General features: G+C 61.7%; 4 protein-coding genes across 9 annotated transcripts; all 4 read right to left on the minus strand.

Moving 5' to 3' along the window:
* Positions 1–1747: 1747 nt before the first annotated feature.
* Positions 1748–40128, minus strand: LOC101550623 (sodium/hydrogen exchanger 9B1). Of its 5 annotated transcripts, none has more exons than XM_055141346.1 (12): positions 39942–40119; positions 33243–33309; positions 30227–30359; positions 26682–26852; positions 24696–24838; positions 22391–22518; positions 18847–19022; positions 14724–14830; positions 14040–14189; positions 8015–8123; positions 6374–6510; positions 1748–1981 (listed from the first exon to the last, which is right to left on the minus strand). In XM_055141346.1, the coding sequence occupies exons 2-12, from the start codon at positions 33306–33308 to the stop codon at positions 1766–1768; spliced, it is 1536 nt and encodes a 511-aa protein (XP_054997321.1). In that variant the 5' UTR covers position 33309; positions 39942–40119; the 3' UTR covers positions 1748–1765. The 5 variants fall into 5 exon arrangements, 4 of the variants coding, with proteins under 4 accessions (XP_054997321.1, XP_054997322.1, XP_054997323.1 ...); XM_055141347.1 differs by lacking the exon at positions 39942–40119 and adding an exon at positions 38955–39183; XR_008630639.1 differs by lacking the exons at positions 1748–1981; positions 6374–6510 and adding exons at positions 10633–12923; positions 13279–13406 and having other exon boundaries at positions 8023–8123; positions 39942–40128.
* Positions 40129–40623: 495 nt separating this feature from the next.
* Positions 40624–59337, minus strand: SLC9B2 (solute carrier family 9 member B2). Its single transcript, XM_004612731.2, has 11 exons — positions 59178–59337; positions 58159–58339; positions 56866–57036; positions 54615–54757; positions 53202–53329; positions 52239–52414; positions 51675–51781; positions 47980–48129; positions 45383–45491; positions 43607–43743; positions 40624–41776 (listed from the first exon to the last, which is right to left on the minus strand). Exons 1-11 carry the CDS (start codon positions 59277–59279, stop codon positions 41558–41560), a joined length of 1623 nt encoding a protein of 540 aa, XP_004612788.2. The 5' UTR covers positions 59280–59337; the 3' UTR covers positions 40624–41557.
* A 6732-nt stretch (positions 59338–66069) lies between these two features.
* BDH2 (3-hydroxybutyrate dehydrogenase 2) lies at positions 66070–75065 on the minus strand. 2 transcript variants are annotated; one of them, XM_004612693.2, is made up of 11 exons: positions 74999–75065; positions 73783–74014; positions 72980–73058; positions 72554–72650; positions 70374–70482; positions 70096–70156; positions 69731–69844; positions 68112–68170; positions 67525–67617; positions 66331–66380; positions 66070–66245 (listed from the first exon to the last, which is right to left on the minus strand). In XM_004612693.2, the coding sequence occupies exons 2-11, from the start codon at positions 73852–73854 to the stop codon at positions 66122–66124; spliced, it is 858 nt and encodes a 285-aa protein (XP_004612750.2). In that variant the 5' UTR covers positions 73855–74014; positions 74999–75065; the 3' UTR covers positions 66070–66121. The 2 variants fall into 2 exon arrangements, with proteins under 2 accessions (XP_004612750.2, XP_054998739.1); XM_055142764.1 differs by having other exon boundaries at positions 66110–66380.
* Positions 75066–75808: 743 nt separating this feature from the next.
* On the minus strand, positions 75809–105884 carry CENPE (centromere protein E). Its single transcript, XM_055141880.1, has 48 exons — positions 105829–105884; positions 104779–104870; positions 104514–104603; positions 104319–104437; positions 103720–103839; positions 103339–103420; positions 103187–103254; positions 103025–103087; positions 102802–102853; positions 102218–102305; positions 101464–101593; positions 100421–100540; positions 99956–100114; positions 98930–99077; positions 98116–98204; positions 96680–96847; positions 94642–94716; positions 94328–94447; positions 93351–93473; positions 93098–93263; positions 92434–92570; positions 90720–90908; positions 90403–90645; positions 89841–89963; positions 88924–89079; positions 88449–88574; positions 88116–88268; positions 87571–87807; positions 87193–87345; positions 86915–87073; positions 86387–86599; positions 86030–86221; positions 85409–85693; positions 85104–85271; positions 84746–84904; positions 84392–84619; positions 84051–84209; positions 83046–83135; positions 81663–81881; positions 81079–81273; positions 80579–80782; positions 80113–80322; positions 79003–79185; positions 78066–78178; positions 77269–77366; positions 76656–76839; positions 76013–76224; positions 75809–75900 (listed from the first exon to the last, which is right to left on the minus strand). The coding sequence occupies exons 1-48, from the start codon at positions 105882–105884 to the stop codon at positions 75809–75811; spliced, it is 7008 nt and encodes a 2335-aa protein (XP_054997855.1).
* Between the last annotated feature and the right edge of the window lie 11144 nt (positions 105885–117028).

The raw sequence follows: 117028 nt of genomic DNA on the forward strand, positions 1-117028 counted from the left end.
TAGTGGGTTTTCTGTCAAAAACTGAATGTAACCAAAGTAAAGAGAAAAGTGAAAATCATCTGCCACAAAGGCAGGGTGGGGAGTGGCAGGGGGGTATACTGGGGTTCTTGGTGGTGGAACATGTGCACTGGTGAAGGGATGGGGGTTTGATCATTGTATGACTGAGACTTAATCCTGAAAGCCCTGTAACTGTTCTCACGGTGATTCAATAATAATAATAATAATAATTTAAAAAATAAAAGGAAAGAAAAACTAAGATCAACTTCTATTCAAAAACCTCATGCTCTTGTAAATGTAGACTACTGTTGTGCAAGTGTATGTTTTCGTTTCCTTAGTGAAAATGACAAGTCCTCACGGCTGAGACACACTGGTGTGGTCAGCAACAGTGGGATGCCCGTGCGGAGTCGGCTGTGAGGGGCAGAAGTGCTGCTGGGATCTCGCCCCCCTCCCCGGGCGCTGGGACTTGGGGCCATGTGCGTGGCTTTATTTTTGTTTGTTTGTTTGTAGGGCCACACCCGGTGATGCTCAGGGCTTGCTCCTGCGCCTGCACTCAGGAATCCTGGCAGGCTCTGGGGACATCACCGGATGCTGGGGACGGAACCTGCGCCTGCCATGTACGAGGCAAACGCCCGCCCTCCCCGCTGTGAAGTGGCTCCAGCCTGGCTGGATCTGTGGTGCCGAGGGCCCAGTCTGAGCGGAACGGAGGATTCTGAAGCAGATTGTTTGACTTCGTACAACCGGGGTCAATTTTCTCCTGCCTTCTATTTCACACCTGGATTGTGCAGGGAGGGACACTACATGGTCAGACTCATGTCCCGTTCCTGTATTTGGACTTTGCTGAAGGAGTTTAAACGGTTCCTAAGAGGCCGTTCACAGATGCTATTCAAGGGACTTGCAATCGATACATCAACGGAAACTTCGTCTGCTCTGCTAACGGCAGACTCTTCCGTCAGAGATTATTCCTAGGGAAAGAACATCTCGATCCTGCATTCCTGCATGTTGGCATAAGTAATACCTAATTTATACTAATTTATAATGAGCTTCTTTCCATTTCTGATTTAACCCTGTTTCTGCAAAGAAATACTGCAGAGACCGTTTCACTTAAAACTGCTAAAAGGGGGACGAGGGCCTGGGGGAGAAAGAAAAAAAACCTACTAAAGCAGGTGGGGGGCGGACCAGAGTGACAGGACAGTGGGGGGGCCATGGAGGTGCAGAAAGGACACCTCAGAACCAGCCACAAGCGCTGACAACACCCTGTCAGCACTGACGCCGCTGTTAAGGAAACAACAGGGCTGCGTGGACGGCCTCCTGCTGAGCTGTGCAGGAGCCCACGCATAACCGCGGGGCCTGTTCACACGGTCCCTCGAGCCAGGGCAGGCGTCGGGCTAGCCGAGCGCCACAGCTGGCCTTGACGCCCGTCACGTCCCCGCCGGTCACCAGGCGGCCGGAGCGCCCCACGAGAGACCACGCGAGGCCACCTTTGCCCTCTGCCCGCACTCACCTGACCCGCTCGTGCTCCCGCGACGGCTGTCGGCGCTGGGGGGACTCGCAGCCCCGCTGTGCTCCTGCCCCAGGGAGGTGCTCGGCGTCCTGCAGTTCCCAGAGAGCCAGGACTGGGGGGTCAAGGCCCGGGGACCCCCGGGAGCTCAGGCAGATGCTCGGTCCTGGACCCTACAGGCAGGTGCCTCCCGGCCCGGGCCTGCGGGTGTTTTCCCCGTCGGGTGACTCATTAAAAGCAGCCGCCGCGTGATAGGAAATAAACACTTTAATGAGGCAATACTGTCATCAGCTCTGACTTGAAGTCGCGCGGGTCGTGGCGTTCGAGCACTTTGGGCCCCAGGATGCCGATGATGAGCGCCCCGTTGGGAGCCGTGATCAGGATGGCCAGGAAGGCCACGGTCATCACGTCCATGGCGTAGTGCTCCAGCTCGGTCGCGCTGATGGCCCTCACGGTCTCGAAGGCCAGCGGCCCGAGCACAGCCTGCACGTGGGGGGAAGGGCGGCCGTCAGGAAGGGGTGGACACACCGAGCTCCGCCAGCGCAGCCAACACTAGCACCGGGCGAGCACCAAGCGTGGAGCCCGAGGGGGGGGGGCCAACTCTGGGCGGGCCCCGGCAGGCTGGCTGCCACCCGCCAGCGCTAACACTGGCGCTTCTGGGGCTCCGCGGGACGCACTGCAGGCTGGCGTCGGCCACTCCACCCCCGGGCGCCCAGCAACTCCCCTGAAGGCCACGACACAGCAGGCCGGCCCGGCTGGCACGGGGCCGGGGGTCCCTGCCTCCCGCAGACCCCAGCCGTCAGGGAAGGGCCCCCCCAGGGACTCCCCAGCCTTTTTTATTGCTGGTTTCATACGGGAAATTTCATGCTGATCTTCGTTCCTTCTATTTACTAAATCCAAGCATGAAGTTCAGTTGTTTAGCAATTAAACAACGACAACAACAACAACAAAATGCTTTATCGTCTATGGAGCTGAAAAATAACGGCATCAGGGGCAGAAATACTACTTTTGACAAGTGACATTCTGACCCAGGAATGTCTCGATTTAAGGGAATCAGAGATTAAAACTGGTACAGTTACTATGTGACAACTTTTTGTGAGCACAAACCAGTAAGAGAGAGGCTGGGGAGAAAAAGACGCCAGGCAGAAAACCAACTGCAGCAAGCCTTGCACGTCAGGAGAAGCGGCAGCATGAGAGAACTGCAGGAACAGAGCGAAACCAAACCCAGAACACAGTGACTCGTGACAGATGCTGACGTGATAACAGGGATGCCCGCTGTCTGCACTGTGGCACTGTCGTCCCGCCACCAGTCACGTCTCCATGGTGAGACTTGTTACTTTTTTGGCACATCGAATACACCACGGGGAGCTTGCCAGGCATGGGGGGAGCTCACAACAATAATATTTACATACTTACAGCATGAACTGGAGCAATAGCACAGCCGGTAGGGCGTCTGCCTTGCACGTGACCAACCTGGGTTCGATTCCTCCGCCCCTCTCGGAGAGCCCGGCAAGCTACCGAGAGTATCTTGCTGCACGGCAGAGCCTGGCAAGCTCCCCGTGGCATATTGGTTATGCCAAAAACAGTAACACCAAGTCTCACCACAATGCAGGTGCTGCTTGAGCAAATCGATGAACAACGGGATGACAGTGCCACAGTGCAGTGCTACTTATAGCATTTGTCACGTGGCCAGCACCTTTCTGAAAATTTTAATACTCCTTAACTCAGTGACTACTCAGGGCAAGCCCATGATGTTACATGGGCACTCTTAAAAGGTGACAAGTAATTTCTACCTAACAAATCGATGTCCATTTTTTGGGGGGCACGGCCACACCTGGTGGTGCTTGGGGGACCACACAGGGTGCAGGGGCTCAAGCCAGGACCCCCCGGCACAGCGCCTTCGCCTCCGTCTGAGCTCTGCAGCTCCGTGATCCTCCCTTTAGAAAAAGCCAGGCAGTGACCGGACCTTATACTCGTGAACCGAGTCCTTTATTTCCCTCTTTACGCCTTCTCTTTTCCGTCCTAATTTTCACCAGAACCGTTACACAGAGGAAGAGGAGAAAGGGCGAGGGGAGAAGGCAGAGGAGGCGTCACGTCTTAGCTGGACTGGAAGTTTAAATCGTCGGTGACCTGAGTGGTCCCTGCCGTGCCCCGGCCTCTGGCAGTGGAGTGGCTCCATCTGGCCAGTGGTCAGTGGCGCGTCTCAGCTGGCCCGGGGTGGGGCCGCGGAGCACAGACGCCGTGACCCACTGCGCTGACCCCCGGCCAGGGGCAGAGCAAGGGTTGCCGCCACTCCGTGAAGGTCAGACGGAGCACAGCACAGTGAGCCCAGTGGGCGGCGCTGGGGGGAGACCAGGACACACCCCACGGCCACCGCCACAAGGCAGCAGAGAGAAAACACACCTGCAAGTGGGGGCGTCCGTGCGGCCCAGCAACTCAGGGTGACGGCCCGTGGCCTCAAGAAGAGCCGCCCACGCCTGCTCTCCCAACTGTGCTAACTCTTCGTGAGCACAATCCGGAAATAAGCTGCGGGAACACACACACACATACATACACACATACAACACACATACATACACACATATACACACGCACACACATACACACACATGCACACACATACACACACGCACACGCACATACATACACACATACACACACGCACACACATACACACATACATACACGCACACACATACACACATACACACACGCACACACATACACACACGCACACACATATACACACGCACACATACACACGCACACACATACACACATACACACATACATACATACACACACGCACACACACATACATATACACATATACACACGCACACACATACACACATGCACACATACACACATGCACACATACACACGCACACACATACACACACGCACACACACACGCACACACATACACACGCACACACATACACACGCACACACATACACACACGCACACACATACACATACACACACGCACACACATATACACACACGCACACGCACACACATACACACATATGGTCTTGGGGGCCACACCTGGAGATGCTCAGGGCTGACTCCTGGCGGAGCCCGGGGGGTCGAATGGGATGCGGGGGGCGAGCCCAGGCCGCTTGCACGGCAACGCGCCCTGCCTGTCCTACGACTCTCGGGCCCTGCTGCGGCGGAAACTGTCGCATGGGAACTCACAGTAACAACAGAGAAAGGAATTTCAGGGGAGCAAAACCAGATTAAGCAGTTTTAAGTATTAAAAACACCTTTTCTCTCCCTTTGTGTGTGTGGTGCTGGGCTGGGACCCGGGTCCCGCACGTGCACGGCAGGTGTCCCTGCCGAGCTACAGCCTTTGTGTGTGTGGTGCTGGGCTGGGACCCGCGTCCCGCACGTGCACGGCAGGTGTCCCTGCCGAGCTACAGCCTTTGTGTGTGTGGTGCTGGGCTGGGACCCGGGTCCCACACGTGCACGGCAGGTGTCCCTGCTGAGCTACAGCCTTCGCTTTCATTCGAGACGTTAAACTGAAGAACAACTGTCCTGACCAGGGTTACACCCTGTGGTTCCGGGATGACTCCCGGAGCCTCTGCCGGACCTTCGCCCCAGCCCCTGGGTGACCTCCCCGCCGTGGGAGTGACCTGTGGCTTCTCTCCTTTTCTGGCCTGAGCTGGAGGCGGGCCTCCCGGAGCACCACGCGTGCTCTCTGGCGCGGCTGCACCCGGGCCGCCGGCTGGCCCAGAGGGTCAATCACTATCCCCTCGCTCGCTCCTTACACGGCTCCGGCGCTCACCCAACGCCGGGGTCCCTCCTGCGGCTGGGGCTGACCCCCGCCCAGCCCAGGCGACCTCGGCCGGCAGGTCAGGGACAGCCTGGTGGCGGAGGGCGCAGAGAGCAGAGACACATTTCACCGAGACCAAGTGCTTCTACCCTTAGTTATCGCCTGGTTTGCTCTGGTTGCTCTTCTGGGCCCCTCCTGGTGGTGCTCAGAGCTCAGTCCTGCCTCTGCACTCAGGGAGCACTGCTGGCTGGGTTTGAGGACCCCGAGGGGTGCCCTAGATCAGCCCGGGCAGGCTGTGTGTGAGGCAGATGCCGGCCTGCTGCCCTGGCCCTTTGGCCCGTGTTTCTACTCTTAAGTTGGAAGATTTAGTTGTATAATATTCTGCAAAATTGAGTAACTAAAATTTGCAGGTGTATACTTTTCGGTATTTTATGCGAAAGAAATTAAAAAAAAATAAATTTAGGTAATATTTGTCATTAAAATTATACTTTCAATCACAGAATTTGTTTTATAACAGAATTTTGGGTGATTACATAAATTATAAAGTTATTATAACTAATTAACATCCTAACAGGCATTAGCTTAAATTCTGTGATAGGAATAACGTTTTTCATTTAGAACTTTTCTTTGCTTGTTTTGGGGCCAAGTCAGTTGTGCTCAGGACCGACTCCTGGCTCTGTGCTCAGGGATCGCTCCTAGCAGGGCTCAGGGGAGCATGTGAGATGCCAAGGTGGGAACCTGAGTCAGCTGCCTACCTGGCAAGCGCCCTCCCTGCTGTCCCAGTGCCCCACCCCCTCCCCCCCTTGCTCATCGATTTGCTCGAGCGGGCACCAGTAACGTCTCTCATTGAGAGACTTGTTGTTACTGTCTTTGGCATATCCAATATGCACGGGTAGCTTGCCAGGCTCTGCTGCTCAGGCTCCATACTCTCAGTAGCTTGCCGGGCTCTCTGAGAAGGGCGGAGGAATCGAACTGGGGTCGGCCGCGTGAAAAGCGAACGCCCAACCACTGTGCTATCACTCCAGCCTGCCCCCCCATTATATTTTTAAAAACCATCAACGTTAAAGATATTTAGAATGACTTGGTATGTTCTTACCTGGACTGTAGCTTTCGGAAGCCATGCTAAAGCAATGAATATTTTCTCCTTAATATTAAAACCAGCAAAACTCATCAATAAAAATGTGAAGCAAACTCGAGCCGATACTGCCAAAATCACGGTAGCAACAGCTGTGCCTACAGCGGAATAAACACACACGCACGTGACCAAGTGTCTGGGAGGAGGCGGCTCCTTGGGCCTACACACAGGCCTAGTAGAAGCATTCGAAGCACTTCAAGGCCATTACCCTCTGCATGTCTTTTTGGTTTGCTTTTGGGCCGCACCTGACATTGTTCAAGGCTTACTCTGGGCTCTGCACTCAGGAGTTCCTCCCGGCGGTGCTCAGGGGACCCGATGGGATGGCGGGGATCAAACCCAGGTCAGCCGCGTGCACGGCAAGAGTCCTCCCTGCTGTGCTCTCTCGAGCCCCATACTTCTTTATGTATTTACTTTAAGACTGAGTCTTCATTTAATAAGAATAACATTCATAAAATGTAGATGTGATTGAGTCATTAAGCACGAGATTATCTGGTGGTGGTGGCAGTCGTGAAAAACAGGACGCACTGCATTTATTCAACTCTGGGCGCATCAGCCCTGAGCTCTGAGCTCTGCAGGAAACACTGGAGACGTGCTGACGCGGCTGTCCCTTCCCCGCTTCCCGGGCCCTGACGAGAGGCTCTGTGGGGGTGTCTTTGGCTACGACAGCGCAGGAGGCTGAGGGACAGAACGGGTGTTCCCGCATCCAGCCGAGCTCTCAGACGTGCCACAAAGAGTAAAAACCATTCGTTTCTTCTCAAAAATGTTGTGTTTTTGTGGCTCTGATTATTCTTTTTTTTAAAATTTATTTATTTTTAATTAGTGAATCACCGTGAGGGTACAGTTACAGATTTATACACTTTTGTGCTTATGCTTCCCTCATACAAAGTTCGGGAATCCATCCCTTCACCAGTGCCCATTCTCCACCACCAGTAAACCCAGCATCCCTCCACCCTCCCCAGTCCCGTCTCCCCCCATCCCACCCTGCCACTGTGGCAGGGCATTCCCTTCTGTCTCTCTCTCTAATTAGCTGTTGTGGTTTGCAATAAAGGTGTTGAGTGGCCACTGTGCTCAGTCTCTAGCCCCCATTCAGCCCACAACTCCCTTCCCCCACATGGCCTTCGACTACATTATAGTTGGTGACCCCTTCTCTGAGTTGCCCTTTCCCCAGAATGTGAGGCCAGCCTCCAAGCCATGGAGTCAACCTCCTGGTACTTATTTCTACAGTTCTTGGGTGTTAGTCTCCCACTCTGTTATTCTATATACCATAGATGAGTGCAATCTTTCTATGTCTGTCTCTCTCTTTCTGACTCATTTCACTCAGCATGAAACTTTTCATGCCTATCCACTTAAATACAAAATTCACAACCTCCTTTTCCCTAACAGCTGCATAGTATTCCATTGTATAGATGTACCAAAGTTTCCTCAACCAGTCATCCGTTCTGGGGCATTCGGGTTTTTTCCAGATTCTGGCTATTGTAAACAGTGCTGCGATGAACATACATGTGCAGATGTTGTTTCGACTGTACTTTTTTGCCCCTCTGGGATATATTCCCAGCAGTGGTATTGCTGGGTCAAGTGGGATGTGGCTCTGATTATTCTTACCGAGAGCATTCGTGTCTAGAGCTGAGACGTTGATTTCGGACCCGACCAGGCCGAAGAGGAGGGGCTGGAAGACATCCCAGGCGACGGCGATCACGTGCTGGACGCTGACCTGCGGGAGAGAGCTGCTCTCAGTCAACCGCGGCCCGCGGGCCGGGCCTCGGAAGCTCCGTCAAACGCTGGCGGCATCTGACTCGCAGGGACGACGTGAAGACGGTGGTGACGGGCAGGTGACGGTGTCACTCGAGCACTGTGGCAGGTTTGGACGGGGAGAAGCTGACCCCGCTGTGCGGCCACACGGCACTGGCCACCTTGTCCGCCTGTGTCAGGGGCTGGGCTAGGCAGAGACTCCAGGCTGCGCCCCCCGGCCCCCACCCCAGCACTCAGGGGCCACAGGGAGGCCGGAGCCCCCACCCCAACAAAGCACAGCCTCGGGGCTCCAAAGCTCCCGGGAAGAAGTTCCAGGGAGTGTCGCACGCTCTCGAGGGAACTTGTGGGAGATCTGCTATTATTTTTATTATTATTATTATTATTTTGCTTTTTGAGTCACACTTGGCTCTGCACAGGGGTTACTCCTGGCTTTGCACTCAGGAATTATCCCTGGCGGTGCTCAGGGGACCATATGGATGCTGGGAATCGAACCCGGGTCAGCCGCGTGCAAGGCAAATGCCCTACCTGCTGTGCTATCGCTCTGATGAATTAAAGAGGAACAAATGATTAATTAAAAAAAGAAGAAGAAGAGGGGACTGGAGTGATAGCACAGCGGGTAGGGCGTTTGCCTTGCATGCAGCCGACCTGGGTTCGATTTCTGGCATCCCATATGGTCTCTCGAGCACTGCCAGGAATGATTCCTGAGTGCAAAACCAGGAGTAACCCCTGAGCATCGCCAGGTGTGACCCAAAAGGCAAAAAATAAATAAATAAATAAATAAATATTAAAAAAAAGAAGAAGAAAAACTCTTCTGCTTACTGTTTGGTTTCCTTTAACATGTACAGAAATTCCACTGGGTTCTGTCTCCTTTACCTAGTTGGCAATGCTTGTTTTTATAGTTACTTTATAATTGTTATTTCACTGGATAATAAATGAGATAATGATGAGAGTTTTGGGGCCGGGACCTTCTCGTGCTGATTCTAAAATCTGTGTAATAAAGAATACGGTGAGGAGTCCCGGCACTCAGGCCCCTGCAGCGGGGAACTGTGTGCTGGAGAGCAGGCGTCAGAGGCCGCGCTCTGACAGTCAAGCGGCCGCTCAGGACGAGAGGAGCAACTCTCCCGCGTCACGCCACACTCCTGAGTCTCAACGTGCACACGCGTCTGGATCTCTGTCTCGTTTTGTGTGAGGTGCCGGGGGTTGGACCCGGGACTGCACACGTGCAGGGAACGCCTCTGCCTCCGAGCTGGTCACACCTTCACGCACAAGAGGAACTGCACACAAACGCAAGAAAACCAGATCGGCAAAAACCGACCAAATATTTGATAATCACGAGGGAAAATGATTCATCGTTCTTTTATCTCGGGGGAAGAAGTCATTTTTTTTTTTTTTTTTTTTTGCTTTTTGGGTCACACCCGGAGATGCACAGGGGTTACTCCTGGTTCTACACTCAGGAATTACTCCTGGCGGTGCTCAGGGGACCATATGGGATGCTGGGATTCGAACTTGGGTCGGCCGCGTGCAAGGCAAACGCCCTACCCGCTGTGCTATCTCTCCAGCCCCGGAAGAAGTCATTTTTAAAACGTGTCAAAAATACCCCTGATGGTTCCACGCCTGCCTGAAAACTCCAGCTGAAAACTCAGGGGTGTCGGCAGGAGGGAGGAAGGCAGGAGGGAGGCCCCGTCAGCCGCATCCACACCCTGCGGCCGTTGCCATGCCAACTCCACTGATTCACGGCTCGTCTCTGTGGAGATGCCCAACTGCAAAGGTCCCAGGCACACCGGCTGGGAACTCGGGGGTGTTCTCAGAGTGGAGCGAGCGGCCTCCTTCCACCCGCGGCCACGCTCAGCCCCACAGACCCTGAGGTTTCTGCACACCTCCAGTTCCCACAAGACCGACTCCCTGGGAGGGTCACACCAGTCAGGTGGGAAATCAACACAAGCCAACTCGACCCAACAGAAACAGAACCACGGAAGGCTCAGCCAGCATCGAACAGCCCTGGTCCAGGCCTTCAGCACCCTCGGAGAGATACAACGATTTTCACAAGTTTCCTTTTACTGAGGTACTTTTTACAATTCTGCTAGCCATATGTTGTAACAAGCAATGTAAAATGAATTACTGTGTGACTGCTGGGGGGGGGGACAGGCTAGGGGGTGGGTGGGAAGTTGGGGACAGCGGCGGAGGGAAGGCCACACTGGTGGTGGGATCGGGGTTGGAGCACTGAATGCCCAAACAACGGCATTATGAACAGCCTTGTAAACCACGGTGTTTAAATAAAGTAAAAAAAAAAAATTAAACAACCTTGATAGTTCGACTATGTAAAATTCTATTTCCACACGAAAGACATCATAAAGCTGATGATGAGCAAATGATATATGCAATATACTTATATCACTTGTATCACTTGTAGTCCCATTGATCTTTGGGCGCCAGTAACGTCTCCATTTGTCCCTAGTGCAGCCCAATGATACCTGCTTGCTCCAGGAACAGGAAGAGCCTCAAATCATTCATTCAGGGATTTGACAAAGAAATTTGACCATCTAGTTGGTGGGCGGCCACGAGGTCTTCTGACGTCCCGTGGAATCCAGTAGGTAACAGCTCTAGTCCAGCGGTCGTCTCTGAATCGCATTACATGACCGGCCCATCTGATTTTTGATGCCTTGGCAAATGAGACAGCTTCCCTGATTCTTGACTGTCGATGGAGGTCAGAACTCCGGATTCCTTCTCTCACTTGAGTGAGACATGATATTCCCGGCATAGCTCTTTCGATTCCTCTTTGGGATACCCGAATAGCGTTCTCATCCTGTTTGCATAGGGCCCAGGTCTCTGAGGCATATGTTAGTGCAGGAAGAATGGTGGAATGGAAAAGATGTGCCCGGAATCGGAGGTTCTTTGTCCTCTTAACCACCTCTTCGACGCTCTTGAATGCATTCCACGCTGCTCTCTTCCTCCTGCGCAGTTCTGGCACCAAGTCATTCCTCCTGTTGAGTTCTCAACCCAGGTACACATAGCTGCTGCATTCAGAGATGTTCGTTCCATTGAGAGCAAATGGAGCGTCAGGGACTAGTTCGTCTTTCATGAGCATCGTCTTGTTAAGATTCAGCTGCAATCCGACCTTTCCACACTCGTGGTCGAAGTCGGCCAGCATTTGTGCCGCTTGGCTAATGTTTGGCGTTATGAGAACTATGTCATCAGCGAAGTGGAGGTGGTGTAACTGCCAACCATTTTAATGCCACGATAGGTCCGAGAAGGTCGCCTGAAGAGCTCCACATTGGGACCCATGGCCTAGAATGGAACAATCAGGGTTAGAGACTCTGAATTCATCATGTGGACCAAGACCATCCATGGTAACTCACAGTTCCAGGAGGCTGAATCTAAACACTGGACATGGTAGTCTCCTGGTGGACAGTTCCACAATGAAATTGACCACATCATATTCAATCAAAGGTTTTGCCTGACCGATGTCGCTGTTGTCCCAAAATTCCAAACAGGACCGGACCACCAACTCCTTCGTGTGAAATTCTACTTCACAGAGCGGGGAGAAAAGTCTTAAAAATTTAAGTCTAAGAAGGCAACTCCCAGAATGACCACCAACTGGGAGCTCTTTGGCACTACTGCAGCAACGTGGGAAGATGCCGTCCTTGACAACATCGACGAGGAATACGATCAACTGGTTCAGCACCTCCATGTCTGTACGAAGAATGCCGAGAGTGAGAAAGCCACAAACAGACACCTGTCTTCGGAAACTCTCGAGCTCATTCGCCAACGTGGTTTGGCGCGAGCCTCAGGCAACCACAAGCTAACGTCCCAGCTCACAAAGCTGTGCAGAGAAGCGATAAAGGAAGACCTCAAAGAGAGAAGAGCAGCAGTGTTGGCCAGTGCAGCAGAAGCCAGGAAAAGTATTCGCAACGCTCGCCTGTCCTTCGCCAACTATAAGACCAAGATGACTGCCCTCCGACGTCCTGATGGATCTATCACATCTTCCAGAAGGGCAATGGAGAGGATTATTTATGACTTCTATTTGGATCTCTTTGACAGCCATGTCCACCTGCCCACATACCAAATTCCGCAGGATGGATATGTCATTCCCAATGTTCTCCCTTCTGAAATCCGACACGCCATTTCGCTGGTAAAGACTCGAACAGCACCTGGTCCGGACAAGGTCAGACCCGAACACCTGAAGAATCTGCCCCCAGTACTCATCAATACACTGGCCCAACTCTTCACACGCTACCTGTCTGAATGCAAGGTTCTGTCCCAGTGGAAAAGCAGTAGGACCGTTCTGTTGTACAAGAAGGGAGACACCCACGACATCGGCAACTATCGCCCAATCTGCCTGCTGTCTGTCGTCTACAAGTTGTTCACTCGTGTCATCCTGAATAGAATAGGCAGAACACTAGACGAAGGACAACCATGCGAGAAAGCTGGGTTCCGAAGGGGATTCAGCACGATAGATCATATCCACACAGTGACCAAACTCACTGAAGTTTCACGAGAGTTCAAGATGCTGCTCTGTCTGACATTCATCGACTTAAAGAAGGCCTTCGATTCTGTTGAGACTGAGGCGGTCATTGAAGCCCTGGCCAAACAGGGCATTCAAACTCATTATATCAAAATCCTCCTCGAGCTGTATTGTGGATTCACCACCTGGATCTCACCATTCTACAAGGAAGTGATCATTGACGTAAAGAGAGGGGTGCGGCAGGGTGATACCATTTCACCGAAACTCTTCAGTGCCACCCTTGAGAACATCATGCGACGACTGGAATGGGAAGGAATGGGAGTGAAGATAGACAGTCGGCAATATGCAATATACACATAGCAAAAATACTAGTCCTAACATAGTGAAACTCTAGAATCAGAAACAAAAAGGGCAAATCAATCAATTAAAACTGGGCAAAGAATGTGAGTTGGTAGTAAAAAAAAAAAATCAACAGAACTTGTATCCCTACCAGAGAAGTGTAAATGTAAATAACGACAAAGGTTCACAAGTTCCTCGCCCACCAAGAGTTCATCAGTGATATCACCAAGGTTTGCTGTAACCGAGCAGTTAGGACTACTCGGTAACACTTGCATAATACTAACCACTACTACTACTGTAACTACGTAGGACTCACCTACATAGCTGGCAGGGAGCGGTAAGAAGCGTGTGATTGCACGCAGCTGACCTGGGTTTGATCCCCGCATCCCACAGGGTCCCTGAGGTCACTAGGAGTGATTCTTGAGAGCAGACCCGGGCGTAAACCTTTAGCACCACCAGGTGTGGTCCAGAAACAAAAACACAAAAAGAGAAAAAAAAAACCACACTTGAGGGCTAGGGAGAAGGCCCCAAGGGCTCTGCATGACGAGGCCCCGGCTCCGCCCCAGACACCACGAGTAGCTCCTGGGCACCCCTGGTGGGACCCAAAAACCATCGTTCACCCCCACCGACTGGGTGGCAGTCATTCAAGACGGAAGCTCCTCGGAGCGGGGTCCCTGGGAGGACACGGGGAGGCGCAGACGCCAGCAGCAGGGCCGCGGGGATGTGGCCTGCAGTGGCCAATAGGGACCCGGGCGAGGCCAGCGGCCGATGGGAGGGGTCCCCGGGGCCGTTCCCAGCAACAAGTGGCTCAGCAGGCCGTGGGGCGGGGGGCGGTCAGTGGAAGGACCCGAGGCTGCCCCCATGGCCCTGACCACTGTCCTCTCTCCAGCCACGTCCGCGCGCATCTGATTCCTCAGCGGCCCTTTCCTCTCGCACGAGGACACACTCGTGCACTTCAGAACCACATTGTAAGTCCATGAACGGTGCAGGCGCCCGTCAGGCCCTGGGACGAACAAGGCCCGACAGGACGGGCCCCACCTGCAGGCTCGTCCTGCGGGCGGGAGTGGGCACACTCACCTTCTCTGAGGCCCAGCTCATCCCGGCCATGAAGGTGAGCACCAGCGTGCAGAGGCCTCCCGCGGCGTGCAGGCCCACGCGGTTGCTGCCCAGGACGGCGGAGACGCAGAGGCCGAGGATCAGGAAGGCCCTCTTCAGGTGCACGTGATCCTGGGGGAGAGCGGGAGGGAGGGAGTGCGTGCGGGCGGGGGAGGCTTGCAGCCCCCCGCCCCTGCTCCGGAGCCTGCCCTCTGCCCGTCCTGAGACCCTTCCAGCAAACCCTGGCTGGCAAGGCTGGCGACCGCTGTGTTTGATTCTACACCTCTCTGTGCGGGGAGATGTCCTCACACATCACTGCTAAAAACATTTGTTTCGGGCCATACCTGGCTTGGGGCCAGGTCGCCTGGGACCGAAACCAAAACGAGGGCCCCTGCACGCACACATACGCTCGGCCCCGAGCCCGCTCCTCTGCCGGGACCCAGCGCTGCCTGGTTCTGAGCCAAGCCGGCTTCCCTGACAGTCCTTAACACCCACCAGGAGGTGGGCACTGGGGCCCCGGGGCGGCTCCCCCCACAGCCGTGCTCGGTCTGAAGCAGAGAGCAGGTGTGGGAAACTGATTCTGGGGAAGGGGAGCGAAACAGGAAATGCCTGTTTCAGAAACGCTTGCGACCATCCCAGTAAATACGGGTTCATGTTTTTATTTACCTGCTCTCTATTTGGAAAATATCGAACGAAAATTCCCAAGACAGCTCCTATCAGCACACCAATGACTATGTCCCGGAGAGAACTCAGGATGTTGTGCACGATGCTACCTGCGGGGCAGACGGGGACAGCTGTGACATCCAGGCCGCTCGCAGAGGAAGGAACAAATAAATAATCAAACAAATAGGTGAAAGTGGACCTTCTTTTTTTTTCTTTTTGGGTCACACCTGGCGATGCACAGGGGTTACTCCTGGCTCATGCACTCAGGAATTACCCCTGGCGGTGCTCAGGGGACCATATGGGATGCTGGGAATTGAACCTGGGTCGGCCACGTGCAAGGCAAACGCCCTCCCTGCCGTGCTGTTGCTCCGGCCCGAAAGTGGACCTTGAGCAATTAGAAACAGGAAAAATCTGCAGATTTAAGAATGCGTACGTGAAAGCAATTGTCACATACACACACTCAGATAAGGAGACCAGACAGCAGAGCAGCCAGGAGCCCCGTGTCCGCTGGGGCAGGGGGGGCGGGGAGGCGAGCCGGGGACGCCGGCAGAGCACAGGGCCTGCGGCACGCTTTCTCTGACGTAATATCATTATTTTAACTTTTTTAAGATTTTTGGCCTTTTTGGGGGTCACCCCTGGCAATGCTCAGGGCCTCCTCCTGGCTCTGCACTCCTGGCGGTGCTTGGGGGACCCCATGGGATGCCAGGGATCGAACCCAGGTCTGCACTGTGCAAGCAAACGCCCTCCCCGCTGTCCTATTTCTCTGGCCCCTCTGATGTAGTTTTGTGAGAGGAGACAAACTGTTCTAAAAAGCAGCCTAGCAGCATCTCCTCAGAGGCTCACCCCCGGGTCAAGCCGGGGACAATTCAGCTGCGTTTCCAATGTTCTTTATTTTTTTTTTTTTATGTTATCCAAATCTGTAGCTCACGGTGGCAAGTTAAAAAATAATCTGAAATCACGAAAAGAACGGTGATGCTCTGTGTACTTAGGCCAGTCAGGAATGTAAATACGTGCTTTCTAAACATCTTGGCATGAAACATAACAAAAACGAAGAGAGACCACAGCAAGACGCTGGAATGAGAACCGAGACACTCCCTGCCCTGCAGACACCAGCTCAGGAGTCTAGAAGCTTCCACACAACTCCAGAGAGCACCGGAGAGGGAGCAGGGCCAGGGCAGAGGAGCAGAGCCCGGGGAGCTCCCTCCCGGGCCGCCGGGACACTGCTCCATCTGGAAAGTGGAACCTTCCGTTTTCCGTAGCCAAGGCCCTGATTCACAGCCCTCGGGCCGCCCTCCCAGGCAGGGTCCGAGCCCCGCCTCAGGCCCCCCACGGGCCTGCCCACGGGCCGAGCCCACCCTGGGCGCAGCTCAGAGGGCCAGGGCGTGTCCCTCCGGGCGAGGCCCCGGGTTTGGTCCCCGGGCCACGTGCCTCGTGTCCGTTCTGTGGGATTTGGGCGTTTGGAAAAGTGCTCCCTCGGGAGACGGCCTTGGCCAGCAGCCTGGCTGAGACTCAGACCCGGCTGGCCCTTCTGGGCCGCCCACGGAGCTGGCCCCTGTCCACCCCATGCTTCCCCGGGTTTGTCCCTTCGCACCGTGGGCTCTGGTGCCAGTGCTCCCCGTCTCCAGCCTGGTCCCAGGAGCACCCCGCAGCTGACATTCCCGGGGCGGTGCTTCTGACGAGGGGACAGTGCTGCTGCCCAGGATCACCCTGCTGGCGCCAGTACCGGGGAACCTACGGACCCTGCGTAGCAGCACGAGCACAGCCCGGTGAGCACCAACCCCCGGGACCCCGAGCCATGTCTGGGAGAAGCCCGGCACTAGAGTCAGCTCTGATTCCTCGGCCGTAAGATGTGCGACGCAGGCGTTACCCTAATAGCGGGCACTGGCGTCAGCATCAACTCCCAACAGGTCATGGCGCAGCTCGCTGGACACCAGCAAACAGAGGACCAGGCGTGTCGGAGAGACCGTAAGGGGCCCGGGATGAGGCAGTGCCTGGCACGGGGGCCCTAGTGGGGCCTCTGGCCCCCAGGACCACACGGACACGCCAGGGAGGCTGGAGAACGACACGGACACATTATTTACCAAAGAGCAGCTAACATGCTAACATGCTTCTGTTCGGTCAGCGAGAGACAACTCAGGTCAGGAGAAAGTCTGGGACATGCTCAGCCATTCTGCAGGGCTGAGTGAAAGCCGGGGAGAGAGAAGGCAGAGCAGGGGCGGGGGGCTCACGCCAAAAGACTCAGAGTCATTATTCCTGGGAATATGACTGTTTCCTTATCTGCCCGTGCTTTACGTATCATGTATATCCCATGTAACACGGAATATGGCTCTGTGCGTGGTGGCAGCTACTCAGGCTCACGTGACCACAGGGCGACACCCCTGTCGCCCCAATATCATGACTTTATTTATTTTTTCTTTTTGTGTTTCACCCCGTGATGCTCAGGGGTCACTCCTGGCTCTGTACTCAGGATTACTCCTGGCAGTGCTCAGGGGACCATATGGGATGCTGGGAATCGAACCCGGGTCAGCCGTGTGCAAGGCAAACGCCCTCCCTGCCTGTGCTATTGCTCCAGCCCCTATTATGACTTTAAAAAAAATTATATGTTTAGTATGAACATATATGTATATGTTCATACATATATATGCATATATCCTATTACTTTTCAACTTCAAAATACTTTGGAGCTTCAAAAATACAGAATTGAATTCCAAACCTTGCTGATAACTAAAACATATTTAAATAAGGCTCAATATTGACTTTCACAATTTCTGCAGAGTGATGAGATTCCTCTTCTGGGTCTTCCCCACAGGGCGCAAAGGCCTTCATCTGAACAGACAAAGGCACCCGCACGCTCCCCAGTGCCCCGGGTGGGCGAGGGCTAGAAGCTGTGGGCTGCAGAGGGAGACGGGGATTCTCCACTAGGGGAGCATATACTAAGTGAAATACGGCCAAGAGAAATGGCGGGAGGGGGGGGATCTTGTTTACACGTGGGCTCTCACAAATGAAACAGCGAAGGATGCACAAACGCCAAACCCAGACCAGCTCCGTGACACGGAGACCAGGCGGGGGTGGGAGCTGTGGGGGTGGCGATGCAGTGGGCGGCGGGATGTAAACTTCCAGTCACGAACATCGGTCCTGGCTGGGGCTGGGCCCACAGTGCACAGCTGCCAAGGCAGACAACAGTCCCTGCAAGCCGGGCGGGAGCCGCAGCTTCCGTAAACAGTGACTCACGGAACCACATACCTGAACCAACATAACGTGTCGAGTGCTCCCTGGGGTCAGGCCGGTGCAGGCACAGCAGACAGTGCGCACAGCTGTCCGGACAGCGGTCAGCACACAGTGCTCCCTGGTGACAGCCAGAAACACCACGTGCCCGAGACATCAGTGACACTGCTGCCCCAGTCGCTCTGCTGCAGCCACGGGACATACAGTTGACCCCGTGAGCAGACACAGCCACGGGACATACAGCCAGAGCCCGTGAGCAGACACACAGCCACGAGACATACAGCCAGAGCCCGTGAGCAGACACAGCCACAGGACACACAGCCGGAGCCCGTGAGCAGACACACAGCCACGAGACACACAGCCGGAGCCCGGGAGCGGACACAGCCACGGGACATACAGCCGGAGCCCCTGAGTGGACTCAGCCATGGGATGGGCTCAGAAGCCCACTGGCAGCCCTGGTCATGAGGATGAAACACTGTGGGTCGAGGGAGGTCCCTCAGCCGGCCGACATGTCTCCTCTGGCCAGAACTAGCTTCCTGCAAAGAACCAGCTGTGGCCAGTTCTCGGCGCGCGTGAAGTCAGCAGGGCCCTGTCAAAGGCCCCAGCGGGCGGCGAGGAGGCCTTGGCAGGGCAAAGCTGTCCTGTGGCAATGCCCGGGTTCACCCCACGGTGCAGAGAACTCCGGCTGAAACCACCTGGAGGGGGCGCCCAACCCCTCCACCTGGGGCTCCTCACGCCGTGCTCCCCCTCGAGCACGTCTCCCTCTTGCCTGTCTCTGGTCTCTCGCCTTCTCCTCTCCAGAGAAGCCCGTGCTCGCAGTGCGTCTCATGCAGTGAAAACTGTCTTGCTTCACCAAAAAGAAACAAGGAGGAGCCCGGGCGGCAGGCGGGCGGCCGCGTACCTGTGGAGAAGATCAGGCTGATGCAGACGTTGAAGCCGGTGATGGCCAGGATGTCGTCCAGGCTGCTGGCGGCCATGAGCAAGGTGGGGATGCCTTTCTGGATGCCGTAGCCCTTCTCCTGCAGCATGATCATGGACGGCACGACCACCGCCGGCGAGACGGCGCCCACTACAAAACTGAAAGGAACACCCTCAAACCGACGGGCACGCCCGGGAGCCGGCAGGCGGCACAAGGGACCCACGGCGGCCACGGGACCTCTCACAGCACCGTCCAGGCCGCACCCAGAGGGCGACCCGCCCCAGTCCCGGCCCTGCGTCCTCTGAAGGGAGAGCTAGGGAGACGGGGACAGCTCGCTGGGAAGCAGGCAGGCGTGCACGGGAAACCTAGCCTGTCCCGGGGCCCAGTCAGGACCGACCCAGCGAGTGTGCGCTGGGGGTGACTGGGAATCACAGTCTCGGAAACGGACTGTACAAGGCCGTCACAGTTTAACACGGGGCTTAGAAAACAGCCATCGACTGCCGGGAAACAGAAAGATGCTGTGATCTTAGGTGAAGCGTGGGCAAGGCAGACGAGAAAGCCCAGTGTGTGCTGCAAAAGGACAAGCAGGGGACACAGACGTAAATAATCTTACGGGGCACAGAGGTGAACGTTCTGGAAGGAACAACAGAGGGGAGTGCAGGATGGATCCACCAGGAAACTGGATGCAACTCAGCATGTCAAATTAAGGAAACACATAAAATGTCCTTTGCTAAAAGATAACCTCGTAAGAAGCAAAACATGCAGGAGACTTTCCTTAATAGAAGCATCTGCCACCGGCCACTATACTATCGCTCAGGCCCTTAACCAACATTTTCTAACACGAATGACTCTCCCCTTGAGCTCTCTCCCCCCCTCCTCAGGAGTCCTGTTGAGTGAAAAGAGAAATTAGCAAATGAGACCTCTGTCAGACTCTAGGCGGTGGCACACGCATGAGGCACACACGCTGTCAGACTCTACACACTGACTAACACGATGCACCCACTCTGTCAGACTCTAAGTGGTGACACACGCATGGGGCACACACTCTCAGATTCTACACACTGACACACACATGAGGCACACACTCTGTCAGACTCTACACACTGACACACACCTGAGGCACACACTCTGTCAGACTCTAGGCGGTGACACACGCATGAGGCACACACGCTGTCAGACTCTACACACTGACACACACATGAGGCACCCACTCTGTCAGACTCTAGGCGGTGACACACGCATGAGGCACACACGCTGTCAGACTCTACACACTGACTAACACGATGCACCCACTCTGTCAGACTCTAAGTGGTGACACACGCATAAGGCACACACTCTCAGATTCTACACAGTGACACACACATGAAGCACACACTCTGATAGACTCTACCCACTGACACACACATGAGACACACATTATTTAAGGCTCTATACACTGACATACACTGAGGCACACATTCTGACAGACTCTAGACGGTGACACACACGAGGCACATACTCCGTCAGACGCTATACACTGACACACGCCTGAGGCACACACTCCATCAGACTACACACTGACACACACCTGAGGCACACACTCTGTCAGACTCTACACACTGACACACACATGAGGCACACACTCTGTCAGACTCTACACACTGACACACGCCTGAGGCACACACTCTGTCAGACTACACACTGACACACGCCTGAGGCACACACTCTGTCAGACTACACACTGACACACACCTGAGGCACACACTCTGTCAGACTCTACATACTGACACATGCCTGAGGCACATACCCTGTCAGACTCTACACACTGACACACGCCTGAGGCACACACTCTGTCAGACTACACACTGACACACGCCTGAGGCACACACTCTGTCAGACTCTACACACTGACACACACCTGAGGCACACACTCTGTCAGACTCTACACACTGACACACGCCTGAGGCACACACTCTGTCAGACTCTACACACTGACACACACCTGAGGCACACACTCTGTCAGACTCTACACACTGACACACACCTGAGGCACACACTCTGTCAGACTCTACACACTGACACACGCCTGAGGCACACACTCTGTCAGACTCTACACACTGACACACACCTGAGGCACACACTCTGTCAGACTCTACACACTGACACACGCCTGAAGCACACACTCTATCAGACTACACACTGACACACACCTGAGGCACACACTCTGTCAGACTCTACACAATGACACACGCCTGAGGCACACACTCCGTCAGACTACACACTGACACACGCCTGAGGCATTTTAAAGTAAAAATCACTTAAGGATCCATGGGCTTGGCCAGCAGGTGTCTAAACTGCGGAGCACAGGCTCTTTGTGTGTTGGGGAACCCGGGTCCCACCACTGGCACCGCCACTCCCAGGCATGGCTTCCACACACACAAAAATATAAAAAATCCCAACTGCCCACGCAATGGTGGAACAGTCTTATAAAATGAACTGAAATGGGGAAACGGAGAAGCAGCTAAGTGGGTTGGAACTAGAGCTGGGTCAAGGGCCCAGCCCTGGTCCTGCAGGACCACTCGGCACAGCACCGCGTGTTGGGCCTCGCCCTGTGGGCAAGGATCGCCAGGAGTGCTCCTCCAGCCCTGGGCCGACTTGGCAGGGCCCCTCTGAAAAAAATACCAACTAAGCATGAAAGCTGCACAGAGCTCGGGCCTCGCACGGCGGTTAGAGACCAGAGTGTGAAGAACTCGGGTGCGAGGAGAAACAGAGGCGGAGGGAACAGTGGCACTGTGCTCGCTTTTATGTCTCTACACGGTGTACAAAGCCACGCCAGCATACATAACACAGAACTCCACAGGTGCGACAGGCCAAGAGCGAGCGAGAAATGGAGGCACAGTGTGTTAGCAAAGCGCGGCCAGGCAGCACCGGGCAACGGGGAGGGAACAGGAAGCTTCTCTACGAGGAAGTGTGCTGGTGAAGGGGCGGTGATGGACACTGTGCGGCTGACACCCAGTGGACGGCTTGGTAACTGTGTGTCTCATGGGGCTTCAGTGAGGAAAGAAGCAGCAGCAGCAGCTTGTCTAGACACACATGCAGACCAGGCACCGTCACCGCACGCCCGGCACACAGCAGGCACCGTCACCGCACGCCCGGCACACAGCAGGCACCGTCACCGCACGCCCGGCACAGACCAGGCACCCATCACTGCACACCCGGCACACAGCAGGCACCGTCACCGCACGCCTGGCACACAGCAGGCACCGTCACCGCACGCCTGGCACACAGCAGGCACCGTCACCGCACGCCCGGCACAGACCAGGCACCGTCACCACACGCCCGGCACACAGCAGGCACCGTCACCACACGCCCGGCACACAGCAGGCACCGTCACCGCACGCCCGGCACACAGCAGGCACCGTCACCGCACGCCCGGCACACAGCAGGCACCGTCACCGCACGCCCGGCACACAGCAGGCACCGTCACCGCACGCCCGGCACACAGCAGGCACCGTCACCGCGCACCAGGGAGAGATGGGCACATTACCCTACTAGAAAGCCCCACTCCCAGGGAAAGCCCAGGAGGTAGTGGGAGATGATCGCAGCGGAGAAGGACTCTGTCAGGCAGGGCCCGATGGACAGCCGCAGGCACACCCCCTTCATGGTCTTCAGGATCTGAAACACAGGAGAGGCGCAGTGGGCGTGGCTGCGCACAGAGCAGACGGAGGCCGAGCGGCCGTGCTGAGCTCTGGCCCCGCGTGTCCCTGGGGACACACACATGGACGCAGCCATTTCTGTGTGTCAGCATAAACTGGATTCAGAGCTAGTTCCCCTGGACAAAATGTTACAGCTGAGGGCTGGAGCGATAGCACAGCGGGGAGGGCGTTTGCCTTGCACGCGGCCGACCCGGTTCGATTCCCAGCATCCCATATGGTCCTCTGAGCACCGCCAGGGGTGATTCCTGAGTGCAGAGCCAGGAGTGACCCCTGTGCATTGCCAGGTGTGACCCAAAAAAGCAAAAAAAAAAAAAAAGTTACACCTGAAAGGTTAGAAACGGTTCTGCATTGTAGCACTGTCATCCCATTGCTCACTGGTCTGCTCGAGCGGGCACCAGCAACGTCTCTATCGTGAGGCCTGTTGTTACTGTTTTTGGCATATCGAATGGGTCACGGGGAGCTTATTATTAGAAAGGGTTCATAGCTCTATAATTAATCAATGATTTCTTTTTTTTTTTCTTTTTGGGTCACACCTGGCGATGCACAGGGGTTACTCCTGGCTCTGCACTCAGGAATCACTCCTGGCGGTGCTCAGGGGACCCTATGGGATGCTGGGAATCGAACCTGGGTTGGCCGGGTGCAAGGCAAATGCCCTACCTGCTGTGCTATTGCTCCAGCCCCTAATCAATGATTTCTACCTTCCCTAATCTTCCTAGTAAATAATACAATTACGTATCTTCACAGATTTCCACCGCCCTCACCACTGAACTGAATTTTTAGAGACAAACTACTTGATAAATGTAATGACTATAAATAGGAAAATAGCAACACACCAAAAAAAAATCACTTAAACAGCTACAAAGGAAAAACAAAAAGCAAACAACAACAAAACCCCCCATTTCTCATTGGCTCAAATTTCTACTGGAAAGTATAATAAATCATCACTGAAATGACTCACTTTCTCTAAACTTATGCATTTATTTGAGCATCCTGAGACGACCTGTCATATTAACGAGCAGCCGTCTTTTAAGGCCTAAATAGATTCATGGCCCTCAGAGCAGGAGCATTTCAGGGACATGTTCAAACACTAGGCTCAGGTGGGTGGAAGCAGTTCCGTGGACTCTCAGACCGCAGGTCTGCGGTGCCCAGAGGGGCGGGGTCCGGGGCGAGGCCGAGGGCAGGAGAGGCGGGCTGGGCCGGGTTGGCTTTGGGACAGTGGCGGGAGGGCTGAACTGGCCGTGGGACGCGTGCCGGGTTCTTACAGGTGTGTGAGACCCGAGCCCAAGGCCTACAGTCTTGCACGCCGATATTTCCTCGATGGAGACATTAAAGCGACAGCTACTGTTTCATAACCAGATAATCAGAAAATCAGGAACAAGCTTGGTGTGGGGGCAAGTAGCGCACTCCCACCGAGACTCTGAATCTCCGGCGGGAAACGGAGACAGCGGGAGCTTCCGCTGAGTCTGCAGAGAGGCCCCAGGCCCTTCCCCGCCCGGAACAGCTCAGCCGACCACGCTGGCGGCCAGACGAGCCGGGCCCGGCGTGCGCAGAGCAAGTGTGAGACTCCTTTGCTTCTCTGGCCCTGCCCGGTCATGCCGGAGGGCCCCGGCCTGGACACTCAGCCCCGAGCCTCTTCCTGGCCTGAGCACGCCACTGCCGCGCTCCGACTCCAGCCCCTCACGACAATCTCCCCAGAAATCTGACACTTCTGTGGTGGTCTCTCCTCCCTCAGCCACAATGACGACCCAAAGCAGAAATCAAGGGACAATATTTCTGCCAAATCGTCTTCTTCTATTGCTGTTCTGTGTATTTTTTTTTTTTTCTTGTTGGGTCACACCCGGCGATGCACAGGGGTTACTCCTGGCTCTGCACTCAAGAACTACTCCTGGAAGTGCTCGGGGGACCATATAGGATGCTGGGAATCAAACCTGGGTGGGCCGTGTGCAAGGCAAACGCCCTCCCTGCTGTGCTCTCGCTCCAGCCCTGTACTGTGTATTCTTAGCCTTCCCTGCTGCGCTGTCTCTCCAGGCCCCAAGTCTGCGTTCCTGCTCTGGGTTGGGCTGACTCCTTCTCCTTCTCTCCGACACCGCCTCCGAGCTCGGAAACAATCTTATTCGCAGATGACTGGAAATGTACCTTGGGGTCGAGGCCAAGCCCGGCCCGTACGAGGATGACGGTGAGAGCCATGTTCCTTAACGTCGAAGACCATAAGGGGTTGACAGAGACGATTTCACTGAGGAATCGGATATTTCTGATGGCAAAACCAGCCAGTAGCATCCCTTCACGGAAAGAACACAGAACACGCCTGATTCAGAGCATTTCCCCCAAGAACACAGAAACGTCTTCTCAAACACACCACGTGGCTCGACTCTGCAGTAGGGGCCAGAAGCATGAGCCTCGGGGCCGGGCAGAGGGCGGGCACGGGGGAGAGGTACCCGGGCACTCGCACCCCTGCCGACTCGAGTGTTGTGCTGTGTTTTGGAGGGTTAGAGTTAATGTGACACAGGAGGGGCCAGAGTGATAGTAGAGCAGGGGGGGCGTTTGCCTCACATATGGCCGACCCGGGTTCGGTTCTCAGCATCCCATAGGGTCCCCGGGCACCGCCAGGAGTGATTCCTGAGTGCAGAGCCGGGACCAACCCCTGTGCCTTGTGGGGTGACGCCCCTGCCCCCCAGAAGAATAAAACCTCCAGAGGACTCCAACTGGGAGATCCCTCCACGGGCCAGGGGAGACAGGACAGGGGTCGTGTGCGAGCCAGCTGTGTGGCTGCCACGGCCCCGACGGTGTCAGGAGGACACGGGGTTCAGCGGCCAGAGACAGGCCCCCCCCCCCCGGTCTGGTGCCTGGACAGCATGGCCCCACCCCCGTGCCCCGCTCACAGACCCATGGCTGGGACCGAGAGGTACGGAGGGCGTCACCAGACCCACTGGGTTTCTCCATGAGTGCCCCCTGCATCCCGGGAGCACCACCTGAGAGCCCACCCCCACCTACACACACACACATACGTGCACACACACACACCCCTACACGCACACACACATGCACACCCACGCACACCCACACACCCGCGCACATGTGCACACATGCACACTCACATGCATGCACCCATAGACACACATGCACAGATGCAGACACATGCAGATATGCGCACACATGCATACACATGCACACATATGGATACACACATGTAAGCACACATGCATGCACATGCATGTGCACATGTACACAGAGAAATATGCACATGCACAGGCACATGCACACACAAGCACACAACACGCACACACATGCACACACATGCACACACATGCGCACACACACACACACACACACACACGCAGGCCATCCCCACGAGCACTGTTCTCTCAGCTGCATGTACTGGATGCTCCGGGACTGACTGGTGGCCATCTGGTAGAATCTCTTTCCGTTTGTTCTGGTCACCCCCGGCGATGCTGAGGTCTTACTCCTGGCTCTGCACTCAGGGATCGCTCCTCGCCGGCCCAGGGACCAGAGTGTCGGGATGAAGCCAGGCTGACCGCGTGCAAGGCAAGTGCCCTCCCACTGCCCTTCGCTGCGGCCTCCCTCCAGCAGGATTCCTTCCCTAGTTCTCCTCCCGTCGCGAGAGTTCTGTCACGCTGACGACACACTATCTCACGACAGGCAGCGCCCGCACAGTGGGCACCAGCAGCTTACTCTGAACCCAGGGCACGCCTGTGGCCCAGTCACGATCACCCTCTCCGCTGCGCACTCGCCCGGGGCAGCGTTATCTGCCAGGAAATCCCACATTCTGCGACGTTTTCCTGACTGATAACACACTCTAAGTTCAAGTTCAAAGGCCTGGGCTGGGGAGGGGGCGGGGCATCGGCCTGGGACAGGCCCAGCTGCAGCCCGGTCCCCCGAGCACCGTCGGAGCAGCGCCCAAGCCCCGCCGGGTGTGACCCCCAAATAAAGAACCGCCCCCAAACAATCAAGGACGCCTGTGGGAAACCAACCAGCATCACACGTGAATGATGCAAAACCCGTGTTCCCGGGAAGCATGCCTCTGTGGGTGTGGAGCAGACACGCGCAGAGCGAGCCGGGCACCCGCCGACGCTCCGCCCTCCCCAGCCTGGCCTGAGCACCTACCGAGGAGAGGCGGGAGAGGCGGCACCGAGGGGATCTGGACGCATTCCAGCAGCTTCCCCCCGAGGAAGGCGCTGTAGAAGAGGATGATCAGGCCGAAGAGGCTCCCGCCGGGGAGGACGTCGGGGCCCGTGGCGGCCCAGGCCGCACACCACCCCAGGAGGAGAATGACGGCTGAAACAGAGAAGGCAGGCGCGTCCACGCACGCGCCACTGAGCCCGTCTTCTCAAGCCTGTGCACTGCATTCAAATTAGTGTTAAAATAAAATGTCAATGAGATAAACGTTAACAAGATAAAAATGTTACAATACGTGGTCGGGGAAATCAGCTTAACATAGATCTCATTTTATGAGACACATTTTATTTTATTTTATTTTTTTTTCTTTTTGGGTCACACCTGGCGATGCACAGGGGTTACTCCTGGCTCTGCACTCAGGAATTACCCCTGGCGGTGCTAGGGGACCATATGGGATGCTGGGATTCGAACCCGGGTCGGCCGCGTGCAAGGCAAACGCCCTCCCCGCTGTGCTATTGCTCCAGCCCCCATGAGACACATTTTAAATATTTATATTTTTATTTAAAAATCTTGACTAACAGCAAACCCTTTAAAGCAGTAAACACTTCTCCTGACCTCAGGCTAACAGGATAGGGTGTACTCTGTTTTGTATTTTATCATGTTCCGACGGCGGTTGCATGCTTCTGCACCGTCTCCTCACTGCTGTCCCTGTCACTGGCTAAGTGTCCTGCCCCTAGTGTCACTGACCCACCTCTGTCCCGGGCCTTTCTCCACCCACCCCCACGGCTGTCGTGTTCCCCAGTAGCTTTTCTACCAGGAGGACAGTGACTCCCAGCCGTGCACAGAGCTGCCCCTGCCGGCCCTGTCTGGTCAGCGGCCACAGGCAGAGCCGCCTGGAGCCTCTTCACCGCCTGCAGGGAGCAGAGAGACGGGAGTGAGGAGAGCAGAGAGGGGACGGGGTGAGACGGGGAGTGAGCTGCCCGCCTTAGGCAGGGCCGGGTTCTCCCAGAGGCAGGGGGGCCAGAGGAGAGGCCCGACTCAGAGTTTAGGGAGACCCGCCTCCCTCCGTTCCCGCCAGGCCCACTCCGGGGCGGTTGGGATTCTGAATGCAGTTCCAGGGTGTTCCTTCCCCGGACCCCTCGGTGCTGCCCAGACCTCCGCAAGCCCCCGGCAGGAAGCCAAAGCCAAGATTCCCGTCCCTGCCCCCACGGCTCCCGCGGCTGTTCCTCCGCAGAACTGGGGGACTGGCAACACTGAACGGTTTGCTTCGGTTCGGTTCGGTTTGGGGGCCAGACCCAGCAGTGCTCCAGGGCCATCCTGGTTTGTGTCCAGGAGTGCCCCGTGGCAGTGCTAGGAGGCGTGTGCGGTACCAGGGCCCAAACCAGGTCAGTGGGATGCAAAGCAAGTACCACCTGGCCCATCCTCCAGGCAACAATCTTCCCACTGAAAGAACGGATGAGAAGAGAGACAGCTACTCTTCTGGCGCCCTGGACAGCCACCTCGGTGCAATCCCCACCACCATCCACAGCTCCCTGGGCACCAGCAAGATGGGTCCCGAGTACAGAGCCGGGAGTGAACCCTGAGCACAGAGCCGGGAGTGAGCCCCGAGCACAGAGCCGGGAGTGAGCCCCGAGCACAGAGCCGGGAGTGAGCCCTGAGCACAGAGCCAGGAGTGAGCCCCGAGCACAGAGCCAGGGTGAGCCCTGAGCACAGAGCCAGGAGTGACACTGAGCACAGAGCCAGGAGTGAGCCTTGAGCACAGAGCCAGGAGTAGCCCTGAGCACAGAGCCGGGAGTGAGTCCTGAGCACAGAGCCGGGAGTGAGCCCTGAGCACAGAGCCGGGAATAGCCCTGAGCACAGAGCCGGGAGTGAGCCCCGAGCACAGAGCCAGGAGTGAGCCCTGAGCACAGAGCTGGGAGTAGCCCTGAGCAGAGAGCCGGGAGTAGCCCTGAGCACAGAGCCGGGAGTGCGCCCTGAGCACAGAGCCGGGAGTGAGTTCTAGCACAGCTGACATTCCCCGCGCTCCCGAGAATGAGCAGATGTCATTAGAGCCACGCAGCCTCTCTCAGCCGACGACTGGGTGGTGAAACACGCTTCTGAGAGTTCACGTACAGGAGGAGCCCGAGTAACACAGCTTTGTGGTGATTTGGTTTGGCTCTGTGGTCATACCCAGCAGTGCTGAGGGGCGACTCCCGGCTTGGTGCTCAGAGGCTACTGTCTGTGGTGGCTGTGCGCCCTGTGCGACTGACCCTGGGTCTCTGCACACGGCCCCCCTTGCTGTGCCCAGCCCGCCCTTCAGTCTGACTGAGCTAACGGCAGTCTGTCGCACCACGTGATGGCAAACATATTCACTGGCTATAGCAGCGACGGGACAACCAGGAGGCAGGAGCCAGGAGTATCTGTTGCTGCAAACATCTGTCCTGCCCCGAGGCGGGGCAGTGTTACCTGAAAGTGGAACTGAACCAGCTCTAAGTGTGAACTGCAAACTCCAGGGCATCACCAAAAGGATCAAGAGAAGCATCACGGAGAAGGAGGAGGAGAAGGTGGGGGAGCGGCTGTGCGGCGGGCAGGGCACCTGGCTCCCCGCCGGCACCCCGCACAGTTCCCGGGGCCGCCGGGAGTGAGACCTGAGCACAGAGCCAGGAGCAAGCCAGGAGCAGCACAGGGCATGGCCCCAAACAAAATGAAACAAAAAATAATGATAAATGAAAGGAGGCCAGACTTTTTTTTTTTTTCTTTTTGGGTCACACCCGGCGATGCACAGGGGTCACTCCTGGCTCTTTACTCAGGAATTACCCCCTGGCGGTACTCAGGGGACCATATGGGATGCTGGGATTCGAACCCGGGTCGGCCGCGTGCAAGGCAAACACCCTACCCGCTGTGCTATCGCTCCAGCCCCAGACTTTTTTTTTTTAAAAAAGAATTCTTTTATAAGTATTAGGTGATAATGAGATGGTTTAAAGTGTTAGTGGTAAACTAGCTTTCTGCCACCACTCACAAGGGTCCATGTGTTTTAAAATTTAGGAACTAATTTTATTGAGAACCTGATTACTACCAGATGTACAAAGTTCTTTCTAAGTAGCTTAGGATTAAATGCCAAAGTAAGATTTTAGAGGCTCGGTGGGCGTCAGAGAGACAGTGCAGCGGGCAGGCTCTTGCCCCGCGGGCCCCAGAGCTGGGTTCTCTCCCTGGCACCCCCCAGAGTCCCCCACGCGTCCCAGGAGTGGTCCCTGAGCACAGCCAGAAGTGAGCCCTGCACAACACCGGGTGTGGCCCCCAAAGAGAAAACAAAACAAAACCCAAAACAAAACAAAAAAGTCTATCAGTGCTGCTCCCAGACTCTTACACAAAGGGCCATGAAAAAGCTCGTGCCTATCTGCTAAGCACCTGCTGTGCCTCTGACACATTCACAGAAGTGTCACCTCCCGGGCCCCAGCGCGCTGTCCTCCAGCCGCTCACCTGGACTGGATGGACAGTGGGAGGGGGGCTCCGCCGCCGACCTCTCCCACCCCTCACGCGCCAACGCCACGTACTGTTTGTGATGATCTCATTCAGTCTGCCTCTCACATGATCAGGCTCCTTTTCCCCCTGTGGCCTTCTTACATTTGAGCTTGCTGAAGCAGGAGAAACTTTTCTGTGGTGTCTGACTTTATCAGTGTCGGAGGCCTGAGGCAAAACAAACATTTAAAGAAATAAGCACAAATCGATGAACATGACACAACACATCCGCAAAAGCAAAGGTGAAAATCACGGTGTGTCAGTTACTGCAGAGAAAGCTTTGGATGAGGACCCAACATCAATCTATTCATGATTTTAAAAATCTTCAATAAAATAGGAGTGGAAGGAAGCTTCCTCAAGATAATAGAGACCCACCGCCAATATCATTCTCAGTGGTGAAAAACCGAAAGATTTCCCTCAGACCAGGCACAGGGCAAGGAGGCCCCCTGTCTCTACTTTTATTCAGCATAGTATAGAAGTCCTAGCAATAGCAATCAGCCTAGAAAAAGAAATTAAAGGGATCCAAATTGGAAAAGAGGAAGACGGATTATCAGCATCTTCTGCTGAAATGAAAACATGCAGAGAAGAGTTTGCTACAGAGCTCCGAGAAACAGTTAGCCAGCCCATCAAAGTGGCTGGTACAAAGCCAACACACTAAAATCAGCTGCATTCCTATACGCAAAGAATGAACCAGAAGATTAAGGAATCAGAGTCTGTTTCATTCAAAATAGTTCCCTAAGTACATAGAAATTAAGCTAACAGAATCAGTGAGCAAACTCTGCAATGAAAGATGTCACTGAAGGAAGACACAGAGGAAGACCTTAGGAATGGAAAACCTGTTCACAAACCAGAAGAATCAATATTATTAAAAGGACCATCCACCTAAATTACTATAGTGATTCAAGGCAATCCCCATCCAAATCCCAATGATATTTTTTGAGGCGGTAAAACAGTCAATGCTAAAGTTTGTATGAAATCATAAAATACCCTGAATGGCCAGCCTCATACCGAGAAATAAAAAGCTGGAAGGCATCTTGTGAACGGACCTGAAGTTGAGGATGAAGCTACAGCATCCAAGCGGCCCTGGCCAGGACTTGGCTGGACTCGGACCGTGGGTTGGAGCTGAGCAGCTGAGACAAACTCGACTTTGACCAAGGACCTGGGGCTATGGATGCAGTGGAGACAGCCGCTTCAGCAAATGGTGCTGGGAAAACTGGGCCACAACATGCGGAAAAACAAGGCTGGGCCCATAAGGATCCTCAGGGCTGGGTCCAGTAACGCTCTGAGCAGTAGTCGGTCTGGGTGAAGGAAGACTCTGGCCTCTACCAAGGCGAAACCAAGACAGGGCCAGAGAGACAGCATAGCGGGTTGGTGCGAACTCTGCAGACCGACTGGGTTCCACCCCCCACATTCCATCCGGTCTCCCAAGCACCACCAGGAATGATTCCTGAGTGTTGAGTCAGGAGCTAGCCCTAGGAATCACTGGGTGTAGCCCAAACATCCCCCCCCACACACCAAACGTCACGAAAACAAGATTAAAAACCAAGTTAGAAGAGCCAAGTGGTGCTCAGAGTTGGGCAGCTCCAGGAGGCTGAGAAGTCACTGATAGAGTTGGAGTGCAGAGACCACCAAACCACTCCGACAGCCGGAAGCCCCGATGACCCAGAGAGAGTCCCAGAGGGGGGACGGGAAGACCCCTGAGGTCTGGGAGGGGGGACGGGAAGACCCCTGAGGTCTGGGTGGGGGGACGGGAAGGTCCCTGAGGTCTGGGAGCGGCAGGACCCCCCTTTGTCTAGCATGAAAGTTCTTGATGCCAGATTATGGATGGTCCCAGGCTTTCCGAAGTGCCTTAGCTAGGAGAAAGGCCTGGGCGGGACTCAAAGGCGAATTCTATCTGGGGGCGACGGGCCACGTACAGGCACGCTCTATGACCCATGTACAGCCACGCTCTATGACCCATGTACAGCCACACTCTATGACCCACGTACAGCCACGCTCTATTATCCACATACAGCCACGCTCTATGACCCACGTACAGCCACACGCTATGACCCACGTACAGCCACACTCTATGACCCATGTATAGCCACACGCTATGACCCACGTACAGCCATGTCTATTACCCATGTACAGCCACGTGCTATGACCCATGTACAGCCACGTTTATTATTCTATGTTTTGTACTTTCAGACTTTCTAGCTATTTGACAGACCAGGACAAAATATATTTAGGTAGACAAAGTGATTTCAAAATCCCTGATGAAATTTTATAAAAGGACCTTCTGACCTCTTAAGAATTATTTGGGGGGGTGGCTGCAGTGATAGCACTGCGGGTAGGGCGTATGCCTTGCACACGGCCGACCCGGGTTCGATTCCCAGCATCCCATATGGTCCCCTGAGCACTGCCAGGAGTAATTCCTGAGTGCAGAGCCAGGAGTAAACCCTGTGCATTGCCGGGTGTGACCCAAAAAGCAAAAAAAAAAAAAAAAAAAAGAGAGAGAGAATTATTTGGGGGACGCCCACTACCCTATTCTAAAACATCGCTGACTGGGTGGGGGCGATGGCTCGTGGGGGGGCTCTCGCCAACCCTGAGGACCTGAGCACCTCTGGGCAAGGCCCTTATTTAAAAATGACAGTTTCGACTCCTGCTTGCTAACACCTGCTGTTCAATAAAACCAAGTCAACGGGCTGCCTCTGGCTTGCGCCCACGTCAGCAGGAAGGAAGAACGCGGCCTTCTTCACGCGTGCACCTCACGTGGCCGCAGACCCTGTTTCCAGCACGGTGAGAAATACCCAGCTCGAGCTCCGTCTCCCTAAAGCCTCTCACGTCTGTCTCCCACGCCTTCCCAACTTTTCACTCCTTCGTTCACCCGTGGGCCCGGTCAGTAGTAAAACTGGCTTTGTTAAGACGACCGCGTCCCACTTCTGCCCTGGACACGTCAAGTAAATCTACCAAGTAAACTAGGAAAACAGCACTGAGTCCTGACTGGTTTTCACGGGGCCCTCCCCGGCCCCCCGGGGGTGTGGGCACCGCACGGCAGAGGGTGTTCACCTTGGCAGTCGGAGTCGATCTCCTAGTGTCACTCTCCGTGTCGCTCCCGGGGCCTTCGCTGATCATGCTGTCGGGAGAACCGGAAAGACAAAGAAGACGTGAGCGCCCGGAACCCGCATACGTGCGACCGGCTGCTGGCAGGCGTCAGGCTGGGCATGTCCCGCTCTGCCCTCTCTGGTCAAACAGCCCCGAACACCATCTGGAAACCACCCCTCAAAACCACGCAGAAAAGCTCGAAAGACCAGGACCACCGGCAGGCGGCCCAGAGTGACCAGGACCATGACAGGCGGCCCAGAGTGACCAGGACCATGGCAGGCAGCCCAGAGTGACCAGGACCACTGTCAGGTGGCCGAGAGTGACCAGGAGCATGTGGCAGGCGGCCCAGAGTGACAAGGACCATGGCAGGCGGCCCAGAGTGACCAGGACCATGGCAGGTGGCCGAGAGTGACCAGGACCACCAGCAGGTGGCCCAGAGTGACCAGGATCACCGGCAGGCGGCCCAGAGTGACCAGGACCATGACAGGCGGCCCAGAGTGACCAGGACCATGGCAGGCAGCCCAGAGTGACCAGGACCACTGTCAGGTGGCCGAGAGTGACCAGGACCATGTGGTAGGCGGCCCAGAGTGACAAGGACCATGGCAGGCGGCCCAGAGTGACCAGGACCATGGCAGGTGGCCGAGAGTGACCAGGACCACCGGCAGGTGGCCCAGAGTGACCAGGATCACCGGCAGGCGGCCCAGAGTGACCAGGACCACGCGGCACTGGCCACATCTCGGAAGCTCGTAATCTGGGGGCGGGAGTTTGGCATCCCCGACCCGTCTGCCCCGGGACAGCGAGAAGCAGAGAGAAACGGAGAAGCCGTGGGTGACACGGCCTCTTGGGGTCGGGGAAGACGAGAGTTTGTCTTCTGCACCAAGCGTGGGCGGAAGGCAGGACGGTCCTGCTAAGGGAAGCAGGACGCGAAGGCGGTGCCAGGCCGTCTCTCTCACAGGAGGGATGTGAGTGACCGGGCCAACAAGCACGTGACCGGCACAGAGGCAGCGGCTGGGAGAGCCGCACGGCGGAGACCAGGGCTGGCAGTCAGCGGCCGGCAGGGCCGGGCAGGGAGGCTGACCAGCCCGGCACGCGGCAGAGCCGGGCTTCCCGGTGGGGTCCGGGCGCTGCACTGCAGGGGTGGAGGAGAGGCCCTCCCGGCCTGGCAGGCTGGCACCAGGGCGCAGGGGAACAACCCAGAACAAGCGTCCCGGCGATCTGGAAGACGTGGAGCCCGGCAGCCGCCTGAGCCCCGGAAGGGAAGGGGGAGAGGCGTGTGGGCTGCCCAGGCTGCCAGGATCTGCGATACCTAGTAACAAACTGCAACAAGCGCTTTCGTTTTAAAAGTATCCAAGTAATCCGTGTCAGACCCGCCAGAGACCCCTGCGGAGCTGAAGCCCAGGGCGGGGTCTCTGCGGACGGAGGGGCGCAGGCGGCAGGCGCTACAGCTCTGCGGGGGCACGTGGGGCGGAGGTGTGCAGCGGGAGGAGGACTCGAGTGGACGCTGAGGGAGCCGTGGTCCCTGCCCGCTCCTCCTGAACCACGGCAGACCACGCCTCACTCGGCCACGCAGTGACCGCGGGCTGGTGGGAGTCTTCTGAGAGTGATCTGGTGACTGAGCAATGTCTGAATCGGGGCCCAGAGGGATGGCCAGGGGCCCGGGGCACCCCGGGGCGCGTCCCCTGCCCCCGTGTCCTGAGGGCCAGGGCTGTGGAAACTGCCATGCCGAGTCAGGAAGAGGAAGCGGCCAAAGGAACCGAAGAGCCTGTGCAGGGCTGAGGAAACGTCCCCAGCACTGGGACCCTCCAAGCAGAGGGGGCTCAGGGGCCCGAGCCGTCCCCGGAGGCACGGACCCCGCCTGTGCTCGAGGAATGACAAGGGGCTGTCCCACAGACAGCGTACACTGCGGCAGGGAGCGTGCGCCCCCCCGGCTGGCTCTGTCCCCAGACGCAGCTGACGGTCGACTCCAGTCAGCCAGTCTCCTGCCCCCCCGGGGTGTGTGGTCACGGGCAGCGGAGAGAGGGGGCAGGGGCTCGAGGTCCCTCACACCGGAGCCAGCACAGGGCACAGACCGGGTGGAAACCGAGCCAGATGCTCCAAGGACAGCAAAAGCACGGACACGGCCGCTCAGCACGGCAGGCACCGTGGCAGGCGCGGGGCGTCCAGACGCGAATCCACTTTCCGGGTACACTCGGGAGACAGCGGACTAGAAAACAGGAGCCCCGTGACCAGGCTGCAAGGACACGCGGAGTGCTCCACGGACAGCGAAAGGGACGGAGGTGCTCAAGGAGGAGTCCTGAGCAATGGGCCAGGACAGACGTCAAAGGAGTGGGAGCAAAGCCGCAGGGCGTGAGCACACACACACGCTGTCACAGGCGTACAGCGATGCTTCTGGTAAGAGCCACGGTGGTCAAACTGAACCCGCTGGCTCCACGCAAGGCGAAGGCCGGGCCTGCTGCGCTATCCCCACGGCCTCGGACCACGTGGTGCTGGTACTACCTGCTGTGCTGTCTCTCCAGCCAACACAGTGAATTTTATTTTTTTAATTTATTTACTTTTTTTTGCTTTTTGGGTCACACCCAGCAATGCACAGGGGTCACTCCTGGCTCATGCACTCAGGAATCACCCCTGGCGGTGCTCAGGGGACCCTATGGGATGCTGGGATTCGAACCAGGGTTGGCCGAGTGCAAGGCAAACGCCCTACCCGCCGTGCTATCGCTCCAGCCCCAACAACACAGTGAATTTTAAAGCAGAGAGGATTCGGAGGGTTTTAGAGGTTCTCTAACTCCCCTGGCTTTTTTTTTTTTTTAAGTCCTTTTGCTTGTGCATGTTAATTACAAACCCACTACCAGGATCTGAGTGCCCTGATTTTAACTGGCTGCATATCTCTGACCACTCCCCCACCATGCTCCTCCGAGTCCCAGACCTTCCAAAGGGGCCCTGCCCTGTTTCAAGTGGGTCTCGGCAGGAAACTGGGCCAGGGCGGCCCGTGTGCGCCAGGAGAGGGGCAGGCATCTGGGCGTCCCTGGGCCACTCACGCTGAGCCACAGCACCACCCAGTGGCCCTGCCAGCACCAGCCAACACTCAGGAGTGACCAGTCCTGCGCGGGGACGTCCCCTTTGCGGACCTCAGTGGGCTCAACCCCCCTTAGCAGCCGAGCACTCGGCCATGTCATCGGAGACGTCAGCCGAGCCTGTGAGGTTCTTCCCACCTCCATGGAGCGGGGCTTTAGCGTGACGTCTTAAACACGTTAGACAAAGCATGACGATAGCATCCGTGCTCAGCCGTGTGCCTCGCTCTAGAGTCTCTGCAACTCTCCCGTCTCCCAGGGTTACTCTGGGAACTGGCAAAACAGATGCTCCAGTACAAACAGTCACGGTCTAAGCCTTTCAGAGCCCAGGGACAGAGAGCTGGGCCCCAGGGAGGTCCCCCGCAGGGCACGCAGGGACGCACTGCCATTTCTCCTAATGCCCAGAGCGGCCAGGCGGCTGTCTGGGCCGCACAACTCAAGCCAGAGTCCACCATGAACACATTCGAACCGCGTGTGGGCGTCCGGCCGTGCCTGGGGCCTGTGGATCAGACCCCAGCTGGCCCCCAGGCCCCTGTTGCTGTGGATTTTGGGGTCACGCGTGGCTGTGTCAGGGACTGCTCCTGGCTCTGTGCTCAGGGCTCTCTCCCAGCCTCTGTCTGCCTGGCAGGCCCCCTCGCCCCTCGCCCCTCTCCTGACTATTGGGGTTCTGCAGGCTCTGCCCTGAACCCTCTTCTCTCTCTCTCTGTCACTCTCCGTCTCTCTCTGTCTCTGTCTCTGTCTCTCTGTCTCTCTCTCTCTCTCTGTGGCTTTTTGGGTCATACCCGGCGTTACTCCTGGTGGTGCTCGGGGGACCATATGGGATGCCGGGGATCGAACCTAGGTCAGCTGCGTGCCAGGCAATGTCCTCCCCACTGTGCTGTCACTCCGGCCCCTCCTTCCAATTCGTGCCTTGTCTATTTTCCTGCCGTGACTCCAAGAATGACCAACAATCGGGTGAGAGCAGGCTAGGCGAAGTGTCCTGCCAGGCGAGCCCAACCACCTCGCTCTTTGCTCCTGAGGCCTCCCACAGGCCTCCCAGGGGCGTGAGGGGCCTCGCTGCCCCCACCAACCCACCAGAGAAGCCCACCCGGCAGGCGCCCACCGTCCCCTCTGTGCTCCCGGAGACCGGAGCTTCTCTCCCGCGCAGCTGCAAGCAACGCATCCACCTGCAGGGGCACCTGAGTGGGCAGCACCGCCAGACAGCCGGCGTGGGGGGCTGGACGGCAATGCACGGGCAGCACTTAGAGGCCCATCGCCACTCTGGCCAGACGCCGCCCCCGACCCTTACGGCAGAAGCTGCCCTCAGCAGCTTCTCTCCCCGCCTGGGACCCCGCGTCTCTCCGGGCTGTGTGCTCGGTGTGGGACTCAGTGGCCCCAGGGACACACTGGCAGAGGGAGGGAGGGACGGGCTTCCCGGGGTCCAGCCCTGCCAACTGCACCATGACGTCTGGGTCCCCGGGCCACCGGGCGGCAGCAGGCACCTGAACGCTCGTCCTGGTCACGGCCTGGAGACACAGCTGGCACTGCCACCGCCCCGGCTGCTGGTCCCTTTGCCAGCACGGGTGTCCCCACTCTTCGTCATGGCCAAACGTCACCCCACCTCCCGGGGCCCGGAGGCGGTGGCTCTGAGCCGGGCCTGGCGGAGAGGCTAAGGCGCGGCCCGAGCAGAGCGAGCTCCGAGCTCCGGGGATGAGGGAGAAGAAGGGGCCGGGGAGAGGGAGAAGGGAGAAGGGGCCCCGCAAGCTCAGGAGCACGGGGCCAGGCGGTGAGGCCAAGCCAGGCGCCTGCTTATGCCTCAGGCTAAACCGACTCCATGAGCACTGTCGGGGCTCGCGCCCTGCCTCCCGCCCCCGCACACCCCGCCGTAGCACAGCGCCCACCCCTCGGCCTTGGTTTCCCTCCCACCCAGAAGGGTCCTGCTTGGCGGCCGGCAGGCTGTGCGCCCAGCCACGATTCCCACACAGGCGAGAGGGTACCGCCGCCCCCCTGCGCCTCTCAGCACGGCCCACTCACCACGGGCACACGCACCGCGGGCACACTCACCGCGGGCACACTCTCCGCGGGCACACTCACCGTGGGCCCACTCACCGCGGGCCCACTCACCGCGGCCACACTCACCGCGGCCACACTCACCGCGGGCACACTCACCGCGGGCACACTCACCGCGGCCACACTCACCGCGGCCACACTCACCGCGGGCACACTCACCGCGGGCCCACTCTCCGCGGGCACACTCACCGCGGGCACACTCACCGCGGCCACACTCACCGCGGGCACACTCACCGCGGGCACACTCTCCGCGGGCTGCCGCCCGTGGCCGGGTCTCGGCTGGTTCTGGCCAGACCAGGCCCCCCTCTCCCTCCCCGCACGGACTACACTCGTGACCCTCCATCCTGTCCACACACCCCAGGCCGACCCCCACGGCCGGCTGTCTCCCTGGGCACGGCCCACCCCTCCCCGCACCCGCGACACCGTTTCTGCTCCGCACACCGGCCCCTCCGCCGCACTTGAACCCGCGCTCATTCCAAGGCAGGTCCCCAGCCTCGGGGGCCCACCCCCGCGCCCCCCAGGCTCCGCCTCTCCCGCGGTCTCTCACTCCGCCACACACCGATGTTTGCGTCGGTCTTTATTTCACTTTGCGGAGGAGAGGGGCGGGCCTGTGCCCGGGACCCGGCGTGCCGCAAAGCCACCGCCGCCCCGGCCCTGCGCGGTGCGTGTACTGGGTGGCAGTCCCACACTCGCGGGCGGGTCAGTCACTGACAGACCGGGGAGGTCGCGCGGCGCTAGGGCCTGCCTGCAGACCAGCGCCCCACGGGTGCCCGCCAAGCACCCACAGGGGCCAGCAGGTAGCGAGCGCGGCAGGGTCTGGGCAGGGGGCGGCGAGGGCGCGGCGGCTCCCTGGCTGCAGGGGCGCGGCGAGGGGGGAGGCTCCCTGGCTGCAGGGGGGCGGGGAGGGGGAGGCGCCCCGGCTGCAGGGGGGCGGGGAGGGGGAGGCTCCCCGGCTGCAGGGGGGCGGGGAAGGGGGAGACTCCCTGGCTGCAGGGGAGCGAGGAGGGGGGAGGCTCCCAGGCTGCAGGGGAGCGAGGAGGGGGGAGGCTCCCAGGCTGCAGGGGAGCGAGGAGGGGGGAGGCTCCCTGGCTGCAGGGGAGGGGCGGCTCCTCGGCTGCAGGGGGGCGGGGATGGGGGAGGCTCCCCGGCTGCAGGTGAGCGGGGGAGGGGGAGGCGCCCCGGCTGCAGGGGGGCGGGGAGGCGCCCCGGCTGCAGGGGGCGAGGAGGGGGAGGGGCCCCGGCTGCAGGGGGGCGGGGAAGGGGGAGGCTTCCCGGCTGCAGGGGGCGAGGAGGGGGAGGGGCCCCGGCTGCAGGGGGGCGGGGAAGGGGGAGGCTCCCAGGCTGCAGGGGAGAGAGGAGGGGGGAGGCTCCTCGGCTGCAGGGGGGCGGGGAGGGGGAGGCGCCCGGCTGCAGGGGGGCGGGGAGGGGAGGCTCCCCGGCTGCAGGGGGGCGGGGAGGGGGAGGCTCCCCGGCTGCAGGGGGCGCGCCCGCGCCGACCGCGGGCCTCTGAAGGCCGGCCCCGGGAGGGCGGAGAGACTGACCGTACCTACGACCTCGTCAGCATCCTCACTGCCCGCCAAGACAACCGCCAAGACCGCGCGCGCCCGAAAACGCCGCCGGGGCTCACCGCGGGGGCGGGGCCGAGGCGCTGGGCGGGGCGGGGCCGAGGCGCTGGGCGGGGCGGGGCCGAGGCGCCGGGCGGGGCTGAGCCGAGGCGCTGGGCGGGGCGGGCCGGAGCCGGAAGTGGGCCGCGCGGGGCGTGTCCCCTCGGGCTGCCCGTGCGCTTCCGGTGTCAGGCCGCCCCCTTCCGGCGGCGGCGGCGCCAGGGCGCGGGCTGGGACGCGGGCGCAGCGTTGGCGTCACGGCGCGTCGGCCAGTGCGCCGCGGTGGCCGCCCCTGGCTCAGCCCCCGGGGGGTCACCTCCCGGCCAGCTCCGGCCAGTCCTCCTCGGCCGGCCCGGCTGGTCTCCCCTCCCCCCGTCAGCCCCGGGTCAGCTCCGGGTCGGCTCCTCCGTCACCCCCCGGTCACTTCCCGGTCGGCCCCCGTCGGCCCCCTCAGCCCCCCTCAGCCCCCTCAGCCCCCCTCATCCCCCTCAGCCCCTCTCAGCCCCCCTCAGCTCCCCTCAGCCCCCTCAGCCCCCCTCAGCTCCTGCCTCAGCCCCCTCAGCCCCCTCAGGCCCCCTCAGCCCCCCTCAGCCCCCTCAGCCCCCTCAGTCCCCTCAGCTCGGGGCCGCTCTCTCGGGCACAGCCCCGCCGGCGTGTCCCCCGGGGCCCTGCTGGCCGAGCCTCGGTCACGGGACCCCGCGTCGGCAGCGCCGCTCTGGTGGGCCCGGAAGTCCCGGGTTCGCCGTCCTCACTGGGTCCCCAGGTCCCGGGGTCAGAGGAAGCCGGGCCGCCCGCAGCAGCAGGCGGGGCTGGGGCGCTTGCTGGCGGGAGGCGCCCACAGAGAGACCAACAGAGACAACCCAGAGTCACGAGTCTTGTACAGTGAGGCAGGAGTGGGAGGGAGGCAGGAACTGGGGGGCGGGCGGCTCTGCGGGGCGCCCACTCTGCCCCAAGCCTGGCCGCCCGCTGCTCCCAGAAAAGGGGACCCCGGCCCACTGCCCCCACCCCCACGCTGAGGCGGGAGCACACAGTGGACCGGCGAGCGGGGGCGCGGGTGCAGACGCCGTCTTGGTGCTGTGGGCGGGCAGAGACCCTACTTAGGAAAGAAGGGGGCTGTGGACGAGACTCCCTCCCTTCTGGGACTGGGCTCGCACCTGTGCTCCTGAGGGGACTCCCCTCCTTGTGCTCAGTGTACTTTGAGATGTGACTGAGTCAGTGGTCTCACCCAGAGCTCAGCCACTGAGGAGCTGGTGAGGGGACTGCAGGGTGCTCCGGCCCTCCCGCAGGCAGCAGTGGAGACGGTCCCATACGGTTCGCAGAGGCCAGAGAGCCAGCAGGCCGGGCTGGGCTGGCGGGTTGGCTGGGTCCGGACGAAGGTTTGTCAGCGCACAGCAAAGCCTGTGTGCCTGCTGTGGGGAAGGGTTTCCCAGACGCGAGGGAGCACGGCGGAGCAGCAGCTTCCTCTGCGCCCGCTGTGGCCGTAGCTCGAACAGGCCCCATTTCAACCCTCCCAGCCTCTGTGAGCCGCTTCCCAGCTTGGACCCTGCACCCTGCGCCTCTACGCGTGTGGAGAAGCCTCTCCCGGGCGCTGCCTGTCTTCCCGAAGGTTCGCTTTCTGGAGGAGCCGCGGGCCGAGCAGGCTGATGAGGAGGCTTCCAAGCGGGGCGGTGAGGAGAATGGCCAGGAATGCGGCGGTCAGCACGTCCATCCCGTACTCCTCTAGCTGTGTCTGCCCACGGGCCCTGGCGGTGTCCAGTGCCACGGAGCCGATGGCAGCCTAGGGAAGGGCAAGAGCGGGTCAGAAGAACCAGGGCGACAGCGGGGCCGCATCTTGCTGCTGCGTGCGCCCCCCAGAGCTCCGCTCATCTTTCAGATGCCGTGCCGCAGCTTTCAGGGAGCAGCGCCCCCCCACGGGCTTTGCAAGGGGCAAGGAAGACGTGCCACTGATGACAGCGTGGGACCCCTGCGCACTGACCTCCCCTAGTCAAGGCCACGCCCCCCCATTCTCTTGGATGATAATTCAGCAAGAATAAGAACAAAGAACGTCGCCGTGCTTACGGGAAGACTGAATTTTCAAATGGCGAAATCCCTAATGAGATGGATTTCGGGACTGCCTGCTCCGCCTCCTGAGCACTGATGGTGAATGGGACCTGCCAAGCCCCAGGTTCATCTACTCGGGGATTGGGATGATCTGTCGCCTCGGGAGATGGTGGGAGAGGTTTTACGAGGACTGTGGCTGCAGGAAGACAGGCTGGAGGGCTGGAGCCGTGCACTGCAGGAGAGGCCCTGATGGCCCTGTCATGGGCGTGTCTGAACATCACTGCCAGGTCTCCACAGCCAGGCAAGTATCACCCGGACGGCCAGGCAGTGTTCAGTGTCCCTGAGCATCGCTTGGGACACCCTCCTCCACCACCACCACCAAATAATGTGTCTTCTAGAAAGGCCTCCGGAATGACTCATTTTCTCATTCTTTCAATGCCGGTGGGAAAAAGCACGCCAATGAGCCTGGCTATTCTGACAGCAGCACCAGCCCTGGGACAGCCGACACAGAGACACCCGCTGCCCTGCCCCCTACTGCCACAGAGATGAGCCACACAGCCTGTGGTCCACACAGAGCTGCCCCCGGGCTTCTCTGCACCTAGGGACTCTGGGTGCTGAAGTTCTGGCAGAAGTGAGAAGCAGAGACTGATAACGGTCCCCCACAGAGGAACGGGCGTGTGTTCCTTACTCCTCCCGCTCTGCACCCCGGGGTGGACGGCACGTGCTGAGCTCTGGATGCCTGCAGCTGTGCTGCTGGAGGGAGAAGCGCGGGCTTTATCCCTGGGTACCGGACACTGTCCTCTCGTGTGCGCATGCACAGGGATGTGTCTGGGGAGCGTGTGCCCTGGGTCATGACTTAAGATACATTTCTCAGAGCAAGTCATAGAAGAAGAAGACAGGTTTTGAAAAATGCTACTAAGTCTTGTGCAGTAGTAAAAGGAGGAAAAGGAGACTCTGGCACAGTGCTTTGTTAGAGCATATATTATTCAACATACTGTAGATAATTTCTCCTACTTTAAAATGTGTTCGGGGGCTGGAGCTATAATACAGCGGGTAGAGCATTTGCTTTGCATGTGACCGACCTGGGTTCAATCCCTGGCATCCCATATGGTCCCCCCAAGCACCGTCAGGAGTAATTTCTGAGTACAGAGCCAGGAGAAACCCCTAAGCATCGCCGGGTGTGACACAAAAAGCAGAAAAATTAATTGTTCTGATGGCAGAAAGGTGCCTTCTTTCAAATCTTAATGTTTAAAAACGAAATGACCCTACTGAAGCTTCTAGAGTGATTTTTACTTTGCTTTTGTTTGGGGGACGCACCTGGTGGTGCTCAGGGGTCACTCCTGGGGGTGTTCAGGGAATCCTACTCAGTGCCAGGGATTGAACTGGGGTCAGCATCGTAACCCCTGTACTATCTGACTCCTTCAAAGCATAGATTAGAAGAAACTCTTCTCAAGTCAAACTTCAGTGACTTATCTTTGCCAGTTGCAAATCAGTCGTTTTATTCAAACATTCCAAGTTATCACAGAGAAAGCAGAGTCAAGATGGGAGGCTGCTCCCCCAGGCTTACCTGCACGGTGGCCTTGGGAAGCCAGGCAAAAGAAATGAAGATTTTTTCCTTCAGGTTGAAACCAGCAAAGCACACCATCAGGAATGTTGTCAGAATCCGGATCAGTGCAGCACTGCTCAGGATGGCTACACAAAGGCCTGCGAGAAATGCTCAGCTCAGGACTCGATATGATACTGATGGAGAAAATGGCATTTCAGGGCTATGGCACCAAAGTACTTCCGACAGGAAAAATCCAAACACTAAGGAGACTATGAAGACAGAATGCTTAGGCAGAATTGATTCAAGCAGTATTAACAATCAACCAGATAATCTGTTTAAAACAAAGTTTTTTCCTGGGGCTGGAGCGATAGTACAGCGAGTAGGGCGTTTGCCTTGCATGCAACTGACCCAGATTCGATTACCAGCATCTCATATCGTCTCCTGAGCACCGCCAGGAGTAATTCCTGAGTGCAGAGCGAGGAGTAACCACTGTGCATCGCCGGGTGTGACCCAAAAAGAAAAAAAAAGTTTTTTCCTTAGGTTAAAACCAAAAATTAAACATCTGATTTTTCCATTAGTGAAACTGGGGTGTTATTTTTCTTATACTTTTATAGTTTTTATAGTTTCCTCTAAAACAGGATTGAGATGTTATTTTTCGTATACTTTTATATTTTCTCTAAGAAATTTTTTCAATAAGAATTTATTGAATTGTAATGATGCATGGCAAGATCTGAGCCAGGTACTGACACTCAGTGAATTCCAGAGTTAGAGAGGGAAACATCAGCAGCCAATTTATGTATTATCAGAAAAGTATTGTAGAAATGCACGTCATAGGACAGAGAAATGAGTCATTTCATCAAGAAGGATGATCATTCTTTTTTTTTGTTTGTTTTGTTTTTTTTGGGTCACACCCGGCGATGCACAGGGGTTACTCCTGGCTCTGCACTCAGGAATCACTCCTGGCGGTGCTCAGGGGACCATATGGGATGCTGGGAATCGAACCCGGGTCGGCCGCATTGCAAGGCAAACACCCTACCCGCTGTGCTATCACTCCAGCCCCAGGATGATCATTCTTTATCAAGCAAAAGATTAGAGGCAATATTCAAAATATCTCTCCGCCAGTATGAAAACAATCAGCAGAAGCAGAGCTGGCTGGGCACTGACCAAGAGGGATTTAAGGGCAGCCCACCATGTCTCCCGTCGTGCTGACTGACAGGGCTTCATTCTGTCCTGTAGAGCGTTTCTCACCTGGAGCCCATGTGGCACACATGAGACCTCAGGAGAGTTAAGGGGCCACAGGTGAAAATCATGTAAATGGGGGCATGGCGGAGAAGGGGGACATGGGGAGGAAATGAGGGTGGCAGGAGGCAGGGGAGGAAAGAGGCAGGAAACAGGGCTTTAGATCCCTTTGCTGCAAGGGTTAAAAGTCATCTGACTTTCGAAAGAGGACTGAGACCAGGCTGCTGAAGACTGTTAGGCACTCGGCACTGTCACCTTACCAGGGATGACACACACAATGACACACATCTACATTTACATATGAATACACATTTGCTGGCCTCACACAGGCAAGGCAAGTGCTGTGTGCTGAGCCCCACTCCCGGCTCCTACAAAGGAGATTAAAGGTGTGAAATCTCCCCTTAGACCAGCAATTACTCCCCAACCAACCTTTCTAAAAGACTTTGATCACAGTTAACTGTGTATAAAACCATGACTATGAGAACCCTTATTCACCTACATTTCAGCTGGACATCAAAAGAGCTGATTTTAGCAAAAGTAAACTTTGCAAATTCTTACCTACAGTTTCTGGTCTGAGAGATGCAATGGAGACTTCTGATCCAATCAGTCCAAAGAGAAGTGGTTGAAAGACTTCCCAGACAACTGCAATGATTTTCTCGACCTCTGCCTAAAAGACACAGAAATACACACACTTTAATTACTTTTACTAATTTGGATTGACTTGACATTGACTCTATTCTGAGGCATTCATAAACAAAAGTTTGTCTAAAGTAGGACAACAAAGATGAATAAAGATAAGCACAGTTAAGAGGTGCTTCAGTATGGGTTAGCAAAACTGAATACTTATTATACTTCTTATCAGAGCCTGAATATAGTACAGCAGGTAAGGCACTTGCCTTGCATGCAGCTGACCAAAATTTGGTTCCTGGCACTCCATATGATCTCCCAAGCCCCACCAGAAGTGATTCCTGAGCACAGAGCCAGGAGTAAGTTGTAAGTACTACCAGGTGTGGCCCCAAACAAACAAAAAGATGATTATGATGTAGCCTTTGGAGGCCTTCCATTTCTTTTTTTTCTTTTTTGGGGGGGATTTTTTTTGGTCACACCCGACGATGCACAGGGGTTATTCCTGGCTCTTCACTCAGGAATTACCCCTGGCGGTGCTCAGGGGACCATATGGGATGCTGGGAATCGAACCTGGGTCGGCCGCGTGCAAGGCAAACGCCCTACCCGCTGTGCTATCGCTCCAGCCCCTGGAGGCCTTCCATTTCTGAAAGCATGGTCTTGGTGTGTGTGTAGCTAATAACGTGGCATACTTATTATTAAGTTAAGACTTCTGCTCATTTTCACTCAACAACATGATACATAGATCTTATAATATTAGTGTGTATGTGGATGCATGCACCTCATTTTCACTGAGTGAAAATCTGCAGTATGAAGATACCAAAGTCTATTCAATCATTTTTTAATTGATGGGCCTTCAAGTTGATTTTTCTATAACTGTATTAAAATGATATTTAGGGCTGGAGCGATAGTATGGTGGGTGGACACTTTCCTTGTGTGAACCTTGGTTAGACCCCCCGCATCCCACATGGTCCCCGAGCACCACCAGGAGTGATTCCTGAGTGCAGGGTCCGGGGGTGAGCACCGCTGGGTGTGGCCAAAAACACTAGAAAAAGAAAACCCCGGAAAACTAAATAAATATAACATGCTGCCTCGCATGCTGCCATTTGTGCTGATTCCAGCATGGGCCAGTGCCAGCTCGACATGCTTCTACCAGCCCATGCGCAAAAGTGCAATTCCTGTTTGCTTCCAGGCTGTGTCAGTTACTCATTCCTGCCCGTGGTGACAAGTGCCCCTTCCCGGCGGCTCTGCAGGAAACGGGGCCCTTGAGGCTTCCGTGAGTGTGTTGAGGGGAGTGCGGGGAACCGTATCTGTTCCTGCGTGGGGCCGATGAAGAGGCACAGAAAGAGCTTCTGTGAGAGCCAGCTAGAGCAGGAGGGGTCACAGAAGCTGCACTGGGGTCGAAGCTTAGCACACCGACGCTGGCACGTCCCTGCATGTCCATCACAGAGGGCACCAACAGACACGGTCCCTGGGATGCACATTTCACAGGGAATGTTTAGTTTGGCTCCACCTGACAGGTGGAGCACGAATGAGGCCGCCAGGTGGCGAGAGACACCAATGCAGCAGTCACTGTGTTAGAGAGGGAAGGGCTTGGGAACGCAGCAGCTGACCAGCAGGGGGAACGCAGCAGCTGACCAGCAGGAGGACCCTAGGCTCAGGAGACCGCAGAGTGGCAGAGCTCCGGGCACACAGCCCCGGACACGGCTTCCCCAGGCAGGACCCCAGAAAATGCGGCCGGGTCACGGCTGGGCATCAGGCATTTCATTTCTGCTTTCCTGGATGTCACAATGACTCGAGGACACTGTTATTTCCCCCCACTCACAGTTGAGAAAAGGGAGCATCCGAGGAGTGAACGCTGGAGAATCAGCGCGAGAGGCCTGGGCTGGCAGGACCCTCCCTCCACAGCGCCACTCTCGGGAGCAGGAGCAGGGAGGCCCGCAGTTCCCAGCACGACATTTTGCACAGCCGTGGCCCCGCCGAGAGCCAGACACTGCCCTCGGGCAGCAGGAAACCGAGGTGGGCACCAGCCTGGTGCGAAGCAGGCAGAGAGGCTGCCCGGCTGGCAGAGGGCAGCTCCTGCCCACCTCCTCCTCCCCCGAGATGCGCGTGTCTGAGAGCTGATGGGTTCAGGAAGCAGACAAGGGTGTCACTGCAGCTGGACGGGAGGGAGGCTACACCCAAGCCCCCCAGGAGAGGCCACGGTGGGCGTGCAAGGGGTTGTGTGAGCACCCCCGACAGACACGGGTCACTGCATGCAGGCTCCTGAGACCCAGTGACCCACTGGCCCAGCGTCAGGGGGTGAGTGCGGAGAAAGCTCAGTCTGACAGCACCGGGGAGCAGGAGAGCTCAGAAACCCGCCTCTGGGGGATGAGAGGGAGAGCACAGCAGGTAGGGGGCTGGCCTTGCACACGGCCACCTGAGGCTGGACCCCGGCACCCCAGAAGGCCCCCCCATACCACCAGAAGTAAGTCCTGAGTGCAAAGCCAGGAGTAACCCTGGACATAAAAAAAGTAAAGAAAGAAACTCACCTTTTGGTCGGCCCATCCCCTGCCTGCAAGGAAGGCCAGGACGAGGGTGCAGAGGCCCCCCGAGCCGGGGAAGCCGAAACGCACGCTGCTGAATATGGCCAGCACAGACAGCCCCAGCGCCAGGGAGGCACGCTTCCACGCCAGTCGGCCCTGGGGGACGGGGCAGCGTCAGGCACGGGACAGAGAGCCCTGCACACCCACTGACGCGTACATGCACACCTACACCTTACCTGTACAAGCACACCTACACCTTACCGACGTGTACACACACACGCCTATATCTTACCACACGTACATGCACACCCACACCTTACCAATGTGTACTTGCACACCCACACCTTACCTATGTGTACACGCACACCTATACCTTACCTACACTACACGCATACCTATACCTTACCTACACTACACGCACACCTATACCTTACCTACACTACACGCACACCTACACCTTACCTGTACAAGCACACCTACACCTTACCGACGTGTACACACACACGCCTATATCTTACCACACGTACACGCACACCCACACCTTACCAACACATACTTGCACACCCACACCTTACCTATGTGTACACGCACACCTATACCTTACCTACACTACACGCATACCTATACCTTACCTACATGTACATGCACACCCACACCTTACCTACACTACACATACACTACCTTACCTATGCATGCACACACACCTACACCTCACCTACGCATACACACACCTGCACCTTACCTACACTAAACACACACCTATGCCTTACCTATGTGTACATGCACACCTACACCTTACCTACGTGTATACGCACACCTACGCCTTACCTACATGTATATGGAAATCTAAATCTTACCTACATGTACACACGCACCTATACCTTACCCACACATACACACACATCCAAACCTTACCTGCGTGTACACACACCTGCACCTTCCCTATGTGTACATACATACCTGCACCTTACCCATGTGTACACGCACACCTACACCTTACCTACATTACACATACACCTATACCTTACCTATGCATACATGTACACCTACACCTTACCTATGTGTACATGCACACCTACACCTTACCCATGTGTACATGCACACCTACACCTTACCTATACGTACATGTACACCTACACCTTACCTACACTACATGCACACCTACACCTTACCTATGTGTACATGCACACCTACACCTTACCCATGTGTACATGCACACCTACACCTTACCTATGCGTACATGTACACCTACACCTTACCCATGTGTACATGCACACCTACACCTTACCCATGTGTACATGCACACCTACACCTTACCCATGCGTACATGCACACCTACACCTTACCTATGCGTATATGTACACCTACACCTTACCCATGTGTACATGCATACCTACACCTTACCTATGCGTACATGTACACCTACACCTTACCTATGCGTACATGTACACCTACACCTTACCTATGCATACATGTACACCTACACCTTACCCATGTGTACATGCACACCTACACCTTACCTATGCGTACATGCACACCTACACCTTACCCATATGTACATGCACACCTACACCTTACCTATGCATACATGTACACCTACACCTTACCCATATGTACATGCACACCTACACCTTACCTATGCGTACATGTACACCTACACCTTACCTATGTGTACATGTACACCTACACCTTACCCATGTGTACGTGCACACCTACACCTTACCTACACATTACTCACACCTGCACCTTACCCACGCGTACGTGCACACCTGCACCTTACCTATGCATGCGCGCACACCTAATCCTTACCTACATGTGCATGAACACCCATGCCTTAGCCACGTATACATGCACGCCTAAGCCCCACCTTACACCTAAACCCACAGGCACACTGACATCTGACATCTAAGTCTACACCTGACACCTACCCCCATACCTCAGACTTACACCTAGACCTACATCTTACACGTTCACCTATACTGAACGCCTAGACCTACACTCACACCTCAACCCACACTTGCACCAGACTCACACCCACCCTCTGCCTGTATCTCTCCGACAGCCCAGCCCACACCTGGGCCCTGCGCCCCAGGGTCCCCGCGCCGTGAGCTGGCCTGTACACCCATACCCTAACTGGTGCTCCCGCCCCCTGCGCCCCTACACCTGCACTCTGCCTGTGCGTACCTCGCGGTGCCGAGACCTACCTCTGGGTCTCGGTGGGTCGCGGGGCAGGGGTGGGGTGCAGAGTCTCACGTAAAGCATGTGCCCCACCACCGAAACGCCTCCCGTGGCCCTTCCAGGGAACAAGTTCTATTTGTTTCAGGGCTGGGACTTGGCCCCCCTGGCTCTGTGCTCGGGAGCGACCCTGGGGTGCCCAGGGACCACAGATGGTGGGGTCGTTCAGACCAGGCGACATACAAGGCAAGTGCCCCGTGCCCGAGCCCCAGGGAACAGTTTTAGAAAGAGGCCTTTGGGGGTTCCACCTTGGAATCACCCATGCTCCAACCTGGGGCGTGCGATTCCCTTCTTTTACCTTGTGGCCTTCTTTCCTTTCTCTCTCTCATACTTCTAGATAATAAACTGCCACTGTCACTGTCACCCCGTTGCTCATCGATTTGCTCGAGCAGGCACCAGTAACGTCTCTCACTGTGAGACTTGTTGTTACTGTCTGGCATATCCGATACGCCACGGGGAGCTTGCCAGGCTCTGCCGTGCGGGCAGATAATAAACTACTTTACTATATTGAAAAAATAAAAAGGGCCTTTCATAAAATTCCACGGGGTTGTGTAGCTAAAGTGAGTGGGTTGCAAACATTTGCTTTAAAATAAACACAAAATTTATTTTTATTTCTCTTTTTTACTTTTGATTTTCGGGCGACACCCAGTAGTGCTCAGAGTACTCCTGTCTCTGTGCTCAGGGGTCAGTCCTGGCAGGGCTCAGGGGACCAGATGGTGCCAGGGGTCAACCTGGGTCGACCACATGCAAAGCAAGAGTCATTCCTGCTGTTCCTTATTATTTATTATCAGTCAATGCTTGATCTTTATACCTACCTAAATACTCACATGAAAATGTCCAGGCCAGGGGCTGGAGAGATAGTGCAGGGGTTTCATCGACCTTGGCTCAGGCCCTGGCAGTACATATGAACCCTGGCAGATGTGATCCCTGAGCACAGAGCCAGGAGTGAGCCCTGAGCACAGAGCCAGGAGTGAGCCCTGAGCACAGAGCCAGGAGTGAGCCCTGAGCACAGAGCCAGGAGTGAGCCCTGAGCACAGAGCCAGGAGTGAGCTCTGAGCACAGAGTCAGGAGTCAGCCCTGAGCACAGAGCCAGGAGTGAGCCCTGAGCAGAGACCCGGGAGTGAGCCCTGAGCACAGACCCGGGAGTCAGCCCTGAGCACAGAGCCAGGAGTCAGCCCTGGGCACAGAGCCAGGGATGAGCCCTGAGCACAGACCCGGGAGTCAGCCCTGAGCACAGAGCCAGGAGTCAGCCCTGAGCACAGACCCGGGAGTCAGCCCTGAGCACAGGCAGGAGCGAGCCCTCAGGTGGTGTGGCCCGGAGCTGCCCCAAGGCCCCGGTGGAGAGGCCTCGAGTGGAAGCAGCCGAGGATGCTTTGGCCGCTCCTGGCCCCGAGGGAACAGCCCCGCATGACCTGCTCCGCCGAGAGCGTTCACAGACGCAGCCGCCGCACAGACACGCCCCTTACCTGGTCGCGGCTCGGGAAGTACTGGATGAAGAGGCCCGAGAGAGAGCCGGCAGCCAGCCCGAGCACTATCTCCAGGACGCCTCGGAGCATGCTGAGCGTCGTGGAGCCTGCGGTGCACACAGGGAAGCTGCAGGCAGGCCCTGGCCGCTGGCGCCCTGCCCGGTGCGCCCGAGCACTGCCGCGGGACACGGGGCCTGAGCAGATGCGCCAGGGGGAGTCCCGGGACCCTCCCCCATAAACTGAATGCTGCCGCCAGGCGGCCTGCTCGCCTCCGGCTGTGCTCGGGAGGAAGCTGACGGCGGCTCAGGCCGGGCCCCAGGGCGCCCCGCACACCCGCTCCCCCTTCCCAAGGCCCCGCCACCCCGCAGCTCGCTCGCACACGCTGTCCCGCCCTCCGAGGCCCAGGGCGCTGCAGAGCCGGGGAGCCCCGAGCCAGCCGGGCGCCACGCGGGGCGTGGGCGGGGAGGCAGGATGTGTGGCTGTTGCAGAGCCTCCGCCGCACGCGTGCCAGGCTCCGAGACGCGCAGGCACGGGAGGGGAGCACTGGCCACGAGAGCGTCTCACCTGTGGAGAAGGCCATGCCCAGGCAGGTGTTGAAGCCCGTGATGGCCAGGATGTCGTCGAAGCTGCCGGCAGCCATGAGCAAGGTGGGGACACCCTGCTCTACCCCGTAGCCGTCCCCCTGCAGGAGGAGCATGGAGGGCACCACAACGGCCGGGGACACGGCGCCTAGGACGAAGCTGAGGGGCCACGCTGAGCCGGGGCCTGGGGCCGGGGCCCTCCCTCCGTGCCCCTGAGGGGGGGAGACCAGGCTTCTCGAGCTGCAGTGCTCGTCCCTCCGCCCACGTGTGGTGCAGAAGCCCCAAGGCAGCCTCAGGCGGGTTTCCCTAGGGCTCCGGGTGGGACTAGACCCTCAACCTGCCTGTTGCATTTGCTCGTCTGCTCAGGGTCACACCCGGCAGTGCTCAGGCTGTACTCCTGGCCCTGTGCTCAGCGATCACTCCTGGGGGGGCTTGTGGGAACACGGGGGATGCCAGGGATGACACCCAGGTCGGCTGTGTGGGGGGAAAGGCCTCCGTGGCCGTACGCTCTCCGCCCAGAGCCTGCCTTCAGAGGACAGGTCGTCCTGGCGGGTGCGAGACACTCGGGCTCTTTCAGTCCCTGTGGTTTGAAAGAACAGACCACGGGGTGCCAACGCCACACACACACACACACACACACACACACACACGCACGCACATGCACACATACATGCACGCACACGGTCAAACACACATGCGCATACATGCACACACGCATACACACATGTATGCACACAGTCAAACACACACATGCGCACAGATACACATGCACGCACACACAGGCACACACATACACATGTACACATGCACACACACGCACACGACGATGGCCAGGCCTGTCCAGGTCAGTGCTTACAAGGACGGGCCCACGTTCTAGGGACAATCTGAACAGAGGCCCCGTCGTGCGGGCACCAGGGCGGGAGGCCTGGGCCTCTCGTGGCCTTACCCCAGCAGGAAGGCCCACGGCCACGGCAGAGCCAGCAGGAAGTGGGCGAGCAGTGCGGACGTGCAGGCCTCCACCAGGCAGGGGCCCGCGGACAGCCTCACGCAGACGCCCTTCAGCTTGCGCAGGGCCTGGAACGACAGAAGCCCGGGGGGGCTGCTCGGGGGCGTCTGTGGTGCGGCAGATGCTCCATGTGATGAGGCGGGTTTGCTCGTTTGCTTGTTGGGGGGCCACGCTTGGCGTGAGTCAGGACGGACTCCTGATTCTGTGCTCAGGGCTGACTCTGATTCTGTGCTCAGGGCTAACTCCTGATTCTGTGCTCAGGGCTGACTCTGATTCTGTGCTCAGGGCTGACTCCTGATTCTGTGCTTAGGACTTACTCCTGGGGATGCTTGGGGACCCTACGTAGCACTGTAGCACGGACGCACTGCCGTCCCATGGTTCCTGGATTTGCCCGAGTGGGCACCAGTAACGTCTCCATTGTGAGACTTGTTGTTCCTGTTTTTGGCATCTCGAAGCCACCACAGGGAGCTTGCTGGGCTCTGCCGTGCGGGTGGGATACTCTCGAGAGCTTGCCGGGCTCCCGAGAGGGGCGGGACCTGCGTAGTGCTGGAAACGGACTCGGGGCTGGCTGTGTGCAAGGAGGTACCTTGCCCGCTGCGCTGCCCTGCAGGCCCCCTCCAGCCGCCTCAGCAAGGACAGACAGCGCCCTCACTCCAGGGGACACCCAGACGGCGCAGCCGGGGGTCACTTTCCCTGCACCCAGGGCCCGGTGTCCCGTCACAGCGTGTCTCAGCGAGGGCCATCGAGTCCCAGCACACCCTCAGGCACTCGAAGGGGCAGAGAGGGGCATCACGCACGGGGCCCACACGACACCAGGGCCCAACCTGGAGGGTACAGGAAGGACACCGGGAGGGGCGGCCGTGGGGGACAGTGGAAGGGGCCTGGCTCTGGGGGGAGGACAGCGCCCGGCACTCAGCTGTCACCGGCATGCAGGTGGCCTGGCCTCGGCTGCGTGGTCAGTCTCGGGGGGCTGCGGGGGACGCTGGGGCAGGGGGCTCTGGGAGAGGCGAGCACTGTCCGCTCGCGGGGCCCGGGGCTCTGCTCACCTGCCGCTACCCCCGCCACTGCGCTGGTGTCCGGTGGGCACCCGGAGGGGCCGCGTGCTCTGCAGACCCCTCCTGCTGCTCTTGCACCAGCTGCCCGCCCGAGGGGTGCAGGTCCAAGCGCTCGCACCCCTGCCTTCCCGCAGAGCTGCCCCGTCCACCCGCGTCCTCCCGAGGGGCCCCTCTTCCGGGAAGGGGAACGCCCCGCTCTCCCTCGGCCCCAGGACACAGCCCTCGCCTCGCCCCCGGCAGGCCGGAAGCGCGTCCACTCCCCATCCGGAGCCGGCCCGACGCTGGCAGGGGCTCCTACCTTGGAGTCCAGCCCGAGGCCCGCGCGGACCAGGATGACGGCCAGGGCCACGCTTCTGAGCGCCGAAGACCACCTGGGCTCCACGTGGATGCTATCACTCAGCGCGGGGACGTTCCTGAGCAGGAAGCTGGCCAGCAGCATGCCTGGGGTGGGGGGGGCAGTGAGTGTCCTCAGAGCACAGGGCGAGGCGGCCAGGTGGCCCCTCCAGGAGCCGCGTCCACTCGGCTTTAGGTCTGAGGGGAAATGCCGCCAACGTCGAAAGGGGCGGGCACCACAGGCCTCAGTGCCGAGTCTCCCTTCCCAGAGCCGCAGCTCCGCCGAGAGCACCAGGTCCTCGGGCTGAGAGAGCAGAGGGCGGCCGAGGCCCCGTCGGGTGTGCCAACACCTGGTCCCCAAGACCTGCACGTCCGACTCTCTGGGCCCTGTCTCGGGAGTGTGACAGGCTGAGCCAGGCAGGATGTGAGAAGGAGCCGGTTCCTGAGGGAGAGAGCGTGTGGCCGCCATGGACCCTGAGCACCAAGGCATCGTCTGCTCCCACTCGGCCGCCACCCCCCGCCCCAGGGCTGCTGTGGCGTTCCCAGGCCACTCTCGGAGACCCCCACCTCTCTCTCTCTCTCTGTCTCTCTCTCCTAGGGAGACCCCCACTCTCTCTGTGTGTGTCTCTCTCTCTGTCTCTCTCTGTCTCTCTCCTAGGGAGACCCCCACCTCTCTCTCTGTCTCTGTCTCTCTCTCTCCCTCTCTCTCTCTCCTAGGGAGACCCCCACTCTCTGTGTGTGTGTGTGTCTCTCTGTCTCTCTCTGTCTCTCTCCTAGGGAGACCCCCACCTCTCTCTCTGTCTCTGTCTCTGTCTCTCTCTCTCTCCCTCTCTCTCTCTGTCTCTCTCCTAGGGAGACCCCCACCTCTCTCTCTCTCTGTCTCTCTCTCTCTCTCTTAGGGAGACCCCCACCTCTCTCTCTCCCTCTCTCTCTCTCCTAGGGAGACCCCCACCTCTCTCTCTCTCTCTCTGTCTCTGTGAGAGATTCCACACGTAATTCAGCATAAACTTGCACGTGTGTGTACGTGCTTCTTGCAGGGAGCACAGAGGGGAGACACCTGCCATGGCACCGTGGGCCTGTCCGCCTGACACTTTCCCCCGGGCCGCGCCTCCCTGCCCTTGCTCCTTCACAATCACTGCTGGGTCTCACGCCTGCGAGGGCTGTCCCTTTCGGAACCACTAATGGACCCGTGGGAGCTTTCGAAGTTTCCTGTCCCAGCAGAGCTGGAAGGACGGCTCACACACCAAGCACTCCCGCAGCTGCCCATGCCGCCCCGTCGGGCCTGCCGCACCTGGGAAACCTGGCTGCGGAGGGCCGGGTGCGAGCAGGTGTATGAAGGTGTTTGGAGCTGTGCTCCGGTGTGAGCAAGTACATGCAGGTGTGTGCAGGTGTGTGCAGGTGTGCACATGTGTGTGCAGGTGTGTGCAGGTGTGCACAGATATATGCAGTCGTGTGCAGGTGTGCACAGGTGTATGCAGTCATGTGCAGGTGTGTGCATGTATGCTGATGTGCACAGGTGTATGCAGTCATGTGCAGGTGTGTGCATGTATGCAGGTGTGCACAGGTGTATGCAGTCATGTGCATGTGTGTGCATGTATGCAGGTGTGCACAGGTGTATGCAGTCGTGTGCAGGTGTGTGCATGTATGCTGATGTGCACAGGTGTATGCAGTCATGTGCATGTGTGTGCATGTATGCTGATGTGCACAGGTGTATGCAGTCATGTGCAGGTGTGTGCATGTATGCTGATTTGCACAGGTGTGCACAGGTGTGCTGCAGGCTGAAGCCTGGGGGGGAAGCCTGACCCGGGCTGCAGGGAAGCCCCTTTCATGCTCTCAGTGAAGCACCGGAGCCTCTTCCTTGAGGAGAACTTGTCCTTCCCCGCTGGCCTGCAGAGGCCGCAGGCACCGGCCAGAGCTGTCACTGGGCGCCCGTCTTGTCATCCTCTCTCAAGTCATCTCAGAGCAATTATTATGGAGAAAAAGAATCGTTTGGGAAACAAGGGAATGAACCATTGTTCGCTTGTCCTGGGGCCAGCCGCAGCTGTGCTCCAGGCTTACCCCTGGCCTGTGCGCGGGGACCACGCCCGGCGGTGCAGGGGACCATAGGGGTGTCGGGGTGTCGGGGGCTGAGGCAGGGCCGACCGCCTGCAGACAAGCGCCCTCCCTCTGTTCTATCTCCACGAGAGCCCCAGAGAGACGGGAGGGCCGGCACTCACCCAGCAGGGCTGGCGGCGGGGGCAGCGCAGGCAGGCGCAGGAGCCGCAGGAGCCGGCCCCCAGCGATGGCGCCGTAGAGGACCATCAGGACCCCAAACAGGTTTCCGCCCGGGAGGCCCTCCTGGGCCGCGACAGACCAGAGCACAGCCCACAGCAGCACCGCCATGGCCGCTGGAACAGAGAGGGGTCCTCAGCGCGTGCCACAGGGCGGTGACCGCGACCTCACCGGGGCCTGAAGGACGGCAGGGACACGGGCCTGGGGTGGCCATCGCCTCAGCAGCCCAGGCCTGGACCCTGGCTTCCGGCCCGCCCGCAATGGTCTCTCCACAGACAGATCCCCGGCGGCTCACAGCGGAGAGAGCGGGCGGCGCCCGCCCAGGGCAGACACCCACAGGCGCCGGGCGGCCTCTCCAGGAACCCGCAGCACACAGCCCAAACACTGAGCTGGGTGGGCAGCTTCTTGGCACGGGGCAGTTCCCTGATTCTGCCCTTCCTGCAGGAGGGGGCGGGCAGAGGGGGACACGCGTCAGAAGCATGTCAGAGAACAGGCGTCACGGCACGGTGTGTCAGGGGAAGCCTCAGAGAACAGGCGTCGGGGGAAGGGGTGAGGGAACTGGAGCTCCCTCTCTCCCTCCCTCTCTCCCTCTCCGTCCCTCTCTCTCTCTCCCTCCCTCTCTCTCCCTCTCTCTCTCTCCCTTTCTCCCTCTCTCTTTCCCTCCCTCTCTCTCTCTCACACACGCACGCACACACACATGTGCACGCACACACACATGTGCACACACACACACACACATACACTTTTTAAACATCAAAGTGCCTGGACTGGACATTCCGTGGCCGTCCTGCTCCTGGCGGGTGGGCCCTCTGGGACCCCCGGGGCAGCCGTGTCTGTGGACAGGGCTGTGACCACGTGAGCCACGCGCTGCAGGCAATCTCTCGCTCACTCCCCGCAGGGCGTGCACACGCCGTCCTCGGCCAGGGAGGCTCTGCCCTGCCCCTCCCCCCGGGTGTGGGGGCCTCCATCAGGGCCCACGCGGGAGGCAGAGCCCTGCCCTCGGTGGGCAGCCCGCCCGGAGGTGGTTTCAGCTTTTCTCTCGTAGCCTTCTGCTGACACGGGCCTAGTCCTCACACACGCCTGCCCACGCTCTCTCACACACACCCGCCCACGCCCTCCCACGGAGCCGCCGGGAGCGTCTGTGAGAGACAAGTGTCCTTTGTCCTTTCAGTCAGATGCTTCTGGACTCTTCCCAGACCGGCGGCAGCCCTGACCCCCCGGGCACCTGCCGCACGCACCGTTGGTCACCAGTCTGGCCAGCAGGCCGTGCGGGGGCCAGGCCAGGGCTGCCCTCAGCCTCTGCCGGCGGCTGGATGTCGCAGGCAGCCCCTGAGGCTGCTTCTCGTGGCTCCCCAGCAGGCTGCGTCCTTCCACGCAGTCATCCCCACTCGCACCCGGGAGGCTCGGAACCGTCTCCTCCTGCGTGGGAAACAGCAGAAAGGAGCCTCACAGCCGGCACCGTCACAGTTCCACACTGCTGTCCCCAGTCGAGCCTCCGTGACCAGACGCGAGGCCAGCACTGCGGGGGGAAGCGCCACCAGCTGCTGACCGGCTAACTGCGGGGACGGTCTGCTCAGAGTCACGCCTGCACCTTTCCCAGGTGCCGCCCGGCCACAGGAAGTCAGTTCCACTTCACGTGGCAGCACGGGGTGAAGCCTGTGAGCAGGAAGGGCTGAAGCGCCGGCCACCAGCGCCAGGGGCCAGGGAGAGGTGACGGCCCGCTGTGGCGAAGAACAGGCCACACGGGCTAGAGAGAGGCAGGCTAGACTCTTGTCTTGCACGTGGTTGATCTGGGTTCCATCCCCCGCGCCCCGGAAGGTCCCCTGAGCCCGCCAGGAGTGATCCCTGAGCACAGGAGCAGGAGTCAGCCCTGAGCCCCAAAATAAAACAAACAAGAGCCCAGTGCAAGCAGAGCCTCCCCTGGACAAACCTGCAGACACAGCCTTAGCTCGGGGGGTGGGACAGTGAGAGCCTGCAGAGAACGAGATTCCAGTTCCCACAGGGGGGAGAGTGTCTGCTCTGGGGACGAGATTCCAGTTCCCACAGGGGGGAGAGTGTCTGCTCTGGGGACGAGATTCCAGTTCCCACAGGGGGGAGAGAGCGTCTGCTCTGGGGACGAGATTCCAGTTCCCACAGGGGCGAGAGAGCGTCTGCTCTGGGGACGAGATTCCAGTTCCCACAGGGGCGAGAGAGCGTCTGCTCTGGGGACGAGATTCCAGTTCCCACAGGGGCGAGAGCGTCTGCTCCGGGGACCCACCTGCATCTCTCTGCAGCCGCAGACGACAGGGCCCGTCCCAGCGCCCGGTCCAGCACCCGGCGCCAGCTCCTCGCGTCCCGAGGTTCTGGTCTCATCTCCCATGACTGGGACTCCGGACAGGAGGGCTGAGGGCGGAGGCCCACGCCTGCTCTGAAGGAGAGACAGCAAGCACTGAGCATCCCTGCTCCAGCCCCCGCGCTCCTGACGGCCGTCTTCCTGGTCTCAGTTTTAACTGCCAGACTTTCCCTTGGTTATAGCAGCCCCATTCCTAGCTCCCCCCGACCCCGGCCACACCTAGCCTGCCCCGGGACCACTCCTGCCTCTGTGCTCAGGAGTCTCCTGGCTCGGGGGCCGTGTTGGAGCTGGGGGTTGCACCAGGCGGGCCCTACCTGCCGCACACTTCTCTGTCTCTCCTTCTCTTTCGGCCTCTCTCGGAAACAAACAAACCCGCCCATTGGCCATCCCATTTTTACATAATTTCTTTTCCACCCTATTTTTGGTTATAATTTAAATCTTCCAGGCCTCATGGCTGATAAGTCGCTCTCCCTCACGGCCAGGCTGCTGAGGCACGAGGGAATTTTCCAGTGTTGACACGAGCGTGAGTCACACCCCGGGAACTCACGGGGACCCTCCTTTTCAGGGCGCCCCGAGCCCCGAGACAGCCTGAAACTTCCTTCTCCAGGAGAGCAGAGAGGCGCAGCTCAGGGGACTGGCCACACTTTCCAAGCCTCGGGAACCGCTCATTTCCCTGTTCTTTTGAGAAAATGCACCGCAGCGTAGGCGCGTGTTTATGACAGTTCATGGGGTTGGTGGTCACCGTTTTGCTTCTCTGGCAAGCGTGGCCAGGGTGGCAGTCGGGGAGACCCTCCTGCGCGGCCCCTGCCTTCCCGGACCCCACCTCCCCTCCCTGTCTCAAGACCGTCTTGTGAGCGCCCGACTTTCACCCACGTCAGCGCTGGCAGACAGCATCAAGCTAAGGACGTGGAGACACATGCCCACCCCCACTGCCACCTTCTCCACGTCAGCGGGGGCTGCTACTCCTGAAGGCCGACTTTAAATAGCCAAGAAAGAGACATGGTTGCATCTATGTATGCGATTAAAATGGTATTTTTTTTCTTTCTTTTCCCCCCTTCTTTTGGGGGCTTGAGGTGGGTTTGGATCACTGGAGGGCCAAGGGAACACTCTGTAAGAATCTTGGGGCCGGAGCGATAGCACAGCGGGCAGGGCATTTGCCTTGCATGCAGCTGACCCAGGCTCGATTCCCACCATCCCAATATGATTCCCGGAGCACCGCCAGGAGTAATTCCTGAGTGCAGAGCCAGGAGTAACCCCTGTGTGTGATTCCCCCCTCCCCCCCCAAAAAAGAAGAAAAAGAATCTTGATAACCAGGAGGTGCTCTGAAGCAGGAGACGGATGTGGAGGGTGATTTTGCATCTTTAAGAAGATGGAAAGAAAAATAGTGAGGTGGAGATATTTCCTGTTTTATAAGTTATGAAGCATGTAGCATAATTTAGAACCTTTGCTTAAAGAGAATACAAAAACTCGACATTCAATAAAATTGGTATTTGTTACGCAGCACATTGACTTAAGTAAGGTGGCTTGTTTCCCTGCAGAGCTGTTAGGCAGAGGCCTCTCGCGGTGGGACTGACTTATTTCCCCACTGCATCCTGGGACGTCATCAAAGGTCTCGCCCCCTGTAGACGGAGGAGCTCTCAGTCACCGAGACGCTGAGCGTGTGGCTGGGAGAGGAAACCACGGGGCAAATCCCCAGAAAGTGGATGTTCCCTGCACCGCCAGAGTCAGTCTCAGGGAGTCCCACACGCGAAGGTCCTCAGGAAGGACCTCCCCGGCTAAGGCGCAGCCTGCAGCGAGAAGCCGAACAACTTCCCAGCTGTCAACACCGCCAGGCCCCTTGGTCTGACCAAATAGAAATGTGGGAACTAAGATGATTTTTTTATATGCCTCTCAGAGAGCCTGGCAAGCTACCAAGAGTGTCCCACCCACACGGCAGAGCTGGCAAGCTACCTGTTGGCGTATTCGATATGCCAAAAACAGTAACGACAGGTCTCATTCCCCTGGCCCTGAAAGAGCCTCCAATCGTTGGGAAAGACGAGTAAGGAGAGGCTGCTAAAATCTCAGGGCTGGGAGGAATAGAGATGTTACTGGCACCCGCTTGAGTAAATCGAAGAACGGGATGACAGTGATACAGTGAAGTTTTTGGGAGTGGTCCCACATACCACTCAGGGACCAATGAGTTATTTTTATTTATTTATATTTACTTTTTGGGTCACACCCAGGGGTGCTCGGGGGTTACTCCTGGCTCTGCACTCAGGAATCACTCCCGGCGGTGCTCGGGGACCCTATGGGATGCCGGGGGTCAAACCTGGCTGCGTGCAAGGCAACTGTCCTCCCGCTGTGCTATTGCTCCGGCCCCGGCCAAGGGGTTGTTGCCGGCCATATTCGACCGTCAGGCCAGGTGGTTCAATCCTTGGTCCCGGTGCTTTCGGGGCCACCAGGCAGAGGCCGGGGTCATTCGGGGCCAGGGATGAGATTGAGGGCCTTGCACGCACAGCCTGACCTCTGAGCCAGTCCTCCGACCTTGCATCTTAGACTTCACGTCATTTCCTTTGATTTTAGGAACTTTAGCCACCCACCCTGATTCCAGGCCACCTTTTCTTTATTTTTTCATTCCTGTGGGTTACACAGAAGATGCGGGGAGCTGGGAAGCTGCCTAGAACCTTCCATTGAAGCAATATTCAAATATTCTTTCTTCCCCCTGGGGGTGTGTGGGGGGGTTGGGCCAAACCCAGTGATGCACGCAGGGATCACTCCCGCAGAGCGTGGAGGACCCCGTGGGGTGCGGGGGCGAGCCCAGGTGGCCTGGGGCCGGGCGGGCTCCCACCCGCTGTGTCGCTGCGGTCCCTCACACACCCTTCAGCCCCCAGACCCCCCGCCCCGTCCTGAGCACTCACAGACAGGAGAGGGAGTCTGCGAGACGTGTGACCCCGGCTGCTTCAGTGGCCTGACGCTCGGGGCTTCTGCCCCGGTGAGGAAGCCAGGGCTGCCAGGGGGCAGTGCCCAAGGCTCAGAGTGGGCCTCGGCAGGCTGCGACGGGGCGGCGAGGCCTGTCCTGGGGTCTGGGCGCAGGCAGGCCCGCCGTGATGGCGTGTCCTTGCCGAGACGGGCCAGGGAGCTGGGGGTCTGCTGTGCGCGTGCGGGTGGCCGAGACGCGCCTACAACGCCGCTCCCGTGCCCCCTCTGACCCCAGCCCTCAGGCCACGCGCTGGGCTCCCCCCTCTGGCCCTCAGGATGGAAGTGACTCAGGGTGGCCGGGGGTGCGGCAGGTACCGGCCAAACCCCGTTATCAGCGGGAAGCCGGAAAGCCAATCTCCAGGTGAGCGGGAGGGGCGACAGACGCGTGGACTTTGCCCCCGGCGTGAGGGCGCCTGCACGCCCTCCCTGACCACTGTCCCCGACGCTCCTCAGCCTTCTCCGCCCCCCAGAGCCCTGCCGGGGGTTGCCACCCGCCACTGCTGGGTGGAGCTGAGCTGCTTCATCTGGGGCCAGACACCTTCCTCGCGGGGGGCAGGTGTCCCTCAGCTCAGGCAGGAGGTGGGCACTGGCAGCTGGGCACTCAGTGGACGGCTTGAGGATGAACTGATGCGTGGCCACCCAGGACTCCAGGGAGCAAAGAGGGGCCACTCCTGGTTCTGTACTCAGGGCTGGCTCCCAGCTCTGTGCTCAGAGCTCACTCCCGGCTCTGTGCTCAGGGCTGACTGACTCCTGGCTCTGTGCTCAGGGCTCACTCCTGGTTCTGTGCTCAGGGCTCACTCCCAGCTCTGTGCTCAGGGTCACTCCCGGCTCTGTGCTCAGGGCTCACTCCCAGTTCTGTGCTCAGGACTGACTCCAGGCTCTGTGCTCAGGGCTGATTCCCAGCTCTGTGCAAGGGGCTCACTCCTGTTTCTGTGCTCGGGGATCACTCCCGGTTCTATGCTCAGGGCTGACTCCCAGCTCTGTGCTCGGGACTGACTCCTGGCTCTGTGCTCAGGGCTGACTCCTGGCTCTGTGCTCAGGGCTCACTGCCAGTTCTGTGCTCAGGGCTGACTGCCAGTTCTGTGCTCAGGGCTGACTCCTGGCTCTGTGCTCAGGGCTCCCTCCTGGCTCTGCGCTCAGAGATCACTCCTGGCTCTGCGCTTTGGGCTGGCTCTTGGCAGTTTTGGGGGACCACATGGGATGCCAGGGACGGAACCCCAGACAGTGGAGCACAAGGCAAGCGCCCTCCCTGCTGTACTATGGCTCGTTCAGGGGGAGGCAGCATCCTTGGGGCAGGTTTCATCCCTGGGGTCACCCGTGTGCCGGGGAGTATGGAAAGGCAGGGAAACCAGGGGCACTGCAGGGACACGTGCCGGCGGCGTTCACGCCCCACGCCCACCCCTCCCGGTGCCCACGGGCTCCGATAGGCCACATCCTGGCTCCGAAGAGCGCTACCCCCGGCCCCCCCCCCCCGCCCGGGTCCCACAGGCCCACCCACGCGCCTACTGCCGTGGGGTCCGCGTCCAGGGTCTTCCCCGCCCGGAGGAGACACACCCACGGACCCACCCGCCCTGAGGGCCGAGGGAGGCCCCGCCCGGCCGTGCCCGCGCCCGCCCGCACCTGCCCACGCCCGCCCGCGCCCATGTTCCCGCCTTACCCGCTCGGCCAGGGCCGCGCCTCCTGCTCAGGCCGCTCGCGCTGGCCCCACGTCCACCCTGAACCCCGCGCGCCTCCGGCCACCGCCTTCCCAGGCTCCAGCCCCGCGCCCGGCCCGCGCCCTGGGACCCGCCCTCGGGGGCGCGGCTCGGCGCCTGGACGTGCTCTGGCCGGTGCCCGGCCGGGCTGGGCGCTGGGGCCTGGTGCTGGCGGCCTGGGCTTCCGGTCCTCCCCGCAGTGACCCGGAGTCGCAGCTGGATTTCAACACCGCAGAAGAATCCCGGGCACCCTCCCAACCCGCTGTCCGCACTGGGTGCCCGGTCGGCTCGGCGGCCCCTGCCCTCTCCAGCCCGCCAGCCCTGCCACCAACGGCCCTGGGGCCTGTTGCTTTGTTGGGGGCTCATGGCTGGGGGCCCCTCTGTGGCATGGGGATCAGGCCGGCCTGGTCAGCAAGGGCCCGAGCCCTGCTCCTGGCCAGCCTGCCCCTGGCCCCGGCCTTGCTCCTCAGCCTGTCTCCGCTTCAGCGTTATCTCACTTCACTGGCTCCCCCTGGTCCCTCTGCAGCAAACGGGGCCCAGACACTGTCCAGCGAGGACCTGCCTCCGTGTTAATTCAGGTGGACAGAAAAGGCAAACAGTGTTTCCCAAAGTGGGCGATCGCCAAGGCCCTGGACCCCGATAGTAGCCTCGGGTGCAACTGGGGGACCCTCTGATTTGGTTTTGGGGGCTCCGGGACGGAACGCAGGAGGCTGTGTGCAAGCCTGGGCCTGCTGTAGGGGGAGGGACCTCGCGGCTGCTGGGTCAGGACCCTGCCGGCCGAGCTCGATACCCAGCCCATATACTCAGCCTTGCCCTAGGAAACCCGGTTTTCTTCTGGTGTGTTTCCCGCTATGTGCTTCACTTACGTTTGTTTATCCAGAGGGGATTTCTGAATGTCGTGCCCTCTTGGGGGCTACCCTGGAGCTGGGCAAACACATCTACACTTGGTCTAAGGATGTTCCTCAAACCAGTGACAAGGTCAGACATTTCCCCACGTCCCAGACCCATGACAAATACTGCGTATTTTAGTAATGATTTTTAAGACTAAGAGGGATACTCGTGTACCTCCGTCCAGTATACAAACATGAGGATCGGTTTTCTAGTACGTAAAAGATGAGGTCCCTGCTCTGGGGAGTGGACAGAGGCCCAGGTGCCCCTCTGCGTGGAGACCCGGGTTTGACCGGCTTTGTCTTTAGCCTGCTCCTCCCTCTGGGAGAAACTGGCAATCTTCTGAGAGTTTCCTGCCCACATGGGACAGCCTTGCAAGCTTCCCATGGTGTGTTCATATGCAAAGTCCAGTAACAAGCTGGATCTCATTCCCCTGACCCTGAAGAGCCCCCAGTGCAACATTGTTGGGAGGGCTGAGTCGAGATGGACTTCTAAGATCTCAGGGAAAGGATGAAATGAGATGTTACTGAGCCCGCCCGAGAAATCGGTGATAACGGGCTATCGTGATCATGATCGTGACCCAATGCTGCTCTCCTGAGCACTCCCAGATGTGCCCGCAGGACACAACAGTAGAGGTGCGACTTTGACTCAAACTCCTACCAAGGCAGGTTACTAAAGCCAGGTCCCTTCCTGCCTCGGTGTACCTGCAGGAGATGCGGGCGTTTCCGCTGGGGTCACACAGGGACAGGGCTGAACCGCACAGAGTATCCAAGTACTGGACACGGACACAGTGGAACTTAATCCCTTTTCCTTTAAAAAATTCCCCTTTTTGGCCGGAGCAATAGCACGGCGGGTAGGGCGTTTGCCTTGCACATGGCTGACCCGGGTTTGATCCCCGGCATCCCATATGGTCCCCCAAGCACCGCCAGGAGTAATTCCTGAGTGCAAAGCCAGGAGTGGCCCCTGAGCATCGCTGGGTGTGACCCCCCCAAAAAAAATTCCCCTTTTTCTGGGACACGGAGACAGGAGTCAGGGCTCATGGGCTGAGACTGGGGTCCCCTGAGCGTTGTGGGGTGCAGTCCTGGGGGCCCCCAGCCCGTGGCCCTGTCCCTCCCCCAGGCCCCGGTGACCACCCGCTGTGCCGCATCCTCAGGCCTCACTGGGCAGCTGGCTTGGCCCCAGGTCCCCTCTCACCACTTGGGAGGACCCCCGGCCCCCAAACAGAGTAAGACGTTTCTACTGTTTCCGTCCTTCCATTTCAGTTGCCCGTGCTGACAAATCAGGGTTTATTGTTAAAACGATTCTTTCTGCGGCGACTGTTCTTACAAATCAGGGGTTTTTCTTAAAATGATTCTTGGGGCTGTGATGGCTCTCTGGCAGCGCCAGGGACGGGAGTGGCGTCTCACACACGCAGGCACGTGCCGGCCACCGCGAGCGTCCCCGTTGGTCTCGTCTACAAAGCGCTGGACAGAAGAGTGGAGTCTGGCTCCTGCCAGCAGGTCCGGGTGGGCGGGAGGACAGAGGGGGCCTGGACTCACAGGCTCCAGCCCCCGTCGATGACCACGGGGCTCCCCGTGATGTAGGCGGACTGTGGGAGAGGCAGAGACGGGCACACGCGGTCGGCTGGGGCTGAGCCGGGAGTGAGCCCTGAGCACAGACCAAGGAGTGAGCCCTGAGCACAGAGCCAGGAGTCAGCCCTGAGCACAGAGCTGGGAGTGAGCCCTGAGCACAGACCAAGGAGTGAGCCCTGAGCACAGAGCTGGGAGTGAGCTCTGAGCACAGAGTCGGGAGAGATTCCTGAGCACAGAGCCGGGAGTGAGCTCTGAGCACAGAGCCAGGAGTGAGCCCTGAGCACAGAGCTGGGAGAGATTCCTGAGCACAGAGCCAGGAGTCAGCCCTGAGCACAGAGCCCTGAGCACAGAGCCGGGAGGTTGGCGCTCGGGGGCTCGGCTGGTGAGACCGGCTGTGTTCGGAGCCGACCTGGCCGCGTACTCTGGCTCAGAATCAGAAGGTCAGGACGTCTAGCGGCTTTGCGCCAGAGAGCTGAGGACGGGGAAAGAGCGTTTCACTCCGAGACTCAGGGGAGCTCCTGCTGAGTTTGGAGCCGCAGACTTTACTTTTAGGTTTCGTGTGTGTGTGTGCGTGTGTGCGCGTGTGCGTGTGTGTGCGTGTGCGCGTGCGTGTGCGCATGTGTGTGTGCGTGTGCATGTGTGTGTGCGTGTGCATGTGTGTGTGCGTGTGCGCATGTGTGTGTGCGTGTGTGCACGCGTGTGTGTGCATGCATGTGTGTCCGCATGCGTGTGTGCATGTGTGCGTGTGTGTGTGCGTGCATGTGTGCATGCATGCGTGTGCGTGTGTGTGTGCGTGTGCGTGTGTGCGTGCGCGCGCGTGTGTGCATGCGTTTGTGTGCGTGCGTGTGTGTGCGTGTGTGTGCGTGTGTGTGTGTGGGTGCGTGTGTGGGTGCGTGTGTGTGCGTGTGTGCGTGTGTGTGCATGAGTGTGTGTGCGTGCGTGTGTGTGCGTGCGTGTGTGTGCGTGCATGTGTGTGTGTGCGCGTGTTGGGGTGCAGGGGCTGGGCCACACCCCACTGTGCTCAGGGCTGACTCCTGGCTCCATGCTCTGGGATCTCTCCCGCCGCAGCCCAGGGGACGCGGTGGGGAGCGCCCAGCCCTGGCGCGACCCCCCCGACCCGACTCGGCCAGCGAGGCGAGGACCGAGTGTGGCGTGTCGCACCTCGTCGGAGGCCAGGTACACGCACAGCAGCGCCACCTCCTCCGAGGTGGCGAACCGGCCGGTCTTCTGCCGCTTCAGGAAATCGCTCAGCGCCTGTGATGAGAGCAAGGTGTCAGCACGGGACACTCCCCCTCCTGCGGCCAGGGCAATGCCGGAGGGCCCTGCAGGCCACAGTGACCACCCGAGCTCGCCGGCATGGGGTGCTGGCCCTCCGTCCCCCCAGGACACCCAGCTCCACCAGACGCCTGCGGCATGAGCCCAGGGCACACGCCAGGAGGTGGACATCCAAGGGGCACTTCCTGGGACAGGTGACTCGGCCCCGTGCTGAGCTTTTCTGTGTGGGGCCTGGCCGGGGGGCTAAGAAGTGCTGCTTGGGGGCCCTGGGGACACTCCTGGGCTGGCCATTCAGTGCGGCCGTCCCCTGCCCTCTGGGCTGGCCGTCCGGCGTGGCCGTCCCCTGCCCCCTCAAGCGCCCAGCTCCCAGGGGCCCGGGATGTCCATGGGGTGCCGCCCCCCGGACGCTCCTCAGCCTGAGGCCCAGGCAGAGCCCCCAAGGCCGCGCAGCCCCGCCCTCCGCCCGCGGGCACCTCAGCGGGGTCCGGCCGGGCCTGGATCCTTTCCTGCAGAGACGGGGTGTCCACCGTTCCTGGAGTCCGGGCGACACGGGCCTGGTCACTCGCACGCTGGGAACCCAGAAGGGCCCCCCCGAGCCCTCCCCAGAGCCCTGGACAGCGCCAGTGTCCCCAGCTGCCACTCGCCCCCGCACGTGCCGCGGCTCCCGGGGGGTCTGGGCCACACCCAGCAGCCAGGGGTCCCGGGGCCCGGCAGGCAGCGGCCATCCTAGCCCCCAGCGTGCCCCCCTCAGGCTGGTTCTCTGGGCCGCGGGCAGGACGGGGGTCACTGCTGTGGACAGCGCCTTCCCGTGGCTCTGACGGCTCGCAGAGCACTTTGGGGCCTTGTCGCTGACCACAGGCCACAGCAGCTGTCAGGGACCCTTGGGGACAATGGCTGCCTGTCAGAGTCCTCGGCGTCTGGGCACTTCTGTCCTTCCCATGTTGGCCTCAAATGTTCAAAGTCTCTGAGGTCGGGAGCAGGAGGGGTTTGGGCCATACTCAGGGGTGCTCAGGGATACTCCCAGCTCTGTGCTCAGGGATGACTCCCGGCTCTGTGCTCAGAGCTACTCCCGGCTCTGTGCTCAGGGCTGACTCCAGGATCTGGCTCAGGGCTCGCTCCTGGCTCTGTGCTCGGAGTTCACTCCTGGTTCTGTGCTCGGGGAACACGCCTGGCTCTGTGCTCAGGGTCACTCCTGGCTCTGTGCCCAGGGTCACTCCTGGTTCTGTGCTCAGGGTCACTCCTAGCTCTGTGCTCAGGGTCACTCCTGGCTCTGTGTTCAGGGCCACTCATGGCTCTGTGCCCAGGGTCACTCCCGGCTCTGTGCTCGGGGCTCACTCCTGACGGGGCCCAGTGGGGTGCCGGGGATACAATCCGGAGCAGCTGCAAAGCCAGCGCCTTTCCCCAGCTGCCCCCAAGTGTTGAAAGTCTTATCTGTGACACTTTGTAGTTTTTTCTCTTCTGTTTTTCCCAGGCAAGGCTCAGAGGGTCCCGTGGCCATTCCGGTGACACTCAGCCGGCAGGGCTGACAGTGATGCCCAGTCAGATGGCCCCTGCCCCGCAGACATGAGTGGGCCAGGCTGTCCCGGGGCCGGCTCCTGTGGCAGCCGGTTCCTTGTTCCCGAGCACACGGCGCGGTTCCAGCCGTCAGAGGGGGCCGTTGCTGAACCGGGCCCCGTTTCCCAGTTCCCATGTCATCCCTTCCACTGAGTCAGTGGCTCCGAGGCCCAGGGTCCAGCCTCTCCCTGCAGTCACCTTCCCGGTCCAGGGCCAGGACACACCAGCCCCAGCCACGGGTCAGCGTGGGCCACACCCAGTCTCTAGAACCTTCCGACTCTGTCTCCCCCACCACAGTGGCTGAGTCCCGGGAGGCCCTGATGGGGGTGCCCTGTGCCCGCTCTCCCCGCCTGTGTCTGGGCCCTGCAGCTGGCACGGCGCTGCCTGTGCCAAACTTGACCCCGAGCGAAGGCCCTGGGCACGCAGAGCAGAAAAAGTCCCCATGCCCGCTCCTGCCCCAGGCGCGCCTGCTCCCCCACACTCCCAAACCTCCCCAGGAAGCTGGGCGGGGGCGGGGGCGGGGCTCAGGGCCACTCACCCGGGCACACGCAGTTGCAGCGGATGCCCTGCTGGATGAAGTCGGCCGCCACCGCCTTGGTGAGCCCGATCACCGCCGCCTTGCTGGCGCTGTACACGCATCTGTTCGTCACTCCTGCAGGCAGGGCCGGCGAGGCTTGGGTGGGCGCGCCCCTGCCCGCCGCCCCTCCCACAGGTGGTCTCCTCCCTTCCCTTGCCAGGGGCACCACCCCCGCCGAGACACCAGAAAAAACGGGGGCGAGAAGGAGATTTGGGGCCTGGCAGGGGCGCGGCGGGCAGCTATGGGAGGGACGCGGGCGCTATTTCCTCATCTACGTCCCGGCCTCTGGCCCCTCCACGGTGTCCCGGGAGGTGGACTGGCCCTACCTTTGATGCTGGACGCCACCGAGGACATGTTGATGATGTTGCCGGCTTTCTGGGCCAGCATCTGCGAGAGATGGGGGGAGTGGGCGTGGCTCAGGGCGCGGGTCTGGGGAGCGGGCGCGGGTGCAGGGCTGGGGCGCGGGCGCGGGTGCAGGCGTGGGGCGCGGGTCACGGGCGCGGAGCGCGGGTGCAGGCGCGGGTCTGGGGCGCGGGGCGCAGGTGCCGGCGCGGGGTGCGGGTCTGGGGCGCGGGTCTGGGGCGCGGGCGCGGGCGGCGGTCACCTTGGGCAGGAAGGCCTTGATCATCAGGTACATGCTGCGCACGTTGAGGCTCATGGAGAAGTCCCAGTCCTGCTCCGCACAGTCCAGGATGGTGCCGTGATGCACGAACCTGCGGGGGCGCCGCGTCAGCCTCTCCCCCACCCCCGATGCAGCTCCAGTGGGACCCCAACAGGGGTGGGGGCGGGGCCCAGAGGCCAGCCAGGCCCGGAGAGTATCTCAGCCCGAGGTGCCGTGTCAGGGCGCTGCGGCCCAGGGCCCACTGGGCACAGGAAGGGCCACGCACAGCTGGGCTCAAACGCAGGCTCAGCCCTTCCCGCCGGCCCCATGGATTGGTTTCTCCCTCTCTCATTTCTTTTCCCTTCCTTTCTTCCTCCCTCCCCTCCCTCCTCCCTCCCAGCCCTATGGGCCATCCAGGGGTGCTTAGTCAGGCTCACTCTGGCTGCTGTGAGGGCCTGCCAGGGAAGGGTCTGGGGTCACCGGAATCGGGGGCCCTAAGCACAAACAGCCCCAGTGTTCACCTGTCTCCCCCCACCCCGGAAGGAGGTGGGCTGTAGTAGGGCCGGGAGGGCGCTTGCCTTGCACTCGGCTAACCCGGGTTCAACCCCAGGCATCCCATATGGTCCCCGCGAGCCCCACCAGGAGGGATTCCTGAGTGCAGAGCCAGGAGTAAGCCCTGAGCGTCACTGGGTGGGGCCCTCAACCCAAAAGCCAACTAAAATGAAGCAAAACACAAAGCCAAAAACAACAAAACAGGGGCTGGAGAGAGCATAGCGGGGAGGGCGTTTGCCTTGCACGCGGCCGACCTGGGTTCGACTCCCAGCATCCCATCTGGTCCCCGGAGCACAGCCAGGGGTAATTCCTGAGTGCAGAGCCAGGAGCAACCTCAGTGCATCGCCAGGTGTGACCCAAAAAGCAAGAAAAACCCCAAAAAACAAAACAAAAAAAAATCCCCCAACAACAAAACCGCAGGAAGGGACCTGCAGATGTGGGTGGGGTCCCATTTCCAAAGCAGCAGTGCCCCCTGGTGGCAGAGGTGGGGCATGTCAAGGGACATCAAAAAGGCAGGGTCCCCTGGGGAAGCTGAGGGAGGGACACTTACAGTGGGCCCTGCGGACCCCCCAACGAGTCGGGGTTTGGGCCACACCTGGCAGGCGCAGAGGTTGCTCAGGGCTCGGCTCTGGTGGGCCCCGGGGTGTCCCCGCAGCGTCTCCCGGAGCCGCCCGAGACCCACTCGCTCTACGACAGCCAGTTCCTCCCTCCGCGCCCACAGAGCCCCACCCCCGAGCAGAACCCGGGCCTCGGAGGGCCTCGCTGGCCGCGTTCCTGCTGGCCCGCGTCTGCTCTACGAGGCTCCCGAGGGTTGTTTTCAGGGCAGACAGCACGGGCTCGCACCACCAGCCACGCACATGCTGAGAGGCCGTGTGTGTGTGTGTGTGTCTGTGTGTGTGTGTGTGTGCGCGCGTGCGCGCATGTGTGTGCGTGTGGGAGGGAGGACACGGTGGGGAGCACTGAGCCCTGGTCTTCATGTTCGTGCAGTGACGTGCGCGTGACCTGCACGCAGGGCCCGTGTGCTGGTGGGTTTCTCGTGTCCCTCACGGGTGCTCCCAGCTGCACCTCCCCAGCGAGGCCCCTGCCCGGCCTGCACTGTGGCTTGTCCCACCCCCGGCCTGGCCCCTGCCCGGCCTGCACTGAGGCACTCCGCAGCCATGGCCTGTCCCACCCCCGGCGAGGCCAGTCTCCCGGTCCCGGGTCAAACACAGCTGCGCAGACGCTGCTCTTCTCGGGGCGGGAAGCCGGGCGTGGGCACGGATCTGCACTGCCCCGTGCTCCCTGGGGCCCCTGAGCGGTGGGGGCCGGGGCCACCCCCAGGGGGTCTCCGAACTGTCAGCCGTGGCGAGCTCGCTGCCCTCTCACGCCTGCGCCCAACCCCCCAGCACTGCTTCCTGGAAGAGGCAAGTGCATGGTCAAGACGAGAAAAATCCTGAGTTTCGGTTCAGAGTCCGGCGGGGGGGGTGGGGGCGAGGTGCCGAGGTGGCGCAGGAGCAAAGGCCCTGGGGCGCCCGTGGCTGCCACCACTGTGCCTGCCCCTCACCCCAGGCTGGCCGCAGCCCCCAAGCACGCTCCACCTCCCTCGGTGAAGACCCCGGGGTGCTGGGCACGGCAGCCCGGCGCCAACTCACCCGGCGACGTTGAAGAGCACATCCACCCGCTCCACCTCGCCGGCAAACTGATCGATCTGCTTTTTCTTCGTCACGTCCAGGACGCGGGTCTGGATGCCTGTGGGGGACACAGAAGGGGCCACCTCTCGGGGTCTCGGGGACAGAGCTGTTCTCAGGTGCTCTGCGATGTGAGGACTTGGGCGAGGAACACAGACGGCCAGTGCCTCAGGCCGAGCGTGTAGGGGGGTCCGGGTGCTGCCCCCGGCCCGCTGCGGCCCCTGTATGCCCTGAGCTCAGCCAGGAGCAAGCCTCGCAGTGCCAGGAATGACCTCCGAGCACCGAGCCAGGAGCACCCAGAGCATGGAGCACTGTGGGCGAGGCCCCGGTCAGCAAGACCTCGGCGGCAGCCCTGGGCGCCTCCCTGGAGGCTCCCCTGCGGCCACTTACCCGGGTGCCCGTCCAGCTCCTGCAGCTTGGACGCGTTGATGTCCGTGGCGATCACCCTGGCGCCTTCCCTCGCGAAAGCCTGCTCGGCGCAAGCACAGATGGGCCTTTGTGGGCTGGGGACCGGGCCACGTTCCCGCCCGGCCCTTGGGACAGCCCGGCCTACATTGCCCGGTCATGCGGCCTCGGGCCAGCCGGGCCCCTAGCCCCGGGCGCGCTCGGCTCTGGTTGCAGAGGGCGCGGGGTCAAGGCTCCTGGCGTTTGAAGCCTGGGTCTGACCCCAAAACCCAACAGGTGCCCCCTACTACCTTTTACGGGGGAAACAAGGGAGACCATCCCCCTGCAAGCGGGAGAAGGGCGGAGGCAGAGGGATCTGGAGCGTGAAGAGGGCGGGGCGAGTGGGGCGGGGCTAATGGCCAGGGGCGGGGCGAGCAGGGTGGGTGGAGCTAATGGTCAGAGGAGCAGGGCCAGCAGGGTGGTGTGGGCGAGAACAGTGGGCGGGGCTAATGGCCAGGGGGCAGGGCGAGGAGGGCGGTGTGGGCGGGGCGAAGGGGTGGGCGGGGCTAATGCCCAGGGGGCGGGGCGTGCGGGATGAGCAGGGTGGGCGGGGCTAATGCCAGGGGCGGGGTGAGCAGGGAGGGCGGGGCTAATGCCCAGGGGCGGGGCGAGCGGGGTGAGAGGGGTGGGGCCGGCGAGCTGCTGTGGCCGGTGCCCAGGCCCCGAGTCTGGGGTCCCGCAAGCCCAGAGCCCGCGCAGAGGCGGTGCGCTCCCGCGCCCAGCCCAGGGGTCGGGCGGGCTGTGCTTACCAGGGCGGCTGCGCGGCCGATGCCCTGCGCTGCCGCGGTCAGCACCACCACCTTCCCGTCCAGGCGGCCCATCGTCCTGCCGCGCCGAGGCAGCCCCTGCGAATGCCCGCCCGGGGCCGGGGTCCAGGTCGGCGCGCGGGAGCCACGGAGGGGCGGTGAGGCCAGTCACGGGCCCTGCCCCTGGGCCGGACTTCACGGTTCAGGGTCCCCGCCCGGCCGCTCGGCCCCAGCGCTGTGGGGGACAGCGCCCGGCACGGCTCTGCACTGGCCGGAGGGGCACGTGGGGGCGTGGGGGACAAAGGGCGGCCGGCCCAGGGGGCCCAGTCTTCCGTGACGGGAGACCCAAGGGCTCCCCGCTGGCCACTGTCAGGGCGCCTGGCCGGGGCTGCTGCCTACTGACCGGCAGGCGCTTGTGCCTGTCGGGGCCCCTCCAAGGAGCCTGGACGCCCCGGGCGGGGCGAAGGCAGACGGGTCTTCACGCTCTCCCCACGCGTTTTGGGGGGCCCTTCTCTGGGGTCTCCGGCCTGGGGTTGCAAGGGTTCAAACCACTGAGCTACCTCCCGGCCCTGGAATCTCGCTCCCGAGCTCATTCCCCTTGCCCTGCTGTCCGAGGGCCTGCCTCACACCCGGGCACAGAGTGGCCGCAGCAGCCCCGGCATCACAGCTGCATTCCAGCAAAGGGAGGGGGAGACAGAGAGAGAGGGAGAGAGAGGGAGGGAGGGAGAGAGGGAGAGGGAGGGAGAAAGAGGAGAGAGGGAGAGAGAGAGGGAGGGAGGGAGAGAGGGAGAGGGAGGGAGAGAGGAAGAGAGATGGAGATAGAGGGGGAGAGAGAGAGAGAGGGAGAGAGAGAGGGGGAGAGGGAGAGAGAGAGGAGAGAGGGGGAGGGAGAGAGGGAGAGAGGGAGAGAGAGAGAGATGAGAGACGGGGAGAGAGAGAGAGAGAGAGAGAGAGAGAGAGAGAGAGAGAGAGAGAGAGAGAGAGAGAGGGAGAGAGAGAAAGGGAGAGAGGGAGAAATGGAGGGGGGGAGAGAGAGAGGGAGGGAGAGGGCTCCCTCCGCAGAGGGGCTGCCCAGCCATCCAGGGGCGAACGCGGGGCGCGGGCCAGCGGGCGGGGGGCGCGGGCCGCTCTGGTCCAGCCGGTCCGGGGAATCCCCCCCGCTAGTCCCGAGCGCCCACTCGCGCCCCCCGGCCCGGGCCCGAGAGGGGCCAGGACTTACGTGCGCACCACCTGAGTCCCCGGACACCACCTGCCCGCGGACCCAGTGGCCGGACGCGTGACCGCGGGGCCGGGCAGGGGCGGGGCCGGGATGCTGCGGGGCCCGCGGGCACTGCCGCCCCCTGCCGGCCGCCCGGAGAACTGCACCCGGGTGGGGCGCTCCCGGGGGAGGCCCGTGTCCAGGGCGGATTGCGCCGGAGACAGAGACGGGCTGTCCAGCCTGGCGTGGGGCGCTGCCTGCACAGATGCCTGACGGCCCCCCCAGCCCCAGGACTGCGACCCCCGGCCCAGCTCGCCCCCCTGCAGCCCCCACAGGCGCTGATCCTCAGGGGGACCAAGCGAGGGTCTACACTGACTACGCGTCTACACTGACCTACACTGACTACACGTCTACACTGACCTACACTGACCACACGTCTACACTGACCTACACTGACTACACGTCTACACTGACCCACACTGACTACACGTCTACACTGACTCCACGTCTACACTGACCTACACTGACTACACGTCTACACTGACCTACACTGACCTACACTGACCTACACTGACTCCACGTCTACACTGACCTACACTGACTACACGTCTACACTGACCTACACTGACCACACGTCTACACTAACGTACACATCTGATTGCACGTCTATCCCGACCCACGTGTCTGTGCTGACCCACACGTCTACACTGCGGCACCCACGCGCACATTTCCCGCAGAGCGGGAGGCTGACATGAAACCACTTTATTCTGTACATGAATAAATAAAAGGGCGGGGTGCCCCCTCCTCCCGCCACCCCCCTCCCCCGCGCGGCTACTGCGTCTTGCACTCGGGCACGTCCACGCTGGTCTCGGCCAGCCAGGCCGGCTGCGCGCCGCCGTCCGCGTCCTGGGTGTCGGGCGGGCCTGCGTGGGGGCGGGAGGGGCGGCGTGAGCGCGGGCGGGGCGGGGGGGGGGTGAGGGGGCGCGCCCCGACCCCCCTATCCCCCCCCCCCCCGCCCCGGGCGCCCGCACCCACCGGGCAGGCCGAGCCCCGAGTTGTCGAAGTAGCGCGCGGGCAGCGAGCGGCAGCGGCCGTCGGGGAAGCCCGGCGAGCCCGGCCCCGCGTGGCGCTCCCGGGCGCGCGTGGGCGACGGCGAGGGCGCGGGCGGGTCCGCGGGGGGCTGCGGGCGCGGGCGCAGGCTCCGCTCCTTCCAGGCGCGCACCTCGCAGCACAGCTGCTGGTTACTGCTGCGGAGACAGGGAGAGGGCGGGCTCGGGGGCGGGGCGGGGGCGCGCGCCTGTGTGTGTGTAGGTCAGTGTGTGCATGTGTGCAGGTGTCTGAGTGTGAGCCCGTGTGTGTGCGCGCGTGTGCAGGTGTCTGAATGTGAGCCCGTGTGTGTGTGTGTGTATGCGTTTGTGAGAATGAGTCTTGGGGTGGAGTGGGTAGAGCGTGTGTGACTGAGTACAAGTGAGGCTGCGTATGTGTGTGTGCATGTGTGTGTGCATGCGTGTGCGGTGCGTGCACCTGCTCGCCCGCCCCGGGGTCAGTCCTGGTCTCGGGAGACAGCCCTCCGCGGTTCCCTCCGGTCCTGCCTCACTCACCCACCCCTGCCTTGCCTCCCCCTGGCCCCGAGGGCTCTAGCCCAGGCCACGCTGCTCCCTGGATGCCCCGCGCCCACCTCGCCAGCTCGCTCCTCTGCTTGGCCAGCTGCTCGTTCTGCCGCTTCAGCTGCCAGTTCTCCTTCTCCAGCCGCGCGTACTCGCCCTTCAGGATCAGGGCCTTGGTGCTCTGCACGATGCCGCTGCCGCCCCCGCACGTCAGGGGCGGGCTCGGGCGCGGCGCCTCAGCGGGCTCCGGCGCCACTGTGGGGGGACAGGGCAGGGGGCCAGTGGCGCCACCGCTGAACACGCCGCCTGCGGGCCCCGCCGCACTGTCCCCCACACTGGGAGCCCACGGACCAGGCCGGGACAGAGGCGCTCAGGGCCCTCGGTTCCTGTCCCTGGCACTCCCTCCCTCCCTCCCTCGCACAGCGCCAGCCCCAGGCAAGAGGGCCCCTGAGCACCGCCAGGAGCCGGTCATCCCGAGCACAGCTGGGTGTGGCCCCCAAACCAGAGGAGCCCCTGGCTTCCTCCCGCTGCACACGGTTAAAATCCGTCAGACTCAGTCGCTAAGTCACTGTCGGAAGCGCTGGAGGGACCTGCCCCGCCCGCAGAGCTGGGGCAAAGGGCAGCTCCTGTTTGGGGGGGGGGGGTGGCTGGGTGGGCTGTGCCAGCCACGGGCCTGGCACTCACTGGACGTGTCGTGGGCCTGCTGGGCCCTCCGCAGACTCTCCCTCAGCACCCTGATCAGCTCCTTCTGGTGCTCCACAGCCGCCCTGGACGAGGTCAGTCTGTGGGACGAAGGGAGAGCTGGTGACGGGGGGCTCCGAGGGGGCTGGGGGGCGGGACGGCTCCCGCCCAGGCCCCCCCCCCCCGGGGAGCACCAGCCACAGCCGACTCGGCTCGCCAGCAGAGGGTGAAGGCCCTGGCGGCTGTGGCAGGCACAGGGGCTGGGATTAGGTGCCGCCTGCATGTCTGGCCCTGCAGGAGGGACGCGAGGTGGGGGGGAGGGGACCACGGGCAGCCCCGCCCAGCCGTGCCCTGCGGGGCAGCCAGGCCAGGCCAGCGTCCCCTTGGGCAGGGCGGGCAGCCCGTGGCCCCGGCCTCCTGCCGTCTGTGCCGACGGGCAGCGGTCACTCGGGGCCCGCAGGCCAGCCAGACGGGGCCGCTCGCGCTTCACAGAGCCGGACACCAAGGCGAGCCCGCCCCAGGCCACATTCCCGCCACAGAAAGAAAACCACAGATCTCTGGGCCGAGGCGAGCCCGCACAGTGCTCTTAGCGGCCCTGTGGGGGCAGTGCCAGGCGGGGCCGCAGCCCGGGACCACTGGGCCAGGCGCTTTGCCTAGACGGTGTTTGGTTTCTTTGGGGGGGGGGGGGACGGCACAGAGTGACGCGTGTCTTTAGAAAGCAGTGCAGGACTCTCATCAGTGACCCTGCAGCGAGAGGGCTGGACACACGGACGGACACACGGACGGACAGACGGACGTACTCCTTCTTGAGCTCCTTGTTGTCCGTCAGCATCTCCAGGTCTCTCCGCACCAGCTTCGTCTTCAGCTCTTCGATCTCCTCCTTGTAGGGCTGTGCCCCTAAGGCCACTCTGTCCTGCAGTCGGGGAACGGAGGGGAGCGGGATGTGAGCGTGGGGGCCTGCCCGCCCAGGGGGAGGGTTCGAGTCCCATGGGGTGTGGCTCCAAAGCTCTGACAAGCAGGGGAGGTGTGTGTGCTCGTGAATGAGACAGAAACAAGCCTCGTTCCTGGGCCTCGCCAGCAGTGCTCGGGGCAGTGGGGGGGGCAGGGTGGAGCCCAGGACCCGGCAGCTCCAGGCCCTCCCCCCCCGCCCCCCCGCCAGTGGCTAGCAGGGCCTTGAGCTCGCTCGCAGACAGGGAGGAGCCCGGGTAGGAGTCACCTCCAAGGACTGCTGGGGGGGGCACGCTCAGGGCGGGGGCGTCTGCCCCGACCCCAGGCCAGCGCCCGCCCCGGAGTCTCCTTGGTTTGAAGGCCATACCCAGCCGGGCTCAGGGAACCGTATGGGGCGCGGACTCTGGGCTGGCCGCGTGCAGGGCGAGTGCCCTACCCATTGTGCTCTCTCTCTGGCCCCTGGCGCTCCCTTTTTTTTTTTTTTGGGTCACACCCGGTGACGCACAGGGGTTCCTCCTGGCTCTGCACTCAGGAATCACTCCTGGTGGTGCTCGGGGACCATGCGGGATGCTGGGAATTGAACCCGGGTCGGCCTTGTGCACAGCAAATGCCCTCCCGCTGTGCTGTGGCTCCGGCCCCAGGAGCTCCCTTCAGAGTGGTTTGGGGGCTGGAAAGGGGAAGCCCTGTGCCTGGCTGGGCACGGCCCCCGACGGAAAACAACCTCCCCCCCAGGTGAAACACAGCAGCTCTCCCTAACCGAGCTGGGACCCGCCCTCCCCTTGGCCTCACCTGCAGCGCCTGGACGGTCCCCTGGGCTTTCTCCAGCGCGCCCTGCAGCTGGCTGACCTGGCCCTGCAGCGTGGCCACTGATCCCCGGGCGGCCTCCAGCTCCGCCTGCAGCCGGGCGGCGTGGCTGTCCTTCTGCCGGACGCACTGCCCGGCCTCCCGCAGCCGCGACTCCAGCTCCCGCACCTGCCGGCAGGACGGCGAGTGGGCGCTGGCTGACACGGCCGCCCCCCGAGGAGGGGAGCCGGGCCAGGGAGGGGCGGGGAGGCTCCTTTTACTCCTGGGGGGGCCACACCCGGTGCTCAGGGAACCCTGCGGGTGCCGGGATGGCCCGGCCGGCCGAGAGGCGAGCACCCTCCCTGCGGGTCTGCCGCTCCACCCCACAGCACCGTCCAAGGCTGACGGTCTGTGCAAAGACCCCGAGGTGCGAGGTGCCCACCACAGCCCCCGCCCCCCCACGGGCCAGCGGGGGTCTCGGCACCTGAGTGCAGGGGCGGGGCTGCGGCAAGACCCCGGGCCGCTCCTGTAACCCCGCCTGATGCTTCAGTCGGTTTATTTTTGTAGAAAACGGTAAATTATGACCAATCAGGTTGCCTTTTTGCGTGCTAGTGACCAGCAGCCCACGGAGCCCCAGAAGGGGCAGCTAGTGGGCGCCGGCGAGCCCACCCGCGCCCCGAGGGCCGAGCACAGCCGCCGAGCTCAGGGCTGGAGGGACCGAGCGGTTCTCCGAGGAGCCACGCCGGAAGTGAATCGGGTTACTGACTCGACACGTGTATAATCTAAGGAGATAGTAACACACATGCAATACGTGTGCAGGCATCCGTCACGCCAACTATACACCACTCTGATGACAAGCCGGAGAGAAAATCCCGCAGAAAGTCTCACCGCAGCGTCAGTTTGGAGTCACCACAGAGGTCCGTATAAACACACACACACGCACAGAGCACGCATGCACACACATGCAGCACACACATACGCACACACACATGCATGCACACACATGCACAATACACATGCGCGACAGCACCAGACTCCTTCACACGCGTGTCAGTCCCATCCCTCTGTTCTGGAACCCTCCGGGCCCCTCCCGCCGAGAGCGGGGCGAGCACGTGCCTCTGAGCCGGGCGGCGCGGCCGTGGCGGGCGGGGGCGGCTGCCCCTCCGGCTGTCCCTCGGGCTGGGCCGGGGGCTGGGCGCGCAGCAGGGCCTGGTGGTCTCGGGCCAGCGCCTCTGTCCTCTCCCTCATGGCCCTGAGGTCGCGCTCCCACTGGCCGGCGAGGGCGGCCTTCCTCTCCTCGAACTCCGTGGACTCGTTCAGGATCGTCTGCGCGGGCAGGGACAGGTCATGCTCCAGGTCACGCTCCGGGCAGGGGCCGAGGGAACCCAGACCACCGGAGGCGTGAGCACTGCAGGGGGTGAAGGCGGGAAGCCGAGGCCCGACAGAAGGTTCCAGAAGGGGCTGAGGCGCGTGGGCGCCCCCTGGGGGAGGGGCGACTCTCAGAGCCGGTGGCAAGGAGGCGAGCGCCCAGCTGCGCCTGCTCCGGGCTGGCCGCCGGTGGGGCCGCGCGCGGGGCACTCACGAGGGTCCTGCGGTTGTACAGGTTGTTGCCGGCGCGGAGGCGGAGGCTGGCCTCCTGGAGGCCGGCCCTGAGCGCCTCGGGGTCGGGGCGGGCGCCGGGCCAGCCCTGCAGCAGCCGCAGCGTGTCCTTCCTGTTCTGCACCAGGCCCTCGAGCTCGGCCCGCACCGCCTGGAAGTCGCTCGCCGAGAGGTCGAGGACGAGCTCCTGGCGGGGGAGGGGGGTCCCGCGTCACGGGGCCGGGCCGCAGCTTCGGTTCCACATGGGCCCCACGCGCAGGGGAGCCCACCCCGGCCGCCCCGTCACCTCGGCCGGAGGTCGCCCTGGCCCCGACACGGCCCTGCGAGGCTGTCCAGGTCAGAGGCCACGGGCACGCCTCACGGTGTGGTGAGCTCGTGCTGCCCCCGCCCCACTGCCGCCCTCCCCCTCCCCCCTTGGCCGCCCTCCCCCTCCCCCTCCCCTCGGCCGCCCTCCTTCCCCTCCCCCCGGCCGCCCCGAGCTACCTCGAGGTGCAGGTCCATGCTCCGGGCCAGCTGCGGGCCCCACGGGCCCCCGGGCGCCTTGTAGTCCGGCTGCAGGTGCCGGATCCGCCGCAGCAGCTCGTCCTGCCTCTCGGCCTCCTCGGCGGCGGCCGCCTCCAGCCTGCTGACCGCCTCGTGCTGCTCCTCCTTGGTCTTCGCAACGTGGCTGAGCACGTACTGCGGAACGGGACGGGGCCGTGGGGGTGGGCTCGAACCCGGGCCAGTGTGGGCGAAGCCAGCGCCCCGGCCCAGGCAGGGAGACCCTGACGGCCCCCATGGGGGCTGGGCACCCTGGGCTCCTCGGCGCACCCCCGTCAGCAGCTGCCCCCGCGGGCCCTGGACCGGGGATGGACGGCCCTGCGGGGGGGTGGGCAGCCCTGCGGGGGGAGTGGACGGGGGGGGGATGGATGGACCTGCGGGGGGATGGACGGCCCTGTGGGGGGATGGACAGCCCTGTGGGGGGGTGGACAGGGGGATGGCCGGCCCTGCAGGTGGGGGCTGGACAGGGGGACGGCCGGCCCTGTGGGGGGTGGACGGGGCACGGCCGGCCCTGCGGGCCCCCTCACCTTCAGCTTCTTCATGACGCGCAGCAGCTCCATGGAGCCACGCAGGCTGCCGGTCAGCTCCTTGTCCACCTGCTTGGCCTGCGCGTGGGGCAGCGGCAGCTGGGCCTTCACGCGGGCGGACAGCTCCTTCTGGGTCCCGATGTCCCTCTCCAGGTCCTCGGCGAGCCCGTCCAGGCACTCGTAGTGGCCGCTCATCTCCGCGTACTTCTTCAGCAGCTCCTGGGGACGGGTGGGTCAGGGGGCGCGGCCGCATGGGCTGGGAGTGACCGCGAGGGGACACCGGAACCAGCTCCGGCCACTGTGAGCTCTGCCCCAGGCTCGGGGCGTCCTGTCACGGGCGATTCACGGGCCACGGGGTGTATGTGACTGCATGTGCGTGTGAACGAAGCGTACAAGCGTGAGTGTGTGTTTGAGCATCTGTGTGTGTATGTGTTGTGTCCAAGCATGTGACTGTGCATGGGTATGTGTTTGAAAGTCTACATGTGTCTGAACATGTGACTATATGCATGTGCTTCGGCATATTTCAACACATATGTATGTGTATGGGCACACATGTGTGTGTGTTATGTAAGGCTGTGGGTACATGTGTGAGCTATGTGTGTGCTTGAGCCTGAGAATGTGATTCCGTTTATGTGTGACTGTATGTTTGAGCACATGTGGGTGAGTGTAGGTGTGACTGTGTGCATGTGACTGTACATGTCTATGTGGGTGTATGTGTGACTGTGTGTATGAACATGTGTGAGTTTATGTGTGACTATGTACTGGCTTGTGTGAGTGTGTGACCATGTATACATGCTTGTGTGTGACCTTGCATACGTGCTTGTTGTGAATGTGTGTAGACTGTATGGGCTGGTGTGTGTGACCGTGTGTATGGCTGGTGTGAGTGTGTGTGTGACTGTGCATACATGCATGTGTGTATGACTGTGTGTATGGCTGGTGTGTGTGACTGTGCATACATGCATGTGTGTGTGACCGCAAGTATGGCTGGTGTGAGTATGTGTGTGACCGTGTGTATGGCTGGTGTGTGTCTGTGACAGTGCGTACGTGCATGTGTGTGACTGTGTGTACAGCTGGTGTGTGTGACTGTGCGCATGTGCATGTGTGTGTGTGACCGTGTGTACGGCTGGTGTGTGTGTACCTGCCGATGGTGTGGGTCCCGCCCAGGCTGCTGTAAGTTCAGGACATGTCTGGGGTTCTCCCAGAGTCCTGAGGGGCCTCCTGGGTACCCTGGGGGCCCCCTGACCTTCGGATACCCCGGGAGCCCGGCTCAGCCCGCAGGCCACAGGCGTCCCCACAGACTGACCCCGTCCCTGGTGCCCCTGTCCAGCTCCTCCTACACGGTGGTCTCAGTCCCATCCGCTCTCCTCAGAGCCCCAGACTCACTCTGATGCGGGAGCACTTTTCTCGGAGGCTCTCTGTCAGCGGCTGCTCCGCGTCACCCCTGGCGGTCCCCTCGCCGTGGTCCGGGGGGTCCTGCAGGGGTGGCGGGCTGGTCAGCCGCACGCACGGCCCAGGCGAGCAGCACCTCGGTGACAGCCCGTCACGCGCAACCCCACGAGGCGTGAAGGAAGAGCGGCGCCAGGGCGGGCGGGAGGCGGGACCCAGCCCAGACCTGCGGCCCCGCCCACTCCTGCTGCCCAGAGCGTGGGCAGCCGACCAGCTGCGAGCAGGGTCCGAACAGGCCCCGGGGCCCGGGAAGAGCAGCCCCGAGTCGCAGCTGGCTCCCCGCTTTCCCACGGGGCCGGGAAAACACGAGCTCAGATTCCTGACCTGCCTGGAGACCTGGGTTCTGACCCGTGTGAGCACTGGGCCACGAGCCCCCACGCCGCAGGGCAGACCCCGGGCTCTGCGTTGACAGCCTGTCCTGACAGGTCTCGCTGGCCAGCCCTGGGTCCTGACCCTGCACTCGCTGGCGCGCTCCCTGCTCCCTGCCCCTACTCTCTCCTTCCCCCGCAGCCCGCTCTCTCCTGGGCGACCGCCCCGGGCTCCTCTCGGCTCTGCTGGGGCCCCGCGGGCCGGCCAGCCGCTCTGCCCAGGCATCCTGAGAAGCTGACGCGGTCAGTGCGGGAGGCCTTGGACCTTGCAAGGACCACGAGAGGCGTCAGGGTGCAAACAGACCGTGTCCGTGGGAACGTGTCTGCGCGTCCTCGTCCCTGCCCACGCGTTCTCGCCCCACAGGTGGGTCTGCAGGCAACTGTCCCGGGGGAAAAGAACCCGACTTCACTTTTTAAAAAAAAATTTTTGCCTTTTGGGTCACACCCAGCGATGCTCAGGGGTTACTCCTGGCGGTGCTCGGGGACCCTACGGACGCAGGGGATCGAACCCGGGTTGGCCGCGTGCAAGGCGGGCGCGCTCCCTGCTGCACTAGGGCCCGGCCCCCGCCCGCACCTTCCTCTGCAGCTCCTCCTCTGGCCGTGTCAGGTGCTCCGGGGCGCAGGGGGCGCGGGTGCTCCTTTCCGAGATGCTCTCCCTGAGCTGCCGGACCGTCTCCCGCTGCTCCTGCAGACGCGTGTGCGCCGCCTCCAGCTCCTGCTGGGCCTCCAGGTGCTGCGGGGGGACACGGGATGAAGCCGCGGTGGCGGCTCCGGCCAGCCAGGCGGGACAGGGGAGGGGGAGGGGTGGGGCCTGCGCGTCCCCCCCACCCCCTCCCAGGAGCCGGCTGTGGCGGCAAAGCCGGTGACGCCCCACGAAGGGACTCGGCAACGGCCCCGCCCCGGAGGGCGCCTCACCCTGGCGGTGGCCGCCTGGAGCCCGTCCTGCAGGGCGTCCCTCTCGGCGGCCAGGGCGCGCGCCTCCTGCTGGCTGCCGTGCAGCTGCTGCGCCAGGGTCAGGTTCTCCTGCTCCAGCCTGTCCAGAGCCAGGCCCTGGGCGTCCAGCCGCTCCCGCAGCCGCCGCGCTTCCGCCCGCTGCGCCTCCGCCCGGCCCAGGTCCTCCCACAGCTGGTGCAGCTCCTGCGTCTGCAGACACGCGCGGCCTCAGGGCGGGCGCACGGAAGCCTCCGGAACCCTGGCCGGCCCTGGGGTCCCCGGGGAGGCAGGAGGCCCCCCTGGCCCGACCATGCCTCCGTGTCCAGCCCCCGGTACCTTCCCCTGCAGCTCGGCGCGGGCGGTCTCCAGCTGGGCCCGCGCGCCGGCCAGTGCCTCCTCGCCCTCCGCCAGGCGCCCGCGGAGGGTCTGCACCGTGTCCTGCTGCTCCTGCAGGCGCCCGCGGACCGCGTCCAGCTCCTCCTGCCGCTCCCGGGCCTGGCAGGCAGCCGGCAGTCACGGTCAGCGCTTCCGAGCATCACGGTCCCGCAGTGCTGGGCCGCGCGGACACTGTCGGCGTGTTCTGGGAGGGGCCTGAGCCGCGCCACCCACTGGGCCACCCACCTCTCCGGTGCTCACACCCGCTTCTCTGCAAGAACCCCCCTTGCAGGCCCTGCCGGCTCTGCGGGTCCCTCACCTGGGCCCCAGCCGCCCTGAGCTGCTCCTCCAGCCGCTGGCACTCGGCGTCTCTCTGGGCGCGCTCGCGGCCCACCTCCTCCCGCGCCCCCCGCAGCTGCGCCTCCAGCTGCTCCGCCCGGGCCTGGCTCTCGCCCAGCCGCTGCTCCTTCTCCTGGAGCTCCAGGCCCTGCGGAGACGGCCGGGGAGAGGGAGGGAGACAGAGACAGAGACAGAGACAGGGGAGGGGACGGCTGACGGTGAGTGGCCGTGCCAAGGGCCCGGTCCCCGGGGTGGCTCTCCCCAGCGGGCCGGCAGGTCGGGCACCTGTGTGTGCAGCTCGGCGCGGGTGGTCTCCAGCTGGCCCTGCGCATCGGCCAGCGCCTCCTCACCCTCCGTCAGGCGCCCGCGGAGGGTCTGCACCGCGTCCTGCTGCTCCTGCAGGCACCCGCGGAGGGTCTGCACCGCGTCCTGCTGCTCCTGCAGGCGCCCCTGGAGGGTCTGCACCGTGTCCTGCTGCTCCTGCAGGCACCCGCGGAGGGTCTGCACCGCGTCCTGCTGCTCCTGCAGGCACCCGCGGGCCGCGTCCAGCTCCTCCTGCCGCTCCTGGGCCTGGCGGGCAGCAGGTGGGGGGCGCTGATTGGTGGCAGTACCACTGCCCCTCGCCCCTGGGGACGCGTCCAGCCGGGACCCACGTCCAGGCCTGAGCCCTGGGCCCTGGGCTGCGCTGTCCCAGCCGGGGGTGGGGTCCCACTGAGGCCGCTGGGGCGTCCCCAGCCTGGCGGGCTCCATTCCTGACCCCCAGGGCTTCGGCCTGTGTGTACGCGTGTGACATGTGTGCCACGGGACTACACGCACGGGACTTTGGAGGCGCAGTGGCAAGGACCCTCTGGCCTGCAGGCCACACTGCGGGGCGGGAGAGGGACGGACGGACGGACGGACACTCACACGGGCGGCGGCTTCCTGGAGGCTGGCGCTCAGCCCGTCCCTCTCTCTGGCCGCCTCCTCCAGCCGGTCCTGCAGCTGCTGCGCCAACGCCGCCTTCTCGGCCTCTGCCCCGGCCAGGGCCACCTCCCGGGCCTCCAGCTGCCGCCTGACCAGCCGCGCATCCTCCAGGGCCGCCTCGCGCTCCCGGCACAGCTGAGGGACCCGAGCTGGTGAGCGGGCCCCGCCCCCGCGCCGGCCCCGCCCCGCCCCCGGGTCAGCCCCGCCCCCGGGTCAGCCCCGCCCCGCCCCCATGCAGGCCCCGCCCCCGGGCCCACCCCGCCCCCGCGCCCGCCCCCTCGCCAGCCCCTGCCCGCTCACCTCGGCCTCCGCGGCCCTCAGGCTGGCGGCCAGCTGGTCCCTCTCCGCCGCCAGGGCCGCCCGCTCCTGCCTGCCGGCGTCGCCCTCCGCCCGGCTGTCCTCCCGCGGCTCCTGGCCCGCGCTCTGCAGGGCCGCGTCCCGGGCCTCCGCCGGCCCCCCGGGCTCCCCTGCTCCCCCGCCACGTGGCTCCCGGTCCTCCTCAGGCTCCTGCATCTGAGCACAAGGGGAGACACGCCGATGGAAAGCAGCACAACCCCCCACGCACACACGCACGCACACACGTGTCAGCATGTGTGTGAGTGCCCCTCCACATCATGGTCTTTCTCCCGGGCCACGGCCAGCAGTGGCGGGAGCGGAGCGGGCCCAGAGCACAGGGACGCTGGCACGGGCGTCTGGCTGCCCAGTGCCCGGCGCAGCTCGGCGAGGGGCCCGTGCTGAAAGCCCGCGGTGGACGACCCCGCCACGGCATCCCCCCGGCACCACCACCCCCCGCGTGGCCCTCGGGAGGGGGCTGGGCGCCACACTGACCCGTCTCTCCAAGTCGGCCCTGGCCGTGTCCAGCTCCTGCTGCAGGCGGGACGCCTGGGCCTCCTGGCCACCCAGAGCCGCGCGCAGCTCCTCCACGGTGCCCTCCCGGGCGCACAGGTCACCGCGGGCCGCCGCCAGCTGCTCCTCGGCCTCCTGGAGCTGTGGCGGGAGAGGGGACAGCGCGGGGGCGAGACCCCTTCAGGCCTCCGCCTGCACAGGGCAGCCCGGCCGTGCCCAGGGCATCTGTCCGTCCGTCCACACACCCGCCGGGGACCCACCTTGGCGAGGGCTTCTCTCAGGCGCTCCGCCAGCCCCTGGGGGTCCTCGGCCTGCGGCAGCACCGGCTCGTCCCCGCCTGCCCGGGGCTGCGTCTCCACCACCGCCTCCTGGCCGTCCTCCCCCGACTCGCCGGACGGCTGCTCGGGCTCGTCCTGGGAAGGGGGCAGAGACAGACGACGCCGGGGCAGCTCCGTCAGGCCCAGGGTCCTCTCCAGGGACACAGGGGGCCGGCCTTCCCCCTCCCCCTCCTCTCTCGCTCTGCCTCAGTCTCTCTGTCTCTCCCTGCCTCTCTGCTGTTATGTCTCACTCTTTCTGTCTCTGTCCCGCTCTCTCCTGCGCCCCCCGCCCTTGGCTCCCGGGGTCTCCAGCAAACCCACCGGCGCCGCCCTCTGGCTCAGCTCCTCCTGCAGCCTGGCCCTGAGCTGGTCTCGTTCCTCCGTGAGCGACTCTATTTCCCGGCGACAGGCCTGGACATCCCACTCTGCGCTCGCCGGCACCAGTGCAGCCGGACTCCGGGGGGCCCCGTCCTGGGCTGCTCCTTCCCCCGGCACCTCCCGGGCGCCTGAGGCCTCCTGGGAGCTCTCTGCGAGGGGCTCCGGAGTTCCGGAACATTCCTAGGACACACGTGGCCGTCAGCATGTGTGGGGAGGGACTCAGGCCAGGCAGAGCACCCAGGGGTGCGGGGCCGCGTCCCGGCGGCGTCTGCAGCCCAGCGGGACCCAGGAAGCACCCAGGAAGCAACCCCACGAGGCTGCTGGCGGCTGGTCGGCGCCCCTGCCTGGCGCCCCCCGGCGGACGTGCTGTGTGCCGGGGACCCCCAGGCCCTGCTCCCCGCCCCCGTGGGGAAGAGCGGGGTGTCAACGCCTGCGCCCGTGTGGGAGCGTGGGGCCTCGTCACCGCGGCAGGAGGGGGTGGCACTCACGGCCCGCGGACTGCCGCCGTCCCGGGGGGCGGGTTCCAGCTCCTGCAGCCTCCGGGCCAGCTCCTGCTTCTCCGCTTCCGCGCGCTCCAGCTCCCGCTCCAGCCTCTGCGCCCGGCCGCCCAGCTCCTCCCGGGCGCATGCCAGCTGCCGGTCCTGGCAGGCAAACGCACCATGAGCCTGCGGCTTGCTCCCCTCCGGGCGACGCCCCCCGTCTGCGGGGCCTGGCGGGCACTGGGCTCACCCCGGCACCCCGCAGGTCCCCGAGCACCGCCAGGGGCGGCCCCCAGGCCCAAAAGAGCCGCGGGGTGGAGGGCGAGAGGCGGAGCCGCTCACCAGCTCCTGCAGCCGCTCCTCGGCGCTGGCCGCCGCGTCTCTGTCCAGGGCGCGGCCCTGTGCCTCCTCCCGCTGCCGCCTCAGCTCCTCCCCGAGCCGCCTCAGCTCCTCCTGGTTCTCGACGGCCTGGAGTCGGAGGAGAGACCGAGCGGAGGCTCGTGACACCAGGCCCAACACGTCCCGGAAGCTGAGAGCCGAGACCCGGCCGGCGGGCGCGAGCCACAGGCCGAGTGAGCAGTGCAGGTGCCCCCGGCTGCGCTGAGTGCTCTCCCGACACTGCTCCGCGCCTCGCCTCGCCCGGGATCGGGGTCAGGCCTGCGCGACCAGGCGCTCCCGTGCAGCCCGGGCCCACGACACGGTGACTGGGCCCTGCAACGCCACACGTGGGGACGTCTGGGCACAGGCCGGGGACGGGGCAGGGCCGCGAGGGCGGTGAGCAGGGCACAGGGAGCCACGCGGGGCACGGCCAACCCACCGTCTCGATGCTCTCCTGCAGGTCGCGCCTCAGCTGCTCCCTCTCCGCCCTCGCGTGCTCCAGCTCCTGCTGCAGCTCCTCCCTCTCCCGGGCCAGAGACACAATCTTCCTCTGCGACTCCTCGGCCTCCGCCGGCTGCCCGTCCCCGCCGGGCCCCTACGGCGGCCAGCCCGCGGGAAGAGTAAGTGCATCCACGGGGAGGCTGGCGGCCGCCACCCGCCCCGGGCAGAACCCAAGCTCGCGGGCTCTGTGCTCGTCCCTGGGAAGAGGCTGGGCCGGCCCCAGCGGGGGCACCCTCCCCGGGCCGGCCTAGGCACCGGCCAAGCACCCTCGGCAGACGGCCCGCCCGCGGCGAGGCAGGTCCCTCTCGGCTGGCCACGTCCCCAAGGCTGCGGGGGAGCCGAGGGGGGAGAGACGCCGAGAGCTCCCGTGCTCTTCCGCTACAGTGCTCGGCTCAGCCCGCCCGTCACGCCTGCAGGAGACTCCTGTCCCGCGCGTGTGCCGACAGCGGGCACACGAGTGGCCAGCAGGGACCTGTGGACACTGACCCACGGAGCCGCCACACCCCACACAAGCACAGCCCCGTCCTGGCCCGAACTGCACGCTCCTGACCCTCGGCGGGGCTGCGGCCAGGGGTGGAGGGGCCGGCACGGGACCCCGGGCACGCAGGGAGGCAAATGCAGACAAACAAAGCCCCCGCCGCCCCCACACCGGGGAAGGCGAGAGGAGCACAGCGGGCTGGGGACCCCGGCTGTGGCACTCAGGTCGGACCCCGAGCACTGCCAGGTGTGGCACCAAGAACCCCCCTAACAAAATCAAAAGGAAACCCCAGGGCACCTCGGGTCCGAACGTGTGGACGCAGGCGAGAAGGTGTGTGACTGCCCAGGGGACAGACGGCAGCCCGGGCAGCCCCCCACCTGCTCTGGGCAGTCCTCCTGGGCGCCCTGCGCCGCAAGCCTCCTCCTCAGGGAGCTGATGGCTTCCTCCTTCTGCCTCAGGGCCTCCTGTGCGTCCCGCAGCTGCTCCTGCGTGTCGATGTTCTGCAGAGCGACGGGGTGAGGGGCGGCCGCGGAGGGCAGGGGTGAGGGGCGGCAGTGGAGGGCAGGGGTGAGGGGCGGCAGTGGAGGGCAGGGGTGAGGGGCAGCCTTGGAGGGCAGGGGTGAAGGGCGGCTGCGGAGGGCAGGGGTGAGGGATGGCCGTAGTGGGCAGGGGTGAGGGGTGGCCGCGGAGGGCGGGGGTGAGGGGCGGCAGTGGAGGGTGGGGGTGAGGGGCGGCAGTGGAGGGTGGGGGTGAGGGGCGGCAGTGGAGGGTGGGGGTGAGGGGTGGCCTCGGAGGGCGGGGGTGAGGTGCGGCTGCGGAGGGTAGGGGTGTGGGGTGGCCGTGGAGGACAGGGCTGAGGGGCGGCCGCGGAGGGCAGGGGTGAGTGGTGGCCGCGGAGGGCGGGGCCGAGGTGCCTGCAGTGCCCATCCCGCGCCTCACCATGTTCACCGTGTCCCTGATGTCGCACTGCAGCTGGCCGCACTCCGCCTGCAGGCTGGCCTGCGCCTCCCGGAGGGCGTCCTTCTCCTGGGTCAAGGCCCTCACGTCCACCAGGGCCTGTTCCAGCTGCTCGGCCACCCGCACCCGGTCCTGCTCCGCAGCCCGCAGCCGAGCCTCGTGGGCGTCCCGCTGCTGCTGGCTCTCGGCCTCCCGCTGCCGGAGCTCCTGGGTCTTCTGGGACAGCTGAGAGGGAGGCGACGCCACGTGGGGCAGAGTCCCGGGCCTGCCCGTACCCCGCCCCGCCGGCCGGGACCCACCTCCGCCTCCAGGGTGGCCAGGCTGAGCCTGAGGGCAGCGAGCTGCTCGCCCACCACGGCCTGGTCCTCCGGGGGCGCCCGGGGCTCGTCCTCGGCCCCACGGGCGCTGCCCTCCCGCCCCGCGAGCTCGGAAAGCAGCCGGTCCTTCTCCGCGGCCAGCAGGGACAGCTCCTCGGACTTCTCAAGGACCTGCGGGGGGAGAGCAGGCGCGGGGCGGTCCTTGGGGGAAGTCTCTGCCGAGGAGACGAGTCCAGATCTTCCTGAAAACGGACCCGCTGAAACCAGCCCTGGCCACCTGCCCGGCCACCTGCGAGCCCACCTGAGCCTCCGCCCAGCTCCCGCCTCCCCGTCTCTGCATCCGAGCAGACGCCACCCCGGGAAGCAGACGGAGACCTCAGTCGGGACGAGCCTTCAGGGCCAGGCACTCCAGAGTGAGGTGGGGGTTACGGGGAGGCCCCGCTCCTGCCGATACCGTCACCGGGATCTGGTCACCGGGATCGGGGTCACTCGGGATCTGGGTCACTCAGGATCTGGGTCATTCAGGGTCTGGTCACCGGGACCGGGATCGGGGTCACTTGGGATCTGGGTCATTCAGAGTCTGGTCACAGGGATCGGGGTCACTTGGGATCTGGTCACCAGGATCTGGGTCACTTGGGATCTGGTCACGGGGATCGGGGGTCACTCAGGATCTGGGTCATTCAGGATCTGGTCACCGGGATTGGGGTCACTTAGGATCTGGTCACCGGGATCAGGGTCACTCAGGATCTGGTCACCGGGGTCGAGGTCACCCAGGATCTGGTCACTGGGATCGGGGTCAATCGGGATCTGGTCACCGGGATCGGGGTCACTCGGGATCTGGTCACCAGGATCTGGGTCACTTGGGATCTGGTCACTGGGATCAGGGTCACTCAGGATCTGGTCACTGGGGTCAAGGTCACCCAGGATCTGGTCACTGGGATCAGGGTCAATCAGGATCTGGTCACTGGGATGGGGGTCATTCAGGATCTGGTCACTGGGATGGGGGTCATTCGGGATCTGGTCACCGGGATCAGGCTCACTCGGGACGGGTGGCTCATTGCTTGAGCCCACGGGCGCGGTGCTGCCCCAGCCCGAGTGTGGGGCCCGCAGGGCCTGGAGCTCGTCTGGGAGCCGGACTGTCCGCCGTGGGACTGTGGCCTGCATTCGGTGGTCACTTAAACAGCGGGAACAAAGCGGCCAGCTTGGGGCTCCTCGCTGAGGAACAGGCAGCGGCAGGGGGGTGACGGCGGGCACCTCGGGCTGCAGGCCCAGGCCCGGGGCCCCGGAGCAGGCAGTGCCCATGAAGGTCGGGCTCCAGCCAGCGCTCCCGTGAGGGTGCTCAGGTGGGGAACGGTGCTCCGAAAACGACGTGTGCCGCCGAGCGGGGTGTGACACCCGGCTTCACCCACACGGGCCAGGGGCCGCGAGCCCCCCTGCGCCCCACCCCTGCCCCGCCTCCCCTCAGTGCATGATGGAGACCAGGCCGGGGCCCTGGAAACATTCGGGACGAGGCGAGGGAGCCGCCAAGGGGGCTGAGACCCGGCGCTTGTTCCCGCCACGGCGCAGGGCCAGTCTAGGGCATGGACATGGCTCGGACGGCCTGTCGGGGCCAGCGCGGAGCGGGCCCGGCAAACACTCGGGCGCAGCCGTCAGATCTCCCCTGAGGAGAGGTGGCTCGGCCTCGGGACGCGCTTACCTCCTTCCTCAGCGTCTCCACTTCCGAGGGCAGAGTGCCGAGCGCGGCGAGCAGGGCCTCCTTCTCCCCCGCCGCCCCCTGCAGCTCCGCCTGCAGCGCCCGGATCTTCCTTTCCAGGTCCTCGGCCGGGAGCGCGTCTAGGGAGGGGGCACGGGACGGTCTCGGGCGTCTGGGCAGGGGCTGTGACCGTCCCCGTGAGTCTGACACTCAACCGCGTGACCGTCTCGGTGAGTCTGACACTCAACCCGTGACCGTCCCCGTGAGTCTGACACTCAACCGCGTGACCGTCCCCATGAGTCTGACACTCAACCCGTGACTCCCCAGGTCTGCCCAGTGACCCAGGGGAAGCGTCAAACTCTTGGACTCGAAAGGTTAAAATATTTTAAAAATCTAGACGCCAAATGATGTTGAAGCGTCTGTGAAGCTGCCAGGAGACAGGGACCCGCCAGTTTGTCTGTTTGCTCCCGTCCACACCTGGCGGTGCGGGGACCCTCCAGGGCACCGGAGACAGGCCTGGGGCAAGGCAAGGCCTTGCCTGGGGCTGTTCCCCAGGCCCAGGGCTGGATTTTTAACCACTGGATATTGCAAAATCTTTTGTACTTTTTTTTTGGGGGGGCGCCTATGGTGCCCCCGCCCACTCTGGCCGCTGCAGGAGACCCCGTACCTCCGGGCCCCTGGCCGCCCAGGGCGGCGGTGAGCCTGGCGATCTCCGAGAACGAGGACTGCAGCTCCTTCTCCAGGTCGGCCTGCACCTTCCTCCTGGCCTCCAGCTGCCGCCGGGAGCCCTGCAGGTCACTCTCCAGCTGCCCGCACCGGCCCTCCAGCTCCCTCTGCGGAGACACGCCGGCCGGCAGGGAGTGAGCACCGGGGCACCCCGGGGAGCCACCCAGCACGGCCACCCGCCCCAACACACGTACCAGCCTCTCGCACAGCTCCCGGTTCTCGCCCCGCAGGAAGGCCGACTCCCTCCTGGCGTCCAGCGCCACGGCCTCGGCATCCAGCAGGCTCTGCCGCAGCTGTTGTGTGTCCGCGGCGGGCTCCTGCCCCGGGACAGGCGAGCGTCAGGCCCACCCTCCTGCCAGCACAGCCGATGGCTGTCCCTCCTCGGCCACCCGGGGCCCTGACCGGGTCCCTCAGACCCCGGTGCTCATCCCCATCACGGGAGCCTCGCGTGGGCTGAACGGAACCGCTGGCCAGCGAGTCAGGGATGCCCCCCGTGTCTCGGGAGGTGGTGGTGGCAGAACAGATGAAGTCGTAGTGCAGGCTGGGCAGGGAACACCCCCAGATAGGTGGGGACTTGTGCAGCCACAGCAGTGCACAGCGGGAGGGCGTGTGCCTTGCATGCTGCCAACCTAGGTTCGATCCCTGGCATCCCAGATGGTCCCGATGCCAAACCGAGTCTTTTTTTTTCCTTTTTGGGTCACACCTGGCAATACTCAGGGGTTACTCCTGGCTCTGCACTCAGGAATTACTCCTGGTGGTGCTCCGGGGACCGTATGGGATGCCGGGGATTGAACCGGGGTTGGCCACGTGCAAGGCAAACGCCCTCCCCGCTGTGCTATCGCTCCAGCCCCCAGGAGTAATTCCTGAGTGCAGAATCAGGAGTAAGCCCTGAGCATTGCCGGGTATGACCCAAAAAGGAAGGTTAAAAAAAAAGCTCATTAAAAAAAGGTGGAAACTTGAAAAAAAATTATTTTTGAACTGCTGAAGGTCACCACAAAAATGATCTCTTTAACTGTCTACAACTAGCTTTCCGGGGGAATGGCTCGGCTCAGCGCCCGCCGCAGAGGCTGTGGACGGCATCGAGCACAGCCCACAGTGACCAGGTCACGTCACGGTGCCCACGGGACGGCCCATCCAAGTGCCGACATACCAACGCAGGGCCCGGCCTTACCGCGGAGTAGGACAGGTCCGGCGCGGGGCTCTGGGGCTTCTGCCGGTCCAGGCTCTCCTGCAGCTGCTGGATCTGGTCTTCCTTCTCCCGCAGCTGCTCTGCCTTCTCTCGGAGTTCATTCTGGGGGCGCAGAAGGGGGCAGAGCGTGACACACCTGACCTGCACCCGAGTGGTCGGCAGAACTCACAGTCTAAACCCACAGTGGCAGTCCAGAGCTCTGAAATCACGCTTGATAAGTACGATAATGCGTGTCCCAGGGGCACATCGTGCATTTAGTTAATCTGTATCGGGAGAGTACCAGCAGCATTGCTCACCTCCAGGTCTTGGTTATACGCTTCTGAATGCTTAACTAGATTCTTTAGGTTGGAAATTTCATGAATTAGTTGCATCTGTAAGAGCATGTGAACAGGCAACAGAGCAAACCAAAGGTTAATAAAGCAAAGGGGAAAAAAAAGGCATTAATTTCCTGCCTCAGACGCCCCCAGCACCGGAAGGCAAGAAGGGCCGACAGTCCAAGCTATGGCGATTGTTAAACAGAACAAGGAGAAACCACCCCAACCAGCCAGATCAAAACACCCCAAAGGCCCGGAGAAGCGGCAACCCAGAGCCAGACGCCAGCAGGACCCACGGACACGCCTGTCCTCGGAATGACGCAGCCACTTGTCGGGCCGGCCGGTCCCAGTGGCGGACGAGGGCCCCGAGCTCTGTTTGAGGACGTGACGGGCAGGGTGCGCTCGCCTGTCATTCTGTTTTTTTTTTTTCTTTTTTTTTTGCTTTTTGGGTCATACCCGGCGATGCACAGGGGTCACTCCTGGCTCTGAACTCAGGAATTACCCCTGGCGGTGCTCAGGGGACCATATGGGATGCTGGGAACCGAACCCGGGTCGGCCATGTGCAAGGCAAACGCCCTACCCGCTGTGCTATTGCCCCAGCCTCCTGCCTGTCACTCTTCCTCCTGCACACGGACGCTGGCCCAGCCCCACCCGGACACACTCAGTGGGTGGGACCGGGCACCTTGGAGGACGGGGCCGTCCCGGTGTGGCCCCCAGCCAGAGACCAGCGGGCGGGTCTGCAGGAGGATCAGAACCGCCACTGCTGAACGGAGGCCGACCACCTGCATCAACCCCCACTCCCCAGGCCCGGAGAGAGCACAGTGGGCAGGGCACTGACCTTGCCCGAGGCCAACCCGGGTTCGATCCCTGGCACCCCATATGGCCCCTGAGCCCCAGGAGTGACCCGAGTGCAGAGCCAGGAGCCAGCCCTGAGCATCAAGGGCCCCCGTACCCCTCCGAAACAGCAGTCTGGTGCCGCCTCTGCCCTTGCTCCCTGCGCTGACCCTGACACGGGGAATCTCAGGGGGAAGCAAAGACTCCACCTAGTGGCACAGAGACACCCAGGGTGGGGGGCCCTGGGCACGACAGTGGAGGGGGCAGGCCTTAGGGGCAGGTAGGACCCTGTCCACGGCGAGACGCCCAGGCCACAGTCGGGGGCGGGGGCTGCGGCCCGAGTCTGAGGGCAGTGTAGCCCCTACTCTTCCCGTCAGTCGGAATACCTGCAGTCACCACGATCTTAACGGAAAGCAGCTTGCAGCATCAAACAAACAAAAAAAACACCACCTCCCAAGCCGAACCCAGGAGTCCCCGGTGTCCACGTAAGTTCCCCTGGGCCCTGCCAGGAGTGATCCCTTTGCCCCAACACACACACACACACACACACACACACACACACACATGCACGCACGCACGCATGCACGCACACACGCATCACACACGGCTGGGCCCCGGGCGGCACTTCTGTCAGGCCCAACACATTAATCTCATGGCAACTCCCCCGAAGCCCTGCACAGGTGACCTGCTCCTCCTTGTGTAGACACAAAACAAACTTCATCTATCTGTGTGCTGGGGGTGGGCCTGGCCACACTTGATGGTGCTCAGGGGACCATGTGCAGTTCCGGGCCTCCAAACGGCACCGGCCAGAGAGGCCGCGTGCTAGGCGGGCCCTCAGCAACGCCGTATCATTCCGGCCTCTGTCATTACTCATCTGCTTCTGGCCACACCCAGCACACTCAGGGCTTCCTCCTGGCTCGGCCCTCGGGGGACCCTCTGGGATGGTGGGGGAGCCTGGGCCGACCCCCGTAAGAGCCGCCCGCTGGCGACTGCCCTGGCTGCCGGGATGCACTTAGACACGAGAGGCTTACAGGACTCCACGCCGTGTGTTCCCGTGGAAGTGGCTGGGTGCTCAGTCTTAGGAACGAACGATCTCTTTTGGCTCTGGGCGACCCTGGCGGGGGTGGGCTCGGGGAGGGTGCTCTCGCAGAGTGCTCCGGTCTGACGGTGTCTCCCTCTCGCTTACCTCTTGATCTTTCCCGGCTTTCCTTTCGAGAGCCTCGAATTCCTCGAGGTCGTTCTTCTCTTTCAGCTTCGTCTCCAGCTCCTTGTTCTCCCTGCGCAGCTGCTCGTAGTCCAGCACCAGGTTATCATACTCTGCACGGAGCGACCCCAGCTCGCTCTCCCAGTTATCCTGCGGCAACAAGGGGCAGCGCCAAGTCAGCACCCCCCACGGGCAGCCCCGCCTCCGCCACGGACAGTCCCCCTGGGGTCACCTGCCAGTAGCTTGTGACCTCTGCACGTCAGTGACCTGGCACGTGTGGAAGGCCGCGTGCGAGCTTCCCCCGGGGTGGACGGAGGAGCACAAGCACAGGCGGCTGCACGAGTGGCCAGGCCAGGCCCAGCCGCCCACGCTGCCTCCTGCCCTGTTCCCGAGAGCTGGCGGCCAGGAGGGGGTCACCCCCCTCACGCCTCTCCCATACGCCCGCGCTTCTGCCTCCCGGTGCTGAGACAGAAACAGCAGCAACACCAAAAGCAAAACCAAAGGGCCCAGGAACCTTTCAGGGCAGGCCGGGACCAGAGACACAAAGAAGCAGCAGCTGCCTGGGCCGGAGGGCGGCACAGCAGGGAAGGCGTCTGCCGCCCACACGGCCGACCCGGAGTGGTCCCCCGAGCACTGCCAGGAGTAACCCCTGAGCATCGCCGGGTATGACCCAAAAAGTCAAGACAAGCCTCTCCCCTCCCCCAAAGGCTGCCTGTAATACCTGCCTAATTAACTGGTGATGATTAATTTTAATGGCTAATGAAGGGTAATTACCAAGAAGCACGGCAATGGTTTTACTTCAGAATTAAAATGTGTTTTAATTTAAAGAGCTTTGCTTGTTTCAGGCCACCCCAGCGATGCCCAGGGCCCCTCAGTGCCGGGCCAGCTGTGTGCAAGGCAGCTCCGGCCCCCTAAAACGTGCTTCTGAGACGCATCTCCAGGAGACGGAGCATGGGACGGAGGGGAGGGCACTTGCCTGGCAGGGGCGCGGCCCGGGCTCCACCCCCGGCGCCGTACGTGGTTTTCCCCAAGCAAGCCAGACCGGAGCGTCTCAGGACTGCTTGGCCACCCTTTAAACACAGCGGCTACGTCACCACGGCGACCCTGGCCCCGGCCCTGCACAGGCTCCCAGAGGCAACACGGACTGTTTCCGCTCCTACTTTGCACGGCTGCTTTTACTTGCCATTGTCCCTCCCCCGTGTCGGAGACTCCTGGCACTTTACAGCCCAAGCCTCTGCCCTCCAGGATCCCCCAAGGCTGGGGGGGTGGGGGGCGTGTGTGTGTGTGTGTGTGTGTGTGTGTGTAAGTATGTGTGTGCATGTGTGCGTGTGCATGTGTGCGTGTATTTGTGTGCATGTGTGTGTGGTGTTGTGGGCACGGGGCACGGAGGCTGGGAGGGGTCAGCCAGGGACACTCACCGAGGCCAGGAGCTTGGTGGCCGGGTTCCACTCTATCTCGGCCAGCGTGTCCAGCGTGCTGCTGAGGGGGTCGGCGTCGGAATAGAGAGCTGGAAAGCGGAGAGAGGCGCCCGTCCCCTACTGTCCCGACACAGCTCAGGATCCCTGAGTGAGGGGGTGAGAAGCACCCAGGCCGTCTAGAGTGCTGCCTGGAATCAGGGCTGAAACAGGGGACAGGACACCTCCTGAACCTGAGATTTGGGTCGATTACGATCCCCTGGGAGAATGGATTGGAAATGTGACTTCTTGCTTCTTCGTGGGGCCACTCCCCGCGGTACTGACTCCTGCTCCGCACTCTGGGGTCCCTCCTGGCAGGGCTCGGGGACCTTCTGGATGCCAGGGACGAAGCCAGGTGCTCGCACGCCAGGCAGTGCCTCACCCCGTCTTTCTCCAGCCCCTTCCTGCACACGCTCCCTTCCGTGCTATTTAGGCACATTGGGAGGCAGCCCCCGCGGGGCACCAGCTCGGCTGCAGCCCGGCCTCCAAGACACGTTTACTGAGGAGCGGAGAGGAGGGAAGACAAACACCAAACGCGTCTGCGGCGTCTGTGTGGTGTGGAGTGGCTCCGGGACGGCCCTGTCTGTCCACGGCCCCTGCGGCCACAGGCCTGAGGGGCGGCCAGCACCAGAGTTTGCCAGAGTTTGCCCTGTGTGGGGAGCCCTCTCCTTGGGCCGGGCTGCTCCCAGCTCTGTGCTCGGGGACCAGGTGGGGCTGGGGGTCAGGAGCGCAGCCCACCGGCCGCCCCGGGCCCTCCCGGGACAGGAGCAGGACTCACACTCGTCCATCTCTCCCACAGAGCCGAGGGCAGAGCGGTTCGTCTTCGTGGTCACGCTCGCCGGCAGGGAAAACCCGTCCCCGAACTTGGCTTTCTCCACCTTGTTGATCTTGCCCACGCACCAGGTGACTCTCCGCTTCTTTTTAGCCTGAAGGAGGAGAAAAACGTCACACCCGAACGCCGGACAGTGACCGAGCTGGTGCCCGTGTTCGAAGACCGTCACGGGGGTCTGGAACGGTCGTGAAGCCTGATTCACTCTCTGGCCGCCTAACGGTACCAGCCAGGGAAACCAAGTCCGGCGTCTCGGGTCTGCGTGGCTCCCAGTCTACCTCAGAGAAGGGTCACTCGCCTCCCTGCTCTGTGGGCAGCTCCCGAGGGGCTCCCTGGGGCCTGGCCGACGGGAGCTGGGGGACACACCCTCAGCAGGCCGGTCACACAGCCAGGGCCCGGGCTCTGCACAGCGTCACCCAGACTGCGCCCGCACCGGCCCGTGTCCTCCGCCAGGGAGCACGTGCGGCCAAGCCTGAGGGAGGGTCTGCCCGGGTGGGGTCGGGGCTCAGCGCTCTGGACGAGCCCTTGGGTGCTGGGAACCTGTTCCCGAGGCACAGGACTCGGGGCTTCTGGAGACGCTGACCCTCGAGCCATGCAGCAGGCGCCCCCTGCCCACACCCCACCCACCCACTGGGCCCCCCTCTGCCCACCAAGACCCCACCCCTGCCCGCTGAGCTCCCCACCCGCCGGGTCCCCTCCTGCCCGCTGGCCCCTCCCCCCCCACTAGGCCCCCCTCTGCCCGCCAGGGCCCCTCTGCCCGCTGAGCCCCCCACCCAGCGGGTCCCCCTCTGCCCACCGAGACCCCACCTCTGCCCACCGAGACCCCACCCCTTGGGTCCCCTCCTGCCCGATGGTCCCTCCCCCCCACTGGGTCCCCCTCTGCCCGCTGAGACCCCACCCCTCGGGTCCCCTCCTGCCCGCTGGCCCCTCCCCCCACTGGGCCCCCCTCTGCCCGCCGAGACCCCTGCTGCCGACCTTCAGCTCCTGCTGGGACGTGAGGGAGGAGGAGGTCACCAGCATGCGGGTGAGGTTCTGGATTTTCTCGATCTGCACTTTCTGGAGCAAGTCCTTCTCCTCCAAGAGTTGGGCCAGCTGGTCTTTCTCCATGGCCTGCGCCCGAGTCTCTAGGGACACCTGCGGGGGTTGGGGACCGTGTCTACGGAGTGAGGGAGGGTCTGGGCCCCGGGGGGCCTCGAAGGAGGGGACGCTGCGGCCACGTGAACGGGTCAGAAACGCAGACGGGCGCCCACTCGGACCCGAGCTCCCCACCGCCTGGGCTCAGGGGCGGCTGAGACGCCTTCCTGACCCGGGGCCAGTCCAGCCGCCGCTCTGCCCGGCCGCTCCTCGCAGGGACAGTGTCACGGACAGGCCCTCCCCGTGGCAGCGGGGCTGCGAGGGAGGTGGGGGCCCCGCCCCGGCCCCCCCCCCCGGCCCCCGCACCTCCTCCAGCTGCTTCTTGAGGTCCATGATCTCCTTCCGGTACCGCTTCAGGAGGGCCTCGTCGCTGGACACCTCGTTCACGTAGGGGGTGTTTTTCATGTGCTTGGCCGTGCTGGCAAACTGCGGGGCAGCCAGGGAGGTCAGCACCGGCGGCCACTCGCCGGGAAGGCCAGTGATGACCAACGGAGTGGCGCCCAGGCCACTGGCCACCAGCCCCGGGAGACTGTCCACTCCGAACAATGTCCTCACAGTGCTGGGACGGCCACCGGCCCTCGGCCCGCCTGCGCCCTCCCTGCCCCGGGGGCTCTGCCCGCCTCTGGATTCTGACTCGAGGGTGCACAAGTGACGCTGGGGACAGACGCCGCCCGGGAGAGCGTCCCCCGACTGGCACTCACTACTGGCCTCTGTCCCCCTTGAAGGGAAACAGAGAAGGGCCAGGGGCAATGCAGGCAAGCATGCCCCCACGCAGAGGGCCGGGAGCAGCCCGGGGGCCCCGTACCTCAGGCCCCACCACTCCCTCCGCTTTGCGTGGGCCCTGGGACTGTCAGCAAGTTGCCAGAACTTTCTGCACACAAAGCAACCAGCAAAAACCTATGTGTGCACATGCATGTCCGTGTGTGTGTGTGTGTGTGTGTTTGTTTGTGTGCGTGTGTGTCTCACACACAGAACAGATGCCTCGGGCTCGCAGCAGAAGCTGGCAGCCACCAGCCAGTATAAATGTAAGAATATCTGTCTCACACACACACATGCACACGCACACACACACGCGCGTCCTTTCTTTGGTCATCTAGTTTTCTTCCGTGAGAATGCCAGATTCCTTCCATGGGTTCAAAAAGTGAGTTATTCAAAGCAAAGCCAGTTCCCGTGGCGTCAGTCGGCCGTGGGTGCGGAGAGCCGGGGGCCGACGGGTGCGCTCAGGGCTGAGACGGTGCCTCCAGGCACCCGGGTGGGCCGGGTGGAGGGAGCACTGCCCAGCGGGCGGCCCACGACTGTATGCCACGTCCCGCACCCCTGCGCCCCTGCCGAGGGCGGTGCCGGCCCACCTGCAGAGTGCTGAGGGTCTCGTCGAAGGACACGGGCGTGATGGTGCAGATGATCCGCGTCTTGGCGTTGCCCCCCAGCGAGTTCTGCAGGATGCGCGTCAGCTTGCTGTCCCGGTAGTTGATGAAGCCGCTGGGGTTGGGAGGGGAGAGGAGGCAGGGCTGGGCGCGGCCAGGCCAGCGGGGCACCCACCGCTCACCCACCGCTCACCCAGCAGGGAGAGGTGCCAGGCGCCAGGCAGGACCAGGGCCTGCGTGGGAAGCGGTTCTCCACGGCCGCTGGGCCCGAGATGGACAGCGCCAGGGCCACGAGACAGAGGGAGGGACGGGGCCAGGCCACGAGACAGAGGGAGGGACGGAGGGACAGGGTTGGGCCACGAGACAGAGGGAGGGACGGGGCCAGGCCACGAGACAGAGGGAGGGACGGGGCCAGGCCACAGACAGAGGGAGGGACGGGGATGGGCCACAGACAGAGAGAGGGACGGGGCCAGGCCACAGACAGAGGGAGGGACGGGGCTGGGCCACGAGACAGAGGGAGGGACGGGGCCGGGCCACGAGACAGAGGGAGGGACGGGGCCGGGCCACGAGACAGAGGGAGGGACGGGGCCACGAGACAGAGGGAGGGATGGGGCCGGGCCACGAGACAGAGGGATGGCCGGGGCCGGGCCTTGAGACCTGGAGGGCCATACAGGGACAGTGATTCAGTGCCTCGGGGCCGGGCGCCCACCGCGGGGGACAGTCCAGGGCCTGCACTCACCCTGCCTGCTCGTCGCTGAGCTTCTTGATGACCTGGCCCAGAATGAAGAGGCTGCGGTTGATGTTGCAGCCTTCCTTCAGCCGCAGCCCTGGCGGACCCAGAGGGGACGCGGGTCAGCAGAGGTCACCAAGAATCGGCACCGCTGGACGGAGGGAGGGAGGGAGGGTCCCGACCCTGCTGCCTCCCGCCGGCCCGTCGGCCCGTCGGCTCTCTCCCTCCGGGCACCCAGCAGCGCGGCTGCTGCTTCTGGAGAGCGGCTGGCTGACCCGTCGTTAGCAGCTGAGGGTTCGGGCTGGGGCGCTCAGAGCCTGGGGGCGGCTAGACAGAGGCGATGCCCCCGCTTCCCCTCAGACACCCCCCTCTGCTTCCAGGGACGGGGGCACCCGCCAGCTGGGCCCCGAGGTCCCGGACCACCAGGACGTGGCTCTGAGGACCGGCAGCTCTGCACCCAGACGCCCGGGGCGGGGCCGGTCGTCACGGCAACCATGAACGGGACTCTCGGGGAGAGGCCCCACCAAGCGGCAGGGGCAGAGGAGGGGGAGAGAGGGGGAGAGCAGTGTGCCCCCGTGACGCGTCACCCTCACCTTCGGCGCCCGTCTGGGCGGCCCGCTCGCTGCCCGCCAGGTCCACCAGGTTCTGCGAGAGGGAGGGAGGGCGGGAAGGAGCCTCAGGGAGCCGAGGTCTGGGGGGCCCGGGGGGTGGTCCCCGGGGTCTCCCTCACTCAGATACAGGCTTGTCCGGAGCCTTATCTCAGCCCCGGGGACACAAGCCCGGCGCCCCCCCTCCCCGGGCAGGCTGGGGGCTCACCAGGTGGGACACCTTCACGGCGCCCTCGCAGCTCGAGGCGTCCTTCTCCCGGCTCTCCAGGATCTGCGCAGACAGCCGGTGGGCGTGTGGGCGTGTGTGCGCCTGCCCACCCGCCTGTCACCTGCCCCCTGCCCGCCCGCCCACCCGCCCGCGCTCACGTACCATCCTGAAGATGGTGTGCGAGCGGCTGCTCCTCTGGTTCATCTTGGTGATGCCGTAGTGCCGGTTCTCTGCGGGAAGGCGGGTGTGAGGCGGGGCTCAGGGGGGCGGGGGGGGGGAGGGTGTCCGCCCCCCCCTCCCGGGCCCGGCCTTACTCTCCCCCTTGGTGATCCACTTCAGGGCCATGTCCGACGTGTAGACCACTTCCTCCGTGAGGTCCGACACGTACACGTTCCTCTGCGGGGGGAGCAGAGCACACTGGGGGGCCCGCCCTCAGACGGGCAGGGGGAGTCGCCCTGGACGCGAGAACGGGCTTGGGCCCGAGGCGGCAGCGCTGGGCGTAGCTCCCGGAGCCGGTCCCCGCCCTCAAGGCTCCTGCCCCACCAGTGCCACAGCCCCGGGGTCCGCCCCAGGCAGAGGTCACGTGGCACAGCAGCGTGTGAGCGCCCGGGACAGTCCCCCGCCCCCGCCCACCATCGGAACCAGAGGCGGCGCTGAGACGGGCCCAGCGAGGCGCGGGCGGCCGGCGGACTCACGTTGTAGTCCTCCCGGATGATGAGCGGCTTCACCTTCTGCGTGTCGCAGAGCAGGTCCGTGATGGTCTCGTTGTAGATCTCCATGTACGACACGCGCAGGAGGAACTCCCTGTCCGGGAACTGGGGCAGGCGGGGGTCAGACGGGGTCAGACGGGGGAGGTGCCCCGCGTGAACCCACAGCCAGGCCCCCTGGCTCGAGGCCGTCATTGCGGCTAGGCAGGCGTGTCCCCGCAGTCGTGGGACTGGGCCACGGGAGGACAGGGCAGGCGCCCGCTGGGCCCGGCACAGAGCAGGGGGGGGGCGTGCGCCAGGCGCGGCTCCCACCCATCAGGTCCCTCACCTGCCTCCCATCACCCGCAGCCTCTTCTCATTTGCTTCAGAGCCACACCTGGCTCTGCGTTCAGGTCGCTCCTGGCTGGCCCAGGGGCCCTGGGGTGCCGGGACCAGACCCCGGGCCAGCGCCCTCTCTGCAGCCCCCGCGGCAAAGCGCCTGCTGAGTCGCGTGGACGGGGCTCGGGGCAGAGTGAGAAGGAGCCCGTGAGCCCTGCGGCGGCCCCGGGCAGAGGCGGGCGCGGCGGCGATCGTGCCACCCACGTTACCTTCTGGATTTTCTGGAAGATGTCGTGGATGGCCCTGGGAATGACGCCCAGGTGGTCCTTGGAGCCCATCATGGTGTAGGTCTTCCCGGACGCAGTCTGCCCGTAGGCAAATATGGTCCCTGCAAGACACGCAGGCGTTGCAGGGGCCGGGCCGTGCGGGCGGGGTGGGGGGGGTGCGGGGCGGGTGGCACGGACCATTGTAGCCCTGGATGGCCGAGTCGATGATGGGCACCGCGATCTCCTCATACACGTTCTTCGTGCTCTCCTCACTCCCAAACACGCGATCTGCAGCGACAGACGGCGGCACAGCCAGTCACGTGTGTCCTCACTGTGCTCGCCAGACCCGCCAGCCGCACCCCTGCGAGCGGGAGCCCCGGCACCGAGCAGCCTGACGAGGAGACAGCGCGCAGGCCCCCGGGTGTCTCCCCCGCCCTGCATAGCGACGTCCTGCCGTTCTTACCAAAGCTGAACGATTTACTCCCGTCAACCTGGTAAATAGCATTATTGCCAGTTTTCCAGTAAACCTGGGTCTCTTCTCCGAGCGCTTCTTCTCTGGAAGAGAGAAACACCGCGTCCCGGTAGGACAGGCAGGGCCCCGGGGAGGGGCCGAGCTGGGGGCCCCCGTCAGAGGGAGGGTCAGGGTCCCTTAGAGTCCCCCCCATTTCTAGGGACTGTCCCCCGGGACCCTCTTCACAGGGCCCGGCCAGATGCCGCAAGCTGGAGAGACCCCAGACTGAACTGCGCGCTGTCCCGGCAGCCCCGCCCGGGTCCCCTGCAGGGCGCCCCCTACAGGCAGGAATCCCCACAGTGTTTCCCTCAACCCCTCTCCAGAGGACCCCCTGGGCCAGCTGCAGCAGACAGACAGACAGACAGACAGACAGACAGCCTCACTGCTCCCCGGGGCCTGAAATACACCTGCCAGGGCACCCAAGGGTCCGGCACCCGCTGACACCCGCCCCAGCACCTGCAGACACCCATCCCGGCACCCAAGGGCCGGTACCTGCAGACACCCACCCCGGCACCCAAGGGCCGGTACCTGCAGACACCCATCCCGGCACCCAAGGGCCCAGCGCCTGCCGACACCCAGGCCGGCACCCAAGGGCCGGGGCCTGCCGACACTCAGGCTGGCACCCAAGGGCCGGGGCCTGCAGACACCCATCCCGGCACCCAAGGGCCGGGACCTGCCGACACCCAGGCCGGCACCCAAGGGCGGGGGCCTGCAGACACCCAGGCCGGCACCCAAGGGCCGGGGCCTGCAGACACCCGCCCCGCCTCTCCCTAAGCCGCCTCCTCTGGGCGGGACGCTCCCGGCCAGCCCCGGCCACGCTGGCCACTGGCCACCGGTCACCGCGCGCCCACGAGCAGCCCCTCCGGCCGAGGCCGGGCCCCCGCAGGGCTGGGGCAAAGGGGCAGCCGCGGCCCCGCGCCCGGCGCTGGCTCGGGTCCGGCCCGGCCCGGCGGGGTTCCGGCGGGGACGGACAGGCCCCGCGGGCGGGCGGCGCTGACCCACCTGCTGTTGAGCGGCCGGACCCGCACGCACACGGCCACCGCGCTCGCCTCGGCCATCGCGCCCGCCGCGCCGCCGCCGCGCCCCGGTTTAAACTTCCCGGCGCGGCGCCCGATTGGCTGAGCGGCCGCGTGACGTCACGAGCGGCGGCGCGTGCGCGCGGCGGCGTGCGCGTCCCCGAGGAGACCGGCGCGCGCGGGGGGCGGGGCGGGGCGCGTTCCCGCGGGCGCCGGGCCCAGCGCGGGGCTTCCCGGCCGGGCGGGGGTCCCTAGGCAGCCGCTTCCCCTCCTGGCCGCTCGCCTCGCGCCCGCCCCACCCCCAGAGCCCCTGCGGCGGAGTCGGGAGTGGACAGGCCACCCCGGGCCTCTCCCCGGCCGCTGCTCCCCCCCGGGTGCTCCCCTCTCTGCAGCTCAGCCCTGTCGGACACAGCTGCACCCTCCGCTCGCCTGACCAGCACCCAGCACCCAGCACCGCCGCCCTCGACAGCACGCACGGGGCAGCACGCGTCCACTCTGGCCGGCCACGCCGCTTTCCCCCTGCATGCCCTGCGGTGCGCAGGAGGAGACCGGGGCGAGACGCAGTGAACGTCACATGGTCCCTCCCGGGTTCGGTGCCCCGCGCCCACCAGCGCGATGCCCGAGCGCAGAGCCAGGGGTGTGGCCCCCAAAGGAGCAAGAATAGGTCCTGCGAGTGCAGACAGGTGGGACAGCCAGGAGGACCCTCGCCTCGCCCGCGGCCACTGGCTCCTCCCCGTCACCCAGAGTCCCCGGAGCACCTGCAGCTGATCCCGGAGCACCTCCGGGTGTGGCTCGAGAACTAAAGGCTCTGATGCAATCGCTCATGAAATACAGGCATTTCTTTTTTTTTTTCTTTTTGGGTCACACCCGGCAATGCACAGGGGTCACTCCTGGCTCTGCACTCAGGAATTACCCCTGGAGGTGCTCAGGGGACCATATGGGATGCTGGGAATCGAACCCGGGTCGGCCGCGTGCAAGGCAAACGCCCTCCCCGCTGTGCTATTGCTCCAGCCCCCTCCCCTTTTTTTTTTACAGGCATCGTTTCTGAGCAGAGGGTCTCCTTGGGTGGGAAGGGCGCTGGCCTGGACACAGGCTTCCCTGCCGCCGTGTCTGGCTTTATAATAGCAGCCACCGCCGGTAGCCCCCGACCTGAAGAAGTTGGTAAACGCCATGTAGAGAAACGACGAAAGCTTGCGTTTCACTGCGACTTAAACATCGGCCGCACTCATCTGTGGCATGTAGAGAGTCAACAAGGGGCGAGACAGTGACTGGGGCTGTAGAGATAGTGTGGTGGGCACCCGCCTTGCATGCGGCCCACCCAGGTCCCATCCCAGACGTCCCATAGGGTCCCCGTGTGCCACCAGGAGTGATTCCTGAGCACAGAGCCAGGAGTAGCGGCTGAGCATCGCCTGGTGTGGTGCCCAAGCAAAAACGAAGGAACAAAAAGACTATTAAATGGTGAGAAACACTTGGCCCTGGGCTGCAGTTTACCCGAGACTGCCAGGCGGGGTGGGCGGCCGGGGTACTGCAGGGCAGTGCAGGTGGGGGACCAGGAGAAGGGCAGTGTCTGAACGGTGTTACCTATGTCAGTCAACAAACAGAACCGCAGGGAAAGTTTCCTTGCTCCAGCGCAGGAGCAGCCTGGCTACTTTGTAGCCAGCTGGGAGCTGCTGGCCGCGCCCCCCCCCCCCCCCCTCAGCAGGATGAGGCGTGGCGGCTCTGCCCTAAAGCAGCCCCACCTGTCCGCCCCTGTGCGCCCGGAGGCAGGGCCTCAGGTGGGCTGGGGTGCCAGGGGCAGCTCGGGAGACCACGGCCAGCCATGGACACGCCTCTCCACGTCCCCCTCAGGAAGGTGGGAGCTCAGACGGGAGGTCACAGACGCGGGGGCGGCTGTGGCCGTGAGGAGTGTCCGGCCCAGACTCTGCAGCCCTCTTGGGGCTTTCTCTCTGTGTGTCCGGTGCTGCTGTCCCCTGAACCTGTCCTCCTGTCCCTGCTCCTGTCCCTGCTCCTGTCCCTGTCCCCTGTGCCCTGCTCCTGTCCCCTGTTCCTGCCCTCTGCTCCTGTCCCCTGCTCCTGTCCCTTTCTCCTGTCTCTGCTCCTGTCCCCTGTCCCCTGCTCCTGTCCCCTGCTCCTGTCCCTGCTCCTGTCCCTGCTCCTGTCCCTTGCTCCTGTCTCTGCTCCTGTCCCCTGTCCCCTGCTCCTGTCCCCTGTCCCCTGCTCCTGTCCTCTGTGCCCTGCTCCTGTCCCCCGTTCCTGCCCTCTGCTCCTGTCCCTTGCTCCTGTCTCTGCTCCTGTCCCCTGTCCCCTGCTCCTGTCCCCTGTCCCCTGTCCCCTGCTCCTGTCCCCTGCTCCTGTCCTCCTGTCCCTGCTCCTGTCCCTGTCCCCTGTGCCCTGCTCCTGTCTCCTGTTCCTGCCCTCTGCTCCTGTCCCTGCTCCTGTCCCTGCTCCTGTCCCCTGCTCCTGTCCCCTGTCCCCTGCTCATGTCCCCTGTCCCCTGCTCCTGTCCCCTGTTCCTGTCCCCTGTCCCCTACTCTCGTCCTCCTGTCCCCTGCTCATGTCCCCTGCTCGTGTCCCCTGTCCCCTGCTCATGTCCCCTGCTCGTGTCCCCTGTCCCCTGCTCCTGTCCCCTGTCCCCTGCTCCCGTCATCCTGTCCCCTGCACGGCTGCCGGCACTTTCCCTGGGGTGGGGAGGGCAGTCAGCTGCATCCCTGGAGTCTCCCCATCGCTGTGCTTCTTCCCGCCCACTGCAGAGGGCACCCTAGTCCTGCCGAACGCCTCCCACAGCCCCGGCTGGTCTTGGGGGGACTGAATTCTGGGGTCCACAGAAGCGCCTCGTGTTTTGGATCCATGGGACCTCCAGCCGCTTCCCCGCGTGCAGCCCCTTAGAATCACGGGCACTGTGTGGCAGCTCGGCCTGTGCTTAAGGAACACGGGGTAGATTCCCAGAGCACGGGCACACACACACACATGCACACACATACACATACACATACACACATATGCACGCATACACACATCCACACGTGCACACACATACACACATACATACATATGCACACATACACACATACATGCATACATACACACATGTACATACACAGACACACAGACACACAAACACACACATACACACATGCACACACATACACAAGTACACATACACACAAACACATACATAATACATACACACATACGCACACATACATATACATACAAACATACACACAGACACACACATACATACATGCACACACACACGGACACACGCACATACACGTAGACACATGTCCTTCCAGTCCTGGGCCCCGAGGCCCGTGTGCCACCATGCTCAGCGTTTCCTCTGTGCCCCCGTCTTCCTGGGAAGATGCAGACGATGAGGGCTCATTCCCCAGACCCCTCTAGCGGGGAGAGGCAGAAGCCCGCTGACGCCCTGCAGGGGAGATTCGGGGCCTCCAGCCCCCCCTCACGCCCCCCCACCTCCCCAGGTGGTCTCTTCTCTCTCTCTCTCTCTCCCTCTCCCTCACTCTCCCTCTCCCTCTCTCTGTCTCTTTCCCTCTCCCTCTCCCTCTCTCTCTTTCTCCCTCTCCCTCTCTCTCTCTCCCTCTCCCTCTCTCTCTCTCCCTCTCCTTCTCTCTCTGTCTCTCTTTGTCTCTCTCTCTCTCTCTCTCCCTCTCCCTCACTCTCCCTCTCCCTCTCTCTGTCTCTCTCCCTCTCCCTCTCCCTCTCTCTCTCTCTCCCTCTCTCTCTCTCTCTCTCTCTCTCTCTCTCTCTCTCTCTCTCTCTCTCTCTCTCTCTCTCTCTCTCTCTCTCTCTCTCTCTCTCTCAGTGCCCCAGACAGGAGGCTCCTGGGCGAGCCGGGGAGATGCAGGTCTGAGTGAAGCCCCAGGTCCAGCTCCGGCCTGGGCCTCCAGCGTCTGTCCAACCCCAGTGGTGTGTGGCCCGCCCTCACTCACAGCGGCCCCTCCGAGAGCAGACCGAGGCCCAGACACAGCCGCCCGCTACCCCCGCCCCCCCCGCCCGCCCTGCCCTGCTCTGCACTTGCTGGGGTCGAGTGCCCGGCCTCCCTCCCAGCTGGTGCTCTTGTCCAGACCTGGGCCCTCCCCACCACCCTCTCCCTTCTCAGTGTTTCTGCTCTTTAGGTTTTATGGGGAAATGTTTGATTGCCTTAATTTAGAATTTCCTAGCATGCATTAGATTCAGCTTCCTCTCATTGCTTGTTAATAATATTTCCATCTTATTAAAATTTTAATCTGTTTTGATTGAATAATTAAAAATAATTTTAATTGCTTATATTTCCCGTGTGGATTGTTTACCTGTTCAAGTACTTAGTCCACCTAAAAGACTATTGGCTGGTTTTATTTTTCTTCCTTTTATCTCTGGAAAGTTCTTTGGGTATGTGGGAGCCAGGCCATTTGTTAGATATGTTATTTACAGATATTTTATGTAAACAGCTTATGATTGGTCTCTGTCTTGCATGCAATATTGCTCGCATTTTGTGAAACCCACATTATTATACATTGCACGCTAACTTAACAACAATCTGTAACTAAGAATTGTTGGCTCACCCAAGGTGGCAAAGATTTCTCCGACTTATAGATTTTCCTGACTCATAGGTTTGCAATTCAAGTGTGCTCTTGGCTTATTTCAAGTTACACGGGCCCGGAGGTGTGAGTCTGTGTTCATTTTGGGACCTGCCTGGTCCTTTGCCCCAGCGCCATCTGTGGGAAAAGGGTCTTTCCTCCGAACCTCGCCGGTGCCTCAATCATCTCGTTGGGATGGGGTTGGTCTTCAACTCTTCTACCCATCTAACTTGTGTCTAATTAAGTTGTGTTTTTAATAATGTAGGAGTACTGCTCTTTGTTCAGCCATTGATTAAGCTGATTGAATTGGGCATGAACTCCACATTACTTTTCCTAATAGTATCATCATGAGATGGATTTACAAAGCTTTCCTGCTTGAGATTCAGCCGTGCAGGGATGGATCATCCACCAGTGCGCATTTTCCACCACCCCCATCCCAGTCCTCACCCTGCCTCTAGGCCAGACAATTTCCCTAATGCTCTCTTTCTAATTTTGGACATTATGTTTTGCTCGAAATTGTCCCACCACCATTCAAGCCTACCTGCCAGGGGCAGACATTAGATAATATATTTCCCATTGCTCATTTTGAACATCACAAGAGCTCGCACTGCCGTGATTGTAGGAAGCTCTTGGTCGCCGGGATTCCATATCTGGAGTGGGCGGGGAGACTGCACCTGCTCCATCTGGGTGCCCCGGTGAAATTGGCTGGGCAGGGGCCCGGAGAGAGATCTCTGGCTCTGTGGTGTCTCCGGGACTTGCTGCTGTGTCTCTGGGCCACAGATGTTGGTGCGCTAAGATCCACATTACAAGATTTTCAGCAGATTATATCTGGTGAGGTCCATCCTGAGATGGTGGAGTCAGGCTGGGGGTGTGGAGGCGATTTTGGGTTGTGGAAGCAAGTGGCTGCCTGGGGCTCTGCTTGGGTGGGCACAGGCCAACCCACCCCCCTTCGATTTACCCTGGTCTATTCGGCCACGTGCGGGTCTGAGATTAACTGTGGCTTTTTTTTCTTTTCTTTTTGGGTCACACCCAGCAGTGCACAGGGGTTAGTCCTGGCTCTGCACTCAGGAATTACTCCTGGTGGTGCTGGGGGACCATATGGGATGCTGGGAATCGAACCCGGGTCAGCAGCATGCAAGGCAAACGGCCTACCTGCTGTACTATTGCTCCAGCCCAACTGTGGCTTTTGATGTCTTTCGAGATTTATTTAGGGGTCTCTGAAGTGAGGCTGGTAGTACAGGGTAGTACAGGGTGGCGCTAGAGTTAGGCTGGTAGTACAGGATGGCGCTAGAGTTAGTTTGTGAGGGTGACTGCCAGTGCTTCCATGTGTATTGGGGAGCGGGGGGAGGTAGCCCACCCCAACTCTGAGAAAGCTGGAGAGTTCAGTCACAAAACCCCGCATACCCGAGTTTTCAGCAGATTACATCCAGGTGAGGTCCATCCTGAGACGGTGGAGTCAGGCCAGGGGTAAGGCCGTGATTTCGGATTGTGGAAGCAAGTGGCTGCTGGGGGCTCTGCTTGGGTGGGCACAGGCCAACTTGCCTCTCCCCACCCCGATTTACCCCAGTCTGTTCAGCATGTGCGGGTCCAAGATTAACTGCGACTTTTGATCTCCTTCAAGATTTATCTGTGGGTCTCTGAGATAAGGCCAATAAATGAGCTTCTGTAGCTGAGCTGGAGGTGGTTTGTGGGTGTGCTCCCACATACCAACTTTTGGTTGTTTAGTTTCTTGGTAAACTTGGTCCCAAGTTGGTGGGGTCCGGCCAAAGGCACAGCGGCTAATTTGGGGTATCAGGGAAGCCTGAAGGCACCATCAGGCTGCTGGTGCACTCGCCCCCCCAGGTACAGGTGGACCTGCTGGCAGCACCATGCCCACTGAATTAAATTTTTAAATAGATTTATTTATTTATTTATTTTGCTTTTTTTGGGTCACACCCAGAGATGCTCAGGGGTTACTCCTGGCTTTGCACTCAGGAATTACTCCTGGCAGTGCTCAGGGGACCATATGGGATGCTGGGGATAGAACCAGGTCGGCCGCGTGCAGGCAAACGCCCTACCAGCTGTGCTATCGCTCCGGCCCCTAAATAGATTTATTTTTAAAGTCACTGTGATATTACAAAGTTCTTCCTGACTAGGTTTCAGGCATACAAGTTCACAGCACAACCAGTTCACCAGAGTCCGCTTCCCTCCCCCAGTAATCCGGGTCTAGTTTTAATTGCTGTAGTTTTAGGCTGCTACAGTGGGGTTAACTGTGGCCTCGTCTCACTGAGAGGGTCATGGCCAGGAAATGGGAAGGAAATGGTGTCTGGTGTGCTGCAGGATGGCAGGGACAGCTGCCGGCTGCCTAGACCAGGGGCAGGGAGAGGGGCGGGGCAGGGAGAGGGGCGGGGCAGGGGGGCGGGGGCGGGGGCGGGGGGAGAGGGGCGGGGCGGGGAGAGGGACGGGGCGGGGAGAGGGGCGGGGGGCGGGGCAGAGGGGCGGGGCGGGGAGAGGGGCGGGGGCATGAGAGGGGCGGGGCCAGGGAGAGGGGCGGGGCAGGGAGAGGGGCGGGTCTACGTCTGCTTGTGGCCACGGCAGCCTGTGGGGCTGATGTTCTGGACCCCAGTTCCCACACAGCAGCTCAGAGAGGGCCCGGCCCACGTGGACACTCATTTAGGGAGCCGGGCTGCCGATGGCCCCGGGGCGCCTCTCCTGGCCCCCTGGGCCGCTGCGCCTTCCTTTCCTCGGGCGTCTGTTGGCAGAGCCCCAGAAGGCAGGTCTCTGCCGCTCCCCAGGCCTGCGGGCTCTCTAGGGGGTGTGCACGGGATGGGGGGGGGTGTGGGGTCTGCTGCCCAGCGGGGAGCTTGCCCTGCCCGCCCCGCCCCTGCGGCCGTCTGCTCCGGCACTGGCAGCTGCCTGCTGGGGGGTGGCGTGAGGCCTGCGGCCCACCGGCCCACGGAGGACGCTGTTTCCAGGTGTGTGACGGGCGTCTCTGTTGGCGAGTCGCCTGTCACCGGCGTGGGGAAGCAAGGCCCGGGCTCACCCTTGCTTGTTGCCAGCTTCCTTCTGCAGACGGACGAAGTCACCGGACCAGCAAAGGGGACGGGCTGGGTGCCTGGGTGGCGTCAGGCCGTGGTGGTGGCCACAAGGCGGCCCAGGAGGCTGGAAGGCTGCAGGGGTGGGGCGGGGACAGGACACTGCAGAGTGCGGGGGGTGGAGCTGTTCGGGGTGCCAGCTGTGGCATGCACGGACTCTGCCTTGTTTTAGGGACCTCCCCGGGGCCTGGGGCCACTCTCAGCCAACCAGGCCGAGGACACTGGGCATCTTGGCCCCGCGGGTGCTGAGGGCTGCCCAGGCCACTCTCAGGGGTGCTGGGGGCACACGATGCTGGGTGGCTGCCTTGGCCCCGTCTGTCTCTCTGTCCGTCTGTCCCTGGCCCCGCTGCTGACCTTTAACCCACTGTGGGCACCCTCGGACAAAGGAAGGTGGTGGGTGGGGGGTGGCTGTAGGGTGACGCACAGCGTGTGTGGCTCCCGGCTTTGGCCCCTGCGTGTCGTGCTCGTGACCCCAAGTGTCCTGGCCACAGGCCTGCAGTGGGGGGGCCAAGCTGGCTCCCGGGGCCGGAAGTAACGAGGGAGAAGAGGCTGGAAGAAGGCTCGGCCCCAGCAGCCCGGGAGGAGATGGACAAGGGAAATCCGCCTCCGGCCAGATGGCTGCTGGCCACGCCGGAGGCTGACCCTGGCCAGGGGTGTCCGCTGCTGGGGGCGCGGGGGCGGGGCTGCCTGCCTTGCGGTCCGGGCGGCCTGCCTGGAGGTGGCGGGCCCGGGTTCCCCTCTCTCCCGCCAGCAGCGGGCCCAGGCGGGGTGGGCGCGGGGTCTGGCTGGGCCAGGGCCACCCGGCCACCCCCGCGCGGGCGCTCTGGAGGCTGCCTGCCAGATGGGCGGCTGTGCCACCTCCGCTTCTCTCCTGGAATTAGATTTCGGGAGCCGCGGTTCTGCTTCTCCGTCTCTGCCGGGAGCCCCCGGGGTGCGCGTGGCCGCTGACCGTAGGTCCCTCGGGCTCTCTGTTCCCGGAGCCCCGAGCCCGCAGCTGCAGTGAGGCCCGGGGCTGCCGCCACGCCCCAGCCGGCCTGGGGACGCCAGTTACTCAGGGCTGCGTCCCTGAGCCAGAGACCGGGACCTGGGCGCATTTTGAGCGCAACAGCAGGACTGCTTTAGTTTCCTGCCCGCTGTGCGTGGGTATCGGCACTGCTCTATGATTAACTGTTACTTGATGACTTGAAAACCTGCTTTATTTCAGGTCACTTACATTTAGTGATGGCCGAGACAAGAGGTTTGAAGTTCTGACTGATTCCCACGCTCTGTAGTGCGATTTGTCCTTTCTGAATCTCTCTCTCTCCCCTCTCTCTCATCTCTCTCTCTCTCTCTCTCTCTCTCTCTCTCTCCTCTCTCCCCTCTCTCTCCTCTCTCTCTCTCTCTCCTCTCTCTCTCTCTCTCCTCTCTCTCTCTCCTCTCCTCTCCTCTCTCCTCCTCTCTCTCTCTCTCCTCTCTCTCCTCTCTCTCTCCTCTCCTCTCTCCTCTCTCTCTCTCTCCTCTCTCCCTCTTCTCCTCTCTCTCTTCTCTCTCTCCCCCTCTCTCTCCTCTCTTTCTCATTTAAAATTTGGAATATGTGCTAGTAAATACTGAAATAGAGATGTGATTTAAATTTGATACTTTCTCATCACTCCTATCTATTTTTCCTGTTAAAGGCCATCAAAATATTCTTTTTCAGTTTTTTTTAAGTTTATTCTCTGGAGTATTTATGTGTGTTTCAGTGTGCAAATATGTGTGTGTGAATGTGATAGTGTATGTGAGTATGTGTGTGTGTGAGTGTGTTTATATGTGAGTGTGTATATGTTTGAGTGTGTGCATATATGTGTATGTGTGATTTTTTGTGCATTTATGTGTGACTAAGTGTGTGAAAGCGAGAGTGTATGTGTGTGAGTGAGTGTATGTGTGTATGAGAATGTGTGAATATGTGTGTATGAGTGTGTAAGTATGTATGTGTGAATATGTATGTGTGAGTACGTGTGTGTATGTGTGTGTGAATGTGCAAGTATGTGTGTATGAGTGTGTCCTCTCTTCCTAGACCATGTCCTCATGTGTATGTGAATGTGTGTGAGTGTATGTGTGTATGTGTGTGTGAGTACATGTGTGTGAGTGTGTGAGAACGTGTCTGAGTGTGTGTGAGTATGTGTACATGAGTGTGTGTGAGTACGTGTGTATGAGTGTGTGTGTGAGTACATGTGTATGTGTGTTTTGTGTGAGTATGTGAATATATACCTCTGTGTGTGTTTGTGAGTATGTGTGTTTGAGTACGTGTGTATGTGTGTGAGTGTGTATGAGTGTGTACGTGTGTGTGAGTATGTGTGTATGTGTGGTATGTGTGTGAGTAGATGTGTATGAGTGTGTGAGTACATGTGTGAGTGTATGTGAGTGTGAGTATGTGAGTGTATGTGTGTGAGTATGTGTATGTATATGTGTGAGTGTGTGAGTGTAAGTATGTGTGTATGTGTGTGTATGTGAGTACGTGTGTGAGTGTGATTATGGTGAATGTGTGTGAGTCCCATGTGTGTGAGTACATGTGTGAGTGTGAGTGTGTGAATATGTATGTATGTGTATGAGTGTGTGTGAGTGTGTTTATGTGTGTGAGTGTGCATGTATGTGTGTGAGTATGTGAGTACATGTGTGGTGTGTGTGTTGGGGAGGGGGGCGAGGCTTCCCCAGGGCTCTGTGTTGGGGCAGGAGGGGAGACCTGGTGGCCCAGGGGGACCAGGACGGGGGTGGATTCAGCAGGTTTGGAGCCAGTGACAAAATTGCCCAAAAAGCAAAATGGAAGCCCCACCAGTGACGTTCTGAAGAACGTGGAGGGAAATCCCCATAGTCGATATCCAGAGATTTGGTGCTTTTCAACAGATATTTATTTATTTAGAATTTATTTTAATTTTTTATCTTAATTTTTGCTTTTAAGTCTCTCAGAGAGTCTCTTGCCCGCACGCCTGGCTGTCTTCCCCGGGGCCCCTCGGAGGGGATGGGCTCCAGCTTCCCTCCCCACCTTGAGCAGAGCTCCCAGTGGCCCAAGACCACCGGAACCTAGCTACAGCCATGCTGGAGGCCCCTCTCCACATGTTCTGACAGGCCTCATGCATGAAGGTACCGGCAGAGGAACCCAGGTGTGTGTAATCCCATCAACGGCCAACATCCAGAGAGAGACTTAAAAGCAAGCTCCCAGAAGTGATATCTTTAGCCTTCTTCCCCCTCTGGGAGAAACTGGCAAGCTTCTGAGAGTTTCCTGCCCACATGGGACAGCCTTGCAAGCTTCCCATGGTGTATTCATATGCTAAATCCAGTAACAAGCTGGATCTCGTTCCCCTGACCCTGAAGAGCCCCCAGTGCAACATCGTTAGTAGGGCCGAGTCGAGATGGACTTCTAAGATCTCAGGGAAAGGACGAAATGAGATGTTACTGAGCCCGCCCGAGAAATCGGTGATTAACGGGATTTCATGATTGTGATTGTGATTGATCTTAATTTTTGAGCGTTGGGCCACACTTGGTGGTCCTCAGGGCTCACTCCTGGTTCAGTGCTCCT

The sequence above is a fragment of the Sorex araneus genome, chromosome 6, assembly GCF_027595985.1.
Source record: "Sorex araneus isolate mSorAra2 chromosome 6, mSorAra2.pri, whole genome shotgun sequence".
Lineage (NCBI taxonomy): Eukaryota > Metazoa > Chordata > Mammalia > Eulipotyphla > Soricidae > Sorex > Sorex araneus.

Excerpts from the sequence above, each read along its gene's own strand:
- LOC101550623 (XM_055141346.1), bottom strand. The coding sequence starts at position 33,308 with ATGATCAGCGAAGGCCCCGGGAGCGACACGGAGAGTGACACTAGGAGA. Across the intron at positions 24,839-26,681 it reads GCCTCTCCCGCCTCTCCTCG|GGATGCTACTGGCTGGTTTT; the intron begins GTAGGTGCTCAG and ends CTTTCCGTGAAG. Across the intron at positions 8,124-14,039 it reads TGAGCTGGGCCTCAGAGAAG|GTCAGCGTCCAGCACGTGAT; the intron begins GTGAGTGTGCCC and ends TCTCTCCCGCAG.
- SLC9B2 (XM_004612731.2), bottom strand. The coding sequence starts at position 59,279 with ATGGGAGATGAGACCAGAACCTCGGGACGCGAGGAGCTGGCGCCGGGT. Across the intron at positions 48,130-51,674 it reads ACTTCCCGAGCCGCGACCAG|GGCCGACTGGCGTGGAAGCG; the intron begins GTAAGGGGCGTG and ends CCCGTCCCCCAG. Across the intron at positions 43,744-45,382 it reads TCTCAGACCAGAAACTGTAG|GCCTTTGTGTAGCCATCCTG; the intron begins GTAAGAATTTGC and ends CATTTCTCGCAG.
- BDH2 (XM_004612693.2), bottom strand. The coding sequence starts at position 73,854 with ATGGGCCGCCTGGACGGGAAGGTGGTGGTGCTGACCGCGGCAGCGCAG. Across the intron at positions 72,651-72,979 it reads GGAGCTGGACGGGCACCCGG|GCATCCAGACCCGCGTCCTG; the intron begins GTAAGTGGCCGC and ends TGTCCCCCACAG. Across the intron at positions 70,157-70,373 it reads TCAAGGCCTTCCTGCCCAAG|ATGCTGGCCCAGAAAGCCGG; the intron begins GTGACCGCCGCC and ends CATCTCTCGCAG.
- CENPE (XM_055141880.1), bottom strand. The coding sequence starts at position 105,884 with ATGGCCGAGGCGAGCGCGGTGGCCGTGTGCGTGCGGGTCCGGCCGCTC. Across the intron at positions 96,848-98,115 it reads CCACCAAGCTCCTGGCCTCG|GATAACTGGGAGAGCGAGCT; the intron begins GTGAGTGTCCCT and ends TTGTTGCCGCAG. Across the intron at positions 76,840-77,268 it reads GCAGGCCCACGACACGTCCA|TGGCGCCGGAGCCCGCTGAG; the intron begins GTGAGTGCCAGG and ends GTCCCCCCACAG.